Raw genomic sequence first — 144,179 nt, forward strand, 5'->3', positions numbered from 1 at the left:
AGTGCTGAATTCAAGGAATTCATGACCCTCAATGGGATCAAACACGTCATATCTGCCCTTTTCAAGCCCGCATCCAACGGCCAGGCAGAACGGGCAGTTCAGATCTTCAAGCAAAGCTTGAAACGTATGTCGGAAGGCTCCCTGCAGACCCCGTTGTCCCGTGTGCTGCTCAGCTACCGCACCAGACCCCACTCGTTCACCGGGGTTCCCCCAGCCGAGCTGCTCATGAAAAGGGCGCTAAAAACAAGGCTCTCTCTTGTCCACGCTGATCTCCATGATCACGTGGAGGGCAAGTGGCATCAACAAAGTGTGTACCATGACCGCGCAAATTTGTCACGCAATATTGAGATCAATGATCCTTATTTTTGTGCTCAATTATGGACATGGTCCCAAATGGCTCGCTGGCATGGTCACAGCCAAAGAGGGAAGTAGGGTGTTTCAGGTCAAATTAGCCAATGGACAAATATACAGAAAACATTTGGACCAAATCAAATTGCAGTTCACCAACAGCTACGAACAACCCGAAGAAGACACCACCAACTTTGACCCTCCAACACACACACAAGCAGCAACTGACATCATGGTTGACCACAAAGCTGAACCACCATCCCCAGCAGCCCGGCAAGGCCCGCTGCCCAACAGCCCAGTGAAGAACTAATCAATTCACCCACACCCGCATTTGTACCGAGACGATCGACAAGGGAGCGAAAAGCCCCAGATCGTCTCACCTTGTAAATAAGTGTACTGTTGACTTCACGGGGGAGTGATGTTATGTATTTAACCCCTTGTAACCTGTAGTACACTATCACCAGAGGCCTACCTGTTGGAGTCCCAAGGGATCCCAGCATCCCTTGGGAGCATGGTATATAAGCAGGTCACCCACGAGGTACCTGCACTCTGGAGTCTAATTAAAGGAGCTAAGGTCACACTTGCTCATTGTACACAGTACTCAGTTTCATCCTTTATTATGAGTGTACCAGAGGGAGCCCTGAATCTGCTTGACGATATCGTTGTCCATGGGCGGACAATGGAAGAACATGACCAGCGACTTCGCATAGTTACGGCTAGACTTGCTACACATAACATTTCACTTAATGCCGATAAGTGTACATTTGCTGCTGGAGAAATAAACTTTCTGGGCTACAGAATCACAGCACATGGTGTCCTTGACGCGATTCAGCGAATGCAGAAAGCTACCTACGTCAAAGAACTTTCATCATTCCTTGGCACTTGCAACTTTTATCTGAAGTTTGTCCCACACTACACGTACATTGCTGAACCACTTCACAAGTTGCTGCGCAAGGATGTCCCTTGGGAATGGACAGATTCCCAGGCTCTGGCATTCACCATGCTTAAGGAGAAAATCACATCCCCTCCTATCCTCGCACAGTTTGATTCTAATGCCGCTACGTACATCACCACGGATGCATCAGACACCGCCATGGGTGCTGTGCTCTCGCAATGGATTGACGGCCTGCAATGACCAGTAGGCTTCGCCTCTCGCACACTCTCATCTGCAGAACGTAAATACTCTACAGGGGAACGCAAAGCACTTGCTTGCATCTATGCATGTGAACACTGGCACATCTATCTCTATGGCAGGAAATTTACCCTGCGTATGGATCACCAAGCGCTAACTACGTTACTCGCTGCAACTGAATCAGGACACAGACCACTACGAATCAGCCGATGGTGAGATCGCCATCATCAGTATAACTTTGATGTACAGTACATCGCTGGCAGTCGCAACCACGTAGCTGACATGCTCAGCCGCTCGACACCTGCTTCGGACTCTGGGTGCTGACCCGTTCACAGATGACGACACATATGTCACGTCGATCATCACTCAGTCCATCATAAACCTTGTCTCCTGCGACAAACTCAAAACCGAATCACAGAGTGATGCTACGCTCCAGCACGTGAGCCACTTCCTCCAGACTGACTGGCCTAAGCAAATTCCGGAAGAGCTGAAAACCTTACACAGACTTCGCGATTTTCCATTTGGAACGATGGCTGCCTAGCTCGTGGTGATAGAGCAGTAATTCCCAAGTAGCTTCAACAGCGCGTTCTCTCATTAGCACACGATAGACATCCTGGCGTTGCCCACATGAAGCAGAGGTGTCGCGATTCAGTTTGGTGGCCTGCAATTGACGCTCGCATCGAGGAGTTTGTCTCACATTGCGAAGCATGCAGTCTGAGCAAAAAGGCCACAAACATCCGACCAGCACCAATGAAGCCCATTCCATGGCCACAAAGACCATGGCAACATCTTCAGTTGGATATCTTCGGTCCAGTTGAAGCAGCTCCACAGCACCAGCGTCTCCTTGTTGTAGTACATGACCTGCATTCCAAATGGCCAGAAATTCCTACAAGTTCAGTGACCTCATCAATGATCATCGCTATTCTGCAGCTTATGTTCATGAAGTGGGGCCTTCCAGAGGTCATAATCACTGACAATGGGCCACAGTTTGTGTCCGACCAGTTCGCAGGTTTCCTCATTCATCATGCTATCGAGCATTGCCTTGCTGCTCAGTACAATCCTCAAAGCAACGTAGGTGTTGAGTGATTTAACCACGTCATCAAAGAGGGTTTGAAAGCCAATCTCGCAGCAGGCCAAACATTCGACGAAGCGGTTCAAACCACTCTCCACTCATACCGTTTGCCAACGCACTCGCTAATGGGGCAGACACCCGCTGAGCTCATGATTGGGCGGAATCTTCGCTGGTACTGGACATTCTCAAACCCCAGCCAAACCTAGCGTCAAGATAACCCCAGATTTCGGAATGCCAACAAAAGCAAAGTCATACAATGACACAAAACAATGCGCTCAAAAGCCCCAACTGAAGAATGGAGATTGGGTCAGAGTTAAGCGCCCAAACTGGACGCAAAACTCGCATCTTCACTTTCGCCTCCAAAACAGATCGGACGAAAGTTCAGCCCTCACACCTATGAGCTCAATGATGGAACGCGATGAAACGCTAGTAGACTGATCCCAACTCACAGGATGGGACAGAGGCACCGTTCTGTTTCCCAATCAAGAACCTCGATCAAACACCGCAAACTCCAACGTATCAGAACACGGCCTGGCTATCTCAAGGACATTGTCTGTTCATAGACTGTGTTTTCAAAAGGTGGGAAATATGTTGTGTTCATTCTCTATGGGCCCGAACTTGGTGGCCTTACCGCCCACTGTCGCCGGCTGCCACCAAGTATTTTGGGTGGTCTCCCCTCGGTGACATTTTCGTGGAGGCCTCCCGCCAGCGGGAGGGGGGTACTGCTGGGAACCGCCCGCTAACAGCCGCTGGCGAGCAAGTCGCGTAATTGTTCTCCTGCCCACCGAGCTGCCAGATTGGTGCTGGCGGGAGTCGGCGTCAGCAACGGGAAGGACCGCTATGTGAAGGCAGGTCTAACCCCAACGGTAAGTACGAAGACCTGCAAAAACAGATTAGTGAACTTCTTTTTTTTTGATTTCAGTGATTTATGAGTATGGGCTCCCCTGAAGGTGTTCCAGTGTTTTTTTGTGAAGATTTTTATTTTTAAGTGCTCCCCCCTCCCTGTGCCCGACTCAATCCTCGGCAGCACTTTGGCAAGGATTGCATTTGCCGCCGAGATTGGGAGCTCCCGCCTGCTGCTGCCCAAGTTCATGGCGTAAGTCTTTATTTTGCCGCCGGGCGGTACTGCCTTATCTTTTAGAGGAATCTTCCTGGCAAAGTACCGCCCAGTCTCTCGGCAATCCTTTGGGTGGCACTTGGGCGGGCCTTGGCTTTCACCAAGTTCAGGGCCATATCTGTTTGTTACAGGACACTAGACAGGCATTTGGACCCTGTGGAGCTATTCACACACTGCTGTAAACATGCTGATTCATGCTGGTTTTGAGACACCATTTTTGGTTGTTGCTATAAAGGACACAGGTAGTTACAGGTCTCCTGTTTCAGTTGATCTGTTTAATTATGTACACAACAGGAAATGCCTCCGCAAACTCCCGGGCAATTTCCCGGGAGGCAGTGGCGCCCACTCCCCCAGGCGAAAACTTTCTTGCGCTCCATTCGTGCCCTCCGGAGGCACTATCGGGGCTATAATAAGGGACAATTTCGCTCCCATAATTTGGTCACTAAAGCAAAATCCTGCAGATGCTGGAAATACTCAGCAGGTCAATCAGCGTCTGTGGAAGAGAAACAGAGTTAACGTTTAATTTCGGTGATCTTTCATGAGAATAATCGGGTCAGTTTGGGCTATTTAGACATGGCAGTGTTATTCATTGTATAATCCTGTAAAACATAATTCAGTGGTTAAAAACTAAAAAAAAACAAAGGGGTTGAAAATCCTCAGCCCTTTCACTGCACTCCCACACTAACTCCAAAAGAAATGTGCTCGAATTGCTGGAAATTAGGTTGGGACCCGGATACTCCAGGTCTCGGCCGAACATCGGAATTCCCAGGGGATTTGTAAGGGGCAGAGACTCAACCCAACACTTAAAAACCCAGTTGTGTTAAAGGAGCAGGTGGCAGGGCAGGGTCTCCCAACATTGGAAGTTCCCATGCCTCAATCCCTCATAAGAACATTAAAAATAGGAGCAGAAGTAGGCCATTCGGCCTCTCGAGCCTGCTCCGCCATTCAATAATATCATGGCTGATCTTCGATCTGAACTCCACTTTCCCGCCTGATCCCCGTATCCCTTGATTCCCTTTGAGTTCAAAAATCTTTCTATCTCAGCCTTGAATATACTCAACAACTCAACATTCAGAGCTCTCTCGGGTAGAGAATTCCAAATATTCACAATCCTCTGAGTGAAGAAATTCCTCCTTATCTCAGTCCGAAAAGGTAGATGATAGCAGGTATAGTGCTTTGGGTGTCCTCAGGCCATGAAAAGCGCTAGGTCTTTTTTTATTTCTTTCCTTATATTTCTTGGTTCTACAATAATGAAGTAGTGCTCAAGAATATATTTTTTTCTCTCTCACTTTTAATATATACCTCTGAAAGGCCCCCTCTCATTTGCCTCCTTTCAAGGCTGAAAAAGCTTTTATAATCGTTCTTCATAACTCAGCCTCTGACACTAGATACCAGCCTCATGGCCCATCCCTAGCTCGCTTCCGAGGTTTGGACTTTTCCCTCGTGCCTTGGTGACCAGAAGGGAATGTGTTCAGTATTCAAGGAGCAGCCTGATGAGAGCGGTGTGCAGCTTCAGCACGGTCGCATCACAGCTAAATTCTACTGATCTGCCAGTCAGCGTTTTTAAATGTTTCTTTCAGATAATTCAGTTATCTAATTCTGAATACACAAATAGCAAAGTAGTCTCTGCCTGGTGCTTTGCGAGTTAAAATAGAAAACTTTCTGCTGCAGTAGAACATGGTACTTTGGGGATGCCATGTCAGTCTTATAATGGTTGTTGAGGGACCCACTGTCTTCTTGTTCACAAACACCAGCAGCAGGCAGTTTTGACAGTTTCACATTTCTCAAAGTTATTCATGGCTTGTTTAGTTGTTTTATTAACTAAACAATAAAGAATGAATTGATACCTGAATTCTGTAAATCAACCTTGGAAATATGCATCTGCATTGCAGCTCACTTAATGAATATCCATCGGATGATCCAATTATAAGGATACCATGAAAGGCCCCTGAGGTACTGTGCTGAAGGGGACAAACTTTGAAGCCACGATCACGACCCCTCCAAGCATTGAATTCCTAGCCTTGGTCAATGCAGCACTGTGATCAAACCCTTTTTTGTAGATAGGGAGGGAAAGTTAGAGGATGTCACCTTCGAGCACATTTAAGCACCTTCTAGTGGTTGGCAATTTTTTACCTTGGTTCATTAGGTCTTTTCTCTTAGTCAGAAAGTCATGAGTTCAATTTCCAAGTACCAATATTTGCCCAAATATTAGGAACACCCACGTCTATAATGGGAAGCAGGCCGTATCCAATTATTCGATGTAAAATCAATCTCCTGTTTGACGTATCCAGTCTCCTGTTTTAACTATCCATTCGTGGTCTGCAGCCCACTTGTCTGAGAATCGGAAATTTGGGTGCAGGTGCAGCTTGTAAAGGACTGCAGCTCACCGTAAAAAGAGAAGTTATGGTGGGGGATAGAAAAGTTACTTAATTATTCACAATGACATAGAGGAAGAAAATGGACAACTTAACTCCCTTGGATTTGTTTTCACACAGAGAGTTGTTAGTTGTTAGCCCTATCAGAAACAGTGGTGCAGGCAGAATTCTTAAGGGTAGTGGATAAATATTTGAAAAGGATATATTAGGGGGCAAAATTGCCCCTTTTTATAGCCCCGCTAGCACATCCGGGGGCCGTTAACAATTTTCACCCGGGCAGAAGGGCGCTATCGCCTTCCGGGAAATTGCTCGGGTGTTTACGCAGTTAGTTCCCCAGGCCCCCACGCAACCAGGGATGACATCATCACCATGTGTGGTGACCTCTTACCGACCCCTTACTGCCCTGCGGGGGAAATTGCCCTGCGGCCCATGAGGCTGGCGCAGGAGGATGTCAACGCCAGCTTCGCAGGTCACAAAGCTGGTCTGCATTCACTCTTGGGGCGGTGCTTAAAGAGGAGGGTGCCAGCGCCCCGGGCCGCCATAGTTTTTTGTGGGCCGACTCTGGGATGCCATCGTGCCACCCGGTACTCCATCATGGGTACTGGTCTGCTGGCTCAGGGACCCTCTGGAGGCCATCAAAGGCCATGCAGCCCTCCCTTTTAAGCAAAGTGGAGGGGTGTTGAACTGCATCAACACTACGCTCAGTATCTTTTTTTTTTCAAAAATATACTTTATTCATATAAAATGTTCACAATACACTGGGAAATAGTTCAGTATCTTGCAGTCAGCAATTCCACACAATTCATTTGGATGCTGACAGCAGTTCCATACAATCCATACTCGCGTACATTTCATTTCAATGTACAGTTTAGTACAATCCGTAAATCACGTTACATGTAGTACTGTGCAAATAAGGATATTACATGGAGCAGATGAGAACAGGTTTACATTACATTCCAGGATACATTTCAGCCCGATCACATGGAGCACTATGCAGATGGAAGCAGTACACAGAACGGATGGGGATACATTTATATTTCTTTACAAGTTACTAAACAGTGCAGAGACTTTCATTATACATGGCACAACACAGGTGTTTTTCAGTACATGGTGCTCTATGTATACAAGCAGATTAACAAGTACAGCCCGAGGGGGGTCTGATTCCATCCCCTGGGTTTACTGTGGCAGAAGAGCCTTAAACTGTGGCTCTTCCCCATCGTGCCTTTGCGGCGACTGCACCAACCTTTAGTGCGTCCCTCAGCACGTACTCCTGGACCTTGGATTGTGCCAGTCTGCAACACTCGGCCGTGGACATCTCCTTACTCTGGATGACCAACAAGTTTCGGGAAGACCAAAGTGCGTCTTTCACCGAGTTGATGGCTCTTCATCAGCAGATGATGTCTGTCTTGGTGTGTGTCCCTGGGAACTGTCCCTGCAGAGCACAGAGTCCTGTGTTACGGAGCTGCTTGGGATGAACCTCGACAGCAATCACTGCATATCCTTCCAGACCTGCCTTGCAAAGGGGCAATCCCGAAGGAGATGGAAGAGAGTTTCATCCGCACCACAGCCGACTCGGGGGCAGAGTGCCGTGTCTCTGAAACCACGGCTGTGCATGAAGGATCTGACGGGAAGGGCCCTTCTCGCTGCCAACCAAGCTACGTCTTGGTGCTTGTGCGAAAGCTCTGGCTGTGGTGTTCCTAACACAGATGAGACTGCACACAGGGAGGTTAGAGTAACAGTGACCTCAGTCTTTATTAAGACAGTCCAGAGTGAGGAACAGGCTTATATACAGTGCTCCCAAGGGATGCTGGGATCCCTTGGGACTTCAGGGGATGCACTCCCTAGTGGAGGAACATGGGAGTGCATGCTTTACAGATACACAACATCACTCCCCGCCAATGTCAAAGTGAAAACTATTTACAAGGTGAGGCGGTCGGGAGCCTTTCTTTCCCTGGTGGACCGCCTCGGTACAAATGTCTGTTCTGGTGTGTTGGCTGTGCCCTCGCTGAGCTGGTGTGTTGTTGGCCCTGCAGGGCTGCTGGGTGAGCCTGGCCTTGCTGGGCTGTTGGATGTGATGGGTTCAATTTCCTGCTCCGGGGTGGTGTCGTTGATCCTTTGGGTGTGTGTTGTGGGCTCGAAAAAGGTGGTGTCTGCTGTGGGTTGTTCAGGGCAGTCTGTGAACCGCAGCCTCGTTTGGTCCAGGTGCTTTCTGCAAATTTGTCCATTGTCTAGTTTGACTACAAACACCCTACTCTCTTCTTTAGCTATCACCATGCCCGCGATCCACTTGGGACCATGTCCATAGTTTAGCACATACACAGGGTCATTCAGATCAATTTCCCGTGACACAGTGGCGCGAGCATCATTTACATTTTGTTGCTGCCGCCTGCTCTCTACCTGATCATGCAGGTTGGGGTGAACCAGCGAGAGTCTGATTTTAAGTGTCCTTTAAGGCACCTCTGTAAATGAGTGGGGTCTCGTGCGGTAGCTGAGCAGTACTCAGGACAGGCGGGTTTGGAGTGAGACTTCTGTGACTATTTAAGGTTCTGTTTTATTGTTTGCACTGCCCGCTCTGCCTGCCCATTGGAGGCTGGTTTAAACGGGGCCGAGGTGACATGTTTGATCCCATTGCGGGTCATGAATTCTTTAAATTTGGCACTGGTGAAACATGGCCCATTCTCACTGACCAGTATGTGAGGCAGGCCATGGGTGGCAAACATGGCCCTCAGGCTTTCAATGGTGGCGGTGGCAGTGCTTCCCGACATTATTTCACATTCAATCCATTTTTCCATTTTGAAAAAGCATCCACCACCACCAGGAACATTTTACAGAGAAACGGGCCTGCATAGTCGACATGGATCCTCGACCATGGTCTGAAGGGCCAGGACCACAAACTTAGTGGTGCCTCTCTGAGCGCGTTGCTCAACTGAGCACATACATTGCATTGCCGTACACAGGACTCGAAGTCAGAGTCGATACCGGGCCACCACACGTGCGATCTGGCTATCGCTTTCATCATTACTATACCCGGGTGTGTGCTGTGGAGATCCAAGATGAATGTCTCCCTACCCTTTTTGGGTAGCACTACGCAGTTACCCCACAACAGGCAGTCTGCCTGAATGGACAGCTTGTCCTTTCGCCGCTGGAATGGCTTGATTAGCTCTTGCATTTCAACGGGGATGCTGGCCCAGCTCCCATGCAGTACACAGTTTTTTACTAGGGACAGCAGAGGATCTTGGCTGGTCCAAGTCCTAATCTGGCGGACCGTGACAGGTGATTTATCATTTTCAAATGCTGCCTTGACCATCAACAAATCTGCAGGCTGTGTCACCATCAACAAGTTTGCAGGCTGCGCCATTTCCACCCCCATGGTGGGCAATGGTAGCCGACTGAGAGCATCCTGCACAGTTCTCGGTGCCTGGCCTGTGGTGGATGGTATAGTTATACGCTGATAGCGCGAGTGCCCACCTTTGTATATGGGCTGAGGCATTAGTATTTATCCCCTTGTTTTCAGCGATCAGGGATATGAGGGGCTTGTGATCAGTTTCCAGCTCAAATTTGAGGCCAAACAGGTACTGATGCATTTTCTTTACCCAGAACACACAGGCTAATGCCTCTTTCTCAATCATGCTGTAGGCCCTCTCAGCCTTAGACAAGCTCCTGGAGGCATAGGCGACAGGTTGCTACTTCACCACAACATTAGCTTGTTGTAATACACACCCGACTCCATACGACGATGCATCACATGCTAGCACAAGTCTTTTACACGGGTTATACAATACAAGCAGCTGGTTGGAGCATAAAATGTTTCTGGCTTTCTTAAAAGCAATTACTTGTTTTTTTCCCCAGTTCTCACCTTTACGCAATAACACATGTAGGGGCTCTAAGATGTAATGGGCATCTGTTGTGGATGAACAGTCCCTTGTGCATATTGATGAGGTGAGGTCGTTCAAAGACTCCTCCAGCTCCTGCGTCATGTAGGCCGAAGTCAGGTCGAGCTTGTTGAACATCTTGCCTCCTGCCAGCGTCGCAAATAGGTCGTCTGCCTTAGGTAGCAGGTATTGGTCCTGTAGCGAGAAACGATTAATAGTTACTTTATAATCGCCGCAAATCCTGACCGTGCCATCACTTTTGAGTACTGGAACAATCGGGCTGGCCCACTCGCTGAATTCCACTGGGGAGATGATGCCCGCACATTGCAGCCTGTCCAGCTCAATTTCCAGTCTCTCCCTCATCATGTGAGGTACCGCTCTCGCCTTGTGGTGAATGGGTCGTGCCTCTGGGACCAAGTGGATCGCAACTTCGTCCCGGAAAAGTTTCCAATGCCTGGCTCAAAAAGGGAAGGAAATTTGTAAAGAACCTGGGTACATGAGGCCTCATCGACATGTGATAGTGCTCGGATGTCATCCCAATTCCAGCGGATTTTGCCCAGCCAGCTCCTTCCAAGCAATGTGGGGCTATCGCCCGTGACAATCCAGAGTGGCAGTTCATGCACCATGCCCTCGTAGGTGATCTTGACCATGGCGCTGCCCAGGACAGTAATGAGCTCTTTGGTATACGTTCTCAGTTTCATGTGGATGGGGCTCAGGGCTGGTCTGAGTGCCTTGTTGCACCACAGTCTCTCAAAAATCTTTTTACTCATGATGGATTGGCTAGCACCAGTGTCCAGTTCCATGGCTACAGGTAAGCCATTCAATTTTACATTTAGCATTATAGGTGGACATTTCATTGAAAATGTGTGCATCCCATGTACTCCAGCATCTGCTTCCTCTCTCTGAGGCTCGAAATTGCTTTGATCCACCATGGCATGATCTTCCTCTGCCACGTGGTGGTTAGCAGGTTTTGCAGAGCGGCATGAATAGGCTGAATGGAAGCCTCAACAACATGAATAAGGTGTGAATTGCCTTGCATTCATCCTTTGTTGCTGACTCTGAGTCATCTGGGTCACCTGAGGCCTGCTGGCAGTTGCAGACTCGTGGTTTCTGCCCTGTACATTTCTGCTCGCAAACATGGTTCCAGTTAATTTATGAACATTACTGGCACTTGTGTGCTGAGAGATTTGTTTGGTGTTATCACTGGTGGACATAAATGTCTGTGCTTTCGCAATGGCCTTACTGAGGGTCGGTGTCTCTACAGTCAAACGTTTTCGTAGAATGGTCTCGTGGCCAGTGCCCAGTACAAAAAAGTCTCTGAGCATCTGCTCCAGGTAGCCATCAAACTCACATTGTCCTGCAAGTCGCCTTAGCTTGGCGACGTAGCTTGCCACTTCCTGACCTTCAGATCGCTGGCATGTGTAGAACCGATACTTCACCATCAGCACGCTCTCCCTCGGGTTAAGATGCTCCCGAACCAGTGTACACAGCTCCTCATACAACTTATCTGTGGGTTTCACTGGAGCCAGAAGATTCTTCATGAGGCTGTAGGTCGGTGCCCCGCAGACCGTGAGGAGGACCGCTCTCCTTTTTGCAGCGCTTTCTTCTCCATCCAGCTCGTTGGCTACAAAGTACTGGTCTATCCGTTCGACATAGGCTTCCCAGTCCTCACCCTCCGAGAACTTCTCCAGGATGCCTACAGTTTGCTGCATCTTTGCGTTGGATTCGTATTCTCGTTGCCAGTTGTTGTGTTCCTAACACAGATGAGACTGCACACAGGGAGGTTAAAGTAACAGTGACCTCAGTAATTATTAAGACACTCCAGAGTGAGAACAGGTCTGAGGGGCCGGCTTATATACAGTGCTCCCAAGGGATGCTGGAATCCCTTGGGACTTCAGGGGATGCACTCCCTGGTGGCAGAACATGGGAGTGCATGCTTTACAGATACACAACACTGGCGATGAGACATTCTGCCAAATGAGTTCAACAGTCTGCTCGGGGAACCGTCCGAAAGGTTCCATCATCTCCTTCTTTTGTCGGGCGTCCAGAACCTTGTGTGTCGACCACTGCTTTATGGCCTTGTGGTCAAAGGAGTTTTTCTTGAAAAACTTTTCCACGAAGGACAGGTGCTGAGGCATGGTCCAACTGGTTGGAGCATTCCGCGGCAGCCTGGCCAGACCCATCCTTCGCAACACCAGGGACAGATAGAATCTCAGCACGTAGTGACACTTGGTGTTTGCGTACGAAGGGTCTATGCACAGCTTGATGCAGCTGCACACAAAGGTGGCCGTCAGGATGAGGGCCACGTTCGGAACATCTTTTCCCCCCTTGTCCAGAGATTTGTACATCGAGTGTCAGCGTAGCACTTGACCTCTGGCCTTATAGTGCTCCATTCCACCACCAAAGGAAGTGGAGCATGGGGGATTGCGCTCCACTTCCTTTTAGGGGCAGTAAGGGCAATTCCACGTCGGGGGTGGGACGTCCGTGCTGGGTGCCAAAAGTCCCTGCCCCGGATGGTTACTTTCCCCAATCGGGGTGCAGGGCAATTTCGCCCCCTTGGAGTGATCTAATCAACAGTCATTAAAGGGACCACTGAAGACCGCTGGAAAAAAGGCCCCCAAATTTTCTAAAATATAATGTTTTGTGGCAATGGAAGAAACTCCTCTTGGCTCCACAAAACAACGGCATGCAGACCCATCTTCACTCCCCTTCCGATTGCCTCACCCTCCCCTCACTAGTAGTTCACTGTGGGTCTTGGCACCAGCCAAAATTGTTTAGTCCCCGACAGGCGAGCTGCATCAGGGTGCCTGATTGGTGCCTGAATTCTGATGGTGAAAATCGAGGACAAATTTAGGACAGTCCTTAGGCCTCTCTGTTCTGGTGTGCTGTTGCTGTGCACCACCAGAATTGGACCCGGTTTCCCACACTGAGAAATCTCGGCTCCAATGTCTTTAATGTCGAAAAACAGGTGCTTCACAGAGGAATGAGCCAAAGAAAGAGACATTAGGAAGGTCATCTAAGAGGAGGGTCTTAAAGGAGGAACAGGAGGTTAAGGTTCTGACAGATTTACAAAGGGAATTGCAAACAGTGAGATCTAGGTAACGAAGGGTTGCCAATGAGGTAGGGAATCGGCAGCGGGGAATGCACAAGAGGTCAGATTCTAAGGAAAGGGGAGTTGGGGGCGGGTATGTAGTACTGTAGGAGCAAGGTTATGGAGGGATTTAAATACAAGAGTGAGTTGTTGGATGGCTGGAAACCACAGCAAAAGCAGACAGGTAGATAGTTTAGCAGATGTCAACAGTGAAGAAACAACCAAAAAAACAACCAAAATCGGCGGAGAAGTCAGGTTTCTGCACAGAAGCTATTGGACCCTTTAAATTCACTTCCAGCTTTACTGTTGTGTCCTGCAGTACTGGTCACCTGTTTTATACAGATATAATTATGATTGAGTGCAATTGAGGGAGCCAATGGGCATATGATGATATTATCATCTCACTTAATCGACCTGTTCATATTAAGGCAGGCACTTTAACTGTCTGATGGAAATGGCAGTAAAAAACTGGGTGGTATTCATAGGAAAATCTGGCTTGATTTCTCCAATTACCTCCTTGCCAGTTTTCTATCCTTTTCACTCTCCAATCTCCAGTTTGTGTCAAACTCCAACTTGTTGCGAAGTTTATCTGTCCGTATCCATCCCTCACTAAGTCCCACTTATCCATCAACCCTGTCTACATTGGCTCCCTGTTCCCCAACAAATTAAGTTTAAAATTGCTTTCAAATTCCTTCATCGCCTTTCACAAGCATGAATGGCAGTTAAGATAGTCTTTTGCACAAGTGAAATAATGCTTTCTTATCTTGAATGAGATGTTGTGGTTGATTTTCCTGTGTGTTTCCTGCCTGGACACAGCACATACAAGAAACCTAGGTAGGAAGGATCATATTCACGTAAGGAAACCCACCTGATTTTCTGCCATTCATTTAAATGGATAGATAATTATGTGCCCTTACTTATGAGCTTGTGATCTTTCCCTGGGCAATGAAAGGCATCGTGTGAATGCAAGTCTTTCCTTTCATATTTCAGATGTGGACTTGGTGTTCTGATGAAAGTTTCACCCTGAAATGATTGCCTGGGTACAGCACATTTGTTTCCATGTGCTATGCCCAGGCAATCCAATATGCCTAGGCCGAAGAACAGTAGAACCTACCCCAAGGGAATTGAACAATCCCTTTTATTTTAGTACAAGAGTTTCTCTGTTTCCCCACAACAGATCCCCAGAATCCACTATTCTCTCCTAAACTAAAGGTACCTGTAGTGACTTTCTAGAGCTCCAAAGGCACCATCAGCCAACTCGCACTTCACTTGAGTAGCCACTATCGGTGTGTAAATCCAGACAGTGAGTGTGGGGGGGCATTTTATCAGGCGGAACATCACAGTTGAGCCTGATTCTTTCTTCCTCTGACATCCTTACACACATACATAGAAAACATAGAAACATAGAAAATAGGTGCAGGAGTAGGTCATTCGGCCCTTCGTAGTCTGCACCACCATTCAATACGATCACGGCTGATCATGCAACTTCAGTACCCCATTCCTGCATTCTCTCCATACCCCTTGATCCCTTTAGCCGTAAGGGCCATATCTAACTCCCTCTTGAATATATTTAACGAACTGGCCTCAACAACTTTCTGTGGTAGAGAATTCCACAGATTCACAATTCTATGAGTGAAGAAGTTTCTCCTCATCTCGATCCTAACTGGTTTAGACTGTGACCCCTGGTTCTGGACTTCCCTAACATCGGGAACATTCTTCCTGCATCTAACCTGTCCAATCCCGTCAGAATGTTATATGTTTCTATGAGATCCCCTCTCATTCTTCTAAATTCCAGTAAATATAAGCCTAGTCGATCCAATCTTTCTTCTTATGTCAGTCCTGCCATCCCAGGAATCAGTCTGGTGAATCTTCGCTGCACTCCCTCAATAGCAAGAATGTCCTTCCTCAGATTGGAGACCAAAACTGCACACAATACTCAAGGTGTGGTCTCACCAAGGCCCTGTACAACTGCAGTAAGACCTCCCTGCCCCTATACTCAAATCCCCTCTCGATGAAGACCAGCATGCCATTTGCTTTCTTTACTACCTGCTGTACCTGCATGCCTACCTTCAATGACTGATGTACCAAAACACCCAGGTCTCATTGCACCTTCCTTTTGTGATGCTATGCACAACTGCCAACTATCAAGTCTTATATATGTGTTTTCTTTCACTCACGAGAATTACACTTCCACTGGGCAGAGACAATTTTTTTTATTTCCCCACAGACTAAAAATAGCACCTTTTCCACATCCACCTGCTTTTCCCTGGAGATGCTATAGTTTGACAGCTGCAATTCTGTGCTCTACCCAATAGAATACAAAAGTCTCCTATAAATAGAGACAATGCCCAAGTGTTTTACACTTGCTAGTCTTTTCTATATAGCTATGAACACCTAAAAAAAAATCTAACAATTTTAAAGGTTGATTGTGACATTTGCATAAACCTTTGACCAACTGGATAATTTCTGATCTGAATAGAACAAATGCTTTTCAGTGGAGTAAAAACTGAAAATTCACAGCAAATCCAATAGCATGCAAAAGCAAAAGATAGGTTAACATTTCAGGGTGGAACTTTTATCAGAACATCAATGCCACACCGGAAATATGAAAAGAAAGACTTGCATTTATATAGTGGCAAACACTACCTCAGGGCATCCTGAAGCACTTTACAGCCAATGAAATACTTTTGAAATGTAATTACTGTTGTAATGTCGGACTACAAACTGATATTTTTCAGTTGTGGTTAATTTGCCATGTATTTCCAGCATTTTCTGCTTTTATTTGCAGATGTACAGCATTCCGAGTGCTTTATTTTCATCTCCGGTCTAATGGACCCTCCCTCCACAGTTCAATATTTGGCAGTGTCATTGTTAGGGCATGTTTAAAAGCTGGTTCTTGTAAACCAGTGCCTGAGTAATCTTGATACTAATTATCATAATTATGTAAATGAGACCTTTCACTGAAGTTGTAAGAGAAATGATCTCTCTTATTAGATAACAGCTTCTTCCCTAATCACTGCAATGTATTTTTCAGTGTAATAACAGTGTTTCAAATGACTATTACTGTCACTTGCTCTTATTGTGTTTATTGCCATGCCTTCAGTTCAGTCTGCTATTTTTAACAAAACCTCAAAGTCAGTAGCCACACTCTACCCTTCCTCACAAATCTTTGGGCTGGATTTTTGGCTCGTTGTTGCCTCTGTTTTAACCCAGAGGGGCGCAATTGCGGGCAGACGGCCATTTTCCAGCGCCACGCCGGGGTTTTCAGGGCCGGTTTCAGCAGGGCACGGCACATTACCGCCCGAAAGAGGCAAGCCGGTGTGCAACGCCCCTGGTTGCAACACCGGCTCGCTTTTTGACTCCCGCCCGACCCATAGTGCTGCGTAGAGCGTCATGCTGGGACCGCCTGTGAAAACGATGATCCGAGCTGTAACGGCTGCAGTGAGGAAAGTAATGTCGACCTCAGGTAAGTGTGAATGTTTTTTATTTTATTTTTGTTGTGATTTATGTATTGGTGACATGAATTATTTATTGGGAATGTTTTTTTCAGATTTATTTTTTCTCCCCAGGCCTCTCTTAGAGCACTGCCTGCAACACCTCCCTTAGCGCTCCACCCCACACTCAGGACCCAGCTGCCCAATTTGTCTGACTGAGGTGCAAACCTTTTTCAGGCAGTATCAGGACCGCACCGCCATCATTAATGCCCCGCAATCTTAAAAGCCGAAAATCCAGCCTTCTTTTTCCCTTTTCTTTTTCCTGTTTTCTATTACTTTGAATCTATTCAAAATTGCCTGCTACTTTCCAACATCCCTACCTATATTCCTGTTCAATGTCTCATCTGGTTTAGTATTCATGCTCAAAAGATTTCAGTTCTAAACAGTTTCCACCCACAAGTTTCACATCTAGCCAGGCTTTGTTTCTTCAAAGGCTAACACTTGTCTCCTTGCTGTACTTCCCTTTTACACTTTAGCACACTGCCCCAAGGGCTTAGTGAATAATTACACCGTGTGATGTTTTACTGAGCCATGCTGCAGGATCCCTGGCTGTGGTGAGCTGCAGAAGCATTACTGAGTTGGCCTTCACACATTTGAGCTCGGGAGGGACAAAACAACCAGGGTTCCCAGTCTGACTGCTCTCATTTGTGTTTATAGATATCTGGTGAGGACATGTTCTAAGTCAGTAATTGCAGGTGAAGAAAGGCTACTTGGTCAAGGGTTACCAGCCACCGCGGAACTACACAGTTCCATGAATCACTGCCTTCAGGAGGAGAAGGGAGAAAACTACAGGAAAAGAGCCTCAGCAGGGCTGAAATTCAGTGACGACAGAAAGCTGGTGGTGTTACTGCCTTTTTCCCGCTATTAGCGCTGCTATGGTTGGGGCGACCATTTGATCCAAATTCAGCTTTTTTCCCCCAAAAAAGTCCTCCAGCGCTAATTGCCCTTTAAAACTGACAGTTTGCAGTGGTGTGGATGGGTTGATTGGAGCAGTATTCCCACGGGGAAATTCACCCTAAGGGTGATTTGTAGCCAACGAGCCAGCTGCTCCCTGGCCTTCTTAAAGGCCGGAGATATGCGGCTAGGCCCTGAGGAGGGAAGGAGTGGTGGTGCAAGGATGGTTGGTGCTGCTTCAGGCAGAGGGGCAATGAGATTTTCCGACGCCAAGCTGGAGATCCTGATGAAGGGGGTCAAGGGAAGGAGGCGAGTCCTCTTCCCCAATGTAGGGAGACCGACTCGCCAACAGTTTAGTAATGCCTGGAGGGAGATAGTGGAAGAAGTGTCAGGGACCTCCATCCATAACAGGACAGCGACCCAATGTAGAAAAAGGCTGAACGACATCATTGGTTTGATGAAAGTGAGTACCTGTTTCACCAAATGCTCACCTTCCATCTGCGAGCCTCTCCTTCATCCTTCCGTTATTTTCCACCTTTATTCTTTAATCACTGACACAGCAGTTCATTGCTGAGGCCTCTATATATATGTGTGTGTGTGTGTGTGTATGTGTGTGTTTGCAATAGAGGCCCTCTCATCTCACATTGACAGCTGCACGTCACAGACACACACTTGTGCTCTCATTTCTGATGCACCATCACGGTGCTACAAACCAACCATTCTTTGTTTGGCAGGCCAAACTTGCTCATAATCGGTTTGAGCAAAGGAGGGCTGGTGGTGGCGAGGCCGATATACAAGTCCTCACACCATTGGAGGCGAGGGCCGAGGCACTCGTGGGCACACATGATGTCTTCCCTGTGGCCCAGGGCACTGGCGATGCCGATGAGGGTAAGTGAAGGGCCTTCTTTAATGCTATCTCTCCATGAATGCTGCAGCATCTGCTGTGCCTCTCCTTCTGAAAGTCTGCTAGTTGCAGGCTCCATGCGTCAATCACCTACCTCTTCCTCACTTCTCCCATTGATGCTTGCAGATGAGAGGCTGAGTGGCAGCCGTGGTGAGGGAGCTGCTCCTCCTGAGACACCAGAATAATGAGAGACCACCGTGAGGCCTGCAGGAGACCCTTGAGGAGAGCCAGCCAGATGAGCATTCTGACAGCATTGAGGACACTGAGTTTTCGAGCATTGCTGACACCCTCGATCTGACTCCATCTTTTGGAGAACTCAGTGATGAGGAGGAGGAAGAGGACAGTGCTGTCAGCACCGCGTCACTGCTTCCACCTACACGTGCCAGCTCAGATACTGGGCATACGCGGTCCGATCTAGTCCAAATAGTTCAGGGGTCTGCACTGGGTGTTGCACCGAGTGCATAGCGGGCTGTAGCATGGTGACGAGCAAGGCAATCTCAGGTGCCATCTCTCTGGGGGGGGGGGCGCGAGTCTACACACGAGTTCTGCTGAAGAGGACTCAGATTTTGCGGCTTACAAGAGAAGGGTGGAGGCCATGCATTGCCAGATGTTTGGGGCATTGGCAAGGATGCCAGAGAGCCTGTTGGAAGTGGTCAGGAGCGTGGAGGAGTCCGCCTCCTGTATAGTCGACAGTTCTGCGCACTCCATGGAGCCCATCATTGCCAATGTGCAGATGATGGTGGATTCCCATAGAGACCGTGCGGATCCAGATGTGATGCCTTGACTCGTTGATGATGTGGCAGCTGCCATTACAGCACAGATGCAAGGGAACAAACACATCGGTGCTTGTTTGGAGAGGATGGCCGTGGCTGTGGAAGCTGAGAATGCTCTTATGCAATCTGTGCAACAGGCCGCGGAGCGTCTAAGTGCTGTCAAATCTGGTGGCTTTGAGACTGTGATTGCTCTCATGCAGTCTCAGCTCAATGCCACCTGACACCTCAGTGTTGCCTTCCCGGCTGGGTGCACCACGGGCCATGGGGGACTTTCCGGTGTGACATCATAGCACCGACCAAAGCTCCCTCAGATTGGTGGTGGTGTTAATGTGCCGCCCCCGGTGAGTGACTCAGGTCCTCGGACCAGAATAAGGATGATGCACTCCCTCAGGATCGCAGCATTCCTGGTCCCAGACCTGTCACTCTGCAAGTGCCTCCACACATGGCCTTGCCTGAGCCAAGCCAGACTGAACCCTCCCAGGAGGGTGCTGACCAGTCTACAGCTGGGCCTTCCAGGCCCAAAGCTGCTCGAGGGCATCCGAGAAGGAAATATGTAGCTTCCACACAGGAGCGTGTGGAGGTGCGTCGCTGAGTCGGGAGCAGCGTTGAGGAGGTGCGTGGAGAGGCGTGAATTCCGGGGTCGGCGAGAGGCCTACAAAAGGCCCAACGCGGCAGCAGTCAGGAGCAGCGTCGAGGAGGTGCGTGGAGAGGCGTGAGTTCCGGGGTTGGCGAGAGGCGTGGCTTGAGCAGCTACAGAGAGAAGGCAAAAAAGAAGTAGAAAGAAACAGAACGGTGACGTCACAGCCAAGGGGGTAAGTGATTGGCTGGTGATTGGTGAGTATTTTTTCTTTTTTCTCTTCCATAACAGTGAGTAAACTTTAGCAGTGTTGTTGCTTATCTAAGGGTTAAGTCATGGCAGGACAGCTCGGTCACGTGTTATGCTCCTCCTGTACCATGTGGGAACTCAGGGACGACTCCAGTGTTCCTGACGACGACGTGTGCGGGAAGTGAATCCGCCTCCAGCTCCTGACGAAACACGTTGCGGAGTTGGAGCTGAGGGTGGATTCACTCTGGAGCATCCACGATGCTGAGAATGACGTGAGTAGCACGTGTAGCGAGTTGGTCGTACCGCAGGTAAAGGGTCCACAGCCAGATAGGGAATGGAAGACCAGCAGGAAGAGCAGTGCAAGGAAGGTAGTGCAGGAGTCCCCTGTGGTCATCCCCCTGGAAAACAGATACACCGCTTTGAGTACTGTTGAGGGGGATGACTCATCAGGGGAGGGCAGCAGCAGCCAAGTTCATGGCACTGTGGCTGGTTCTGTTGCACAGGAGGGCAGGAAAAAGAGTGGGAGAGCGATAGTGATAGGGGATTCAATTGTAAGGGGAATAGATAGGCGTTTCTGCGGCCGCAACCGAGACTCCAGGATGGTATGTTGACTCCCTGGTGCAAGGGTGAAGGATGTCTCGGAGCGGGTGCAGGTCTTTCTAAAAAGGGAGGGAGAACAGCCAGTTGTCGTGATGCACATTGGTACCAACGACATAGGTAAAAAAAGGGACGAGATCCTACAAAACGAATTAAGGAGCTAGGAGCTAAATTAAAAAGTAGGACCTCAAAAGTAGTAATCTTGGAATTGCTACCAGTGCTAGTCAGAGTAGGAATCGCAGAATAGCGCAGATAAATACGTGGCTTGAGCAGTGGTACAGCAGGGAAGGATTCAAATTCCTGGGGCATTGGAACCGATTCTGGGGGAGGTGGGACCAGTACAAACCGGACGGTCTGCACCTGGGCAGGACCGGAATCAATGTCCTAGGGGGAGTGTTTGCTAGTGCTGTTGGGGAGGAGTTAAACTAATATGGCAGGGGGATGGGAACCAATGCAGGGAGACAGAGGGAAATAAAAAGGAGACAAAAGCAAAAGACAGAAAGGAGATGAGGAAAAGTGGAGGGCAGAGAAACCCAAGGCAAAGAACAAAAAGGGCCACTGTACAGCAAAATTCTAAAAGGACAAAGGGTGTTAAAAAAACAAGCCTGAAGGCTTTATGTCTAAATGCAAGGAGTATCCGTAATAAGGTGGATGAATTAACTCTGCAAATAGATGTTAACAAATATGATGTGATTGGGATTACAGAGATATGGCTCCAGGATGATCAACATCCAGGAGTATTCAACATTCAGGAAGGATAGAATAAAAGGAAAAGGAGGTGGGGTAGCATTGCTGGTTAAGGAGGAGATTAATGCAATAGTTAGGAAGGACATTAGCTTGGATGATGTGGAATCTATATGGGTAGAGCTGCAGAAAACCAAAAGGGCAAAAAACGTTAGTGGGAGTTATGTACAGACCTCCAAACAGTAGTAGGGACGTTGGGGAGGGCATCAAACAGGAAATTAGGGGTGCATGCAATAAAGGTGCAGCAGTTATAATGGGTGACTTTAATATGCACATAGATTGGGCTAACCAAACTGGAAACAATACGGTGGAGGAGGATGTCCTGGAGTGCATAAGGGATGGTTTTCTAGACCAATACGTCGAGGAACCAACTAAGGGGGAGGCCATCTTAGGCTGGGTGTTGTGTAATGAGAGAGGATTAATTAGCAATCTCGTTGTGCGAGGCCCGTTGGGGAAGAGTGACCATAATATGGTGGAATTCTGCATTAGGATGGAGAATGAAACAGTTAATTCAGAGACCATGGTCCAGAACTTAAAGAAGGGTAACTTTGAAGGTATGAGGCGTGAATTGGCTAGGATAGATTGGCGAATGATACTTAAGGGGTTGACTGTGGATGGGCAATGGCAGACATTGAGAGACCGCATGGATGAACTACAACAATTGTACATTCCTGTCTGGCGTAAAAATAAAAAAGGGAAGGTGGCTCAACCGTGGCTATCAAGGGAAATCAGGGATAGTATTAAAGCCAAGGAAGTGGCATACAAATTGGCCAGAAATAGCAGCGAACCCGGGGACTGGGAGAAATTTAGAACTCAGCAGAGGAGGACAAAGGGTTTAATTGGGGCAGGGAAAATGGAGTACGAGAAGAAGCTTGCAGGGAACATTAAGACGGATTGCAAAAGTTTCTATAGGTAAAGAGAAAAAGGTTAGTAAAGACAAACGTAGGTCCCCTGCAGTCAGAATCAGGGGAAGTCATAACGGGGAACAAAGAAATGGCGGACCAATTGAACAAGTACTTTGATTCGGTATTCACTAAGGAGGACACAAACAACCTTCCGGATATAAAAGGGGTCAGAGGGTCTAGTAAGGAGGAGGAACTGAGGGAAATCCTTATTAGTCGGGAAATTGTGTTGGGGAAATTGATGGGATTGAAGGCCGATAAATCCCCAGGGCCTGATGGACTGCATCCCAGAGTACTTAAGGAGGTGGCCTTGGAAATAGCGGATGCATTGACAGTCATTTTCCAACATTCCATTGACTCTGGATCAGTTCCTATTGAGTGGAGGGTAGCCAATGTAACCCCACTTTTTAAAAAAGGAGGGAGAGAGAAAACAGGGAATTATAGACCGGTCAGCCTGACATCGGTAGTGGGTAAGATGATGGAATCAATTATTAAGGATGTCATAGCAGCGCATTTGGAAAGAGGTGACATGATAGGTCCAAGTCAGCATGGATTTGTGAAAGGGAAATCATGCTTGACAAATTTTCTGGAATTTTTTGAGGATGTTTCCAGTAGAGTGGACAAGGGAGAACCAGTTGATGTGGTATATTTGGACTTTCATAAGGCTTTCGACAAGGTCCCACACAAGAGATTAATGTGCAAAGTTAAAGCACATGGGATTGGGGGTAGTGTGCTGACATGGATTGAGAACTGGTTGTCAGACAGGAAGCAAAGAGTAGGAGTAAATGGGGACTTTTCAGAATGGCAGGCAGTGACTAGTGGGGTACCGCAAGGTTCTGTGCAGGGGCCCAGCTGTTTACATTGTGCATTAATGATTTAGACAAGGGGATTCAATGTAGTATCTCCAAATTTGCGGATGACACTAAGTTGGGTGGCAGTGTGAGCTGCGAGGAGGATGCTATGAGGCTGCAGAGCGACTTGGATAGGTTAGGTGAGTGGGCAAATGCATGGCAGATGAAGTATAATGTGGATAAATGTGAGGTTATCCACTTTGGTGGTAAAAACAGAGAGACAGACTATTATCTGAATGGTGATAGATTCGGAAAAGGGAGGTGCAACGAGACCTGGGTGTCATGGTACATCAGTCATTGAAGGTTGGCATGCAGGTACAGCAGGCGGTTAAGGAAGCAAATGGCATGTTGGCCTTCATAGTGAGGGGATTTGAGTCAGGGGCAGGGAGGTGTTGCTACAGTTGTACAGGGCCTTGGTGAGGCCACGCCTGGAGTATTGTGTACAGTTTTGGTCTCCTAACCTGAGGAAGGACATTCTTGCTCAATAGGGAGTGCAGCGAAGGTTCACCAGACTGATTCCCGGGATGGCGGGACTGACCTATCAAGAAAGACTGGATCAACTGGGCTTGTATTCACTGGAGTTCAGAAGAATGAGAGGGGACGTCATGGAAACGTTTAAAATTCTGATGGGTTTAGACAGGTTAGATGCAGGAAGAATGTTCCCAATGTTGTGGAAGTCCAGAACCAGGGGTCACAGTCTAAGGATAAGGGGTAAGCCATTTAGGACCGAGATGAGGAGAAATTTCTTCACCCAGAGAGTGGTGAACCTGTGGAATTCTCTACCACAGAAAGTTGTTGAGGCCAATTCACTAAATATATTCAAAAAGGAGTTAGATGTAGTCCTTACTACTAGGGGGATCAAGGGGTATGGCGAGAAAGCAGGAATGGGGTATTGAAGTTGCATGTTCAGCTATGAACTCATTGAATGGCGGTGCAGGCTAGAAGGGCCGAATGGCCTACTCCTGCACCTATTTTCTATATTTCTATGTTTCTATGAAACACTGCAGCCTTCCCAGACGCATGAGGCAGCCACAAGGGAGACACTGAGGCGAAGTAGTCGGGTAGGCACGCGTAAGAGGGGTTATTTGCAAATACACAAGTGTGGCTAATGATGTTTATATGTCACTTTGCTGCACTGTTTATTGTTCTGTTAGTTGTTTGGAGTGATATTGATTATGTATTAAATCTTTATTTTTTGCACCTATATCTGGGCTGGTGTATAATGTGACGGTGGGCAATGATGTATCAAGGCACTTATTGGGGTGGCCATGGAAAGTAGAATTTGAAGGGTCATGTGGGGATAAAATTATCAGAATCGAGCAGTAATCAGGTGTGTCTGGACTTCCCTTGCAGGCTGGGGAAGCGACGACGTCTCGAGGGTGGCTCAGGATGCTCCTCCTCCTCCTCCTCCTGCGGTGGTACTGCTGGTTCAGCCTCGAGATGCTGTCCACTATTGACAGCCAGGTTATGCAGCATGCAACAGACAACCACAACAATGGAGACCCATTCAGGCGAGTATTGCAATGCGCCACCAGAGCGGTCAAGGCAACTCAACCTTTGTTTCAGTCTGCCAATGCAGTGCTCAATGATGCACCTGGTCCCAGAATGAGCGCCGTTATAGGCATACTCGACCGCAGTCCTGGGGTTGCGAAGTAGAGTGAGCAGCCAAGCGGACAGAGGATATCCCTTATCCCCACAGTCCTGGTTTGGGCCAGTGAGGAGGGTGGGCACACTGCTTTGGCGCAAGATGAAGGCATCATGGCTGCTGCCTGGATACCTGTCATCAACTGCCAGGATCCTTCATTGGTGGTCGCACACCAGCTGAACATTCAGGGACTGGTACCCCTTTCTGTTGATAAACAGTTCTGGATGGTACTGTGGCGCCCTCAGTCTGACATGTGTGGCTGATGGCCCTCTGCACCCTGGGGATCCCTGCAATCCAGACAAATCTGGCATGGTACTCCACCTGTTTCTCCCTGGTCATGGGGAAGGAGATATATTGCACTCTTCACTTGTACAGTGCATTGGTGACCTGCCGGATAGAGCGATGGTCGGAGAATTGGGAAATGTTGGAGATGTCTTCACTTGCAGACTGGAACAAGCCCGTTGCGTAAAAGTTCAAAGCTATCGTTAGTTTGGTGTCCACGCTGAGCGCTGTCCTCAGCCTTGTGTGAGGCTCCAAATCTGGCCGCAAGACATTGCAGAGCTCGTTAACGACATCCTTCGTGAATCTCAGCCTCTGCACACATAGCTCATTGCTGAGCTGCAGGAAGGAGAGCTGACGCAGGTACACCCTAGCACGGTAGGGCCTCCTTGGCAGAAGTATCTGCTGGGCCCTTTCCATGCCAGCTGGATGAGCACCTTCTCCCTCTTCCTCATCATGTTGTGGAGTCTCTACAGCTGCTGCTGGCAGGTCTCCTCACCCACTACCTGGTAAGGGGGGTCAGCCTACCTGACCCTCCTCCTCACGCCATCTCCCTGCTGGCCAGCCTCTGGATGTTGATGGCTGAGGATATCTGCAGGTCCTTCTACATGTTGAGCAACCATGGCTGCTGCCTCCCTTGCCCGCTGCCTGAGGACTCATTGGTGACGGCGACGTCTCTTCCTGCGTGCCTCCCTGCCTCTGACCAGGCGTTCTCCTGCCAAAACTGATCACAATATGGGAGGAGGCATGACCCTCTGTGCAGCAGAGATTTACTCCCACTGGCCGCGACTAATGAGAGACAGGGAAAAAATTTATCAGTGAGCACAAGTTTTCAGAATCCTGCTGCCGTTTTTGAAATGTTGAACAAAAAGCTCCAAGAAAATTTGATGCGCATAAAACCTCGCGGCACATCAGTTGGCGCTCTCCCACAGTGCACCGACCCTAAAAACTGGCAGGGGCACTGTCAGTAAAAGGACCGGCTTTTTTAAACTGAAAATGGCTTCGGGAGCGGTGTGCAGCTTTGATCGTGTCATCACTGCTACAAGCCACATACCGCCACGCAAGTCTGTCGATCGGGGCAGAGGTCAACACCACCACAAAACCGGGCCAAATTTCTATAGATGGCAAAGCGGCGGCTATGGGATTCCAACGCGTGGCCGCTGCAAACGGACGGTAACGGGTCTTACCGAGACCCTGAATTTCGGCCCCAGCCTTTCTAGTTTACGTGTTTCTTTTCCCTGATTCCAGAGTTGTAGTCTACAAGTGTTAATTGTGTGGATTAAAACACTCAGCAGCCCACAATTGCAAGACTCCACAGGACCAAAATTGTCCTCCGCCCGAAACAGGGTGCACCGATCGCATTTTGCCGTTCATTACAGCCGCTATGGATGCGGCGGTGATTAGTGCGAAATACGGCGTTTTTGGTGGTAAAAATGAGTGGAGCGGTATTGCAGGCGGAAATGGGCTCTTTGCAGTGGTGTGGGTGCGGAGTGGCCTTAGGGCCACAAAATTCAACTGCTGACCAATTGCTCACAACGACACAGTTGATCCCTGGCCTTCTTAAAGGGCAAGTTTTGCAGCTAGGCCCTGAGCACTGAGTTTGGTCTCTGTTGCATGAGACGAGAGTCAGCATGGTTTTATGAAAGGGAAATCATGTTTGACAAATTTGCTGGAGTTGTTTGAGAATTTAATGGGCAGGGTGGATTAGGGGGAACCAGTGGATGTGGTGTATTTGGATTTCCAGAAGGCATTCGATAAGGTGCCACATAAAAGGTTACTGCACAAGATAAAAGTTCACGGCGTTGGGGGTAATATATTAGCATGGATAGAGGATTGGCTAACTAACAGAAAACAGAGTCGGGATAAATGGGTAATTTTCTGGTTGGCAAACAGTAACTAGTGTGGTGCCACAAGGATCGCTGCTGGGCCTCAACTAATCACAATCTATATTAATGACTTGGATGAAGGGACTGAGTGTAATGTAGCCAAGTTTTCAGATGATATAAAGATGGGTGGGAAAGCAAATTGCGAGGAGGACACAAAAAATCTGCAAAGGGATATAGGCAGGCTAAGTGAGTGGGCAAAAATTTGGCAGATGGAGTATAATGTGGGAAAATGTGAGGTTATCCACTTTGGTAGAAAAATAGAAAAGCAAATTATAATTTCAATGGAGAAAAATTGCAAAGTGCTGCAGTACAGAGGGACCTGGCGGTCCTTGTGCATGAAACACAAAAAGTTAATTTGCAGGTACAGCAAGTAATCAGGAAGGCAAATGTAATGTTGGCCTTTATTGCAAGGGGAATGGAGTATAAAAACAGAGAAGTCCTGCTGCAACTGTACAGGGTATTGGTGAGGACACACCTGGAATACTGCGTACAGTTTTGGTCTCCTTATTTAAGGAAGGATATACTTGCATTGGAGGCTGTTCAAAGAAGGTTTACTAGGTTGATTGCGGAGATGAGGGAGTTGGCTTATGAAGATAGGTTGAGTAGGTTGGGCCTATACTCATTGGAGTTCAGAAGAATGAGAGGTGATCGAATCGAAACATATAAGATAATGAGGGGGCTCGACAAGGTGAATGCAGAGAGGATAGTTCCACTCATAGGGGAAACTAAAACTAGGGGACATAGTCTCAGAATAAGGGGCCGCCCATTTAAAACTGAGATGAGGAGGAATTTCTTCTCTTAGAGGGTTGTAAATCTATGGAATCCTCTGCCCAGAAAGCTGTGGAGGCTGGGTCATTGAATATATTTAAGGCGGAGATACAGATTTTTAAGCGATAATGGAATAAACATAACAACATAAGAACATAAGAAAAAGGAGCAGGAGTAGGCCATACGGCCCCGCGAGCCTGCTCCGCCATTTAATACGATCATAGCTGATCAGATCATGGACTCAGGTCCACTTCACTGCACGCTCTCCATAACATTGTCGTTTAAGAAAGTGTCTATTTCTGTCTTCAATTTATTCAATGTCCCAGCTTCCACAGCTCTCTGAGGCAGTGAATTCCACAGATCCACAACCCTTTGAGAGAAGAAATTTCTCTTTATCTCAGTTTTAAATGAGCGGCGCCTTATTCTAAGATTATGCCCTCTAGTTCTAGACTCCCCTATCAAGGGAGACATCCTCTCTGCATCCACCTTGTCAAGTCCCCTCATAATCTTATACGTTTCGATAAGATCACCTCCCTTTCTTTTGAATTCCAATGAGTAGAGGCCCAACCTACTCAACCTTTCCTCATAAGTCAACCCCCTCATCTCTGGAATCAACCTTGTGAACCTTCTCTGAACTGCCTCCAAATCAAGTAAATCCTTTCGTAAATATGGAAACTAAAACTGCATACAGTATTCCAGGTGTGGCCTCACCAATACCTTGTATAACTGTAGCAAGACTTCCCTGCTTTTATACTCCATCCCCTTTGCAATAAAGGCCAAGATTCCATTGGCCTTCCTGATCACTTGCTGTACCTGCATACCAACCTTTTGTGTTTCATGCACAAGTATCCCCAGGTCCCGCTGTACTGCAGCACTTTGCAATCTTTCTCCAATTAAATAATAACTTGCTCTTTAATTTTTTTTCAGCCAAATTGCATGACCTCACACTTTCCAACATTATACTTCATCTGCCAAATTTTTGTCAACTCACTTAGCCTGTCTATGTCCTTTAGCAGATTTTATTGCCATCTTTGTATTGTCGGCAAACTTGGCTACGTTTCACTCAGTCCCTTTTTTCCAAGTCGTTAATATAGATTGTAAACAGTTGGGGTCCCATAACTGATCTCTGCGACACCCCACTGATTACTGATTGCCAACCCGAGAATGAACCATTTATCACTACTCTCTGCTTTCTGTTCATTAGCCAATCCTCTATCCATGCTAATATATTACCCCCAACCCCATGATCTTTTATCTTGTGCAGTAACCTTTTATGTGGCACCTTGTCAAAAGCCTTCTGGAAGTCCAAATACACTACATCCACTGGTTCCCCTTTATCCACCCTGTTCATTACATCCTCAAAAAATTCTAGCAAATTTGTCAAACATGACTTCCCCTTCATAAATCCATAGATTCTGCCTGACCGAATTTTGCTTTTCCAAATGTCCTGCTACTGCTTCTTTAATAATGGACTCCAACACCTTCCCAACCACAGATGTTAGGGTTATGGGGAGTGGGCAGGGAAGTGGAACTGAGTGCATGATTAGATCAGCCACGATCTTATTAAATGGCAGAGCAGGCTCGAGAGGCCATGTGGCCTCCTCCTGCTCCTATTTCTTATGTTCTTTTGTTCTTATGATGTGAGACCTTTAAGGAGGGCCAGCCACTTTAGTGATGTGGAGCTCAAAACCCTGCTAGAAGCTGTATCCTGATACAGGCCGACCCACTCGAAGCGTATTTCTCAATGCCTGGAGAGAAATCACTGAGGAGGTGTCGGGGATCTCCATTCATCAGCGCACCGCCATCCATTGCCGTAAAAGGCTCAACGACCTCATCGAGTGATGAAAGTGAGTACATGTTCCCCCAACTCCTCACTTTCCATCTGCGAGACTCTCCTTCACCTTCTCTTATTTCCCACCTTCACTCATCATCATCATAGGCAGTCCCTCGTAATTGAGGAAGACTTGCTTCCACTCTTCACATTAGTTCTTAGGTGGCTGAACAGTCTAATACGAGAACCACAGTCCTTGTCACAGGTGGGGCAGATAGTCATTGAGGGAAGGGGTGGGTGGGACAGGTTTGCCGCATGCCCCTTTCGCTGCCTGTGCTTGATTTCTGCACGCTGTCGGCGACAAGACTCAAGGTGCTCAGCACCCTCCCGGATGCGCTTCCTCCACTTAGGCTGGTCTTTGGTCAGGAACTCCCAGGTGTCAGTGGGGATGTTGCACTTTATCAGGGAGGCTTTGAGGGTGTCCTTGTAATATTTCCGCTGCCCACCTTTGGCTCGTTTGCTGTGAACTATATAGTCACTGAAGCACCATTTGTTTCCTGAGGCATGCATATATATGTGTGCACTCTCACAATGGAGGCTCCCTTTTCATGTGACTGATGCATGTAATAGACCCATGCTTGCACTAATTGCAGCAACCTTCTTTATTTTGCAGGCCAAGGTCTCGCACAACTGTTCACAGCAAGCTAGAACTGGTGGGGGGCGAGGCGGAAACACAACAGCTGACGGATCTGGAGGAGAGGGTGCATCATCATCATAGGCAGTCCCTCAGAATTGAGGAAGACTTGCTTCCACTCCTGAAGTGAGTTCATTGGTGGCTGAACAGTGCAATACAAGAGCCATAGACTTTGTCACAAGTGGGACAGATAGTCGTTGAGGGAAAGGGTAGGTAGGACTGGTTTGCCGCATGCTCTTTCTGCTGCCTGCGCTTGATTTCTGCATGCTCTTGGTGTTGAGACTCGAGGTGCTCAGCGCCCAAGAGGGTGCAGTGACTAGTGGGCCCACATGTTGCCTTCCCTGTGGTCACCAGTCACGCCGATCCCACTGGGTGCAGCATTGAAAAGTGAATGCCTTTGTCCAATGTTATCTCTCACTGAAAGTGCAGTCATCTACCTGGCAATTGGTTATGCATGTGTGCAAGTTGCTTGCTGCATGGTGCAATGCACCACCTTGCCCTGATGCCAACTCTTGCCCATTTATGATTACAGATGAGACCCCGAGTGTGAGCCACAGTGAAACGGACACCCTTGAGGCGACTGGGAGCCAGAGTCAGAAGGACACCGTTGAGGCCATGGAAGATCTTGCCGGCATGTCCGATGAGGATGATGAAGAGGGGAACAGTGCTGGCAGCACTACGTCACTGCTTCCTACACGCGCATACATCAGCTCAGATACTGGGAATACACGATCGGGTCAGGTAGATTTAGGAGAGGGATTTGCACAGGGTGATGCACCGGGGCCTAGCAGGCTGCATCTTGCTAATGGGCCAAGGGAACCTCGAGTGCCATCTCTTCGGGGGAGCGATTTTGCAAGCGAGTTCTGCTGAAGAGGACTCAGACGAGCTCATCGATGTTGGGGCTTACGAAAAAAGGGTGGAGGCCATACATTCCCTAATGTTGGGGGCGATAGCAAGGGTGCCCGAGAGCCTGTCGGAAGTGGTCACGAGTGTGGAGGAGTCCGCTTCCCGCATTATGGATAGCTCTATGCTCACCATGGAGCCCATCATTGCTAATGTGCAGACGATGGTGGACTCCCAGAGTGACCGTGCAGATCCAGCTGTGATGCCACGACTTGTTGGTGATGTGGCAGCTGCCATTACCGCACAGGTGGAAGAGAACCAATGTCTCAGTGCTGTATTGGATAGGATGGCTGCAGCCCTGGAAGCTCAGAGTGCTTTTATGCACTCTGGGCAACAGGCCACAGAGCGTCTTACTGCTGTCATCTCTGGTGGCATCAAGACTGTGTCTGTTCTCATACAGTCTCAGCTGTTTGCCACGTGAGAACTGACTGTTGCCATCATGGCTGGGTCCACCACGGTCCACGGGGGACCTTCTGATATCGCGCCACACACCGACCTGTGCTCCAGCAGATTGGTGGGGTGGTGAGTTGCTGGCCCCAGTGAGTGGCGCAGGTTCCTCGGACCAGGATAATGATGATGTGCTCTCTCAGGATCACACCAGTCCTGTGCCCAGACCTGTCACTTCGTCATTGCCGACAAGCATGGAATTGCCCGAGCCAAGGCTGACTGAACGCACTGAGGAGAGTGCTGCCCAGTCTGCAGCTGGCCCTTCCAGGGCTAGAGCTGGTCGAGGGCGTCCTAGAAGGACATCCCGTAGCAGCCTCTCCTGACAAAGAATAGCCTTCCTAGATCCATAATGCAGCCACAGGGGAGACACTGCGACGAAATGTAATAATAGGTACACGTAAGAGGGGTTATGAGGAGATGCACAAGGGTGATAATTGATAACGTGTATAATCGATAAAGGCTGCATTTTGAGCTTTGCTATTTTCAGGGTGAAAACGAAAGAGGGGCGGGAAATTTACCGCCCAATTAATGTTTGCTCTGTGTGGAGTAATTGTTTTCATTTGGGCTCTGCGCCAAAGGGTGCAGTGTAAAGGGAGGCGTTGTACGACTTTCGCGGCACACAAACAGGAACCTCAAAAATTAAAGTGCAGGGCCGGGAACGCCCTGAGAGAGGCCTTGGGAAGGGAAAAAAAATAAAAGAAATTCACAAAAACATTCAAAAAACATTGCCAACATCCTTACAACACAAATTGCTACAAAAAAAATAAAAGAATAAAACCTGGAACTTACCTTTTTTGCAGTTTATTAACCTCACCACCGCCAGCAGGGCTGGACCGCTCTGTTTTCTCTGACGGTCATCATGGGGCGCGCTTCGGGGCGTATGGGTCGGGTGTGAGTCAAAACTTCTGCTGGTGTCGCAACGAGAGCATTGCACACCCGGCGCAGCTCTCCCCCGCAAAACCCGACTGGATGCAAAAGACCTCACCGCCCCATTTTTCGCTGCAGAGGGTCAAACCCAGCAAAACCCCAGCGGAGGGTCAAAACCAAATGACCCAACAATTCAGTCCAACGTGTATGTTTTGTTGATCCATTGTTTGGGGTCTAATAAATCTTTATTTTGGTTTGTAATCTCTGTACAGGTCTCTCAGTTAACTGTGGGGAATGCTGTCTGAGAGGCCTCATAGGTTTGCACAGATGAAGGCTCAAGTGTGCATATTGGAAACATGCAGCAATGAGACAGTTTTGTGCTTCCCTTGCAGGATTAACATGTCGACGCTGCCTCCTGTGTGGCTGCCCACCCGCATCCTGGTCCTCCTCCTGTCCCTCCTCCTCCTCCTCATGCGCTTTGGGCTCCTGCGCCTCCTGCTCTTGGTCCTCCTCCTCAGGTGGCACTGCTACCTTGTCCTCCAATGGCTGTGCCCTCATGATGGCCAGGTTGTGAAGAGTGCAGCACACCACCATGAATATGGAAACACGCTCAGGCGAGTACTCCAGCACACCCCCTGAGTGGTCCAGGCAACAGAACCTCTGTTTCAGGATGCCGATGGTGTGTTCGATGATGGTCTTGGTGGCCGAATAACTGTCATTGTACGATTGCTGCGCAGTAGTCCTGGGGTTGCGAAGGGGAGTCACAGCCATGTGCACAGTGGGTAGCCCTTGTCTCCAAGGAGCCAGCCACAATCTTGATTAGACCCAATAAAGGCAACTGGCACACTGCTCTGCTGCAGTACGAAAGAATTGTGGCTGCTGCCAGGATAGCGGGCATCAACTGACTTGATTTTGCGGCTGTGGTCGCACAGCACCTGAACATTGAGGAAGTCGTATCCCTTGTGGTTTCGGAACATTTTGGGCCACCCTCAGTGTGACATGGGTGCAGTCAATGGCCCCCTGAACCCTAAGGAAGCCCGCAATGCGCAGGAATTCAGTCTGCTGCTCCAACTGCTTCTCCCTGCTCATTGGGAAGGAGATGTTGTCCCTCCTCCTCTTGTAGAGAGCACCTGTGACCTCACATATGGATGTGTATGCGGCAAACCGTGAGATATTGGAGATGTCGGCTATTGCAGCTCGGAAGGATCCAGTGGCATGAAAGTTGAAGGCGATGGTCACCTTGGATGCAACGGTCAGTGCTGTCCTTAACCTTGTATGTGGCTGTAAGTCTGTCTCCAGGAGATTGCAGAGCTCAGTGACGCCGTCCTTACGGAATTACAATCAACGGAAACACTGGTCATCAGTTAGGTCCCCATATGAGAACTGGTGGTAGACCCTTTGCCGATAGTGCCTTCTGCCACCACGTCTGTGCAGGCGTCTTCCTCTCTCAGCTGTGTTATTGCCTTCTTTTTCCTGGTCTGGTTGGTCCTCAGCCTCTGTAGGCTGCTGCTAGCCAGCATCTGCCTTCTCTGCAGGCTGCCTCCTGGCCTGCTGGCCCAGTATCTGGTGTGCGGAGTCCGCGTATCTCACCCTCCTCCTGATGGCACGCCCTTGCTGAGGCCCTTCCTGTTGCTGCTCTCTGGACTGACCTCTCTCACCATCTCCCGGGTCCTCTGCAGCTGATCAGCCATAATTGTTGCGTCCCTTGCCCCCTGCCTCTCTAACCGTTGGGCCCAGCTCCACCTTCTCCTGTGTGCTTCCTTGGCACGCACAATGTGCAGGAGCTGTTGGCCTGCCAAAACTCCCCCCATTTCGATCTCCTGCCCAAGCCCAGCCTCCTTAATGATAGCTCCCTGATGTGGAGTTTGAAGAGCCTGGAGCACTATCAATCAAGCGTGCTGTCAGCAAGGCAGCTCACAATACTTTAAAAAGTCCAAGAAATGCTTCTAAACCCAACATACCATTAAGCCCCGCTGGTGGTCTTCACCAAGCACTGTGTACTGACACAAAACCCAAAGGTAGGCAATGTCAAGCGGTCACAAGACTTTTTCAGCTGAATTTCGCTTCCGGGGCGGGTCCTCGGCAATGACGCACTTAAGGAGGCTTCGGCAGCAGCAGGGCGGAAGTGACGGGGAGCGGGGCGAATATGCTTACCGCCAGAAGAACGGATGAGGACAACTGTGCAAAAAACGGCCATTCCACAGAAACTCGGCGGCTACTCCCCGCCGCCCTGTGGCCGCTGCTTTCCGGCGGTCAGAGGCCTTAACGAAGGGGTTAATTTTGGCCCCCACATCAGTGCACACCATGGGGGAGAAATTTGGTTGGACAGAGCCCCTCGTGAGGGGTGCTACAGGAGCGCTAAAGGATTTGCGTAACTCTGCAAATTCAGTGTGCCGGTACTGGCTGCGCTGAGGAGTATCACCCGGGAGCATAGCGATGCCCCCAGTAATGACACGGATGCAAATTTGGTTTGTGCTGCACCCATAGCATCCCATAGTGACACTGCCAGAGAAAGCTGGCATGCAGAGCTGGCACTAAGGGAATGAATGGTAAGGTAAGGGCATGGTAAGTGTGATTGATATATTTTTTTTGCGTTTTAACTTTATTTGGGGTGAGTAATGTATAGGGAATGTTTTTTCGTGTTTTTTGTTCCAATTCTATTTTTTGCAGGGGGGTCTCTCTTAGGGCGCTACGAGACCAGCTCTTTAGCACGGTATATTCAGTTGCTCACCCAGCCTAGTGCACTAAGAGAAGTGTGGAACGTTTTCCTTAGCGCTCCATCCACTGTCAGGGCACAACAAATGAATTTTGTGGCTCCTGTCGCTAACCATTTTTCGGCATTAAATTTAGCGACAGCCCGACATTAGCACCTTAAGAACCCTCCAACCAAATTTCTAGCCCCAGGAGCGCAGAGGTCAGTGTGCCTGATTCATGGGGCTTCTGATATTCTGGCCATTGCAAGCTGTGTCCCAATGCATGCCGACAATATGGTGCATTTTCCTGGACTCACACAAGGTGGGCACTTAGGTGACACAGTCGATGCTCTTCCAAAGTCCAACATTTGTATGTTTTCATCTGTACACATACAATTGTGTCACATGGCAGTCAGGAGTGAAGGCAAGCTGGAGGAGGATGTCCCAAATAGCAGCCCCTGGATCAAAAGAATGGGGCTTGGACAATTAGCTATTGAGGCGAGGTACCTCACAATGCTCTCCACCTGACATGACCTAAACCACCTGGATTTTCATTTAGATCCTTTGAATGGACTCAACATTCCTCAAAGCCTACTGCCAACCTCTTCATGAACCTCTCTAAATGGGTTCCTGCTCACGTATCTGGAAGAAAATGAGGTTGAAGGTACCATTAAGTCCCTCCTACCTCATTTTCATAGCCCACTCCAACTGCAAGCACCAGGACCTTCCCGTGTAACGGCTCTTTGCACATTTCTCCATAAGTGTGACACAGTTGGAGCACACACAAAATCAGTTGCTAACATGAGAAATTCCAACATAACTCTGATGTGATTCAGTGTTTTAGGTACTAAAGATTATCAGATGAGAAACATTCTCCCCCGGATTAATGTTTGGTGCCTTTATGTCCTGTTGATTGATTAAAAAATGTAATATTGTAAACTATGTAATCCACACTCTTGACAAGTAGATAGCACTATTTTAAATCTTTTCAACTACTTCCTCAGTTTAAAAGCTTTTTATATTACAAGTTATAACTGATTGATCTTGGTCTGTTCAGCATCTGAAGTTTATTCTAGATAACTGTATAGTGATGAAGGCAAAACTGAACACTCAGAGGGAAGAACATTTGAGAGATCAGCAGGTCCTTTGCTCCGAGCTAGTGTTGACATGTAGTTGAACAGAGCACAGTGAAACATATGGATGGCTAAATCTCCTTGTACACTGAAGTTTGTAAAAACACACATATGTTTGAATTGTTTGCCAATGTGCATAGCTGTAAAATGTAAAAGTTCCTCTAAAAATTCCTGAATTTCAAGGTTTGTTTCATTTATCATAATTTTTGTAGGAAGTCTCTTGTGTATTCAGCTGATGTGAAGCAGATGAGGGATCTACGATTTGCTGAAATGTAAATAGTGAACAAAAGATAAAAGGAGGATGGGGAAAGGGGCGGGATCGGGGGGGGGGAACCATTCATTCTTTTTATTATTGTATGAAAGTAATAAGTAGGACCACTGACATTGGTGTTTGGATTCCCTTTGGCAATCTCGCTCAAAATCAGGTGGGATTGCAGCAGGGAGTAAGGGAAAATGTAGGTGTTGATGGCTTCCATTGCCTCATCGCTTAATCTACATTTCCTCCCCGACCCTCGCTAGGACCACCACTGGCCTCTCCTGCCCTACGAATGGTGGCCGGAAGTCAAGGCCCAGATACTCCTCCCTCTGCCTATGTTTACTGCCATTTTCCGGGGCTGCCATAAAAAAGGTGGCAGTAGATCCCAGGAAGTGGCAATAACAGTCCTGAGATGCTCTCACAGAGGAAGAGAGCCATTTAGCAGTCTTTCTGTAGAATCCCTTCACCTCTTACTGTAGCAGCATGGCACCATGAGCAGTCTTTAAGTAACAATGTTCCTGTTATATATGTAAACTTGTATTTACTCTGTACAGCCACCATAGAGCTCATCCCCTGTCATCCCAGGGGATCCCATAATCCCTTGGGAGCACAGGTATTTAAGGAGGCTTCACAGGTTGGAGAGACACTCTGGAGAACTGCAATAAAAGACTAAGGTCACACTTTACTTTGAGATCACAGTATTCGGTCTGACTCTTTCTCCATACACAACAACTGGTGACGAGATACAGATAGTGAACCCAAAGATGCAGAGAACAGTGGGCATGCTGGAGAAATTTTCAGAGGGAGATGATTGGGAAAATTTTGTGGAGCGACTCGACCAATACTTCGTGGCCAACGAGCTAGATGGGGAAGAGAGCGCTGCCAAATGAAGGGCGATCCTCCTCACCATCTGTGGGGCACCAAAAATGGCCTCATGAAGAATATGCTCACTCCAGTGAAAGCCACGGAGAAATCGTACGACGATTTGTGCACACTGGTCCGAGAGCATTTGAACCCGAAGGAAAGCATTCTGATGGTGAGGAACCGGTTCTACACCTACAAAAGGTTTGAAAGCCAGGAAGTAGCGAGTTATGTCGCCGAGCTAAGATGCCTTGCAGGACATTGCGAATTGGAAGGACATTTGGAGCACATGCTCAGAGACTTTTTCGTACTTGGCATTGTCCATACTTCGCAAACTTTTGACTGTAGAGACCCCAACCTTTGAGTAAGGCCATAGCGATAGCCCAGGTGTTCATTGCCACCAGTGACAATACGAATCAAATCTCTCAGCACACAAGTGCAGCTACAAGTACTGTGAACAAAGTGATGTTGTTTTCGAATCGTAACATACAGGGCAGGTTACACATACCTGCAGCTACACGTCCGCAGATGTCTCAGAGTCCACCATCAAGGGTGATGAATGCAAGGCCATTAACACCTTGTTGGCGCTGCGGGGGTGATCATCGTTTCCATTCATGCCGATTCAAAGAGTACGTTTGCAAGGGCTGTGGAACAATGGGACATCTCCAACGAGTGTGCAGGCGAGCTGCAAAGCCTGTTAAACCTGCAAACCACCAGTTTGCAGAGGAGGACAGATCCATGGAGGATCACGATGAACCAGAGCCTCAGATCGAGGAGGCAGAGGTACATGGGGTGCACACATTCACCACAAATTGTCCCCCGATAATGCTGAATGTTGAACTAAATGCACTCCCGGCGTCAATGGAACTGGACACGGGCGCGAGCCAGTCCATCATGGGCAAAAAGTCTTTTGAAAGGCTGGGATGCAACAAGGCCTCAAGACCAGTCTTAACTCCAGTTCGCATGAAACTAAGAACTTACACGAAAGAACTGATACCTGTAATCGGCAGTGCTGCTGTAAAGGTCTCCTACAATGGAGCGGTGCACAAGCTACCACTCTGGGTGATACCGGGCGATGGTCCCACACTGCTCGGCAGGAGCTGGCTGGGAAAGATACGCTGGAACTGGGACGACGTCCGAGCGCTATCGCCTGCTGAAAACACTTCGTGTGCCAAGGTCTTAAACAAATTTCCTTCGCTGTTCGAACCAGGCATCGGAAAATTCCAAGGAGCAAAAGTGCAGATCCACCTAACTCCGAGGGCACGACCCATCCATCACAAGGCAAGAGCAGTACCGTACATGATGAGAGAAAGGGTAGAGATTGAGCTAGACCGGCTGCAAAGAGAGGGCATCATTTCCCCGATCGAGTTCAACAAGTGTGCCAGTCCTGTCGTTCCAGTCCTCAAAGGAGATGGCAACGTCAGAATCTGTGGTGATTACAAAGTAACTATCAATCGTTTCTCCCTGCAGGACCAATACCCACTACCAAAGGCCAACGGCCTCTTTGCAACACTGGCAGGAGGAAAGATGTTCACGAAGCTGGATCTGACTTCAGCCTGCATGACGCAGGAACTGGAGGAATCATCGAAGGCCCTCACCTACATCAACACGCACCAAGGTCTTTTTGTTTATAACAGATGCCCATTTGGAATCCGATCAGCGGCGACAATATTCCACAGAAACATGGAAAGCTTATTGAAGTTGGTCCCGCACACCGTGGTCTTCCAGGACGACATCTTGGTCACAGGTCGGAACACAGTCGAGCAACTGCAGAACCTGGAGGAGGTTCTTAGTCGACTCAACCATGTGGGGCTCAGGTTAAAATGCACGAAGTGCATTTTCCTGACACCTGAAGTGGAGTTCCAGGGAAGGAGGATTGCGGTGGATGGCATCAGGCTCACCAATGCGAAGACGGAGGCAATCAAGAATGCACCGAGACCAAAGAACGTGACGGAGCTGCGGTCGTTTCTGGGACTCCTGAACTACTTTGGTAACTTCTTACTGGGTCTCAGCACACTGTTAGAACCACTGCATGTCTTATTACGAAAAGGGGATGAATGGGTTTGGGGCAAAAGCCAAGAAAATGCCTTTGTAAAAGTGAGAAAATTGTTATATTCAAACAAATTGCTTGTGTTGTCTGATCCATGTAAGCGTTTGGTACTAGCATGTGATGCGTTGTCATATGGTGTCGGGTGAGTATTGCACAAGCTAATAATTTCGGGAAACTGCAACTGGTTGCCTATGCATCCAGGAGTCTGTCTAAGACTGAGAGGGCCTACAGCATGATTGAGAAAGAAGCGTTAGCATGTGTTTATGGGGTAAAGAAAATGCATCAATACCTGTTTGGGCTAAAATTTGAATTGGAAACTGACCATAAGCCACTTATATCCCTGTTCTCCGAGAGTAAAGGGATAAATACCAACGCATCGTTCCGCTTCCAGAGATGGGTTTAAAGGGTTAGAGCGTACCATCTGTGGTGGTAAGGAAAAATTCAGTAATTAGTCACAATGACACAGCGTAGGCACATGGACAGTATATTTTTGATATTGAAGGATTGGAAGTCCTGCTGCAGCAATTGACACAAAAGGAGCATGGCCCTACTTGGGGCTGAAGGCCACCCTCTAGTAGAAAAAGATCATAGGCGGAGTTAATGCAGTCTCCCAATGTCCTTTTTCTTGGCTCCAAATGAAGAGGTAGAAGATCAGCCATGATCTTATTGAATGGGGGAGCAGGCTCGAGGGCCCAAGTGGCCTACTCCTGCTCCTATTTCATATGTTCTTATGTTTGTTAGTAACAGAAGCAAGGCCAAGATAACTGCACTCCTCATTATTCCTCAGATTTCAAGCATGACACAAACCTAAGATGGGAGTCAGAATTCACATCTGTGATCCCACCTGAAATCGGGCAGAATAGTGACAGATTTTTGAAAGTGGTCCTGTGGCCTCACCACCGATCCTGAATGTCTCTCCTGTCAGGGCTGTCACTGGCTGATCCTTCACAGCCCAAGCGACATAAATGGTGGTGGGGAGGCGAGTCATGCTCACAGGTGGATTTTCTTCCTATCCGCCTGTGTTATTGCTGATTTTATACATACACTCTTTCACGAAATTAAAACTTCACTGCATACTTTTCTTGAAGGCAGTGGTGACAGGAGTGTAATAGCAAACAGATGCTAAGCCATCCAGGCCAAGGAGCTTCTTTGGTGTTAGAGGGTTTCTCAGTGGGATCACTAGACATGGTTGGAGATGTTAGCTCTGTGTCCTTCGAGCTATCTGCCCAGTGTTTCTTTCTTCACACAATAAGGAGAACCTCAGATTGCCGTGCAATGATAGACAGTGATGTGGGGAATGGTATTTCTGTGGCCAGATATCCACTGACGAACAATTAAGTACAAATCTTTTCTGTCCATGTGGGCCATAGGGATTATATGAAGAGCTGTGATTCCCACATGGGTGCTCTTATATTTATAAACCTCTAAATACCATGTATAACCACCAGAGGGCTTATCCCCTGGAGTCCCAAGGGATCCCATAATCCCTTGGGAGCACCTGTATATAAGGAGGCCCCACAGGCTGGAGAGGCACTGAGAGATCTGTAATAAAGGACTACGGTCACACCTTCATTTGAGTTTGCAGTATCTAGTCTGACTCTTTATTCAAGATGTAACAGGTGCCCTCTACAACAGCCTGCATTCAAGGAAACTGCCAGTTAGTGGATGCTCTGTCCAGCTTATGCCTTCTTTCCACAGCAAAAATGATGAAGCTGTTGCACCTTGCAAGACTTTGATACTTGTTTGGTGCAGGTGTGCATTGCAGATTGCCCGATGTGGCAGAGATCCCTGTGGTGGATTAGAAGGATGCAGTGGCATCAAAGCTTCATGCTGTAGCAACCTTTCCTTTTATGAGTCCTTATTCTAGATGATTCTGCCACAGATGATACAACACTGTAAAGCAGAGGAAGAAAAGACAAATGTTCTCTGAGTTATCCAGGTAACTGTTATGCAAATACAGCTCCCAGGATTGTGATGTGTGCAGATGTTGTGTATGCAATAACTCAATAGACTGAACACTGTAAACTCCGAACAGGTACAAACCTGGCTCTGCTTTATTAGGGCCCAAAGTGATTATATTACAAGGCAGCTGGCCTTTTATGCCTGGACCACACACACGTGTGCACAGCCCAATGACCTCCGACAGTGGCGCCACCTGGTGGCTAGTAAACGAAGCATACATACATGACAATAGCCCCCTTTAAGATATTAGGAACGGTCTTTTTACAAATTGAGACAGTCCGGGACTTTCCACTCCCGAGTTGAACATCTCAGTTCAACTCCAGCCTTGAGTGAGTGTTCTGAGTCAGTTATGACTGGGGGCTGGGTAGCCGATCTGATGGGAGTGGCAATGACCACATCAGGGATTGAAAATCCAGATTCATTGACCATGTCAGTGATTGAAAGTCCAGATTCATTGATGACAGAGGAGTCCTCTGATGACTGAGGGTAGGTTGGTTGGTCACTGATTGTGTCTTCCTCAAACTGTTCCAGTTCATCCGTGTGCCGCAGCTTTATCTCATCGACATGTTTCCTGCATGTCTGCCCATTCTTGAGCTTAATGATAAACACTCTGTTGCCTTCCTTGGCCGTAACAGTACCGGCGATCCATTTGGGACCTTGACCATAATTCAGTACATACATCACCATCATCATAGGCAGTCCCTCGGAATCGAGGAAAACTTGCCTCCACTCCTGAAGTGAGTTCTTTGGTGGCTGAACAGTCCAACACGAGAGCCACAGACTCTGTCACAGGTGGGACGGATAGTTGTTGAGGGAAGGGGTGGGTGGGACTGGTCTGCCGCACGCTCGTTCCGGTGTCTGCGCTTGATTTCTGCATGCTCTCGGCGTTGAGACTCGAGGTGCTCAGCGCCCTCTCGGATGCACTTCCTCCACTTAGGGCGGTCTTGGGCCAGGGACCCCCAGGTGTCAGTGGGGATGTTGCACTTTATCAGGGAGGCTTTGCGGGTGGCATTGTAGCATTTCCGCTGCCCATCTTTGGCTTGTTTGCCATGAAGGAACTCCGAGTAGAGCACTTGTTTTGGGAGTCTCGTGTCTGGCATGCAGACTATGTGGCCTGCCCAGCGGAGCTGATCGAGTGTGGTCAGTGCTTCACTGCTGGGGATGCTAGCCTGAGTGAGGACGTTGATGTTGGTGCGCCTGTCTTCCCAGGGGATTTGTAGGATCTTGCAGATATATCTTTGCTGATATTTCTCCAACAACTTGAGGTGTCTACTGTATGTGGTCCATGTCTCTGAGCCATACAGGAGGGCAGGTATTACTACAGCCCTGTAGACCATGAGCTTGATGGCAGTTTGGAGGGCCTGGTCTTCAAACACTCTTTTCCACAGGTGACCGAAGGCTGCACTGGCGCACTGGAGGCAGTGTTGGATCACGTTGTCGATGCCTGCTCTTATTGATAGGAGGCTCCTGAGATATGAGATACACAGGATCATTGATAGAAATGTCGCATGACACAGTAGCGCGATCATAATACCCTTGCTGACTTTGAAGTCTGTATTCGACACGATTATTCAAGTCAGGGTGGACAAGAGAGAGCCTGGTCTTGAGACCTCTCTTCATCAACAGTTCAGCAGGGGAGAACCCGGTAAGCGTATAGGGTCTTGTCCTGTAACTAAACAATATGCGTGACAAGCAAGTTTGCAGTGAACCTTGAGTTACACGTTTCATACTCTGCTTGATGGTTTGGACCGCACGCTCATTGGATGCGGGTTTGAATGGTGCTGACCTCACATGTTTGATACCATTGAGTTTCATGAACTCTTGAAACTCCATACTGGTGAAGCAAGATCCGTTGTCGCTTACAACGATGTCAGGCAGACCATGCATAGCAAATATGACACGAAGGCTCTCAATGGTAGCTGTGGATGTACTGGATGACATGATTGTACATTCTATCCACTTAGAATAAGCATCCACCACAACTAAGAACATCTTTCCCAGGAAGGGACCTGTAAAGTCAATGTGGATCCTGGGCCATGGTTTAGATGGCCACGACCACAGACTCAGCGGCGATTCCGTTGGTGCTTTACTAAGCTGCATGCAAGTGTTGCACTGATGCACACATGATTCCAGATCAGAGTCAATTCCAGGCCACCATACATGAGACCTGGCAATGGCTTTCATCATGACAATACCAGGATGCATGCTATGTAGATCATGCACAAATTTCTCTCTGCCTTTCTTGAGCACAATAACATGATTGCCCCACAGTATACAATCTGATTGAATGGATAGTTCGTCTTTGCGACGGATGTAAGGTTTGGTCTCCTCACACATTTGCTTGGGTATGGCAGACCAATCACCACTAAGAGTACGTTTCACATCCGATAATATCGGGTCCTGCCTGATCTAGGTCTTAACTTGTTGGGCCGTGAAAGGGGTTCCTTCACTTTCAAAAGCATCCATCACTAACAGTAGGTCTGCCGGTTGTGGCGTTCCCACCTCCGGTGTGGGCAACGGCAGACGGCTCAATGCATCGGCACAATTCTCAGTGCCAGGTCTATGGCAAATGATATAATCATAGGCAGATAATGTCAGCGCCCACCTCTGGATGTGGAACGATGCATTGTCATTGATACCTTTGTTTTCCGAAAACAATGGAATGAGTGCTTATGATCTGTTTCCAGTTCAAACCGAAGACCAAACAGGTACTGATGCATCTTTTTAAGCCCATACACACAGGCTAGTGCTTCTTTCTCTACCATGCTGTCGGTTCTTTCCGCCTTTGACAAACTTTTTGAAGTATATGCAACAGGTTGTAATTTGCCCTACTCATTAGCTTGTTAGAGCATGCAACCAACTCCATATGACGAAGCATCACAGGCCAATACTGGTGCTTACACAGATCATAATGTACCAGCAGCTTGTTAGAGCAAAGCAGATTAGTAGCTTTCTCAAAAGCTCTATCTTGAGATGCAACTCAAACCCAGTTGTTGCCTTTTCTCAGCAGCATGTGCAGTGGCTCTAATCAGGTGCTCAATCTAGGTAAGAAATTACCGAAGTAGTTGAGTAGACCAATGAACAAATCCAGCTCCGTCACATTCCGAAGCTTGGGTGCATTTTTGATGGCCTTGGTTTTCGAGTCCGTAGGCCTGATACCGTCAGCAGCAATTTTCCTCCCCAGGAATTCGACTTCCGGTGCCATGAAGACGCACTTCGAGTGTTTCAGTCTGAGTCCCACTTTGTCCAGACGATGTAGAACCTCTTCCAGGTTGTTCAGATGTTCGGCGGAGTCACGACCTGTGACCAGTATGTTATCTTGGAACACGACGGTTCTGGGGATGGACCTCAGTGGACTCAACATGTTCCTCTCAAATATGGCTGCAGCCGAGCGAATTCCAAAAGGGCACCTGTTGTAGATGAACAGTCCTTTATGAGTGTTGATGCATGTAAGTTTCTTCGACGTGTCGACCAGCTCCCATGTCATGTGGGTCGACGTCAGATCCAGTTTTGTGAACGACTTCCCCCCGGCTAGCATTGCAAACAGGTCATCAGCCTTCGGTAATGGGTATTGATCCTGTTTCGAAACTCGGTTGATCATAACCTTGTAGTCTCCACAAATCCTGACAGTGCCATCACTTTTCAACACAGGAACAATGGGGCTGGCCCATTCGTTAAATTCGACCAGTGATATGATTTCTTCATGCTGGAGTCTGTCCAGTTCGAATTCGACCTTCTCCCTCATCATGTACGGAACTGTCCGAGCTTTATGATGGACAGATCTTGCATCCGAGTCCACATGGATCTACACATTAATCTCGTTCCAGTTCTATTAGATTTTTTTCGAGCCAGTTCCTGCCGAACAGCGTTGGACTATTGCCTGGAACAATCCATAATGGTAAATCACGAACTGCACCATCATACGACATCTTGATTACTGCACTGCCAATCACCGTTATGAGTTCTTTAGTGTACGTACGCAACTTGGCATTGACTGGACTCAGCTTAGGCCTCACAGCCTTAGTATCCCATGGTTGAATGTCCTCTGGCTCTTTATTGGTTGACTCGCACTCGTCTCCAATTCCAGCGATACCGGCACATAAGAACTTAAGAACATAAGAACATAAGAATTAGGAACAGGAGTAGGCCATCTAGCCCCTCGAGCCTGCTCTGCCATTCAACAAGATCATGGCTGATCAGGCCGTGGACTCAGCTTCACTTACCCGCCCGCTCCCCATAACCCTAATTCCCTTATTGGTTAAAAATCTATCTATCTATGATTTGAATACATTCAATGAGCTAGCCTTAACTGCTTCCTTGGGCAGAGAATTCCACAGATTCACAACCCTCTGGGAGAAGAAATTCCTTCTCCACTCGGTTTTAAATTGGTGCCCCCTAGTTCTAGTCTCCCCGACCAGTGGAAACAACCTCTCTGCCTCTATCTTGTCTATCCCTTTCATTATTTTAAATGTTTCTATAAGACCACCCCTCATCCTTCTGAACTCCAACGAGTAAAGACCCAGTCTACTCAATCTATCATCATAAGGTAACCCCCTCATCTCCGGAATCAGCCGAGTGAATCATCTCTGTACCCCCTCCAAAGCTAGTATGTCCTTCCTTAAGTAAGGTGACCAAAACTGCACGCAGTACTCCAGGTGCGGCCTCACCAATACCCTGTACGGTTGCAGCAGGACCTCCCTGCTTTTGTACTCCATCCCTCTCGCAATGAAGGCCAACATTCCATTCGCCATCCTGATTACCTGCTGCACCTGCAAACTAACTTTTTGGGATTCATGCACAAGGACCCCCAGGTCCCTTTGCACCGCAGCATGTTGTAATTTCTCCCCTTTCAAATAATATTCCCTTTTACTGTTTTTTTTCCCAAGGTGAAGGACCTCACACTTTCCGACATTGTATTCCATCTGCCAAACCTTAGCCCATTTGCTTAACCTATCCAAATCTCTTTGCAGCCTCTCTGTGTCCTCTACACAACCCGCTTTCCCACTAATCTTTGTGTCATCTGCAAATTTTGTTACACTACACTCTGTCCCCTCTTCCAGGTCATCTATTTATATTGTAAACAATTGTGGTCCCAGCACCGATCCCTGTGGCACACCACTAACCACCGATTTCCAACCCGAAAAGGATCCATTTATCCCGACTCTCTGCTTTCTGTTAGCCAGCCAATTCTCGATCCATGCTAATACATTTCCACTGACTCCGTGTACCTTTATCTTCTGCAGTAACCTTTTGTGTGGCACCTTATCGAATGCCTTTTGGAAATCTAAATACACCACATCCATCGGTACACCTCTATCCACCATGCTTGTTATATCCTCAAAGAATTCCAGTTAATTAGTTAAACATGATTTCCCCTTCATGAATCCATGTTGCGTCTGTTTGATTGCACTATTCCTATCTAGATGTCCCGCTATTTCTTCCTTAATGATAGCTTCAAGCATTTTCCACTCGACAGATGTTAAACTAACCGGCCTATAGTTACCTGCCTTTTGTCTGCCTCCTTTTTTAAACAGAAGTGTTACATTAGCTGCTTTCCAATCCGCTGGTACCTCCCCAGAGTCCAGAGAATTTTGGTAGATTATAACGAATGCATCTGCTATAACTTCCGCCATCTCTTTTAATACCCTGGAATGCATTTCATCAGGACCAGGGGACTTGTCTATCTTGAGTCCCATTAGCCTGTCCAGAACTACCCCCCTCGTGATAGTGATTGTCTCAAGGTCCTCCATTTCCACATTCCCGTGACCAGCAATTTTTGGCATGGTTTTTGTGTCTTCCACTGTGAAGACCGAAGCAAAATAATTGTTTAAGGTCTCAGCCATTTCCACATTTCCCATTATTAAAATCCCCCTTCTCATCTTCTAAGGGACCAACATTTACTTTCGTCACTCTCTTCCATTTTATATATCGGTAAAAGCTTTTACTATCTGTTTTTATGTTTTGCGCAAGTTTACTTTCGTAATCTATCTTTCCTTTCTTTATTGCTTTCTTAGTCATTCTTTGCTGTCGTTTAAAATTTTCCCAATCTTCTAGTTTCCCACTAATCTTGGCCATCTTATACGCATTGGTTTTTAATTTGATACTCTCCTTTATTTCCTTGGTTATCCACGGCTGGTTATCCCTTCTCTTACCGCCCTTCTTTTTCATTGGAATATATTTTTGTTGAGCACTATGAAAGAGCTCCTTAAAAGTCCTCCACTGTTCCTCAATTGTGCCACCGTTTAGTCTGTGTTTCCAGTCTACTTTAGCCAACTCTGCCCTCATCCTACTGTAGTCCCCTTTGTTTAAGCATAGTATGCTTGTTTGAGACATTACTTCCTCACCCTCAATCTGTATTACAAATTCAACCATGATGTGATCACTCATTCCAAGAGGATCTTTTACTAGGAGATCGTTTATTATTCCTGTCTCATTACACAGGACCAGATCTAAGATAGCTTGCTCCCTTTTAGGTTCTGTAACATACTGTTCGAAGAAACAATCCCGTATGCATTCTATGAATTCCTCCTCAAGGCTACCCCGTGCGATTTGATTTGACCAATCGATATATAGGTTAAAATCCCCCATGATTACTGCCGTTCCTTTTTCACATGACTCTATTATTCCCTTGATTATTCTCCGCCCCACGTGAAGTTATTATTTGGGGGCCTATAAACTACGCCCACCTGTGACTTTTTCCCCTTACTGTCTCTAATCTCCACCCACAATGATTCAACATTTTGTTCATTAGAGCCAATATCGTCTCTCACAACTGCCCTGATATCATCCTTTATTAAACAGAGCTACCCCACCTCCTTTCCCTTCTTGTCTATCCTTCCGAATTGTCAGATACCCCTGTATGTTTAATTCCCAGTCTTGGCCACCCTGCAACCACGTTTCTGTAATGGCCACCAAATCATACCTATTTGTAATGGTTTGTGCCGTCAACTCATTTACTTTATTTTGAATGCTGCGTGCGTTTAGGTAGAGTGTTTTAATACTAGTTTTTAAACCATGATTTTTAGTTTTGACCCCTCCTGCAGCCCCTTTATATTCATACATATTGTCCCTTCCTATCACCTTGTGGTTTACACTTACCCCAGTGCTACTCTGCTCTGTTGCCTCCTGCCTTTTGCATTCTTTCTTGGGGTCCTGTTCATCTGAGCTCTCACCCACTCTAACTAGCTCTGAGTCCTCTCCTGGGTTCCGAATACTCCTTGCATTGAGGCACCGAACTTTCATGCTTGCCTTTTTATTACACTTTGAACCTTTAGAATTTTGCTGCAAAGTGGCCCTTTTTGTTTTTTGCCTTGGGTTTCTCTGCCCTCCACTTTTACTCATCTCCTTTTTGTCTTTTGCTTTTGTCACCATTTTGTTTCCCCCTGTCTCCCTGAATTGTTTCCCATTCCCCTGCCATGTTAGTTTAACTCCTCCCCAACAGCACTAGCAAACACTCCCCCTAGGACATTGGTTCCGGTCCTGCCCAGGTGCAGACCGTCCGGTTTGTACTGGTCCCACCTCCCCCAGAACCGGTTCCAATGCCCCAGGAATTTGAATCCCTCCCTGCTGCACCACTGCTCAAGCCACGTATTCATCTGAACTGTCCTGCAATTCCTACTCTGACTAGCTCATGGCACTAGTAGCATCCAGAGATTACTACTTTTGAGGTCATATGTTTTAATTTAGCTCCTAGCTCCTTAAATTCGTCTCGTAGGACCTCATCCCTTTTTTTACCTATGTCGTTGGCACCAATGTGCACCACGACAACTGGCTGTTCATGCTCCCTTTTCAGAATGTCCTGCACCCGCTCCGAGACATCCTTGACCCTTGCTCCAGGGAGGCAACATACCATCCTGGAGTCTCGGTTGTGGCCGCAGAAACGCCTATCTATTCTCCTTACCATTGAATCCCCTATCACTATCGCTCTCCCACTCTTTTTCCTGCCCTCCTGTGCAACAGAGCCAGCCACGGTGCCATGAACTTGGCTGCTTCTGCCCTCCCCTGATGAGTCATCCCCCTCAACGGTACTCAAAACGGTGTATCTGTTTTGCAGGGCGATGACCACAGGGGACCCCTGCATGCCCTTCCTTGCACTGCTCTTCCTGCTGGTCTTCCATTCCCTATCTGGCTGTGGCCCCTTCACCTGCGGTAAGACCAACTCGCTACACGTGCTACTCATGTCATTCTCAGCATCGTAGATGCTCCAGAGTAAATCCACCCTCAGCTCCAATTCCGCAACTTGGACCGTCAGGAGCTGGAGGCGGATACACTTCCCGCACACATAGTCGTCAGGGACACCGGAAGTGTCTCTGAGTTCCCACATGGTACAGGAGGTGCATATCACGTGACCGAGCTCTCCTGCCATGACTTAACCCTTAGATACACTTAAATTGGCAACAACAATGCTGAAGTTTACTCACTGTTATCGAAGAGAAAAAAGAAAAACTACTCACCAATCACCAGCCAATCACTTACCCCCTAGGCTGTGATATCACCTTTCTGTTTCTTTCTACTTCTTTTTTGCCTTCTCCCTGTTGCTGCACAAGCTGGGCCTTTATAGGCCTCTCGCCGACCCCGGACTCACGCCTCAGCGACGCACCTCCCGACTGCTGATCTCGCAGCTTTTATAGGCCTCTCGTCGACCCCGGATTCACGCCTCAGTGACGCACCTCCCGACTGCTGATCTTGCGGCCTTTATAGGCTTCTCGCCGACCCCGGACTCACGCCTCAGCGACGCACCTCCCGACTGCTGATCTCGCGGCTTTTATAGGCCTCTCGTCGACCCCGGACTCACGCCTCAGTGACGCACCTCCCGACTGCTGATCTTGCGGCCTTTATAGGCTTCTCGCCAATCCCGGACTCATGCCTCAGCGACGCACCTCCTGACTGCTGATCTCGCGGCCTTTATAGGCCTCTCGCCGACCCCAGACTCACGCCTCAGCGACGCACTTCCCAACTGCTGATCTCGCGGCCTTTATAGGCCTCTTGCCGATCCCCGGACTCACGCCTCAGCGACGCATCTCCCGACTGCTGATCTCGCGGCCTTTATAGGCCTCTCGCCGACCCCGACTCACACCTCAGCGGCACACCATTAAGTTTTATATTAATCATTATCGGTTGGCTCTTTGTTAGGAATGAATACAGTCCATACACTTCATCCTCTGGTATCTCGGATTGCATATCCGGATCCATGCTAGACTGGTCATCATCCTCCATGTGGTATATCGCAGCACGCTTGCTCAGTTGCGGACACATGCGCTGGAGATGCCCCACTCTCGAACAGCCTTTACAAATATATTGTTTAAACCAACACTGATGATGCCGATGATTTCCCCCACAACGCCAACACAGTGATATCAGATTCATTCCCGTTGGCGGACTTTGAGCAGCCACAGGTTTCGCTTATGCAGTCGGGTAGGCCCTGCCATATGCAGCTCTGCCAAACGACAATACTATCTTGTTTACAGTACTTGCTAAGTTCCGATTTTTCAATTATATCTGCTTTAAGCTTTTGTCTGTCGTCATGCATGATTGGGCAATCGTAATGACCTTGCTGAAATCCAGCGTCTCCGCCGCCAGTAGCTTACGCAGGATCACCTAGTGGTTGATGTCAATCACTAAGAAGTCCCGCAACATGTCTGCCAACGCAGTTTCGAACTTACACGGTCGAGCTCGACGTCTTAGGTCCGCAACGAATTCCGATACATCCTTGCCCTCAGAACGAACGTGCGTATAGAATCGATATCTTGAGGTGATGATGCCTTCATCTGGTTTGAGATGGTCACGTACCAGAGCACACAATGTTTCATAGTCCTTGTCTGTTGGATTTAAGGGTGAGAGGAGATTCTTCATGAGTCCATAGATTTTCGGACCGCAAACTGTGAGGAGGACCGTCCGGCGCCGAACTGCATTTGCCTCTTCCTCTATTTTGTTGGCCACGAAGTACTGGTTCAAGCGGGCTACAAAGTCTCCCCAATCTTCTCCCTCCACGACTCGCTCCAGAATTCCAATTGTGCTCATTTTTGCATACGAAGGTTCTTGTTACCTATCGCCAAATGTTGTGTATGCAGTAACTCAATAGACTGAATACTGTAAACTCCGAACAGGTACAAACCTGGCTCTACTTTATTCGGGCCCAAAGTGCTTCTATTGCAAGATGGCTGGCCTTTTATACCTGGGCTACACACACGTGCGCACAGCCCAATGACCTCCGACAGTGGCGCCACTTGGTGGCTAGTAAACTCGAGCATGCATACATGACAGCAGATGAAAATCCTAAGTATTTTTGCACCTGCATAAAATTTTCTTCCTTTTCTGAATCCTGCAGTGCTATCAGAAACCCCAAAGGAATGCTAATCCTCACCACTCTACACCCTGTCATTTAAACAGCAGCAGCAGTGATCAAGAATTATGAAGGAGAGTATTAGCAGGAAAAAACCTTTAAAAATTTAAGTCTACCAGCAAAACCATCGAATGCATGGAGAAAAATGCAGCAACCTTTACTTGGAAAAGCAAAAGAAACACTCTTCATTGCAAATGTGCAATATTTACCGACCTTTATGTGGCTTACTTGATCAGCCCAGGCGCCAGGGGCCTGGATGCATCTGATTTATATGAGTGAAGAGCACTCTATGAGCAAAGCCTTGCATGAAACTCGTAGAATCAATGAGAACATCATTTAAATAAGAATTCAATGTAAATGAAAGCTGTGGATGCCAGTAGCAGAGCGTAATTCTTTGACTCCAATTATCCATTGATAAATTGGGCATGGAGATTGGGTACCTGACCTTCTGGCCTATGCCCGAAGTTAATAAAGCCCAACAGCCCCAACTTGGAAAATGAGGGCATTTCTATAAAGTCACAAGTCTTGACAGTTTGACTGAGAACAAGTGAAACTAATTTGTGTTTCATTTGTGTTTTCTTGAGTAACAATTCAGTTGGTTGAGCACTCTCACCCATCCACTATACCGTCCTCAACAAATCTGCATGGACTATCGCTTACCCAGTTGCTAGTCAGAGCCATGTATCTGTGTATAGAAACATAGGGCTAGACTTTCCATTTCACATCGCCCATCTATGGCCCATCTATCGCCCAAAATGGACCTCTATCGCCCATTTTGAGCAAAAAGTGGAAACTAGGCTCAAAATAGCGCCGGAAAAATAGGCCCCCAAGTTTCCACTTTGATCGCTGAGATGATCGCCCAAATGATCGCCCACACAAGGCCCATCCCAAGTTTCAGCACTTAGCATGCACTTCGCCGGGCCGATGCAAGGCCCAAAAGAGTGCTCAGGGCCTTAGAGAGGGAAATGGGCATAACGGATGCCATTTTTAGCCTCTGAGAAAGGTTGGAGAATTGTTCTGAGTTATTTAGAGAGTAAAATTGAAGCCAATTGTACTCAGAAATTTGGGACAGGGAATATAAATAGGTATTATCACATTATCTATGCTAAATAGATCTCATGATATAATGGAATTATTTAATAAACAGTTTTTACACACTGAAGTTATGTAATGATATTCCGTGGTGAAACAGAATAAACAAACAAATCTGCATAAAGAACTGTATATTGTAAAACTTATGTAAATCAGAGAGAAGGTACAAAAGTTGTAGAAAGATTTTTTTTATTAACAAACAACATTTTTTTTTAAGAACTAATGAACAACACCCTCCCTCCAACCCCCCACACCAACCCACCCTTCCCTCAAAATCCCCAAAACGTTAGAGAAGAAAAATAAATTGAACATTTTAAAGAACAAGTGGCCATTTCAGTCAAGACAATAAGTGACCATTTCAGTCATGACAACAAGTGACCATTTCAGTCATTACAACAGGTAACCATTTCAGTCATGATAAAAGTTACCATTTCAGTAACGCTAAAAAGTGACCATTTCAGAAAGAATGGAAAGTGAACAGTTGAGTAATGATAAAAAGTGAACAAGTGAACATTTAACTATTGAATACAATTGGCCAATTTAGTAACAATAAAAATAACAATAACAATAACAAGAGTATAATAAATTGATAACAGCAACTGAACGTTTTAAAACAAGTGAACTTCATAGAAAAGGACTCCCCCCTCCCTACCTGTGGCCACGTTTCCCTCCAGATCCTGTCCCACCCCGTGTTCGCACCCCACCCACCCGTTTTAGTCTACGCAGACCGACACCAAGACGTCGTGCAGAGTGGGATCTCAAGACTTCCTGCCGTGGTGGAGGTGACGGAGAGGAAGCGGAAGCCTGAGGCTCTACTTCCGAGTCCGGAGGAACTGTGCCCTCCGTACTCGCTTGCGTGCTCGGGGTGTCGCTGCGAGCAGACATGACACCTTGGGGTGCAGCGCGTGTCCAGCCAGCAACGCATGCCGTAGGGCATTGGTTGTGGCTGTCTGCTGCCGAATAGCCTCCAAGGTCTCCCTTGCAGTCAGTGACTGCTCAGAAGACCAGTTGGAGAAGTTCTGGCAGAACTCGCTCCAGGATGCTAGAAACTGGCTCCAGTTCGCAGAGAAATGGCTCCAGTTTGCAGAGAATCCCTCGAATCCGTGGATAAGGACGCGACCAATCGCGACCGTCTCCCAGCACAGGGAAATCAAGCTCTCTGTCTGGCCCTCCAAGGCAGGCGTTTGCTCGCCACGCTGACCAGACCTCCGTGGGGTCGGTGTTTGCAATATGACGTGCCTTGGCGTCGCTACCTGCACACTGCACGGTGCTTCTTCCATCTCAACCGAGATGGCCGCAGAATTTCCCCCCCCCCACAAAAAAATCTCTTCTTCTTCCGTCTCCTCCTCAATCTCCTCCTCCTCCTTCTGCTGAAGCACAGCAGCAGTGGCTCCTCTTCTTCTTCACCCTCCTGTGATGCTGGAGATGGTTCAGTGGTAGTGGACTCCACTGACTCGACGACCACTTGACCTTTAATTTGATAAACAATTCAAATCATTGCATTACAATTTTTCTCAAAGTCAAAACATTGCAATACTTTCCATTACCTCATATGCACAAGTGATCACAAGCTTTAACATGACCTAACATGACCTCATTCGAACATCTATAGTACATCACCATTATATATCAGATTATATTATAATTGCATAACATTACATTGTAATTGCATAACATTGCATAACATCAAATTACATTTTAATTGCATAACATTACATCGTAACTACGATATTCAAGGGTGGGTTCGGCCACACCACGGGATGTGACCGAACGGCTTTCTGGCCTCACCAAGGCCACCGTGAGCTCCTCGTAAGCACTTAAACTGTGTATCATGGCAGAGCCCCCGCCCGTCCTGCGTTGCTCCCGATTATTGATCGAGATCTTCTGTAAATGATACGATAACATTGCACGGCATAAGCAAATGGATCAGGTGATTTAAGACATTGAAGACATTTAAAACTGACAGATTTAAATGTTCTGTTACAAATTAGCATTACGTTGCATATTTCACATTACAACATTTAACTTTATGCTGGGTTGCATAAATGTATTCATAATTTAGTTATGTTTAAATGTAACCAAATAAAATTGCAGATTTTTGTTACAATTTAGATCATTATAAATTTCAACTTACTCTCGCAGTTGCCAGTAGGCTGTTCCAACGTTTGTGGCATTGGTCCGGTGTCCAGGCTTCATTAGATGCCGACGTGACCACATCAGCAATCTCTGCCCAAATCCTGCGATATGCACGGGGTGGAGGTTTCCCATGCCCACCCCGTGTCAGATCCTTCCACCTGGTGCCGATAACATTCACGAGGGCCTCATTGGCCCCCTTGCTGAAAGGCTTGGCCCTACGCCTCTCAAGTGATGCCTCCATGTTGATTATTATGAGTTGATTCAGACCACAAAATACCTTCTCCTCTCTCTCTCTCTCTCCCTCTCTCTCCGAACTTCACAGAGCTTCTGAGCATGTGTGATGACCCCTGACCTCCCAAAATGCGGGAAGGAGCATCAACCTGAAAAAAAAATCAACCTGCACATGCGCAGTGATGCGTTACTAGGGAAGCTTTTTTTTTTCATTCACTTCCGTTTTCTTTGGGCGATCGTGAGATCGCCGAGAAATCACATCGCCCATTAGACATCGCTGGGGTAAGGCCGAGTGGAAAATCGCAAAAGAAAAGGGCCTTGAGCCAGCGATCAGCACGGGCGATAGGTCCCGCATCGCTGGAACAAAGCTCATTTTTTTCGGCCTGAACCTGAAAGTGGAAAGTCTAGCCCCTAGAAATTTACAGCGCAGAAGAAGGCCATTTTGGCCTATCGTGTCCGCGTCAGCTGACAAAGAGCCGCACGGCCCTCAGTCAGCAGCCCTAAAGGTTACAGATAAACCTATGAACAATGACGGAAAGAGCACCCAGCCTCACACAACTGCGGCACCCCTTATACTGAAACATTCGACACTCCACCCCAACCGGAGCCATGTGATCTCCTGGGAGAGGCAAAAACTAGATAAAAACCTAGGCAAATTTAGGAAGAAAAAATCTGGGAAAATACCTCGCCGACCCATCCAGGCAATCAAAACTAGTCCAGGAGATCACCCTGGCCGTATTCGATTCCCTGCAGTACTTACCATTATATCTGCTCCATCCAACAGAAGGTCATCCAGTCTAATCCCAATTACCAGCTCTAGGTCCGTAACCCTGCAGGTTACTGCACTTTAAGTGCCCATCCAACCATCTCTTAAAAGTGGTGAGGGTTTCTGCATTCACCACTCTTCCAGGCAGTGAGTTCCAGATCCCCACAACCCTCTGCGTAAAGAAGCCCCCCCACCCCTCAAATCCCCTCTAAACCTTCCACCAAACACCTTAAAACTATGCCCCCTCGTAATAGACCCCTCCACCAAGGGAAATAGACTCTTACTATCCATTATGTACAGGCCCCTCAATATTTTGTACACCTCAATGAGGTCTCCTCTCAACCTCCTCTGTTTCACTGAGAACAAATACAGCCTATCCAATCTGTCCTCATAACTAAGATTCTCCATTCCAGGCAGCATCCTAGTAAATCTCCTCTGCACCCTCTCTAGTGCAATCATGTCCTTCCTATAATACAGCGACCAGAACTGCACGCAGTACTCCAGCTGTGGCCTAACCAAAGTATTATACAATTTAAGCATAACCTCCCTGCTCTTATATTCTATGCCTCGGCCAATAAAGGCAAGTATTCTGTATGCCTTCTTAACCACCTTATCCACCTGGCCTGCTACTTTCAAGGATCTGTGGACAAGAACTCCAAAGTCCCTTTGTTCATCTACACTATTAAAGTGTATACCCTTTCCTTATTAACCCTCCCAAAGTGCATCACCTCACACTTCTCTGAATTAAATTCCATTTGCCACTGCTCTGTCCACTTGACAAGTAGATTGACATCCTCCTGCAACCCATGACCACACAACCAATTTTAGTGTCATCGGCAAACTTTTTAATTATACTCCCTATATTCAAATCTAAATCGTTGATGTATACCACAAAAAGCAAGGGACCCCCAGTACTGAGCCCTATGAAGCCCCACTGGAAACATCCTTCCAGTCACAAAAATATCCATCAATTATTACCCTTTGCTTCCTACCTTCAAGCCAATTTTGGATCCAACTTGCCACTTTGCCCTGTATCCTATGGGCTTTAACCTTCATAACCAGTCTACCATGTGGGACCTTATCAAAAGCCTTGCTGAAGTACATATATCCTACATCGACTCTCTTGGTTACCTCCTCAAAAAATTCAATCAGGTTAGTTAAACACGATCTTCCCTTAACAAATCCGTGCTGACTGTCCCTAATTAATCCTTGCCTTTCCAAATGCAGATTTATCCTGCCTTTCAGTACTTTTTCCAATAATTTTCCCACCTCTGAGGTTAGGCTGAGAGGCCTGTAATTACTCGGCCTATCCCTTTCTCCTTTCTTAAACAAGGGTACTACATTAGCAGTCCTACAATCCTCCGGCACCATGCCCAGATCCAAAGAGGACTGGAAAATGATGGCCAAGACCGCTGCTATTTCCTCTTTTACTTCGCTCAACAGTCTGGGGCCTGGGGACTTATCTACTTTCAAAGCTGCTAAACCCCTCAATACCTTCTCACTCACTATATTTATTTCATCCAGAATATCACACTCCTCTTCAATAGCAGTATCTGCATTACCCCTTTCCTTTGTGAAAACAGATTCAACATTTTCGTTAAGAACTCTACCAACATCTTCCACCTCCACACAAAGATTACCCTTCCACTATGGCCAAATCACTCCTCAACTTAGCAAAATTAGCTTTTCCCCAAGTCCAGGCCTATTCTTGTCCTTATCCATAACCAACTTGAAGCTGACTGAATTATGGTCACTGGCACCCAAGTGCTCTCCCACTAATACCCTTTCAACCTGCCCAGCTTCATTCCCCAAAACTAAATCCAAGAGCGCCCCTCTCGTGTTGGGCTTGCTACATACTGACGAAAACAGTTCTCTTGAATGCATTTCAAGAATTCCGCACCCTCTATACCTTTCACACTAAATTTGTCCCAATCAATATTTTGATAGTTAAAATCTCCGACTATTACTACCCTATTCTTTTTGGACTTCACAGCCATTTTCCTACATATTTGCTCCTTTATCTCCCTCCCACTATTTGGGGGTCTATAATACATGCCCAGCAGTGTGATCGCCCCTTTTTTATTTTTCAATTCAACCCATGTGGCCTCATTTGATGATCCCTCCAACAAAACATCCCTCCTCACCACTGTAATATTTTCTTTAATCAGTGTGGAAATGGCTGAGACTTTAAACAATTATTTTGCTTCGGTCTTCACAGTGGAAGACACAAAAACCATGCCAAAAATTGCTGGTCACAGGAATGTGGGAAGGGAGGACCTTGAGATAATCACTATCACTAGGGGGTTAGTGCTGGACAGGCTAATGGGACTCAAGGTAGACAAGTCCCCTGGTCCTGATGAAATGCATCCCAGGGTATTAAAAGAGATGGCGGAAGTTATAGCAGATGCATTCGTTATAATCTACCAAAATTCTCTGGTCTCTGGGGAGGTACCAGCAGATTGGAAAGCAGCTAATGTAACACCTCTGTTTAAAAAAGTGGGCAGACAAAAGGCAGGTAACTATAGGCCGGTTAGTTTAACATCTGTAGTGAGGAAAATGCATGAAACTATCATTAAGCAAGAAATAGCGGGACATCTGGATAGGAATAGTGCAATCAAGCAGACGCAGCATGGATTCATGAAGGGGAAATCATGTTTAACTAATTTAATGGAGTTCTTTGAGGATATAACGAGCATGGTGGATAGAGGTGTACCAATGGATGTGGTGTATTTAGATTTCCAAAAGGCATTCGATAAGGTGCCACACAAAAGGTTACTGCAGAAGATAGAGGTACGCGGAGTCAGTGGAAATGTATTAGCATGGATAGAGAATTGGCTGGCGAACAGAAAGCAGAGAGTCGAGATAAATGGGTCCTTTTCGGGTTGAAAATTGGTGGTTAGTGGTGTGCCACAGGGATCGGTGCTGGGACCACAACTGTTTACAATATACATAGATGACCTGGAAGAGGGGACAGAGTGTAGTGTAACAAAATTTGCAGATGACACAAAGATATAAAGATTAGTGGGAAAGCGGGTTGTGTAGCGGACACAGAGAGGCTGCAAAGAGATTTGGATAGGTTAAGCGAATGGGCTAAGGTTTGGCAGATGGAATACAATGTCGGAAAGTGTGAGGTCATCCATCTTGGGAAAAAAAAAACAGTAAAAGGGAATATTATTTGAATGGGGAGAAATTACAACATGCTGAGGTGCAGATGGACCTGGGGGTCCTTGTGCATGAAACTCTTTTGGAGTTTACCTGAAAAAACATAAACATTAAACCGTGCCACCTGCCCTGGATGACACACCAGACATTTACAAGGCCCTTTTTTTTCTTTTTTGTGTTTTTTTTTGTGTTTTTCTTTTTTTTTTGGTTTGTTTTTTTTGGCACTAAAATCAAATTTTTTCCTCCACTGCCCCCTATAAAAGGGGAAGGGGCCACTAAAAGCACCGGCAATTAAAACAAATTAAACTTTAAAACATAAAATCAAATTAAAATTTGGTTGCCGGGCGTGACGATGCACTCCAGTCCCTCCGGTGCCCACCTCTCGCGGAAGGCCGCGAGGGTACCGGTGGACACCGCGTGCTCCATCTCCAAGGACACCCTGGCGCGGATGTACGCGCGGAAGAGAGGCAGGCAGTCAGGTTGAACGACCCCCTCGACTGCCCGCTGCCTGGACCGGCTGATGGCACCCTTGGCAGTGCCCAGGAGCAGTCCTACGAGGAGGCCCTCGGACCTACCCGCTCCCCTCCGCACAGGGTGCCCAAAGATCAGGAGAGTGGGACTGAAGTGCAGCCAGAATTTCAGGAGCAGCCACTTCAAATAATAAAACAGGGGCTGCAACCTCGTGCATTCCATAAAAACATGGAACACGGACTCTTCCAGACCGCAGAAATTTCAGGCGGCCTGGGAGTCCATGAACCGGCTTAAAAATTTGTTGCACGGCACTGCTCCGTGCACCACCCTCCAGGCCAAGTCCCCGATGAATAATGGGAGGACTCCCGCATAGTGTGCCCTCCATCGGGGACCCCTGCCTCCTCCGGACGGCAGGATGGTACGCCATGGCGTGTCCGTACGGCCGGCGAGGATGGCAAAGTTGAGAGTGTGCAGGAGCAGCCCGTACAGGAAACCCCTCCGCGCGGAACTGAAAGGCACGGAGGGGATTTCCTCGAGGCGGCTGAAGTTGTGAGGCGCCGGCTCCCGAGGGAGGTTCTGGGGTTTGGCGCCGATGAGGAATTCCGTCCGGACGGGGGTCAGTTCGGACGGGATCTCCCCACATGCTTGAGCCTCCTCGATGCACCTAACGGAGTCAGGGCCCAAAGCTGTTTTTAGCGACTCGATGGCTTCAGCCGCGCGGCAGACGTTGGCGCCATCCAGCCCGCTCCTCCGCCATCGAGCAGGTCCCTGACCCTTGTCACCTCACCAGCCACAGCCCTCTCTTCCGACCGCCACATAAAACCTCGGTCGTGGAGGTACGGATTCCCGAGCAGCGGCTCCTGCAGGACAGCCGCCACTCCAGCCGGCGGAGAGCTGCGCTTGGTGGAGACTTTGTTCCAGACCCTGATGAGTTCCTTGTAAAAGACAGGCAGCTCCTGGAGGGCGGTCCTGACACCCCCCAAGTTCACAAACAGGAGCTGCGTGCCGTAATTGAGGTCGCGCTGCTGGCGGAAGAAATACGTCGCCAGAGCACACCACCTAGGAGGGGGCTCGACGTAAAGGTATCTCTGCAGGGTCTGAAGACGGAAAGTCGCGAGCTGGGTGCTGACACACACCAACGACTGACCGCCTTCCTCAAGCGGGAGACTCAAGACCGCGGCAGAGACCCAGTGCTTCCTGTTGTTCCAGAAGAAGTCCACCAGCTTCTTCTGTATCTTGGCGACAAACCAGGGGGAGGGGTCAAAGTGACCAGCCGGTACCACAACATTGCGGCCACCAGCTGGTTTATGACTAGTGCTCGACCCCTGTAGGACAGCACTCGGAGCAGTCCTGTCCAGCGCCCTAGGCGAGCGGCGACCTTGGCCTCCAGCTCCTGCCAGTTCGCCGGTCAGGCTTCCTCGTCGGGGCTAAGGTAGACTCCCAGATAGAGGAAATGGGTCGTGCTCCAGGCAAAAGGCCTGAGCTCCTCCGGCAGGGAATCCACCCGCCACTGACCCACCAGGAGTCCGGAACATTTTTCCCAGTTGATTCTGGCGGAGGATGCGGCCGAGTAAATCTCCTGGCACTCACGCATCCTCCGCAGGTCAGCGGGATCCTCTACCGCGAGGAGCACGTCATCGGCGTAAGCCGAGAGGACGACCTCCACGCTCAGCCCTTGCAGAGCCAGTCCCGTCAACCTCGCCCGCAGGAGGCGCAGGAAAGGCTCCACGCAGATGGCGTATAATTGGCCGGACATGGGGCATCCCTGGCGCACCCCTCTCCTAAAGCGAAGGGGCGCCGTCAAGGACCCGTTAACCTTAATCAGACACTCCGCGGCGGCGTACAAAAGTCGGATCCGGGCGACGAAATGCGTCCCGAACCCGAAAGCGTGCAGAGTTCCGAGCAGATAGTCGTGATCCACCCTGTCGAACGCCTTCTCTTGGTCGAGAGATAGGAAGGCGACCGACAGACCAGCCTCCTGGGAATGATGGATGAGGTCCCGGACCAGATGGATGTTATCGTGGATTGTCCGGCCCGGGACCGTGTCGGACTGGTCGGGGTGGATCATGTGGTCCAGCACGGTGCCAAGGCGAGCAGACATCGCCCTGGCGAAGATTTTGTAGTCCGTGCTGACGAGGGAGACCGGGCGCCAGTTCTTAAGGAGGCGGAGATCGCCCTTCTTAGGCAGCAGGACGATGACTGCCCTGCGCCAAGAGAGGGGCATCTCCCTGGTCGCCAGACTTTCCCCCAGGACCCGCGCGTAGTCGCTCCCCAGGACGTCCCAGAACGCCCTGTGGAACTCCACGGTCAGCCCGTCCAGCCCCGGGGATTTTCCCCTCGAGAGCCGGGCGAGGGCACCGGTCAGCTCCGCCAGGCATAGCGGAGCTTCCAAATTTTCACCGCCCTCCGGGCTGACTTTCGGCAGGTCCTCCCACAAAACTCTACGCGCTTCCTCGCTGGACGGATCCGGAGAGAACAGAGCCCCGTAATATTCACGGGCCCTGTTGTTGACGCCCTCCGGATCCGAGACGAGAGAGCCGTCGTCGGCCAGCAGCGTCAAGAGCTGCTTACGGACACTCTGCCTTTTTTCCAGCGAGTAGAAGAAGGGGGAGCCGCGGTCCAGATCCCGCAGGAACCGGATCCGCGACCTCACGAACGCGCCTCGGGACCCGACGAGCTGCAGGTCCTTCAGCGCGGCCTTCTTCGCTTCGTACACCGTCCGCAGGGCCGGGTCCTGGACGACTTGACCGAGACGGGCTTCCAGGTCGAGCACCTCTTTTTCTAGGCGCCCGACTCCAGCCGCCCGCCTCTTGGTCGACCCCCTCGCGTACTCTTGACAGAAGACGCGGACGTGAGCCTTGCCCACGTCCACACCATAGCCTCAAGGAGGGGAAGCCCCCCTGCTTCCTTCTCCAGTCGGCCCAGAATCGACGGAACGAGTCCTGGAACCGCACGTCCTCCAGCAGCCGGTTGTTAAAGTGCCAGTACGCGGACCCCGTCCTCGCGCGGAGCGAAGCGAGCTCCGCCCACACCAGGTGGTGGTCCGAACACGGCACCGGCCGCATGGAGGCTGCCGGGACGCAGGAAACGTACGCCCGAGACACGTAAAGGCGGTCGACTCTAGACCATCCTACTCCAGGCCTCACCCAAGTAAAGGCGCTGGAGTCGGGGTGGAGATTTCGCCAGACGTCCACCAAGTCGAAGGACCCGACCAGGTCCCTCAACTTCTCCATCGCCGTCATGCTCTGCGGGGCACCGGAGCGGTCCCTCGCCTCGAGGGTGCAGTTAAAATCCCCCCCGAGGACAATGCAGTCGCCGACATCGACGTAGCCAAAAAGAGCGGACACTTCTTCGAAGAAGCGCGCCTGCTGCGGGCCGGGCTGAGGGGCGTACACGTTCATGAGATGGAGCGGCACGTCCCCCAGGCGAACCGTTACGTGCAGCAAGCGGCCTGGCACAGGCTCCTCGACCCCCAAGATCTCCGGCTGAAAATGCGGGCCCAGCAAGATGGCCACCCCACTAGAAGTGGCGGTGAGGTGGCTCATTCGGACCTCTCCTTGCCATTCCAGGAGCCATGCGGCTTCATCTCCCAGAACGGTGTGGGTTTCTTGCAGGAAGCACACCGCATATTTCCCCTCCCGCAGGAGCGAAAAATTGTCAAATCTACGACGTGCCCCTCTGCCGCCGTTGATGTTGAGGCTGGCTATGGTTATCTTCATGGCAAAAGCATAGTGCAACCTCTACCTTAACCTATTGCGGGGGAGGGAGCGGAGTCTTTTGTTGACCTCCACTCCTTGATAAGGGCCCGCCCGCGGCCATGGTTTTAGCGGCGACGCGGACGGAAGCGATGAGCAGCCCCGGCTCGGACCATCTTTCCCGGGCCAGATGGGCTCGGCTGCGTCGACCCTGGCTCTCGACCAAAAAGTCCCGGAGATCCTCTACGGGAATGAGGGGGGACTCAGCGGCGGGCACGAGGAGATCCACCGCTTCACTGGCGATGGACTCGAGATCTTCACCCGCGTCCTCCACCGAGTCCCCGTCCTCCTCCGGGAGGTCGCCGCTAGCAGCCGGCCCGTTGACCGCACGAGGTACGGCAAACGGCCCGGCCGCTCCATCCGGCCCTGGCTCTGCCCCGATCCCACCCCCAGGATCGTCAGCAGAGGAGTCCCCACTGGGCTCTTTTAGAATTGGTGCTGGGTCGGGAAGCGACAGCGGAAGGGGTTCCTCCTCCACCCCAGGAACCGGGGAACAAGGAGAGACCCGGCCATAGAAAATCCCCAGGCCCTCCAAGCACTCCAGCTGCAAAGTAGGGGGCGAGGGTGGGTGTTCCTCCCCCTCCCCACCGCCACCCCCCGGCCCAGTGTGTACAGATTCATTAAAAGTGTTAATACTTTGTATTTCTGCCGAGTCGAGCAAATCCCGGGGGAAGTTGGATATTGGCTGGGCGGGCTCAGGTTCGGCCTTTTCGGCCCCGCCCGCCTCAGTCCCCGGGACGCTCGACCCGGCGGCTACGCATTCTTCCGCTGGCCCCACGCCCCCCACGACAGGCAGATCTTTCACGCCATCCCCGGGAGGCAGCGGCTGGGCAGCCTCGACTGCCTCACCTTCCCCGGGGACAGATTCCTCGTGCCTACGGCGCAGTTTGGGGGCGCCGGTGGGGGACCCGGGACACGCGGCGGGCACCGACTCCTCCGCGGAGGGATGTTGTTCCCCCACCCCGCCTCATTGGAGCAGCGCCTCCTTTTTTTCCTGGGGGGGCACGGAGACAGGGAGACACCCGTGTCTGCCGAGGCCTCCCGCTCCACTCCCCCCTTTTTCTTATCTTGCCCGCGCCAGAACCCCTCTGCGGTATTAGTCAAGGGCTCGGGCACGGGCTCAGGGCAACCAGCGCTCGCCGGTGACGGGGTTGGGCCGAGCGCGGTGAACAGCTTGTCTGGCGCACTAAGGGGACCCGCCTCTCGGTGTTTCGCCTTCTTCTGCGCCTTCTTTCTGGCCGGACGCTCTCCCTCCCCCCCGCCGGAGGCCGTGAAAACAAAGGCCCCCGACAATGCCCACGCACCCACGCGGACGCTACTAGGGGGAGGGGTGGCGGCGGCGCCAGCCTTGTCCGCCCTCGGTGGTTTGGCGGCTTTGGAGGCGGGGCAGTTCTTGCGAACGTGCCCCACCTCCCTGCAGGCATGGCACCGCACGCCGTCCAACGTCCAAAAGGCGCGGTAGGCAGTCCCCTCGTGCACCACATTAAAATTGCCCTCTGTCGTCTCTTCCCGCGCCAGCCGGACAAAGAGCTGGCGGCGGAAGGAGAACACATGGCGCAGGCTGTTCTCCCTGAGGCCAAGCGGTATGGGGTTGATCCCCGACCTTACCTCCCCCAGTTGGTGTAGGTGAGGGAGGAGGAGCTCAGCGGGAACAAAGGGTGAGACGTTTGATAGAATGACCCTCTGCGCGGTGGCCTCGAGAGGGTCCACCGGCAGGAACGCCCCACCCACCGTGAGCCCCTTTTCAATGGCCAGGGACACCGCCCGCTCCGACCCCAGGAAGAACACGGCCTTCCCAGACATCTTGGAGGCTGCGACAATGGCCGAGGGGCCGACTACCCCAGCCATCGCCCGCACGCACTCCTCAATGCTCATTGTGGGGTGAGTGTAGCTCTTGACCCAGTGTTTCTTTGTTATAAGTCTGAATGGTGGCAGGGCAGCGGGTAGCGCAGGAGGTGCCGTGGATGTGGATGCCGCCTGCGCATAAGTGCTAGCTGGCCCTGCCACCGGCGTAGATGGGGTCGCCATCACGGGGTCCTTTTAGGGCTACACCCACCCCAAAGTCACAGGCCTTAATGGTCTTTAAATGGCCTCGTTTAATAGACTGAGCAGAGAAGCTCTTAACGAGGCACACCTCTCCCCTAGTTGACAATTAGGGAGGAGCCTTGCTCCCTCTGCTCAGTTGTCTTAATTGTTTTATATTTTTCCAATCAATTTGGGAGGAAAAGGGCTCTCAGAGAGAGAGGGGAGAGACAGAGAGTAACAGAGAAAGAGAGAGGGGGGTGGGAAGCGGGGAAACTGCGAGGGCAGGTCTCCCCTCGCAGCTGTGGGTGGGTGCAATCCCCAGATGGCAAACAAAATAGACTTTGGGGTGGTCTTCGGGTGAGGGGAGAAGATGTCTTCACCTGGTGCAGCTGGAGCCACACAGACACACTCCCAACGATGTTTAATTAGGGTGGATTAATTGTTTCTTCAGCCTGGTAGCTCCAGCTATCCCAGGCTAGGCAATGGGGGAGGGGTGCTTCAAAGGTGTGTGGGGCCTAGTTGTAAGCAAGGCCCCCACACACACTTCCACACACACACACACCCCCCGCGATGTTCCGGCCCTCGACTGGTCTTCTTTCCTCCCCCCACCGATACAGCAAAGTCTTTTAGGGACTGCACCAATACACCCACCTGTAGAATGGTAGAGTCTCCCTCCTTCCACACTGGATGTTGTTGTTGGTCTTTCCCCCTCTCTCCAACTCTTTGTAGAAATGGTGAAGTTGTTCAAGTTTTCTGCTTTTTCCTCCTCTCCCTCTGGGTGAAAGTTGGTGGTGAAGCCCCTTCCTTCCTTCCTTCTCTTCCTGGGCTGATTCACAGGCCCAGCCAGGAGCAAAAGCAGTAGCTCCTTCTCTCACTGCTCACAGCTCCAACTGTTTAGGCCACGCCTCCACTGCTCCACAATTGGCCCAGGTGCAGCAGGTAATCAGGAAGGCGAATGGAATGTTGGCCTTCATTGCGAGAGGGATGGAGTATAAAAGCAGAGAGGTCCTGCTGCAACTGTATAGGGTATTGGTGAGGCCGCACCTGGAGTACTGCGTGCAGTTTTGGTCACCTTACTTAAGGAAGGATATACCAGCTTTGGAAGGGGTACAGAGACGATTCACTCGGCTGATTCCGGAGATGAGGGGGTTACCTTATGATGATAGATTGAGTAGACTGGGTCTTTACTCGTTGGAGTTCAGAAGGATGAGGGGTGATCTTATAGAAACATTTAAAATAATGAAAGGGATAGACAAGATAGAGGCGGAGAGGTTGTTTCCACTGGTCGGGGAGACTAGAACTAAGGGGCACAGCCTCAAAATACGGGGAAGCCAATTTAAAACTGAGTTGAGAAGGAATTTCTTCTCCCAGAGGGTTGTGAATCTGTGGAATTCTCTGCCCAAGGAAGCAGTTGAGGCTAGCTCATTGAATATATTCAAGTCACAGATCGATAGATTTTTAACCAACAAGAGAATTAAGGGTTACGGGGAGCGGGCGGGTAAGTGGAGCTGAGTCCACGGCCAGATCAGCCATGATCTTATTGAATGGCGGAGCAGGCTCGAGGGGCTAGATGGCCTACTCCTGTTCCTAATTCTTATGTTTCTTATGTTTACCGTGACCCCCAACCAACCCCTGCCCCGCTTTTTACCTCCCTCTCTATCTTGTCTAAAAATCCTGTCGCCAGGAATATTGATCTGCCAAACCTGCCCCTCTTTCAGCCATGTTTCTGTAATGGTTATAATGTCATACTCCCAAATGTCTACCTGTGCTCTTAGCTCATCCGCCTTATTCACTATAATCCTTGCATTAAAGTATATACCATTCAGCACAGGAAGACCTCCTTGCTTACTGCATACTAAGCCCTGTTTCGAGATACTTACTATCCAATTTCTGCTTTACTTCCTTCCCTTTTGAATTCGTTCTCAGGTTTCCATCCCCCTGCCAAGCTAATTTAAACTCTCCCCAACAGCACTAGCAAAACTCCCCGCGAGGATACTGGTCCCAGCGCTGTTGAGGTGCAACCCATCCGGTTTGTACAGCTCCCATCTCCCCCAGAAGCAGTCCCGATGCCTCAAGAATTTAAAGCCCTCCCTCCTACACCAACTTTCCAGCCACGTGTTCAACCCCTTTATCCTTCCATTCTTATACTCATTAGTACATGGCACCGGTCGTAACCCGAAGATTACTAGCTTTGAGGTCCTCCCCTTTAATTTTCTTCCTAGCTCCCTGAATTCTTCCTGTAGGACCTCATCCCTCATTTTCCCATTGTCGTTCGTCCCAATATGGACCACGATCTCTAGCTGTTTACCCTCTCCCCCCCCCAGGATGCCCTGCATCGGCTCTGTGACATCCTTGACCCTGGCACCATGGAGGCACAAAACCATTCAGGAGTCATGTCTACGGCCGCAGAAACGCCTGTCTGTTCCCCTAACTATAGAATCCCCTATCACTAGGTCTGTTTTGTTCTTCATCCCTCCCCCCTGTGCAACTGAGCCACCCGTGGTGCCTTGGAATTGGCTCTGGCTGCACTTCCCAGAGGCACCATCGTCCTTACCGATACTCAGAAGTGAATATTGGTTTGAAAGCGAGATGGACTCACGGGGGGACTCCTGCACTACCTGCCGAGCACACTTACTATGTCTGGTGGTCACCCAATTCCCCTCTACCTGCACGCCTTTAAGCTGTGGGGTGACCACCTCCTGAAACGTGCTATCTACGTAGTTCTCAGCCTCGTGGATGCACCGTATTGACTCCACCCGCTGCTCCAACTCCCAAACACGGAGCTCGAGCAATTGAAGCTGGAGACACCTCCTGCACACATGGTTGTCCAGGCTGCGCGAAGCATCCAGGACTTCCCACATGCCACAGGATGTACAGTCCACGGGACTGAGCTGAACTGCCATCCCTCTAGTTAGCCTTATCTAGTTTAAAATCTATTTAAAAAGAAATAGAGAAAAGCGAGCTACTTACCAACTCACCTCACCGACCTCTGTGGCCTCCCGAACTCTCGGCCTCTGAACTCCTGACCTACTTAAAAAGAAATAGAGAAAAGAGAAAAGACAACTACTTATCAACTCACCTCACCGACCTCCGAGGCCTCCGAACTCCCAGTCTCCAAACTCCCGACTCGCCAACCTCACAGGGCCTACCGACTCGCTGACCTCACAGGGCCTACCAACTCGCCGTCCTCACAGGACTTACCGACTTGCCGACCTAACAGGGCCTACCGACTTGCTGAACTCCCGACTCAGTCGCCGAACTCCCGACTCACCGACTTTCCCGCTCTCCGACTCTCCCACTCCCAAACTCTCCCGAACTCGAACTCTCCCGCTCTCCCGAACTAGGACTCTTCCAAAATCTAGATTGGGAAGGGCAGGATCTTATGGCAGCAAAGTGAGGCCATGGCACTCGACTGGTTAATTGATGTCAATGGGTTAAAAGAGAGCAATCCGAGCAACTATTCCTCAAATTGCGAGGAACTCATGGATTTTATTTTGTCTTTAGAATCTACTTGGCTGACTCAGGCTTCTATTACTTCCTCAGCTCATGCTCCGACTTCATATAATTACATAGATTTTTCCCATCTTCTGCTGCCTTCACTAAGTTCCTTGAGACTCACCCTCCTGACCTAGCTCCTCACCACACCGCCTCTCCAATGCTTGTTGGCATTGTCAATGGCTTCCTTTTCTCATGTTCCATCCATCCACCCTTCAAAGCTATGATCATCACCTTCCCTCCACAAACGACCCACCCACAATTTTTTTCAATTATCTTCCTTTCCTTGACTTCCCTTTCCTCTCTAAGATCCTAGAACTTAAGCAATGCCTCGATTTCAAAATTCTTATCCTTGTTTTCAAATCCCTCCATGGTCTCACCCCTCCCTAACTCTGTAACCTCCTTCAGCCACACAACCCCCTGAGCTGTCTGCGCTCCTCTAATTCTGCCCTCTTGAGCATCCCTGATTATAATTACCCAGCCATTGGTGGCTGTGCCTTCTAGTGCCTAGGCCCTAAGCTCTGGAATTCCCTGCCTAAACCACACAGCTCTGCCAAGGTTTAAGCAGGAAATTTCTGAGCTTAGGGCCTAGGCAAGAGAAGGCATGGCCACTAATGGTGGAGTGATTAAAATAGGGGATGTTCAAGATGCCAGAATTGGCGAAGCGCAGAGATCTCGGGGGATTGTAGGTTTGGAGGAGATTACAGAGTTAGGGAGGGGTGAGGTCATGGGCGGATTTCAAAACAAGGATGAGAAGTTTAAAATTGAGGCCTTTCTTAACCCAGAGCCAATGTAAGTCAGTGAGCACAGGGGAGATGGGTGACCAGGACTTGATGTGAGTTAGGACACGGGCGGCAGAGTTTTGGATGACCTCACATTTATGAAGGGTAAAGCTCGGGAGGCTGGCCAGGAGTGCATTGGAATAGTGAAGTCTGGAGGTAACAAAGCATGGATGAGGGTTTCAGCAGCAGATGATCTGAGGCAAGGGCGAAGACAGGCGATGTTACGGAGGTGGAAATGGGTGGTCATGGTGATGGAGCAGACATGAGGGAGAAAGCTCAATATATGATCTGTTATATACACAGACTATAGATATACTCTCTGTGTAGTCACTGTATTGTTGCATAAGATGGAGACTTGTTTACCTGATGTACTATCAATAATGTTTACACTGTGTATATATAATGCTGACACCACTAGAGAGTGCAACTGGTGGAGACCGGAGTTTCCTGCCCTGGTGGTAGGGGCTGTATAAAAGGGTAGCCACCATGCGGCTGCCTCACTCTGGAGTTATGAATAAAGGACCAAAGTATAACACATTGCCTCGACAACTCATTCATAAGTACATTACAGACATAACATGATCAAATATGACACCAAAGTTGTTTACAGACTTAGTTAGCTGCAGACATTTGACAGGGAAAGAATGGAATCAGTGGCAAGGGAATGAAGTTTGTTGCGTGAGAACATTTCTGCTCATCTAGTGTTGGATGTCAGACAAGCAGTCTGACAGTATACAGACAGTGAAGGGTTCGAGTAAGGTGGAGGAAAGGTAGAGCTGGATATCATCAATGTACATGTGAAAACTCACACTGTGACATTGGCTGATGTCATCGAGGGGCAACATGTAGGCAAGAAACAGGAGATGGCCAAGTATAGATCCTTAGGAGTCAACAGAGATGACAGTGTGGGAGTAGGAAGAAACGCCATTGCAGGAAATTCTATGGCTACACTGGAAAGATAGGAAACAAACCAAGCGATGGCAGTCCCATCCAGTTGGACAATGGTCAAAAAGCGTTGGAGCTGAATTTTGTGGACAACCATGTCAAAGGCTGCAGTCAAGTCGAGAAGCACAGGAGGGATAGTTTACATTTTTTGCAATTAATTAGGATGTGATTTGCCACCTTAGCTGTTTTGGTGCTGTGGTAGGGGCAGAAACATGATTGGAAGGATTCAAATAATTAGTTCCGGGAAAGCTGGGCGCGGATTTGGGAGGCAACAACACATTCATGGACTTTGGAGAGGAAAGGGAGGCTGTAGACGGGGCGATAGTTTGCAAGGACGGAGGGGGTCAAGGGTTTTTTTTTGAGGACAGCAGATTTGAGCGGAGGGTAACAGTACCTGAGGAGAGGGAGCCATTAACAATATCAGCTAACATGGGAGCCAGACAGGGAAGTTGGGTGGTCAGTAGTTTAGTGAGAATCATCATCATCATAGGCAGTCCCTCAAAATCGAGGAAGACTTGCTTCCACTCTGTACAATCCAATACGGGAATTACAATCTCTATCACAAGTGGGACAGACAGTGGTTGTAGGAAAGGGTGGGTGGGGAGTCTGGTTTGCCGCACACTCCTTCCGCTGCCTGCGTTTGTTTTCTGCATGCTCTCGGCGACGAGACTCGAGGTGCTCAGCATCCTCCCGAATGCTCTTCCTCCACTTGAGGCGGTCTTTGGCCAGGGATTCCCAAGTGCTGGTGGGGATGTTGTACTTTATCAAGGAGGCTTTGAGAGTATCCTTGAAAAATTTCCTCCGCCCACCTGGGGCTCGCTTGCCGTGTAGGAGTTCTGAGTAGAGCGCTTGCTTTGGCAGTCTCGTGTCGGGCATGTGGACGATGTGGCCTGCCCAATGGAGCTGGTAGAGTGTGGTCAGTGCTTCGATGCTGGGGATGTTGGCCTGATCGAGAACACTGATGTTGATGCGTCTATCCTCCCTGTAGATTTACAGGATTTTGCGGAGGCAGCGCTAGTGGTATTTCTCCAGCGTTTTGAGGTTTCTGCTGTATATATTCCATGTCTCTGAGCCATATAGGAGGCAGGTATCACTACTGCCCTGTAGACCATAAGCTTGGTGCAAGATTTGAGATCCTGGTCTTCAAACACAAACTCTTCCTCAAGCGACCAAAGGCTGTGCTGGTGCACTGGAGGCGGTGCTGGACCTCGTCGTTGATGTTTGCCCTTGCTGATAGTAGATTCCTGAGGTATGGAAAATGGTTCATGTTGCCCAAGGCATTTTGTGGCAGTGCTGTGTGGTGGGGTCCGGTTGGTGGAAGACCTTTGTCTTATGGATGTTTAGTGTAAGGCCCATGTTTTCATACGTCTCGGTGAAGATGTTGACAATGGCTTAGAGTTCAGCCTCCGAATGTGCGCAGACGCAAGCGTCACCCGCGTACTGTAGTTCGATGACAGAGGATCTAACCGGGAGATGAAGAATGTTGAACAGGTGTCCATTGGTTCTATAGTTTAGTTCCACTCCAGCGGGGAGCTTGTTGAGCATGGAATGGAACATTGCAGCAAGGAAGATCGAGAACAGCTTTCCGGCTTGACCCCCGATCCGGACATGGATTGGGTCTGTGGTGGATCCGTTGGTCAGGATCACGGCTTGCATGTCATCGTGGAGCAAGCGGGGGATGGTGACAAACTTTTGGCGGCAACCAAAACGGAGGAGGACGCTCCATAGTTCCTCATGGTTGACAGTGTCAAAGGCCTTTGTGAGGTCAAAGAAGGCCATGTACAAGGGTTGGTGCTGTTCCCTGCATTTCTCTTGTAGTTGTCGAGCGGTGAAGATCATGTCCGTTGTACCCCTTAGTGAACGGAATCCGCCTTGTGACTCTGGGAGGAGCTCTTCAGCCACAGGGAGAAGTCGGTTGAGAAGGATTCTTGTCATGACTTTCCCAGTGGCCGACAGCAAGGAGTTTCCTCTGTAGTTGCCGCAGTCGGACTTGTCCCCTTTTTTAAAGATGGTCACGATTACTGCATCTCTGAGATCTCCAGCATGCTCTCCTCCTTCCAAATAAGAGAGATGAGGTCAAGTATTCGTGCCAATAGTGTTTCTCCGCCATACTTTAGTGCCTCAGTGGGGATTTCATCTGCTCCTGATGTCTTGTTGTTCTTGAGCTGACAGATGGCCTTTTCTACCTCGTGCAAGGCGGGTTTTGCTGAGATGGTGGTATTTAGCATGCTGTGGGATGGAGTCAAGGACACTCGTATCAAAGGCAGAGTCTCGATTAAGGAGATCTTCGAAGTGCTCCTTCCAGTGGGTCCTGACTGCCTCGGTGTCCTTGATGAATGTCTCCCCATTCTTGGCCAGCAGTGGGATGGGGCCTTGGGTGCTTGTGCCGTAGGTGAACTTAACTATGGTGAAAAATCCTCGCACATCATGGCTGTCGTCCAACTGCTGAATCTCCTGTGCTTTCTCCACCCAATATCTATTCTTTAGTTCACGGGCTTTTTGTTGGACCTCGGCCTTCAGCCACCTGTAGAGCTGCTTTGATGCTCCCGAATTGGATTGCTGCTTTAAGTTCAGAAATGCTTTGTGCTTGCAGTTTATTAGCTCCTGGATCTCCTGGTCATTCTCGTCAAACTAGTCCTTGTGTTTCCTGGTTGAGTGACTGAGCGTCTCTTCGCAGGCGTTGGTTATGGTGGCCTGGAGGGCAGACCAAGCGCTGTGGGCACTCTGTGTCTCGGGGTCATCGAGGGTCACCAGGTTGGCAGTGAGGAACTCGCTGCATAGGGCTCTCTTAACTGGGTCTTTAATTGCCCCAGCGTTGATTTTTCTGTGGCATTGCTTCTGTTGCCGTTGCCGCTTTGGGGCTATATTGTTGATGACGATGGAACGGATTAGGCGATGGTCCGTCCAACAGTTGTCAGCTCCTGTCATGGCGCGGGTGATGCGCACGTCCTTGCAGTCCCTTGCTCAGATGATGACATGGTTGAGCAGGTGCCAGTGCTTGGAGTGAGGGTGTTGCCACGATGCTTTGTACTTGTCCCTCTGGCGGAACAAGGTGTTGGTGTTGAATAGGGTCGAGGGAGCAGGAGGACAGTCTCATTGACAAGATGAGCTTTGAGAGGGCAAGAGGGGATATAGAAGAGAAACTAGAGAAATATGCAAATTCAGCGTTAGGGCAGAGGGGGTGAACTGAGAGGAAGTTACGTCGGTGGGCTAGCGGAAGGGAGGGAAGTAGCAGAGCAAGTTAAATAGACATTCGTGATCTTTAGAACAAAAAATGTCCCTGAGCTCCTCGCATTTATTGTTGGAGATGAGGGAGGAGGAGGCAGAGCATGGTGCTTTAAGAAGATGGTTAGTGGTGGAGAAGAGAAGCTGGGTGTTATCTTTCCCTTCCTGGATGATCTTAGAATAGTGGGCAGCTTTAGTGATGGAGAGCAGAGCCTGATAATGCTTTATATGATCCAGCCGTATCTGATGATGGATAGTTAAATGCAGCCAGTACATCTGCAATGTTTACCAACACGGTCATCTCAGGAGTGCCCCAAGGATTCATCCTTGCCCTCCTTTTCCATGTCTAGATGCTGTCCCTTGGCATATTCATTGGTAGGGAATGGGGTCAGCTTTCATGCGTACATTGATGATGCTAACTTCTACCTCTTTGCCACCACCCTTGACTCCATAGCCACCACTATATTGCACAACTGTTTGTCTGACATCAAGTTATGGAAGAACAATACATTCTCCAACTTAATCTCAATAAGATGGATGCCATCCTGTTTTGCTCCCACCAAAAACTCTGCATGCAGATTCCATTTCTCTGCTCAGTTCCTTGCTCAGGCTGAATCCAATGAACTACAACCTTAGAATCTGTCCCAGAGCTGAGCTTCAAACTCAGCATTATTTATAGCACCAATATTGCCTACTTCCACCTCTAAAATCACCCACCTCTGCCTTTACCTCATTCCCCACTGCCACTGAAATTCTCACACAAGATTTTAACATCTACAGGCTTAACTATTCCAATGCTCTTCATATCAGCCTCCTGAGAACCACCATCACAAACTACAACTTGTCCAAAATGTTACTTTCCACAGCCTATCCCAGCTTGAGTCAAACTACCTTATCATCCCATGGTCTCTCCAGCCTTTATTGGCTTCCCATCCTCAACTTAGCAACTTTAAAATCCTTGTCCTCATCTACAAATCCCTCCACAGTCTCACGCTTTTCTAACTCTGCAATTTCCTCCAGCCCACTGCCAGTGTAGGTCATCCATTCTTCTAACTCATATGTCCTTTGCATCCCTCTCTCTTTGCTCAACCTTTAGTTGCAGAGCCTTCAGTTGTCTCAACAACTCACTCTGGAGCACTCTCACTCAAGCCCTCGAACGGCGATCAATCTTCTTAGAAACATAGAAATATAGAAAATAGGTGCAGGAGTAGGCCATTCGGCCCTTTGAGCCTGCACCACCATTCAATATGATCATGGCTGATCATGCAACTTTCGTATCCTATTCCTGCTTTCTCTCTATACACCTTGATCCCTTTAGCCATAAGGGCCACATCTAACTCCCTTTTGAATATATCTAACGAACTGGCCTCAACAACTTTCTGTGGTAGAGAATTCCACACGTTCACAATTCTCTGAGTGAAGAAGTTTCTCCTCATCTCAGTCCTAAATGGCTTACGCCTTATCCTTAGACTGTGACCCCTGGTTCTGGACTTCCCCAACATCGGGAACATTATTCCTGCCTCTAACCTGTCCAATCCCGTCAGAATTTTATATGTTTCTATGAGATGCCCTTTCATTCTTCTAAATTCGAGTGAATATAAGCCTCGTCGATCCAATCTTTCTTCATTTGTCAGTCCCGCCATCCTTGGAATTAGTCTGGTGAACCTTCGCTGCACTCCCTTAATAGCAAGAATGTCCTTTCGCAGATTCGGAGACTAAAACTGTACACAATATTCAATGTGTGGCCTCACCAAGGCCCTGTACAACTGCAGTAAGACCTCCCTGCTCCTATACTCAAATCCTTTCGCTATTAAGGCCAACATGCCATTTGTCTTCTTCACCACCTGCTGTACCTGCATGCCAACTTTCAATGACTTATGTACCATGACACCCAGATCTCGTTGCACCTCCCCATTTCCTAATCTGTCACCATTCAGATAATAATCTGCCTTACTGTTTTTTCCACCAAAGTGGATAACCTCACAGTTATCTACATTATACTGCATCTGCCATGCATTTGCCCTCTCACCTAACCTGTCCAAGTCACCCTGCAGCCTCTTAGCATCCTCCTCGCAACTCACACTGCCTCCCAGCTTAGTGTCATCTGCAAATTTGTCGATAGTCCACTCAATTCCTCCGTCCAAATCATTAATGTATATTGTAATTAGCTGGGTTCCCAGCACTGAACCTTGTGGTACCCCATTAGCCACTGCCTGCCATTCTGAAAAGGGCCCGTTTATTCCGACTCTTTGCTTCCTGTCTGCAAACCAGTTCTCTATCCACGTCAATACATTACCCCCAATACCATGTGCTTTAATTTTGCACACTAATCTCTTTGGTGGGACTTTGTCAAAAGCCTTTTGAAAGTCCAAATACACCACATCCACTGGTTCTCTCTTGTCCGCTCTACCAGTTACATCCTACAAAAATTCTAGAAGATTTGTCAAGCATGATTCCCCTTTCATAAATCCATGCTGACTTGGACCGATCCTGTCACTGCTTTCCAAATGTGCTGCTATTACATCTTTAATAATTGATTCCAACATTTTCCCCACTACCGTTGTCAGGCTAACCGGTCTATAATTCCCTGTTTTCTCTCTCCCTCCTTTTTTAAAAAGTGGGGTTACATTAGCTACGCTCCAATCCATAGGAACTGATCCAAAGTCTATAGAACGTTGGAAAATGACCACCAATGCATTCACTATTTCGAGGGCCACTTCCTTAAGTACTCTGGGATGCGGAATATCAGGCCCTGGGGATTTATCGGCCTTCAATCCCATCAATTTCCCTAACACAATTTCCTGACTAATAAGGATTTCCTTGAGTTCCCCCTTCTCGCTAGACCCTCGATTCCCTAGTATTTCCAGAAGGTTATTTGTGTCTTCCTTAATGAAGACAGAACCAAAGTATTTGTTCAATTGGTCTGCCATTTCCTTGTTCCCCATTATAAATTCACCTGATTCTGACTGCAAGGGACCTACATTAGTCTTCACTAATCTTTTTCTCTTCACATAGCTACAGAAGCTTTTGCAGTGAGTTTTTATGTTCCCTGCAAGCTTATTCTCAGACTCTATTTTCCCCGTCCTAATTAAACCCATTGTCCTCCTCTGCTGAATTCTAAATTTCTCCCAGTCCTCAGGCTTGCTGCTTTTTCTGGCCAATTTATATGCCTCTTCCTTGGATTTAACACTATCCCTAATTTCCTCTGTTAGCCATGGTTGAGCCACCTTCCCCATTTTAATTTTACGCCAAACAGGGATGTACAATTGTTGAAGTTCATCCATGTGATCTTTAAATGTCTGCCATTGCCTATCCACCATCATCTCTTTAAGTATCATTCGCCAGTCTATCCTAGCCAATTCACATCTCATACTGTCAAAGTTACCTTTCTTTCAGTTCAGGACCCTAGTCTCTGAATTAACTGTGTCACTCTCCATCTTAATGAAGAATTCTACCATATTATGGTCACTCTTCCCCAAGGGGCCTCGCACAACAAGATTGCTCATTAAATCTCTCTCATTACACAAGATCCAGTCTAGGAAAATCAGCTCTCTAATTGGTTCCTCGACATCTTGGTCTGGAAAACCATCCCTTATACACTCCAGGAAATCCTCCTCCACAGTGTTGCTACTAGTTTGGTTCGCCCAATCTATATGTAGATTAAAGTCGCCCATGATAACTGCTGTATCTTTATTGCACGCATCCCTAATTTCCTGTTTGATGCCATCCCAACCTCACTACTACTGTTTGGTGGTTTGTACACAACTCCCACCAGCGTTTTCTGCCCTTTGGTGTTCCACAGCTCTACCCATACAGATTCCACATCATCCAAGCTAATATACTTCCTTACTGTTGCGTTAATCTCCTCTTTAACCAGCAACGCTACCCCACCTCCTTTTCCTTTCTGTCTATCCATCCTGAATATTGAATACCCCTGGATGTTGAGTTCCCAGCCTTGGTCACCCTGGAGCCATTTCTCCATAATCCCAATTACATCATATCCATTAACAGCTATCTGCGCAGTTAATTCGTCTACCTTGCTACGAATGTTCCTCGCATTGAGACACAGAACCTTCAGGCTTGTTTTTTCAACACTCTTTTTCCTTTTAGAATTAAGTTGTAATGTGGCCCTTTTTGATTTTTGCCTTTGATTTCTCTGCCATCCACTTTTCCTTATCTCCTTTCTACCTTTTGCTTCTGCCCCAATTTTACTTCCCTCTGTCTCCCTGCATAGATTCCCATCCCCCTGCCATATTTGTTTAAACTCTCCCCAACAGCACTAGCAAACTCTCCCCCTAGGACATTAGTTCTAGTCCTGCTCAGGTGCAGACCGTCCGGTTTGTACTGGTCCCACCTCCCCCAGAACTGGTTCCAATGTCCCTGGAATTTGAATCCCTCCCTTCTTGCACCATTCCTCAAGCCATGTATTCATCTTAACTATCCTGCTATTTCTTCCCTCACTAGCACGTGGCACTGAGATTACTACCTTTGAGGTCCTACTTTTTAATTTAACTCCTAGCTCCCTAAATTCAGCTTGTAGGACCTCATCCCGTTTTTTACCTATATCATTGGTACCTATATGCACCCTCCCCCTCCAGAATGCCCTGCAGCCGCTCCGAGATATCCTTGACCCTTGCACCAGGGAGGCAACATACCATCCTGGAGTCTCGATTGCGGCCGCAGAAACGCCTATCTATTCCCCTTACAATAGAATCTCCTACCACTATAGCTCTTCCACTCTTTTTCCTGCCCTCCTGTGCAGCAGAGCCACCCATGGTGCCATGAACTTCACTGCTGCTGCCTTCCCCTGATGAGTCATCTCCCCCAATAGTACCCAAAATGGTATATCTGTTTTGGAGGGAGATGACCACAGGGGACCCCTGCACTCTTTCTTCCACTGCTCTGCCCGATGGTCACCCATTCCCTATCTGCCTGTGTAACCTTTACCTACGGTGTGACCAACTCACTAAATGTGCTATTCACGACATCCTTAGCATCGCGGATGCTCCAGAGTGAATTCATGCGCAGCTCCAATGCCGCAATGCAGTCTGTCACGAGCTGCAGCTGGACACACTTCCTGCACACATAGTAGTCAGTGACACTTTTCTCACATAGCATTGTAGGAGCATTACATGGGTCTGGGCTCTCCTGCTATGACTTAACCCTTAAATTAACTTAATTTGGCATCAATGCCAAAGGTTACCTACTGATAAGAAAAGAAAAAGAAAAAGAAAAGGATTAAATACTCACCAATCCACCAGCCAATCACTTACCCACTTGGCTGTGACGTCACACTTTGATTTCTTTTTACTTCTTTGTTTACCTTCTGCCCCTGCACCAGCTAGCTGCTCCCGACTGCTGGGCCCCTTTTATGGGCCTTGCTGCTCCCGACCTGCTCCGCTCCGACCTGCGCCGCTTCTTTCTTTCAAAAGTCTCCTCAAAAAATCCCTGTTTGATTGTGGCTTCAGTCACCTCCCCTAACACTACAGTTCGGTGTCTGATTTTACTTTTATGAAGCACTTTTAGATGCTTTATTATGATAAAAGCATGCTTCTTCTCTCTCTTAGTATTTCCCCAGCATTAATTCAGTTTTATTTTTTGAGTGAGAAATCTCCTTCTGTCTCATATATATCCCAAGTAGTATAGTGGAATGCTTGGGACTACGATTTGAACTGCTTTGTGTTGCTGTGCTTATCGTTAAAGACTCCATTGAAAATTGTTGCTCCAGAATATTTGGTATCTTGCAAAGAATTCCCAAAGGGTTAATTGGGATGTGGCAGCACAAAAAGGAATGGCCATACTGTAGTTATTACTCAGCAACCCTGACCATTTCTTCTCATCAAGCAGAATTAGACTAAACCTGAACAATGCAAAGTGAGGTTTCTAAGAAAGTCAGTTTCAGTAATTACCTAATTAGTCAGCTTTTCACTTACTTATAGTGATTACCTATCAGACATTTACATTTTTTGATTATGAGTCTTCCTTCTTTTCTGTCAGGCATACAATAATTAGCGTGTGACAGTCTCATGCATGGAACGCAGAAGTCACATTGAAAGGCTATCTGTGAGTTAGGTTGTCTATTATGTGTTCAGTTTTCTACTTATAACATTTTCTTTGCCCCACCCCACCTAAATTCTTTTTACTAAGAAAATAATTATTTCCACTAAACTTTACAGACCCACTATATTAACATATCATTCCAACACAATAAAGAATTTCCCATCCAGTTCCATACAGTTAATCCTGCTTAATGTAACCTAATCATTGGTCTTGATATTACACCACCCAATCATTTAATGTGTTTGTCTTTAATTCCACTATCTGCTCTTTTAGCTGAGGTGTTAATCCCATCAGTCCATGTTTGGCCATAGACTTTGTCCCCAATTGCGGTGGCAATATAATTTGCATGGTCTGATCAAGCCACTAGTGGCTATAAAGGCACTTCAACGGTACCTGCCCCAATTGGCTCTTGTAAGGCAGAATGGCTCACAGGTGTTACCAGGGCCTACCAGATTAGATAAGAACTGGCTGCAGATACCTTTGGTGCTGAAAGGAGTTGTTTTTTCTCAAGAAATAAGGTAAGTGATTGTCTTTGCTCAGGAAAATGGATACTCTTGTAAAGACAGTTTGTTGAGTTGTCTGCCTGGCACGAGAGCAGCACATATTGAGGACATTTAAAAGGGTTCCTGAAGGATAAATAAAGGGAGTCAGTGGTGGTTGTTCACATCAAGGAAAACAACATAGGGAGAGATAATGCCTCAAAAATCACATTCTCAAGGGATTGTCTTAAAATTCAAAGTAAGGGAGTGCAAAGTAATATACTCTGGAATAGTCCTGGTGATTGGGAAAGGAGCGAAGATTAGAAAGAAAACTGAGGGTGTTAGCAAGTGACTAGAAACATGATGTGAAAGTAACAAGTCTACCATCATAACAAATAAATCACCAGGGATAGATGGTATTTATCCCAGAATGCTGAAAGGAACTACGGGAGAGATTTGTGATAACTGAAAATCATTATGAGGGAGTCACTGGACATTGGAAAGCTATCAACAGATTGGAAGAAGGCCACTGTATTGACCATATATAAAATGGGGGATAAATCATACACAGGCATATACACTCCTATCAGCGCCATTGTGAGTGAGAATTTCCTAGTGCTCTGTGAATCACCAGATGTCACTTTTTCACTAACACACCCAGATGAAAGTATCTGAGTTGCTGCATGGAAATCATAGAATCATAGAATAGTACAGACAGAGGCCCATCAAAGAGCAATCCAGTTAGTCCCACTCCCCCATACTTCCCCATATCCCTGCAATTTTTCTTCCTTCAAGCACTTATCCAATTCCCTTTTAAAGGCTACTATTGATTCTGTTTCCACCACTCTAACAGGCAGTGCATTCCAAATCCTAACCACTTGTTGCGTAAAAATGGTTTTCCTCATGTCGCCTCTGGTACTTTTGCCAATCGGCAGAATTGGACACAATACTCCAGCTGAGGCCGAGATAGTGGCCTGAAAATTGCAGTTAGAGACTTCCTGCAGGCAGACGCCTCCGACCCAATTTTTTTTTTCCCAAAAGAACCTGGTGGTCCCAGAGGAACGTAGATTTGCGGTCCAAGGCCTAGATGCGCAGCCCAGCGTATGGGCTCACGCATCCCAGGAACATAAGCGCAACCTAGGATCACGTGGGCCTGGACCACCAATGAACATAGAGTACTCTCATTGATAATAATGGGAGCTCCATTCATATGAACGAAGAAACAAGTGACACAACGGATGTTTGAGAGAGTTGGAGAAAAGAAATACAGGGCAGGAGGTCTCTGAGGGAAGAAGAGTCCAATTTCATCTCCTTCATCTTCCTATCCATCATTCTCATCTCTCTCATCATCATCATTGTTCACAAGTAAGCAGTTGTGTCTCTGTTCCTCCTCCTCATGATTGTCATCGTCGAATCCTCTTCCTTTTCCTCCTATACCATCTGTCGTTGTGATGGATCTGCATGAAAGAAGGTTACAAGCTAGAAATGGGTGAACATTTCCCCATTGGGATATTGTTGTTTTAGTATCTTCACACTTTTCCCTTGGAGAATAGTGTGAAGTAGTGGGAAGATTCCCAGGCTGATTAACAGTCTCATAGGCTCTCAAACTCATCCACGGTGTCACTTGCTTCTTTACTCCCATGCATCAGCTCAGATACCTTTATCTGGAGGTATTAGTGTAGAAGTATTAGTGATTCTCCTTCAATGGCCGTAACCATCTTTATACCAGCCGATAGGGTGGTTAGTCCTATATGGTGAGAGGGTTTTATGGTCACACTCAACCTATAAAATGAGGGGCAGCCAGCTACACCCATCAGACATGAGTATTCTGCTGGATGTCAATACAGAATTCAGAGCCAGTCACCACTCAACTGGACCGAGTTCAAATCCTAAGCCTTCTGCTTCAGAGCGGGAATGCTACCACTAAGCCAAAGACACGCTCCACCCCTTGGGATTAAGGATACAGAGAAAGAGGTGGAAGCTTGATGCTATATGGTGCTTCGCAGAGATTCGATGAAGCAGACTGTGGAGCTGATGAGGAAGCACGCTGCTCTTGCTGTCGGGGATGACAAGGTCAGGGTTTAGAACCGGTACCAGGTCAGTGAAACCTACACTGTCACCATGCAAAAGCAGAGGGACTCCCCATGAGTTCCACAGCCTGCTCCTTGTAGGATGAGAGAACTGTCAGAGATAAAGGAATTCAGAGATGAATAAATTCAGTTATGTGGAGAGACTATCGAAAGTGGGGTTGACTTCCTTAGAGCAAAGCAGGTGAAGAGGAGATTTGATAGAGATGTTCAAAATCATGAATGGTTTCTAGAGTAAATAAGGAGAAACTCTTTCCAGTGGTTGAAGGGGCGGTAACCAAAGGATACAGATTGAAGGTGATTGGCAAATGAACAAGAGGCAACAAGAGGAAACTTTTTTTATGCAGCGAGTTGTTGTGATCTGGAATACACTGCCTGAAAGGGTGGTGGAAGCAGATTCAATAGTAACTTTCAAAATGGAATTGGATAATTACTTGAAGGGAAAAAATTACAGGGCTATAGGGAAAGAGCGGGGGAGTGGGATTAGTTGGATTGTTCTACCAAACAGCCAGCACAGGCATGATGGGCCAAATGACCTCCTTCTGTGCTGTATCATTCTATGATTCTATAAATGAACTGCAGCCCCGAGATCATCAGCCAGAACAGCTCTTCTGGTGCCTGTTGAAGTCAGCACTGCACTTAGTTATTTTTGCCACAGCTTTCTTTGAAGCTGTAACAGGAGACCTTCACAACATCACCCAGGGTATCATCCAGGAATGCATTCACCAAGTTACTAATCCAATATTCAGAAGAACGGAGCAATTCATACAATTAGAGATGCCATTAAGAACTAGTTGATTTGTTAGCAAAGGTTTAACAATCACATTACACGTTACCAGTTCATCCACCAGGCTCACAACCACCTGCCTCATCATGGATGCCCTGATACCCAACCAGCTGGAGTTTTATTGAGTCTTGTAAACATCACATGACTGGCTAAGCAACTCCCAACTCAACAGCTCTACAACTATTTTAGCTGTTTCTCTTATTTTTAAAATATTTTACTGCAGTTTTTAGCTTGTTGCTTTTTTTGCTTTTATCTATATCTTGCAGCCTTTTTTTGTTCATAATTCAATTCCTTTTCCCACTTATTTAAACCTAACATTAATTTCCGACAACTTTTTCTTCTCTTTTTTTGGTGTCGTCCTTCTCCAGAAAGTATCTTGGAGCACTTGTTATATAAAAGGTGCTGTGTAAGTGCATGTTGTTGTTTTTCAATGCTTCGAATATCTCGGTAAAGAGGCAACTGTGGCATTTTAAACTTTAAGAGATCAAGCTCAGATTAAACAAGCATGACCCTAAATGCTTAATTAAAAGTGAAATAAGGAAGAAAAATCACCTCTACAAATCTTGCAGGGAAAAGGGGGAAGGGATTCACTGGGGTGAATGTGGGATCATGGAGAAACACATCAAAGGATTGATCAGAGAGGCAAAGAGAGACTGAGGAAAAAGCATATCAGCAGAGTCTAAATATAACTATAATGTTCTTTCGTTATCACAATAGCAAGAGGACTGTCAGAAAAGAAGTGAGAACACTAAAAGATGCAAATCTGCTTGAAACTGAGGACGAGTACAAGATAGTAAATATTCTGAATGATAGCTTCCTCAAAATGCTCACAAGGGAAGACATGAACAACATACCATCCCAATAAAAGAGCAAGCAAGACGAAGTTCAGGACTTTGATACAAATGAGAATGAAGTCCGAGACAAGCTAAAAGGGCTCAAAAAATCAATCCCAAGATTAGATTGTATTTATTCCAGAGTGTTGAAAGGGACTAAGGAGGAGATTTTTGATGCACTGACAATCATTATGTAGAAGTCAATGGTCACTGGAGAGGTTCCAATAGATTGAAAACAGTTTAATGTGGTTCCCGTATTGAAAAAGAGTGACAAAACAAATGCAGGCAATTGCAAATCTATTAGTCTTAATTTAGTTCCATGTTAAACAATGAAATCAATTATCAGGAGTAAATTTGAGGATTATCTGTAGAACAACCTTGTTAATAGCAGTCAATACAACTTTAGCAGCAGTTCTTGTCGAACCTCTTTGATTTCTTTAAGGAAGTGACAATCCAAAGTTTAATAAAACCTACAACACTGTGGGCTAGATTTTCCGCTCTTTTGCATCTCTATTTGCACCCCCGAGCAGAGGTAAATGGTTTTTTGGGCGTAACTCTGGCCGGTAAATTAGACTCCTGATTTGCGGCAGTGCAAAAGCTTACCGCTCCGCCCTGCAGTTTGACTGAGGTCATGACGTCAATCATCGTGCAACGCTGCTCTTGCACCCCGGATGGATAATTCAGCCCTTCCGTCTCATTTAATGTCTGCCCCAGGAAACGTGTGAAAAACACCGTTCCCAGGGTGCAACTGGCGTATTGGCAGCGTACTTAAATGATGGGAGGAGGATCCTAAATCGCAGGTCACATTGACTGCAACAGATCACTGTGTCAAGCTCTGACTTGCAAATGGCACTTTTATCTGCCATTACACAGTGTCCTTACTAGGTCAGTGAGAGCGAGTTTAATGGAGGCATTATTAGTTCGCCAGTGTATCACGCTGGTTGCTATTGGCAGGCGGCTTCAAGCTAGAAGAAGGACTGCTGACCATGTCGGGCTACAGATGGGGAGAGGCAGAAGACATCTGGGGAGGAGGCCTTGACCCCGATGGGTTTACAGGGACCAAGGTTCATACCTCCAGCTCTCTGAGGAACAGCGTGTGAGATGGCTGCGCTTCCGAAAGGAAGTGCTGACAGATATGCCAGCTCCTACAGGCAGACCTACAGCCTTCTAGCACCAACACAACTGCACTGCCCATCGCAGTGAAGGTGACTGTGGCAATGGTCTTCTATGCCTCCGGCTCCTTCCAGGCAGCAGCAGGGGGCATATGCAGCATCTCTCAATACGCTACACATCGCTGCATTCTCCAAGTCAAAAAGGCTCTGTACACCTGCAGAATGGATTTCATAATGTTCCCAATGAGCAGGGACAGCCAGAATGAGAGGGAATGTGGGTTTGGCAGAATTGCAGGCTTCCCGAGGTTTCAAGGAGCCATCAACTGTACACACGTGTCCTTGCGAGCACCAGTTAACAACGCAGAGGTATTCAGAAACCGAAAGGGATGTGACTCCCTAAACGTTCAGCTGATGTGCAACCACATGCAGCGCATCCTTGCAGTCAATCCAGGGAACGCACATGATGCTTTCATCTTGCGTGAGAGCAGTGTCTTACAAATGTTTCAGCGTCAAAGGGAAGGGCAGGGCTAGCAGATCAGGGACAAAGAATATGGCCTGGCCACGTGGCTCATGAGCCCCGTCCGCAACCCCACCACAGAAGCCGTGCAGCGCTACAATGAGAGCCATGCAGCCACGCACAACATAATCGAACAGACAATTGAGGTGCTCAAGCAGCGCTTCCGATGCCTGGACCGCTCTGGAGGCAGCCTTCAATACTCCCCTCAACAGGTCTCCGAATTCATTGTGGTATGCTGCATGCTACACAACTTGGCCATCATGAGTGGCCAGGCATTGCCAATGGGGATTGCAGGCCCACCTCAGGAGGAGGAGGAGGACGAAGAGGAGCCTGGTGAGGCCCCGATTGCACAGCCACCCCATCCACGGGGAGACAGCGTACAGATGCTGCCGGAGCAAGGGCCGTACATCGCCAGCTCATAATGGACTGGCTTGGTTGAATGGACAAGGCTGAGGGATGCATCTTATACTGGCCATGCTATGTGCCACCATACAGGCACATCTACGCTGAGCTTTTGAATGATACAAACAACACGAATGGCAAAGGGTGAAAGTGAAATTTTTATCAAAAAAAGTTGCAAACTATGCACCCCCAACAAAACCAAATGACACAATAAACCATCATAACAAAACGATACAATAAACAGCGTTCTGCTGCAAGTTACTTAACAAGTGCATTATTAAAAAACAACTATCTACAGGCATTCTCATAAAATATCAAGGCATCGGTTGAAGGCTGTCCCACCCCTTAATGGGACTTGGCCTGAGATTTTCCCCGCATTCCCTTCATCCCCCTCCCATGCCTGCTGCTCTTCCTCAATGAGACCTCAGTACCTACTTGAGGGGTGCTGTGTTAGGGGGCAGACAGTGCAGAGAGCGTTTGAGGATGTCTTGAACCAGCTCTGGGCCTGGAAGCGCCTCATCATCAGTGGAAGCAGTCACAGGTGGCTCAGGTGTGTACTGCGTTGGGTGCATAGTTGGAGAGTCAGTGGTGGGAGCCGGAATACTGCCATCCTGAGAAAAAACAGCACCTTCCAATTCCTGGGAGCCACTGAGACTCCGACGGGGCTGGGCCTCAACTTCCGGACCATCATGTGTCTCCAGAACTTGCTGGCCTGCTTCGGCACCGTCCCTTCCCCGTTGGACAGTGGGGAACACAGAGAGGATGGCACCAGTCATCGACCGCATCACATCACCAAGCTGCTGCGTAGCTTGTGCCTGCGATTCGAGCGATGCTGCAATGGGATCAATGGCACACGCCACACACTCTGGAAGGTCACTGTCACTGCTGGAGGCCACCTGCCTCTGTGAGTGGGCAATGATGGCCTCGCTGGAGTCCTGATTTGCACCAACAATGCGTGACGCTGCCTCTGCAACAGTCACAGAAAGTTTGTCGATGCTACTGGTATCTGACCCAATGCAGCCATGAGCTCACGGTGCATGTCTGTGTTTACCTGTGTCTGCCTGTTGTTGACCAGACCTACTTTGCTGACTCACCCTCCGGAGAGCTGGCCTCCAACATTCCCCTCATGCACTGTGTTTCTGTAGGCGACTGTGGCCAGAAGCCTCCGACGACTCAGAGCCATGGAAATTTAGCTCGTCCCCAGATGTGCTTTGTTCCGACGGGCCAACTGGTGGGCTCTGCGGCTCAGGCAATGCAGTCTCCTCACACGCCTCATAATCTCCCCCATGGACAGACGTCAATGGCTTCCTAAATGCCTGTTGCAATTGTGGCCGTTCTTCTGTCAGCTGAAAACAACAGACGTGTGGTTAGCAGCAGGGTAGGGAGCAGGGTGATAGCAGGAAGGTGGCATTTTCAGCTCGGGCGCACAAAGTCCGTTGTGTAATGCCTGATTTAATGCCCCAGATCATGGATTCTCATTTTTTGCCGAAATTTTCAGTCAAATGTGAAAACTTTTTTCAGCCAGTATGGGGACCGCCCCACGGATTAGCATCCCAAAATCAGGAAAGCCGAAAATCCAGCCCACATTCAAAGGGCATTTGATAAATTTTCAACAACAGTTACATTCAAAGCTGTGGGGACTTGGGGCAAAACTTGGGTATTCAATAAGAAATATGCTGAAGGATAAATAACAATGAGCATGGATAAGAGGAATAATGTTGGGATGGAGGAAATACCGAGTGGGATGCCCCAGTGCTCGGACCATTACTACTTTTATCAATGACTTGGTTTTGGAAACTCATTAGTAGAGCAGTGGAATCGAAGTAGGCAGGCTAGAAATTACAGAGTGGGTCAAAAAAAATATGTGAATACGCCAAACAGTGGCTGATAAAATTTAATGCAGACAAATGTAAAGTGCAACATATAGGAAGGAAAAATGGCAACATGCAAACTCCATGAATTATTTTGAAATAGCAAGGAATAAGGTTGAAAAAGATTTAGGAGCCTTCGCAGACTTGAGACTCAAAGGGATGATTTGAACTTGGTGGTTGGGGGGGTGGGGGGAGGTGATGGAGGTGGGGGGGTGGTAGGGGGAGGTGATGGGGGTGGGGGGAGGGTGGGGGGAGGCGCTGGGGGAGTGGGGGGGAGGTGGTGAGGGGCAGGGTGTTGATGGGGTGGGGGCAGAGGGAGATGGTGGGGGGGATGGTGGAGGGTCGGGGGAGATGGTGGGGGGGGTGGGGGGGTGGTGGTGTGGGGTGAGGGGAGGAGCGGTGGGGGGGCGGAGGGGGATGGTGGGGGTCGTAGGGCGATGGTGGAGGGCGGGGGGGAGATGGCGGGGGGTGGGGGGAGATGGTGTGGGGCAGGGGGGAGACGGTGGGGGGCGGGGGGGAGATGGTGGGGGGGAGGGGGAGATGGTGGGTGGTGGGGGGAGATGGTGGGGGGCGGGGGGGAGACGGTGGGGGGCGGGGGGGAGACGGTGGAGGGCGGGGGGAGACGGTGGGGGGCAGGGGGGAGATGGTGGGGGGCAGGGGGGAGATGGTTGGGGTAGGGGGAGATGGTGGGGGGCGGGGGCAGATGGTGTGGGGTAGGGGGGGAGTTTGTGAGGGGCAGGGGTGGGCGGTGGCATGGAGGCAGTGTGGGGCGACAGCTGCTCCATGCCAGTTGCCCATTCATTGTTGCCGCCATGAGGTCTGAGTCATTTTGAGGGCTGGACCTTATGTAAATGCTGCCAGTGAGCTGAAGTGCCAAGTGGGAACCCTTGCTGAAACTCAACGGTTGTGAGAAAGCAGGAAATTAGCCTGCCGAGCTGGCCGATTGTCGAGGCCTGGAGGTGGAAGATTAATTCCGGAAGTCTTAAATGGGTAAGGAATTATTTTTGTGTGCCCAGGAGGAGTACTGAGGCATATAAGAAGTGATCTTACAGAGGTACATAAGACAATAAAGGGCAAGGAAAAAGTTAATCTGGAAAGTTATGTTAAATTAAACAGTGGGAGTAGGACAAAAGACATAGGTTCAAACTTGTAAAAATTAACTTTAGGACTGATGTCAGGGGGTTCTTCACACTACAGCCATGATTTCACCAACTGTGACGGTTCTGGGGCAGCCGGGGTCGGCGGGTGGCGACCCCGCTCCTGGCTCCAGGCCGTACTGTGAAAAGAATCTTCCCTAGATGGGGCTTGTTAAGCCGGCCTGTGAGGTTCCCGACCAATTAAAAGGAAGTAACTCTAATGACGTCATTTGATGATGCGATCATCAGCCGGTTTCCTTAAAGGGACCATGTCCACATTGATTTTGATAGTTGTACTCTCAGTGTTCCACAGCATTGAGATGCTGCAAACACTGATAGACATTGCATAAAGGTGCATTGCTGCCCCCAGTCTCTCCCATGACTCCCTCCAGATACTTATGGAGGGAGCCACAGCACGCAGGAAGGCTCTTTTCCCTCCCCAGGACACCAAAGCATCCTGGTTGCACATTGCACAGGAGAGCACAAGCAGGGATGTCATCAGGAGGACCTGGCTGCAGTGGCACGAACCTTTCAATGATCTCAGTCGATCACAAAACGTTACAGCAAAGCCACACTCAACCTCCTCCTGCTGTGTCACTCATTACATCCCCATCACTCTGCCTTCCCTACCCTACTCCTGTACATCCTTACTCACACCAACTTACCTTGCACCACCCATCCCTCTCTCTCTGTCTATATTATCACATCCCCATCTTACTAGCCACACCTCACACTCACCCTCACCCTTGTCCAATCTAACTAACAACACACAAAGGATCTTTTAGCCAATGTTCATGTAGAGTTTCTGCTAATGAGTTGTCAAACATTTACATCTTTATTTGAACACTTTGCGTTTTTGGACAGATGTGTGCACCTTTGGATGTAGCTTAGTGAGTTGCTGAGACATAAGGGTACCCATCACAATGGTGATGAGTGTGAAAGGAATGGATTGGGCATTGCAGGGATGCTTTATGAAGCTGATGTGGGGTGGTGCCAACCTGGCACAACATGCGGCAGTCAGGGTGCACAGTGTCAAGTGAAGTAAATGTAGCCATGGTGAGGCCATCCCAGGCAGCAATGCGGTCGGGTGCTGATGCCCTCTGTCCTGTGCAGCATCAAGCAATTGCAGAGAAAGTTGGTGCTGTTGTGGGTAAACACTACCAAAGTGTAAGACTTGCCACCACACACCTGTGGGAGACCCAAGGGTCACCTGCACAACCTGGGCAAGCAGGTTTAAAAGGCAAACTACCATGCTGCCTCCTCATTCTGGAGTTACAATAAAGAGACCAAGGTCACAACAGTTTGAGCTTAAGATGTGCAGTCTTGTGGAGTTATTCTAAACGTAACAATTGACGACGAGTTACAGATCATGAACTTTCACGCAGTCATGGCTGCCGTTGGTATTCTTGAGAGATTTGTTGAGGGTGATGATTGGGAAGCCTTCGTTGAGCGTCTTGACCAGTACTTCGTGGCCAACGAGCTGAAGAAGGAAGAAACCGCGATCAAGCACAGGGCGATTCTCCTCACCGTTTGTGGGTCTACGATATATGGCCTCATCAAAAATCTGCTCGCACCGATGAAACCAACGGAAAATACATATGAAGAGCTGTGCATGCTGGTTCGGGAACACCTCAAGCCGAAGGAGAGCATCTTGATGGCCAGGTATCGCTCAGAGGGCCAGGACGTGGCGAGCTATGTCACCGACCTAAGACGCCTTGCGGGACTGTGCGTATTTGATGGATTTTTGGGAGAAGCGTTGCGGGATTTTTTTTGTGCTTGGAATCGGCCATGAGGCCATTCTTCACAAACTGCTGCCTGCTGAATTCCTAGATCTGAGCAAGACCATCACGATATCCCAGGCTTTTATGTCCACGAACGATAACACCAAAAAGATATCATTGCAGCATCGGAACTCACCGGCAAGAACTGTGCGTAAAATAATGCCTTCAGCAGGGAGAACTGTACACAGCAGGGCCTACACACCCACAGAGGCCAGACCTAGGATGAATCAGAGCCCGCCATGGGACGTGAATGCGAATCCATTAGCACCATGTTGGCGCTGTGGGGGTAATCATCGAGCCCTTCAATGTCGATTCAAGCACTATGTGTGTAAGGGCTGTGGAACAATGGGGCACCTTCAGCTAATGTGCAGACGTGCTGCGACTCACCATGTGGCAGAGTCGGCAGAAGATGACCGATCCGGCACAGATCACGCTGAACGAGTAAGAGAGGCAGCTCAACCCAAGGCTGAAGAGGAAGTGTATGGGGTGCACACTTTCACCACCAAAAGCCCTCCGATAATGTTAAAAGTCAAATTAAACGGCATTCCAGTTTCCATGGAATTGGGCACGGGGGCGAGTCAGTCAATTATGAGCCAGAATGCTTTTGAGAAGCTGTGGGGCAACAAGGCACAAAGGCCAAAACTAAGCCCGATCCACACCAGGCTGCGCACTTACACCAAAGAGCTCATACCAGTCATTGGCAGTGCGGCAGTGAAGGTATTGTCCGATGGAGCTGTGCATGATTTACCACTATGGATTGTACCAGGCGATGGTCCAACGCTGTTCGGCAGAAGCTGGCTAGGAAAGATCCGATGGAACTGGACGACATCAAAGCACTGTCTTCGGAGGATGACGCCTCGTGCGCCCAAGTGCTAAACAAATTCCCATCGTTATTCGAGCCAGGCATCGGCAACTTCACAGGCACCAAAGTGCAGATCCATCTAGTCCCTGATGCATGACCCATTCATCACAAAGCCCGAGCGGTTCCATACATGATGCGAGAGAAAGTCGAGATCGAGCTGGACAGACTTCAACGAGAGGGGATCATATCGCCAGTCGAGTTCAATGAGTGGGCCAGTCCAATTGTGCCGGTGTTGAAAAGCGATGGGCTGATCATAATCTGTGGGGATTACAAGGTAACGATCAACTGAGTCTCGTTACAGAATCAGTACCCACTACGCACAGCAGATGACCTGTTTGCAATACTAGCAGGGGGGAAGTCGTTCACCAAGCTGGATCTAACCTCTGCTTACATGACACAGGAGCTGACTGAATATTCAAAACAATTGACGTACATCAACACGCACAGAGGACTGTTCATATACCACAGATGTCCCTTAGGGATTCGCTCGACGGCGGCCATTTTCCAGAGGAACATGGAGATTCTGTTGAAATCGGTTCCGTGCACCGTGCTGTTCCAAGACGAAATCTTGATCACTGTCTGCAACACCACCGAACACTTGCACAACCTGGAAGAGGTTCTCAAGCGACTGGACAGAGTGGGACTCAGGTTGAAATGCTCCAAGTGTGTTTTCCTGGTGCCAGAGGTCGAATTTATGGGGAGAAAGATTGCGGCGAACGGCATCAGACCCACGGATTCCAAGACAGAGGCCATCAAGAATGCACCCAGACCACAGAATGTGATGGAGCTGCGTTCGTTCCTGGGACTCCTCAACTATTTTGGTAACTTTCTACCAGGGTTGAGCACTTTGTTGGAAACATTGCATTTATTGCTACGCAAGGGTGATGACTGGGTTTGGGGTAAATCTCAAGAGACACCCTTTAACACGACCAGAAGCCTGCTATGTTCTAATAAGTTACTTACATTGTATGACCCGTGTAAACGTTTAGTACTAGCTTGTGATGCAACTTCGTACGGGGTCGGTTGTGTATTACAGCAAACCAATGGGTCAGGCAAACTGCAACCGGTTGCATATGCATCCAGAAGCTTATCTAAGGCTGAAAGAGCCTACAGTATGGTTGAGAAAGAAGCATTAGCATGCGTATACGGGGTTAAGAAAATGCACCAATACCTATTTGGGCTCCGGTTCAAGCTCGAAACCGACCACAAGCCGTTCATTTCGTTGTTCCCAGAAAGCAAAGGTATTAACACCAATGCTTGTCCCGCATCCAAAGATGGGCACTAACGTTATCTGCGTATGATTATCTAATCCGCTATGCAGATGCCCTCAGTCGGCTACCATTGGCCACCACCGAGGTGGAAATGGTGAAACCCGCAGACTTGCTCCTTGTAATGGATGCTTTTGAGAGCGAGAGGTCACCCATCATGGCTCGCCAGATCAGGACCCGGTGCTATCACTAGTAAAAAGCTGCATCCTCAATGGGAGCTGGTCGGCGATCCCAGGGGAAATACAAGACGAAATTACACCGTTCCACCGACGCAAGGACGAAATGTCCATCTATTCGGACTGCCTCCTATGGGGAATCGTGTAATTTTGCCAAAAAAAGGCAGGGAAATGTTTATACACGACCTTCACAGTACCCACTCAGGCATAGTCATGATGAAGGCTATCGCCAAGTTGCACGTTTGGTGGCCCGGCATTGACTTGGAATTGAAGTCATGCGTACACCAATGTAACACTTGCTCACAGTTGAGCAACGCACCAAGGGAGGCCCCACTTAGTCTGTGGTCATGACCCTCCAAACCTGGCCAAAGGTCCATGTAGATTTCGCTGGCCCCTTTCTAGGAAAGATGTTCTCAGTAGCAGTGGATGCCTACTCTAAATGGATTGAAAATGTATAATAATGTCATCATGTACGTTCACTGCCACCATTGCAAGCCTCTGGGCCATGTTCACCACCCATGATTTGCCTGACGTCCTTGTTAGTGACAATGGACCATGCTTCACCAGCTCGGAATTCAATGAGTTCATGAGCTGCAATGGCATCAAGCATGTCAGGTCTGCGCCGTTTAAGCCCGCATCCAATGGTCAAGTGGAATGGGCAGTCCAAACCATCAAGCAGAGCTTGAAACGCGTGACGGACGGTTCCCTGCAGATCCGGTTATCTCAGATTCTGCTCAGCTACCGCACGCGACCCCACTCGTTTACCAGGGTTCCCCCTGCAGAATTGCTAATGAAGAGAGCACTCAAAACCAGGCTCTCCTTAGTCTACCCGGATCTCAATGATCATGTAGAAACCCGGCGTCACCGGCATAATATGTACCACGATCGCGTGGCTGTATCATGTGGCATTGAGGTCAATGACCCTGTGTTTGTTCTTAATTATGGTCATGATCCCAAATGGATTGCTGGCACTGTGTTAGCCAAGGAGGGGAATAGAGCGTTTGTTGTCAAACTTTTGAATGGACAAACGTGCAGAAAGCACTTGGATCAGACCAAACTGCAGTTCACTGACAACCAAGAACAGTTTGATCCACCCACACACACCCAACCAGCAATCGACCTCGCGGTCAACCACGAGGATGAGCCCACCATGCCCGACAGTCCGATCAGACCAGCCACACCGCAGCGCAGCAATGATCCGACCAATTCACCCATGCCAGGACTTCAACTCAGGTAATCAACCCGGGAATGCAGAGCCCCGGATCACCTCAACTTGTAAATAACTTGTATCTAAGACTTTGGGGGGGGGAATGATGTTATGTATGTAAACATTACCAAAGTGTAAGACTTTCCACCAGGGGGCGCACCGGTGGGAGACCCAAGGGTCACCTGCACACCTGGGCCAGCAGATATAAAAGGCAGACTACCATGCTGCCTCCTCACTCTGGAGTTACAATAAAAAGACCAAGGTCACAACAGTTTGAGCTTAAAATGTGCAGTCTTGTGGAGTTATTCTAAACACAACCTACAGGGTCAAGTGAAGTAAATGTGGCCATGGTGAGGCCATCCCAGACCTCCCGGGCAGCAATGTGGTCGGGTGCTGATGCCCTCTGTCCTGTGCATCATCAAGCAATTGCGGAGAAGGTTGTGCTGTTGTGGGTAATGCTAGTGAGTTTAGTGATGTTGATGTTGAGACTGATCGTGGTGGGATTCTGAGGAACAAGGTGAGAATTTTTCAAGGGCACCGAAGCTGATGGAATAAATGGCAGCTGAAGCTGAGATGACTGAAGCGCTCTGTTAATGGTGGGAGATGTTGCTCCAAGGAGGTAACAGTGAATAGAGAGTTCACTGCAAACACATCGAACCTGCATACAGCTCAAATGTGTCTTCCAAATCTTGAAGGCTTTAGTTTCTGACATTGGAAAGTGAACAGCTGTGAAATGTTAGCTTTTATACCACTTCTACAGCTGTCAACTAGTCAAAACAATGGAGTCTTTGAGAACTCGACACACTTACCTGATGTGTTCCTCGCGGGACGTGAACCTCGTAAAAAACTTGGACAAATGGTAAGTATCTGGTAAAATTCTTTTTAAATACCTTTAAAATACCTCTTCATAGGTGCAAGTTTCCGGTTCTGGCGAAAACGGCGCACCTCCGAGACTTACGTAACCTGCCTGGGCTCGAAGGTGCGCCAGAATCTTCTTGAGCAATTCTCCGGTCCTCCTGGAGTGTGGCGTGGCGCAGCGTAGTCTCCCTGGGGAGGAGCAAGCTGATCGCAGCCTGCAGTGGGGCGGGGCTAGGGATCAGCCTTCTTGTCAGTGCCGGCAGCGTTGCGCAGGCGCGTTGGAGCATGCGCACCTGCGTAATGGCTCAGCAGGGCGTTTTTCCCCCAGTCTGTGTTTGGGAGGGATGGAGGAGCGTGGGAGGGGGGCACTGGGGAGGTGATCGGTGGGGGAGGAGCGTGGCAAGGGAAGGAGGGGGAGCGTGGCAAGGGAAGGAGGGGGAGCGTGGCAAGGGAAGGAGGGGGAGCGTGGCAAGGGAAGGAGGCGGAGCATGGCAAGGGAAGGAGGGGGAGCGTGGCAAGGGAAGGAGGGGGAACGTGGCAAGGGATGGAGGAGCGTGGGTTGGGGGGCACACAAAATGATTGAAGGGCCGGAGGAGAGAGCAGGGGTGCCTCCTTCCAGCCTCACCCTCACCCCACCCCACACCCCCCCCCACAGCCCCCACCCCACACATACACACACCCCACACACACCCCCCGCACACTCCGCCCCACACACACCCCCCCTCCCACACCCCACCCCCCCACACACACACACACCCTCCCACACCCCACCCCACACACACACACCCTCCCACCGCCCCCCCCCCCACACACACACACACCCACACACACACACACACAACACAAACCACACACACCCTCTCCACCCCTCACTGTCAGATACAGAGAGAGAGAGACACTGACAGAGACACCTTCCCTTCACATAAAGGGAGGACTTCTATTTTTTATTGATTGATTGCTTATTACTTTGGTCTTGGTGCTTTAGGTGCAGGGTTCCTTCTATTTTTTATTAATTAATTGCTTATTACTTTTTGTGCTTCATTTAGTGCTTGGTGCTTTAAATGTACTGCTTTGTTTAGTGCTTAGTGCTTTAAATGTACTTTGCTTCTTTAATGTTGTTGTGAAGGTGTTTTTGGAAAATCCTCTAACTTCCCTCCCCCCGCCCCCGCCCCTGTTGTGATGTTGATGTGTCCTTTGTGTTTAATGCTTTCCACCCACCGTCTCTGGCTGTGCCTGCACTAAACTTAACTCTAGGTAAGGTTTTTCAGAACTTACAAAAGTGGACACTTACTCCATTCTAAGTTAGTTTGAAGTAAGTTTTCGCTGCCGAAACTTGCAAAACAGGCCTAAGTGGCTGGACACACCCTCTTTTGAAAAAAAATACCTGAACTAAAATGAACCTAAACTAACTCACTGGAACTGGAGCAAACTAAGTGCCGAGAATTGCGATTTCTAAGATACTCCAAACTAAACTAGTTGAGGAGCAACTCCACCCGAAACTTGGGCCCCATGGTATTAATTGGCTGGCTGGCTTGATGTCGGGTCTGTGAACCGCAGCCAAGGCCGGCACTTTGGAGACTTACAAGGAGGAGGGTTCAGAGTGGGATCCCACCCCATTGTCAATCAAGGCCATTTTGACAGTGGGCCCACCTCCAAACCCGCAATTGCAGGGCTGGTTAGATTCTGGCCTAAAAATTATCAATACATAGAATGGACATCTGAGCAAAGTGTTGCAGATGAAAACTGCAGAATCATTTAAGAAGCAAATAGATTCCACCTTGGGAGCAGTGTAGAGTCATGCTGAGTGGATGAGCCAAATGGTCCTCCCAATCCATAATATTTTATGATCTTGAAATGACACCATAGGATATGAGAGTACAAATACACAGATGTCAACTTTTTTTGACCAGCTCCACCCCCCCATTGACACTCCTGGCTTATATCTGATGATGCTGCTGCACACATAATGTGATGAAAATGTTCCCAATAATCTTGCTAAATCAGGAATTTCCTCTCCTGTTGCAGAATTTCATCCCAAAAGCAGTTGCAGCATCAAAAAAGGCTGGGAATAGCAGTGAGTGAGGAAAGGAGAAGGGCTGCAGGCAGAAATGGAAGGGAGGAAGATGATCTGAGGGGGAAGCAGAAGGAGGATGCCAAACTGAAATGGGGCCGGGGACAGGGAAGCGGATTCCAGCGTTAAATGAGGGGAGGGGAGGGGAGAAGAATGTCTCCATATTACTGTGCCAGGCAAACAACCTATTCTAAAACACTTTAATAATCAGATTTACAAACATGGGAATGTATTTTGAGAGATATCCAACAATGGTTATGGTCATCAGTTTCAGGATCTTCTGACTGCTGTCTAAATACTACACTCAACACTGAAGCACATCCTGCTGGCCTGTTTAAAAACCGTTTACCCTTTTGGTGCCTCTAGATTTTGCTGCTTGTCCCTTCACAGATCCTCTCATTTGTTCCTATATAGATTTTTGTTGTGTAAGGTTATCAGGGGATAAAGAGCATAGGCAAGTAAATGGAGTTGAGGCACAGATCAGTGACAATCTAATTGAATGGCAGAACAGGCTCGAGGGACTGAATGGCCTGGTCCTGCTCTTATGTTCCTATGTCATTTGAGGGATTTGTACTACTTGCAACACTGTTAAAAATGCACCTAATCCGGCACCATTTGATGCATTACTGAAAGCCATTCCTACTCATTTATTTACCTTTGCATATCAAAGTTGCACCATGGAGACCCAAAGAATATTAAGTATTATATTAAGTCAGTGAATGCTGTGAACGGGCATAGATATCACAAGGGTAGGGTAGCCAAAACCATGGCAGAGACATTGATTGATGGTTAAGAGGGGCCATAATGATCATTCTTCCTGAGAGGTAATTAACTATTTTTTGGGGGGTGGAAGGAAGTTGACAAGGATAATGGCCCAAGCTTATGATTATTCTGTGATCAAGTCTGAATGTTTACTCTGGCTTTAGCCCAGAATTTGTGCTACCTGATGTTATTTTTATTCAAAAAGCTGAAACTTTGCTTTTTTCTTTTACTACGTCATTTAAAAAACAGGCAAGAAAAAGAAAACTAAAGTTTCAAGGATCTTCCTTAAAAGAAAGTGAAAAGTCTGATTTTTTTTTTTCACATCCCTAAGGCTTGGGTTTGCCCTTACGGTACACACCTGTTATAGTGCAGTATCAGGTTACAGTCTGTCAGACATGCTGGTGAGTATCGTGGGGTGTTTGCTATATGGTGCAGATTAAAACCAGATTGTTTACACTAGGCTGATTTAAAGCCAGTTACATCACAGCTGGTCATCAACTGGCTTGGGGATGTACAGAATTATTTTTGTTTCATATTAGAGTAAGTTTAGACTGTGTTGAAAGTGTTATTTTTTCCTTCTTAAAGGACCTATGCTGCCATTCTATATTTCTGGCGTGTACACCAGATGAAATGACCCCTAAGTAACTTGCTATGTTACTGATGTTGACATCATCAGATCAGCTAGTGTGTATAATCGTTGCCCAACATGTGCTCAGCTATTGCTATTTCAGTCTGTTAGACCGTAGTGCAACGAAAACTGCCATAGTAACTGGTGCTAATGCTCCAAATGAAGAGTGGGGCTGGTGCATGTATTTTAATCTGGAACAGCTTTACCTGAAAGAGTTCACACAGTTCATTGACTTTGAACTGGCACAGATTATTCTTGGGAATTGCAGTGCTGCATACCAGGATTTTACCCTGGACCATTGTACTGGGTCAGCATTCTGAACAATTACAGAGAATGATCAGTATTCTGTTATAATCTATGGTAGTTCATTTATTCCATTGTGTTTTCAGAAGTTATGATCTTGTAGTTTACAAGCTTCTGATAACAAACCATTAAATTTATTTTCCTATTAGCAACATAGGAATTGTTAGATGAAGAAAGTCTAAGGTCTACTTTGCCTTCTACCATCCTGGTCGCTGCATGATACAGCGATCAATCACTATCAATTAATTTACATCACACATAGATATGATGTGAGGAAAACCCCAGTGGTGGAGAGTTTTGGGAACTATGGCCGAGAAATTCCCTACCTTAGCTCCGACTGTTAGCGCCATTTTTATGAAAGAAATGGTGGCTGCCTCATTTCCACCCATTTCCGGCATGGGACACGGCAGCTGCCATTTTGGGGAGGTCGATAGCGCTGCCATTCCCAGCGCTTGCCTCGCCAATGCAAATGTGCAGATTGTGACGTCAATCGGCGTGCAACGGCTAATTTGACGCACGACTGTGGTTTTAGACATCGCCGCATTCCATAACACTCTCTTCTAACCATACGTGGAAGAACGTGCATGCAGCACTACTGCAGAGATACTGTCAGCACTTCTTAAAGGGGCACAAACATCTTTCAGGTAAGGTTTGATTTCAGATTTTAGAGTGTTTTTTAAAAATAATTTTTTGAAGTATAGGTGCAACCTCCGAAATCCGGAAACCTCGGGACCGAGGCCATTCCGGTTTTCTGTTTTTTCCGGATTTCGGAACAGAAATCCACATCCCGAATCTGGAAACCCCTGGGCTGAGTTTAAGGTTTTTCCGGATTTCGGAGACGAAATCCGATGTCCCGAATCCGGAAACCCCTGGGCTGAATTTCAAGTATTTCCGAATTTTGGAAATAAAATCCAACGTCCTGAATCCGGAAACCCCTGGCCGAGTTTTGGGTTTTTCCGAATTTTGGAGACAAGAACAGCGGCTGTGGGTGATTCAAAACCCGGATAATGGCAGGGACAGTGGCTGCAGGGGTGATTAAAAAAAAATTTGTTTATTATGCTTAACCTTGTTTTGGATTACTATTGATTTGGAGAGGTCTTGCGCCAGCGGTTTTTAAGTACTGTTGGGGAGCGGACTGCCAAAAATTTGGCTCACAGCGTACCCGTAGTTTGGAATAAAAAAAACGGCAGGGATAACCTGTGTTGCAGCCCTTGGAACAACAGTAGGTACGAAGACCTGCAAAAAAGGTAAGTTAAAGATTTTATTTTTTGATTCTTTTGCAGTGATTCGATAGTTAAGTGTTTTGTGAATGTTTTGTGATTTTTTATTTTTTGTGTTTTGGAATTTTTTTTTGGTGTGTGTGTGTCTGTGTGTGTGTGTGTGTGTGTGGGGGGGGGGGGGGGGATTATTTACAGAATAATGATCAGAATACCAAATATCAATTTCTGAAATTTTACTGCTTTCATTTTATGCCATTTATATCACTGTTGTGAAAATAATGTCCGGTTTTTGGAACAAATTTCCGGATTCCGCTGTCGACTCGTGCGATCTGCACGGTGTCCGGTTTTCAGAACATTCCGGTTTTTGGAACTCCAGATTTCGGACACGCTACCGTTTGTGGCTTGGTGCAATACATTTAAAAAGTAGTTAAAGTCTGCAGGGAGTGTAGGGAGAACTGTTGGACACTTGCAAGATTTTGGATGTTAAAGGAAGGCTTTGAGAAGACCACTTCCTGGGGGACAAATGGAGTTAAAGCAGAGGCAGCAAAGGGGACAAGCTGCTGACAGAGGGAAGAGAAAGATGCAGAACAATGCTGAAATAAAAACCATCACAAAACAAACTTTCCAATCCCACTTTATCCATAGATGTATCAAGTATTATATCAAAAAATCATCGAATCACCCTTGTGACTGTCTAGCATCTGACTTTGCCGATCCTAGTGATGTTACACAGTGCTACCCCAGGGGCTGCAGCATGGCTGGTGAAAGGCTGCTGACTGTCAGTGGGTGGGAAACTGTAGATGGCCTTGCTGGGCAACCTTGAGGAGCTGGTGGCTGGGAGTGTGAAATCGAGTGATGGTGTTGTTTCTTCTTCCTCTTCTTCTGCTTCCTCTTCTTCTTCTTCTTCTTCTCTCTCACTTCTTGGTCAACCACTGGCTGGGCATGCTGGGTATGTGAAATGAGGATGGGCTGTGGTGAGGGGAGGGCGGGAAAGCAAGAGCTGCATGTTTACACCTTGTGCCGCTTATACATCAGAAGAAACTGAATGGGAGGGAAGTGGGATGTGAGGTGAGGTTGGACCTCGTATTTGGCAAACATTGTTGGTAGTGCTGGGGAGGGGGTCATGCATTGAGCAAGGTGTGAGGCTAGTGGTGCAATTGACAGGAGATGGCTTTTGAAGATGTATCCATTTCAACCTTCACTACTCGCTGAGATCATGAAACTTCTTTGGGCACTGGAGTCAGGACCTGGAGGTGACACTGCTGGCAGTGACGGCCTCAGTGATCTGGTCCCAAATTCGTCTTTCTGGAAGGCCTCCTGGCCCCTGTGGATAGAGGACCTCTATTCCACTTTTCTTCTCTTCTTAGGTAGTCCCCTTGGAACCGAGGATGACTTGCTTCCACACTAAAAATGAGTGCTCCCGTGCCTGAAGAGTCTGATGTGGGACCTACAGTCTTTGTCACAGGTGGGGCAGATGGTGGTTGGAAGAACTGAAGGTTGCGGTGCCTGGGTTGCCGCATGCTCCTTCCGCTGTCGAAACTTGGCTTCAGCTTGGTCTCGGCGAAGAGACACGAGGTGCTTAGCGCCTTCCCGGATGCTTTTCCTCCACTTTGGTCGATTTTGGGCCAGGGATTCCCAGGTGTCGATGGAGATGTTGCACTTTTTCAAGGAGCCTTTGAGGATGTCCTTGAAGCGTTTCCTCTGCCCTCCTGGGGCTCGCTTGCCGTGTCGGAGCTCCAAGTGCGCTTGTTTTGGGAGTCTCGAGTCAGGCATGCAGACGATGTGGCCCGCCCAGCAGAGCTGATCGAGCGTATTCCACTATTGTCCCCCTGCACAAAGCTGGAGTACTGCATGTGAGATCCTGGGTGCCCCTTCCTTTGCCTGTTGAGCCATTTCTGTTTTTACATGCAGAAGGCAGTTCAGCTTTAAGAGCTGAAGACTGCCTAGTTTGGAATGATTTTTAATGTTTTCGTTTCAAAAGGCAGTTCCCCTTTAAGGGCTCGAGACTGCTTTCTAAAATGGCGGCCTTGCTTTAAGTAAAGGCAGCCTCGTTCCAGGGATGCTACAGGGATGTGACATTGGGCCTCCTGCTGAGCGCACAGCATGAAGCAGCGTGCTCATCACTCAGCTGTGCACCGAAATCATTCAAATCAGCAGAGAGCATCAAAATAATATGCTGCCTGCGATTTTCATATAGGCACGAGTAAAATTCGCCAAACGGTGCCACCGCCCTTTTTCGGGCCTTATCGAATTTCTAGGCAAATAGGTCCAAACTCCCCTGTTCCTCCCAAGCGTTCTACACTTGTCATACACATGATTTTGCACTAGCTGCTCAACTCTCAACTTTTCTCTGGGTGTGCTGGTGCAGCTACTTTAACAGTGATGCAAAAAGAGAATCCATTTCATTATTATATTTCTCTCAGTGCTATTACTTTGGAAAGAGAAAGAGAACTAGCTTTTATGTAGTGTTTTATCATGATCTCAGGATTTAAAAAAAATTCGTTCATGGGATGTGGGTATCGCTGGCAAGGCCAACATTTATTTCTCATCCCAATTGCCCTTGAGAAGGTGGTGGTGAGCCGTCTTCTTGAGCCGCTGCAGTCCGCGTGGTGAAGGTACTCCCACAGTGGTATTAGGGAGGGAGTTCCAGGATTTTGACCCAGAGACGATGAAGGAACGGCAATATACTTCCAAGTCAGAATGGTGTGTGACTTGAAGGAGAACGTGGAGTGAATGTTTAAGATGGTGGATGGATTACCAATAAAGTGGACTGCTTTGTCCTCGATAGTGTTGAGCTTCTGATCCAGGCAAGTGGAGAGTATTCCATGCAATTCCTGATTTGTGCCTTGTAGATGGTGGAAAGGCTTTAGCGTGTCAGGAGGTGAGACACTTGCCACAGAATACCCAGCCTCTGACCTGCTTTTTTTCCCACAGTATTTATGTGGCTGGTCCAGTTGAGTTTCTAGTCAATGCTGACCGCAGGATGTTGATGGTGGGGGATTCGGCGATGGTAATGCCGTTGAATATCAAGGGGAGGTGGTTAGACTCTTGCTTGTTGGAGATAGTCTTTGCCTGGCACTTGTGTGGCACAAATGTTACTTGCCATTTATCAGCCCAAGCCTGAATGTCGTCCAGTCTTGTTGCATGTGGGCATGGACTGCTCCATTATCTGAGGAGTTGTGAATGGCACTGAACACTGTGCAGAACATCCTCACTTCCGACCTTATGATGAAGCAGCTGAAGATGGTCAGGCCTAGGACACTGCCCTGAGCAACTCCTGCAGCCATGTTCTGTGGCGGTGATGATTGACCTCCAACCATCTTCCTTTGCGTTAGGTATGACTCCAACAACTGGAGAGTTTTCCTCCTGATTCCCTTTGACTTCAGTTTTACAAGGCTCCTTGGTGCCACACTTGGTCAAATTCTTTCTTGATACACACTTAGTCAAATGCTGCCTTGATAGCACTGTTGACGAGACCTTTCATCACTTTGCTGATGATTGAGAGTAGACTGATGGGGCGGTAATTGGCCAGATTGGATTTGTCCTGCTTTTTGTGGACAGGACATACCTGTGCAGTTTTCCACATTGTTGGATAGATGCCAGTGTTGTAGCAGTATTGGAACAGCTTTGGCTAAAGGTGCAGCTAGTTCTGGAGCATAAGTCTTCAGTACAATAGCCGGGATGTTGTTGGGGCTCATAGCCTTTGATGTATCCAGTGTGCTCAGCCATTTCTTGATAACACGTGGAATGAATTGAATTGGTTGAAGACTGGCTTCTGTGATGGTGAATGTTATGCATGTTAACTGGGTTTTCCCTGCCACCAGAGGGCGCGACTGTTGGAGTCCAAATGGTCACTGGCAGACACGTGCAAGCAGTGTATATAATGTTGGCAGCCATGTTGAATCCTCACTTTGAGAATAAATAAACTGGAGTAAGGTCATGCCTGAACTAGCTCATCGTACTTAGCCTCATGGAGTTATTCGATACAACAGTGGAGCCTCAGGAGGAGGTTGATATGGATGACCCAAAGCACATTGCAAACAAGGGATTACTTTTGTGGTACTGTCAGTGAGCAGTACCTTCCGATGCCCTCTGCCACCAGTGTTGCCTCGCAGGCAGTGGGCTGCTTATCAGAAAATTGCGATTGCATGGCCCACAATTTTCCATCCATTAATCCATCCTAGATGATATCATCGGGCCGCGTCTTTCCCATTTTAATTAGGCTACCGCCTGGCTGAGGTGGGTGGCCTCCACAATGCTGCAATGGCTGCCGTTAAAATGGCATTAGAGGGGTGGTGGTGGTGGTGAATGTGTTGGGAATGCGGCGCGAACCTCACCTTCCACCATTTTAACTATCACCACTACTGTTTGTAGCAGGGTTAATATTGGGGCTTTAGTCCAGTTTCCAGTGAGCATGAGCCCCACACAAAACTAGCCATAGCTGAGCTTAATGTCCAATAAATTGCTGCAGGCACAGTCCCTCTGATGCCTAACAATGACCTGAGAAGAGCATCTTGCACTTGCAATGCCCTTGCAATGTTCCTCATAAAATTGTGGCCTTAAATGTTCGTATTTACATATATATGACTGGCTAGGAAATGAAAATGTCACATTGCTGTAGTAGAGAATGATCTTCTAAGGTACATTGTTAGGCATCAGTGGGATTGTGCTACATCAGTGACTAATGTTGGAGCTACAGGACCAAAAATCTGAGAAGCTGCATTGTCTCCAACAATGCTGGGCATGGGGCGGGGGGGGGCGGCGGCAGGGGCAGGGAGCTGCGGGGGTAGGGACTTCTGCCCACTGGTGTAATTTGTGGTTGTCAGCTCACTTACATATTGCATGGTGGGCCAGAAGTACAACTCCATGTAATGCTTTTGTAACAATATTAACAGGATTAGGTGAAGGCGAGCATGTAAAAGTTGTCTCCCATTTGGTAGCAGGTGGATGTGTGAGAAGGGCTTAAGAGCTCGCAGGATCCTGTAACATGAGAGATTGGAGTTGTGAATGCTGAGTTGCTATTGCATTTAAGAAGTGAGTAATCAGTGGAGTGGGTCCCATGGCCCCCAAGTAAAAGGGTAAGGTCACTGCTCTGTTACCTTGCCCTGTATACTGTACTACTTCTGACACTGTTCCACTGCCCTGGGCGTGAGACAGCTAGCACTCAATGGAAATGCCACCTATTTTCATAACACTCTACTGACTGCTTTTGGCGGCATTCTTTACTGCATCAAGGAATGAAATTGAAGGGTAAATTCACCAATCCCACACTCCCAGAGAATTGGCACCATTGTGTTATAGCCTTATCTCCAATCTCCAGACCCCCTCAGATAAATTCACCCTCAAGTCATTCGGTATTCAGGACCAAATTAAGTGGAACGGCCATGTTTCAATTTCTCCAGGAACAGAATAGTTCTATGACTGATGAGGCACCCGTTTCCTGCTAATGTCCAACTGTCATGAATCATTCCTATGTATGGGGAATGTGAATTGGATAGCTATAATTTCAAAAGGCAAAAATATAGCAAGTGTGAAAAAAAAATGTTTCTAGTGAAATGTTAAATATTAGGCTCAAAGAAAAAAGCCTGTCTTGTTTAACTTGTGAAACTCCAGCTAATATAAAATTTGATGGACATTGCACGTGGGCAGAAACAATGAATGGTAATTGTACACCGCAGAAGAGAATGAGTGTGGTTGTCATGTATGTGTTACATAGTCCTGTTAAAGCTGATTGACAGGCAGGAATATGGCCTCTTTCAGTCTTGATGCCTGTCAGAAAATTTGGCCTCCAACCACCACTTGCCTTTTTACACTGGAGTGCCTCTTGATTGATGCTTTTATGAAACCCACCCTCTGGGATGTGCAATTCAGCTGCATTTATACAGTCAAGTTTATCCTGGAATTCAATCAGTTCATGTTCTCCCCTCCCATCCCAACAAGACCTTGGTAATGTAACTGGGATATTGTGTATCATACTATTTAATTGGCCTTTGGTATGTGCAAGCATTACTTTTCATCTTCCATCGCCTCGTCCAGGAAATTAGTCATTGTAATGCTACTACAGTTTCTCTGCAACATAAACATCGAATGATTTTATGTGGATTTTTGCCTTAATTTCAATGGACTACTGATTTATTTATGTTACTAATCTAATCTGATATTTTTCAAATGAAAATTGTACAGGTTTTTCCAGTAACTTGCTCAATTTCTTGTCCTGTTTTGTAACTGCTTGGCCTCTACCAGCTAACGCTATTTGGTTCTTGGAGGTCATGTTGGGAATACACAAATCAGCAGCTTCTGGTTTAGGCTATTTCTAAAGTCATAGGAATGGGAGTTAGCTTGTTCCACAGCTCTGTGCTTTTTAAATCAGAAGCCATGGAGAGCCTGCTAAAGTCGGTTCCTTGCACCGTGGTTTTCCAGGACGACATACTGGTTACAGGTCGGGACACCATTGAGCACTTGAAGAATCTGAAAGAAGTTCTTAGTCTGTTGGATCGCATGGGGCTCAGGTTGAAATGCTCGAAGTGTGTTTTCCTGGCACAGGAAGTCGAGTTCTTGGGAAGAAGAATCGCGGCAGAAGGTATCAAACCCACTGACGCCAAGTCGGAGGTCATCAAGAACGCGCCAAGACCACAGAACGTGACGGAGCTGCGGTCGTTCCTGGGACTCCTTAACTACTTCGGTAATTTCCTACCTGTGTTAAGCACCCTGCTAGAACCCCCACATGTGCTACTGCGCAAGGGAGACGACTGGGTATGTGGGAATTCACAAGAGGCTGCCTTTAAGAAAGCCAGAAATCTGTTGTGTTCAAGCAAACTGCTTGTCCTGTATAACCCTTGTAAAAGATTAGTGCTAGCTTGTGATGTGTCGTCATATGGGGTCGGGTGTGTGTTACAACAGGCTAACGAATCGGAGATCTTGTAACCGGTCACTTATGCATCCAGGAGTTTGTCCAAGACCGAAAGGATCCACAGCATGATTGAAAAAAAGGCTCTGGTGTGCATTTACGGGGTAAAAGAAATGCACCAGTACTTATTTGGCCTCAAGTTTGAGCTTGAAACTGACCACAAGTCACTCATATCGCTCTTCTCTGAGAGCAAAGATGGGCGCTCACGCTGTCGGCATACAACTATGTAATTCGCCACAGACTGGCACAGAGAACTGCGCAGATGCTCTCAGTCAGCTGCCATTGCCCACCACCAGGGTGGAAATGGCACAGTCAGCGGACTTGCTTATGGAGGCATTCGAGAACGAAAAGTCCCCCATTACGGCCCGCCAGATCAGGACCTGGACCAGCCAGGATCCTTTACTGTCCTTGGTAAAAAAACTGTGACCTCCATAAGAGCTGGCCCAGTGTTCCAGCGGAGTTGCAGAAGGCGATTAAGCCATTCCATAGACGCAAAGACGAAATGTCCCTGCAGGCGGACTGCCTGTTGTGGGGCAATCACGTGGTCTTGCCCAAGAAAGGCAGAGATACGTTCATATGTAAACTGCATAGCACCCACCCAGGCATTGTAATGATGAAAGCCATAACCAGATCCCATGTGTGGTGGCCAGGCACTGACTCAGATTTAGAGTCATGCTTGTGCCAGTACAACACTTGCTCTCAACTGAGCAATGCACCCAGAGAGGCACCGCTAAGTTTGTGGTCGTGGCCCTCCAAACCGTGATCAAGGATCCACGTGGACTATGCGGGCCCATTTCTAGGCAAAATGCTTTTGGTTGTCGTGGATGCTTACTCAAAGTGGATTGAATGTACGATAATGTCTGTAAGCACATCCACGGCCACTATTGAAAGCCTATGAACCATGTTTGCTATGCACGGCTTGCCTGATGTCCTAGTCAGTGACAATGGGCCGTGCTTCACCAGTGCTGAATTCAAGGAATCCAAGACCCACAATGGGATCAAACACGTCACATCTGCTCCGTTCAAGCCTGCCTCCTACGGCCAGGCAGAACGGGCAGTTCAGACCATCAAGCAAAGCTTGAAACGTATGTCGGAAGGCTCACCACACCTCCGCCACGATCTCCCGCTGCACCTCCGCACCAAACATTCGTAGAACCTCCGCCACAATTACCCACGAAATCTCAGCCACGATCCCTCATCGCTCCTCCGCCCCGATCACTCATCACAAGTCCACCACAACCTTCTACACTCTTCTGCTGCCTAGCTGATGTTCCTGCCCACGCTCCAAATAGCAACCTGGGTCCTGATGACGTCACCCAGTTGCCCACCTCGAAGTCATCGCACATTTGTGTCAGCTCGCGCTGGAAGCTGCAGTCGCATGTTCCTGCTCTTTTTATAGCCCCAACCTGCGGAGATGTTCTCTCGCAATCGGGGTAGCCCACGATGATGAAGGGCCCAGCGCTCCAGCTCTTTTTGAAGTCCTGACCTGCGGAGGTGTTCTCTCACAGGTGGGGGTGGCCCAGAAATATAACAGTACATTATTGTATAGCGATTGGATCATCAAATGTTAATCTGTTTCTGTATTTTATTTTCAACTGTTCACTTTTCATTGCTCTGTCATGCTAAATCCTGTAGCAGTTGTCACCCCTGCAGGTAGATAATATAATCACTTAAAAAAGTTAATGAAAAGAGGCGTAGGCTCAATATGAAGTGCAGCAAGTTAATGGCTGATGCAGTGAAACCACTTTTTTCTTGTAATTGGGAAATTTATGTTGCATCTGAAAGTCTGTCCTGAGATGTCCTTGTTGTGAGTCACTGAAGTCAATGGTGAAGTTAATTCTACACTGGGTTTGTTAACAATGATTAGGTATGAATAGTGGTTTGATTTCTATCTAAACTCATGTGTTACCTTTATTGAAAACATAAGGTTAAGGAGTAATGGATGCAAAGAGTGTCTCTACTATATCTATCCAACAAGATACTAAGTAACCAGTGATTGAATGTAACTGAATAAAACACGCTTCTGTTTCTTAACACCTTTACAGGCTGTGAAGGTCTCAGCTAAGATGCGTTCCAGTTTACCAAGGGATGAGAGGCAGTAGGTTTTCAAAACAGAACTGACATGAATTCATACAGAATTTGGGATATTTGAATATAAATTTTTCACCAATTTGAATCAGTCACTCATTGTGCCTGTCCAGTTTCCCGAAAATGGTGATACGCGCACAAAATGGGACAACTCATCAATTCATATTGTCACATTTTGCCAGGTGTGTCAAAAGATGTTCATACCCTTCTTTCTGATTCATTAAACTGAGCTGGGAAAGATTAACAAATTAAAAGAATACATGTTTTGCTTTTTGTTTGTTTTACTGGGGCTATCTCACCAAATTTTCATGAAAGGTTATTAGTTATAAAATAACAACAACTTGTATTTATATAACAAGATGATTACCATGCAATGATAAGCATCCTGGTGGATAAACTCCAGCAGTACCCTTGTGTACACTGAGAAGTCCCTAACTTTTAGTTATACAGCCAATGCCTATTCTCTCTGGATTTGGATAAGTGGGACATTGCACTGTGAACAAACAGAAATAATTCCGGTACGTGTAGATTTCCATGTCCTTTAATTGGAGGCTCTCAAACATGGTGATGGCTTTCTTTCCATGTCAGAAACTACCAGTGAAATGGGGGCTGGATTTCCCTCCACTTTAGGAAGAGTCACATTAGGGAGGTAAATGTGTGATAAGGTGCATGGTATAGAAGGGAAGGGTTCAAATCTCTAGAACAAGAGGACCAGTTTTAGAGCAGGAGTGAACGAGATGGGATGGCCAACATCTGAACAGAATGGGGATAAACATCCTTATGAGATGGTTAATGAGAGCCGTAGGGGAGCACATAAATTAATGTGGCAGGGGAAAGCAGAAAAGGAAGAGAATAGAGTCGGCATCTTAGAAAAGAAAGTAAGCTCCAGAAGGATAATCTTCAAATTTACGCTCCGGGTGAGGAGCCTGACCTGATGGGAGTACAGGTTGGAAATTCAGGCATACTCAATTAGTAATTGGAAGACCATCAGTTCGTCTAGTGGTTGAAGCTTCCTGCTGGCCGAGTAAAATTAAAAAATGATCCCTTCGGTGTATAGGTATTACAGAGATAGAAAGGTTAAAAGCTGTTAAGCAGATGCTGATTAGACTTTAGAAATGCCTGCTACAAATTGTTGTTCGAGCAGAGTCGATACGTTCTTTTAAAGGGAAATCATTTACTTGCTTATAATAGAGAATATTAAAAGGAATGAGAAGTTAGTAGGAAAGTGGTATTAGACTTTATGTGGAGAAAAACAAAGCACAGACTGGATGTGCCAAATGGTTTGTTTCTGTGCTGTAATGCTCAGTGATTCTATGAAGGATGTAAAGCCCCACCATTGCCAGTCAAATAGTCTGCTGATTCTGTCTAGGTCAACTACTAAAGAATGCAACTTGACTAATGTCCTGGAGGTTGGAGGTGCCTATGCAGCCAATTACCTTTAGAAGAGGGAGGAAATACTGGGGGAAATGTCGCAGGGGTACTGTCAACAGGAATTTCCACTTTAGAAAAGCAAAATCACATTTTCTCATGATGTGATTATACAGGGTACCAACTTTCAGGCAAACTCAGCTTTAAAGAAAACTTACTGGCTTACCAATTATAAAGAGATTTTTCTCCTTTCCATTTTTTTATCTGAATTTGTTATTCAAGTTCTCTATCTCACAGCTGACATTTTCAGATATTAATGATATTTAAAATGTTATACAAAATAAAAATAGTCAGAAAAATGTATTGATGTACACCTAATTGAATTACCTGTACCATTTTCTCTATAGGTTTCTGGCTCTCATTTAATCTGTTTCCCTTTCTTTCTCTCTCCCTGCATTATCCCCTTCTGCTTTTTCCCCTTTCTGTCACTCCCCTGCAAATATCTTTTTTCTCATTCTATTCCTTGTTCTCTCCTGACTCCTCTACTTTTCTCTTTCTTTGCCTCCCTCTGTTTCTTTTGTTTTTTTCTGCCATTCTTTCAGGGTTAATTTGGGTGTACAAATTGATTTCAAATTTGGAATGAGATATGTAGGGCAGAATTTCAAAACTCAGAAATGTAGTATACAATAAGGAGGATAGTAAGACTTGAGGAAACCAAAGACAGACTGGTGAAATGGGCAGGCACATGGTATGTGAAATTTAACATCGAGAAGTGTGAAGTAGGAAAAATGAGGAGAAGCAAGATGAACTAAATGGTACAATTTATAGGGGGTGCAGGAACAGAGAGACCTGGAGGTGTATGTACACAAATCTTTGATTTGTGGCAGAACAAGTTGAGAAGGCTGTTAAAAAGCCTATGCAATTCATGGCTTTATTAATAGAGGAATACAAAGGCAAGGGAGTTATGCTAAATCTTTATAAAACATTGGTTCAGCCTCAGCTGGAGTATTGTGTTCAATTCTGGGCACCGCACTTTACGAAGGATATCAAGGCCTTGGAGAGGATGCCGAAAAGATTTACTAAAATGGTAGGTCAGTCAGCACCTGCAGCTAGAGAGACAGAGTTAACATTTCAGGTCAATGATCCTTCAGGTCATCCACAGATGCTGCCTGACCTGCTGAGTATTTTCAGCATTTTCTGTTTTTATTTCAGATTTCCAGTATCCGCAGTAGTTTGCTTTTTTTTCTCACTATAATCATACCAGGGATGAGGGACATAGGTTATGTGGAAAGACTGGGAAGCTGGACTTGTTCTCCTTAGAGCAGAGAAGATTAAGAGGTGATTTGATAGAGATGTTCAAAGTCATGAAGTGTTTTGACAGAGTAAATAAGGAGAAACTGTTTCCAGTGGCTAAAGGTTCAGTAACTAGAGGATGCAGTTTAAGGTGATTGGCAAATGAACCAGAGGTGACACGAGGAAACATTTTTTTTACACAGCGGATTGTTGTGATCTGAAATGCGCTACCTAAAAGGGTGGCGGAAGCAGATTCAATAGTAACATTCAAAAGTGAATTGGATAAATACTTGAAGGGAAGAAAATTTCAGGTCTATGAAGAAAGAGCAAAGGAGTGGGATTAATTGGATAGCACTACCAAAGAGCCGGCACAGGCATGATGGGCCGAATGGCCTCCTTCTGTGCTGTATCATTCTATGAATCTATAATTGTCTGATTTAGTACTCCTGATGAGGAATGACATTCGCAGTGAGTCCTGCTCATGCAATCGAAGGCCCACAGCCCTTTATTTGCTGTCCATTGATTTAAATGGATAGAAAATCAAGGTCTGTGAGCCTGTGAATTCCTGGCCAGCATTTTCTGCGATTGCTGCACTTCGACAAGAGTGCTATATCAGGGAGTCAGCTCTTTGTTGCCATTTTCCTTCCTTCCCTCTCTTCTCTCCCACTATCTTTTTCCCTATTTCTTTAAATAACTGCTTTGAGTACTGTTGAGGGGGATGACTCATCAGGGGAGGGCAGCAGCAGCCAAGCTCATGGCACCGTGGCTGGCTCTGTTGCACAGGAGGGCAGGACAAAGAGTGGGAGAGCGATAGTGATAGGGGATTCAATTGTGAGGGGAATAGATAGGCGTTTCTGCGGCCGCAACCGAGACTCCAGGATGGTATGTTGCCTCCCTGGTGCAAGGGTCAAGGATATCTCGGAGCGGGTGCCGGACATTCTAAAAATGGAGGGAGAACAGCCAGTTGTCGTGGTGCACATTGGCACCAACGACATAGGTAAAAAAAAGGGATGAGGTCCTACGAAACGAATTTAAGGAGCTAGGAGCTAAATTAAAAAGTAGGACCTCAAAAGTAGTAATCTCGGGATTGCTACCAGTGCCACGTGCTAGTCAGAGTAGGAATCACAGGATAGCACAGATGAATACGTGGCTTGAGCAGTGGTGCAGCAGGGAGGGATTCAAATTACTGGGGCATTGGAACCGGTTCTGGGGGAGGTGGGACCAGTACAAACCGGATGGTCTGCACCTGGGCAGGACCAGAACCAATGTCCTAGGGGGAGTGTTTGCTAGTGCTGTTGGGGAGGAGTTAAACTAATATGGCAGGGGGATGGGAACCAATGCAGGGAGACAGAGGGAAACAAAAAGGAGACAAAAGCAAAAGACAGAAAGCAGATGAGGAAAAGTGGAGGGCAGAGAAACCCAAGAAAAAGAACAAAGAGGGCCACTGTAAAGCAAAAATCTAAAAGGACAAAGGGTGTTAAAAAAACAAGCCTGAAGGCTTTGTGTCTTAATGCAAGGAGTATCCGTAATAAGGTGGATGAATTAACTGTGCAAATAGATGTTAACAAATATGATGTGATTGGGATTACGGAGACGTGGCTTCAGGATGATCAGGGCTTTGAACTCAACATACAGGGGTATTCAACATTTTGGAAGGATAGAATAAAAGAAAAAGGAGGTGGGATAGCATTGCTGGTTAAAGAGGAGATTAATGCAATAGTTACGAAAGACATTAGCTTGGATGATGTGGAATCTATATGGGTAGAGATGCAGAACATCAAAGGGCAAAAAACATTAGTGGGAGTTGTGTACAGACCTCCAAACAGTAGTAGTGATGTTGGGGAGGGCATCAAACAGGAAATTAGGAGTGCATGCAATAAAGGTGCAGCAGTTATAATGGGTGACTTTAATATGCACATAGATTGGGCTAGCCAAACTGGAAGCAATACGGTGGAGGAGGATTTCCTAGAGTGCATATGGGATGCTTTTCTAGACCAATATGTCGAGGAACCAAATAGGGGGGAGGCCATCTTAGATTGGGTGTTGTGTAATGAGAGAATTAATTGGCAATCTCGTTGTGCGAGGCCCCTTGGGGAAGAGTGACCATAATATGGTGGAATTCTGCATTAGGATGGAGAATGAAACAGTTAATTCAGAGACCATGGTCCAGAACTTAAAGAAGGGTAACTTTGAAGGTATGAGGCGTGAATTGGCTAGGATAGATTGGCGAATGATACTTAAGGGGTTGACTGTGGATGGGCAATGGCAGACATTTAGAGACCGCATGGATGAACTACAACAATTGTACATTCCTGTCTGGCGTAAAAATAAAAAAGGGAAGGTGGCTCAACCGTGGCTATCAAGGGAAATCAGGGATAGCATTAAAGCCAAGGAAGTGGCATACAAATTGGCCAGAAATAGCAGCGAACCCGGGGACTGGGAGAAATTTAGAACTCAGCAGAGGAGGACAAAGGGTTTGATTAGGGCAGGGAAAATGGAGTACGAGAAGAAGATTGCAGGGAACATTAAGATGAATTGCAGAAGTTTCTATAGATATGTAAAGAGAAAAAGGTTAATAAAGACAAACGTTGGTCCCCTGCAGTCAGAATCAGGGGAAGTCATAACGGGGAACAAAGAAATGGCAGACCAATTGAACAAGTACTTTGGTTCGGTATTCATGAAGGAGGACACAAACAACCTTCCGGATATAAAAGGGGTCAGAGGGTCTAGTGAGGAGGAGGAACTGAGGGAAATCTTTCTTAGTCGGGAAATTGTGTTGGGGAAATTGATGGGATTGAAGGCCGATAAATCCCCAGGGCCTGATGGACTGCATCCCAGAGTACTTAAGGAGGTGGCCTTGGAAATAGCAGATGCATTGACAGTCATTTTCCAACATTCCATTGACTCTGAATCAGTTCCTATCGAGTGGAGGGTAGCCAATGTAGCCCCACTTTTTAAAAAAGGAGGGAGAGAGAAAACAGGGAATTATAGACCGGTCAGCCTGACCTCAGTAGTGGGTAAAATGATGGAATTAATTATTAAGGATGTCATAGCAGCGCATTTGGAAAGAGGTGACATGATAGGTCCAAGGCTGCATGGATTTGTGAAAGGGAAATCATGCTTGACAAATCTTATGGAATTTTTTGAAGATGTTTCCAATAGAGTGGACAAAGGAGAACCAGTTGATGTGGTATATTTGGACTTTCAGAAAGCTTTTCACAAGGTCCCACACAAGAGATTAATGTGCAAAGTTAAAGCACATGGGATTGGGGGTAGTGTGCTGACGTGGATTGAGAACTGGTTGTCAGACAGGAAGCAAAGAGTAGGAGTAAATGGGTACTTTTCAGAATGGCAGGCGTGACTAGTGGGGTACCGCAAGGTTCTGTGCTGGGGCCCCAGCTGTTTACAGTGTACATTAATGATTTAGATGAGGGGATTAAATGTAGTATCTCCAAATTTGCAGATGACACTAAGTTGGGTGGCAGTGTGAGCTGCGAGGAGGATGCTATGAGGCTGCAGAGTGACTTGGATAGGTTAGGTGAGTGGGCAAATGCATGGCAGATGAAGTATAATGTGGATAAATGTGAGGTTATCCACTTTGGTGGTAAAAACAGAGAGACAGACCATTATCTGAATGGTGACAGATTAGGAAAAGGGGAGGTGCAACGAGACCTGGGTGTCATGGTACATCAGTCATTGAAGGTTGGCATGCAAGTACAGCAGGCGCTTAAGAAAGCAAATGGCATGCTGGCCTTCATAGCAAGGGGATTTGAGTACAGGGGCAGGGAGGTGTTGCTACAGTTGTACAGGGCCTTGGTGAGGCCACACCTGGAGTATTGTGTACAGTTTTGGTCTCCTAACTTGAGGAAGGACATTCTTGCTATTGAGGGAGTGCAGCGAAGATTCACCAGACTGATTCCCGGGATGGTGGGACTGACCTATCAAGAAAGACTGGATCAATTGGGCTTGTATTCACTGGAGTTCAGAAGAGTGAGAGGGGACCTCATAGAAACGTTTAAAATTCTGACGGGTTTGGACAGGTTGGATGCAGGAAGAATGTTCCCAATGTTGGGGAAGTCCAGAACCAGGGGCCACAGTCTAAGGATAAGGGGTAAGCCATTTAGGACCGAGATAAGGAGAAACTTCTTCACCCAGAGAGTGGTGAACCTGTGGAATTCTCTACCACAGAAAGTTGTTGAGGCCAATTCACTAAATATATTCAAGAGGGAGTTAGATGAAGTCCTTACTACTCGGGGGATCAAGGGGTATGGTGAGAAAGCAGGAATGGGGTACTGAAGTTGCATGTCAGCCATGAACTCATTGAATGGTGGTGCAGGCTAGAAGGGCCGAATGGCCTACTCCTGCACCTATTTTCTATGTTTCTATGCTTCTATGAGAAAGGGCTTTGAGGTCATATACAGCAGAGAAAGATGTAAATATTTACCATCTGTTCAAGTGATAAGATTTGTGTGGTTGCTAAATAAACCTAAACAAGTCAGAGAAGCTGGTTGTATAAAGTCTATTAATAATTTAAAGATGTTTTGCACACAAAAAATTGAATTATCCAATAATTGAAATGAAGCAGTGTAAATAACATAAGAAAGTGGAAATTCAGTGCTAAAAGAATTAAATATCAGATAATTAAATTTAGCAACTTTGAATCAAAAGAACTAGACTCTGCTCAAGCATCTGGAGTGTATTACTGTGAGAACATTAAAAAAATGAAGGTACCGTATAGGAATTAATACCACATAACAATATGGAATATTTCTGACTGTGTGCTTGCGTATAACTCAAAGGTTCAGTGGGAAGTCAATTCTCTTCAATTAAAAAATCCAGGTGAAGGCCAAACATCTGTGACGATAAATCCCTCATAGATCGACCAGTGATGAAGCGATTCCCCAATGACAGACACGGATCAGAAAATCAGGCCACTCACCTCACACGCTTGATTCTTGGCATACCCAATTTCAGAGGCACAATTATGGGTGGAGTGAAGAATCCGCACTACTCCTAAGTAAAACCCATACTTGCCTCTGTAAGTTATATAAATCAGGACCCACGCTGAATTTCACAAGTTTGGGTGACGATCCGACCCTGCGTACATGGAGGTGTGGGGGCGCTGTGTTGAGGTCAAGAAACCCGGATGTTCAGGTTTTCCAAATATCCTGCATTTTTACCTACAGGACATCTTTATATTTTTTCCTGTAGGTTTTCTGTAGGAAAACCTGCAGCATATGGCCACAGTCGAGCTAGGCTGAGAGCAGGTAGGTCTAGTGGGGGGGTAGGGTTGGAAGAGATTGGTGAGGAGGGGAGAATCCGTTCGCGGGGATGGCGGGGGAAAATGGTGGTCTGAATGTGGGGGTGGGGGGGGGGTGGCGATCCCAGGGGGGTGGTTCTTCTGATCGTGGGGGTGGGAGCAGATGGTGGTCGAGGGGAGCAGATGGTGATCAGCAGTTTTGATTACGGAGGAATGGGAGCAGATCATGGGGCAGGGTGGAATGGAGTGGGGCTTACTGGGCCTGGAAGAAACACTCCTGCTCCTGCTGGCCCACAAACAGTACACTTAGCGTATGGATTCAGCACTTCTTCCCAGCTTTCATCTGCCCGTTTCCCGAGTCCCTGGAAACCCGGCCGACTGTTGTTAAAAATAAAATTACTGTTAAAATGAAGGCACGCAGCCTCATTAAAATATTTAAATGACCAACCTCCATCCTGCCCATCCCTAGTTCCACCTCCATTAAAACCGGAAGTGTGCGAGTTCGAGACGAGTTTGGTCTATGTTTCAGATTTTTAGTTTTTTAACCACCCGCCCAAATGAAACCCACCCATGTTTGGGGTTAAAATTCCCCCCATAAAAGACAGTGGCATCCCTATGGTGGAGGTTAGTAGAAAATGCCCTTCAAGCAGATGGCACAGCTCTGTAACTGGGTCCTTGGGGAACCAAAGCCTGTGGAAGTGGTTGCCCTTCATTATTGCCAGGCAGCTGACCCTAGGCCTCTCTATACGGTCGGTGGCACAACAATGTGTGTGGCCATTCTGTAAACTGATATCTTGGCTTCTCTTCCTTGTTTTTTCCATCCCTCTCTATTAAATGTAGTGGGGAGCACTGAAAGCAATCCCCGTTGGATTCAAGTTGTGGTAGCAAAAAAAATGCAGCTTTAAGGAATCTGTTCCGCACATGCAAGAACGTAGCTGTCCTTTAACATCCATTTAAAATGGGAAAGATTAATGCACTGCAGATGCAGAAAATCACAGGCTCCCCTATTAATCAGTATTTGGAATTCGATTTGAGTTGGTAAATGAGGCTCTCGTGCTTTTTATGGCACAGAATGCACTGCTACCAGCCAACCAGATCAGGAAATTTGAATTGTCGAAAGCGACAAGTTGAGGAACTTATGCTTTCCTGGCTCCCACAGGAATCTCCAGGCTTATTATACTAATGAGAAGCAAAAACCCCCATGCTTGAGTTGTGGCTTTCAACTCCGCTGACTCTGAAGAGTCAGCCTGGCAAACAGCGACTGGTAACTTAATGCTGTCTGCCATGTCAACTGAATCAGGGTATGCATAACTATAAACACTGGGATTTTGTTCCAAACTCAATCCAAACGTGGTAGCCTAAACCTGGTAGTACTTTTTAACAAGCTGTTTTCAAAGCTGATTCAATTAACACTGCAGGTCCCAATATTTGTCACACAGAGTACATGCAAGCTGTATTTAATTCTGTCAGTCTGGGACATAAAGAACTTCAACTAATTCCTCTTTATTGTTTCTCTCTGAAAGACTGGAATTCTGTTCAGATATAAACCCTTTCACAGCAAGCATATCCGGCCTTCTCGATCAGGGTTCACAATAGTTGAAGTATATTCACCTCCCTCCTTCTTGGACTTACCTACCAAAGTTAGTAAGCTCCTTAGAAGATTAGAAGTCAGAGAGAAACTACGACAATGCCTCACTGCTTATACATGTACAATAGAAATGCAAAACTCTTTCAAAGCAATTGAGTATCTGTGTGGGTGGGATGAGTAGCTATGGTAGACAAATAAGATATTTCACAATTTCACAACACAATATATATGCAAAGACAATCCTGCAAGGCAAATAGAGAGATATATATATATTAAGGAAGATGGGAACAAACATGGGCAGTTAAGAAATGACAGGGAGCAGCGGCGGAATGAGAACAGTAATATAGGGGTCGGATTTAACTTCTCCACACCAGGTGGGAAGGGAGCAGTGACACATACTGCCACCTGTTTTACACCACACTCGATTTTCTTTTCCATAGTCGGAAAATCGGGCAGGGTGGAGAGACTGTTGGAGAGGTGGAGAGGTTTAGGGAGGGAATTCCAGAGCTTAGAGCCGAGATGGCTGAAGCCACGGCTGTTATTGATGGGGTGAAGGAAGTGGGAAATGCACGCGAGACCAGAATTAGAGGAATGTAGAGATCTTGGATGTTTGTAGAGCTGGAGATGGTTGCAGAGATAGAGAGGGGAGAGACCATGGAGGGATTTGAATATGAGGATGAGAATTTTAAAATGACATGTTGGTGGACTAGAAGCCAATGTAGATCAGCATGTACAGGAGTGCTGGATCAATGGGACTTGATACAAGTGAGGATATGGGCAGCAAAGTTTTGAACCTTATGTTTATGGAAAGTGGAAGATAGGAGTCCAACCAGGATAGCATTGGAATAATCTAGTCTGGAGGTAACAAAAGCATGGATGAGGGTTTCAATAGCAGATGAGCTGAGGAGGGATGGAGACGGTATATATTACAGAGGTGGAAGTAGACAGTCTTTGTGATGGAGAGGGTATGGGGTCGGAAGCTTAGCCCAGGGTCAAATAATACACTGAGGTTGTGAAGTGTCTGGGTCAGCCTGAGACACTGGACAGGGAAGGGGATGCAATCAGTGGCTAGGGAACAGAGTTTGTGGTGGGGGCCAAAGAAAATAGCTTTAGTCTTCCCATTGTTTAATTGACTTTAATGCAGAGGAAATCATGCTGCGCGAATAACGGGTGGCTGATCCACTTCCACTATCCGTCACCCCGAAAAGTTAGAATCAGCCCTCTTGTTTTATTTTTCAGGTAGCACCTGCTGACCATGCTACGTTGTGGCTTCCTCATTCCCCTATCCCCGACCTGAAGCAGACAACCCAGTGGTACTGGAAATACCACCAGCCAGCAATTTAATCTGACCCGGCACAATGCACTGGGGCCGAGCCTCCAGGCCAGATTGGAAAATATAGGCTAGGTTCTTGAAGGGTACATGAGTTCAGCCAGTCTCCATGCTGAATAGTTTCCATAAGTCAAAAGGACTGTGCTGCTTTTCCAAACAACAACAACAACTTGGATTTATATAGTGCCTTTAACAAATTAAAACATCCCAAGACGCTTCCCAGGAGTGTTTTAAGACAAAACAAATAAATTTGACACCGAGCCACATAAGAACAAGTTGCAGCAGATGACCAAAAGCTTGGTCAAAAAGGCAGGTTTTAAGGTGTGTCTTAAAGGAGGAAAGAGAGTTGGGAGGCGGAGAGGTTTAGGAAGGGAGTTCCAGAGCCTAGGGCCTAGGCAGCTGAAGACACGGCCACCAATGGTTGAGCGATTATAATCAGGGATGCTCAAGAGGGCAGAATTTGAGGAGCGAAAAATTTGAGAAGCACAAACATCTCGGAGAGTTGTGAGGCTGGAGGAGATTACAGAGATAGGGAGGGGCGAGGCCTTGGAGGGATTTGTAAACAAGGATGATGTCATGTATTCAACCAGCATTGTAACCCATGTATCATCTGACCTAAGTTGTACACCGTGAGAACACTGACCACTAGGTGGGAGACACTCCTAATCTGGACCTTCAGGTATAAAAGGGGAAGCTCCACCCACTTTCATCACTTGAGTGCTAAGGAATAAAGGACAGGTCACAGGCTGACCTTCTCTCAAGCATGGGCCTCGTGTGCATTTATACTGTATAGTAAGGACGTATCAATTCACCTCCCCCCCAAAGTCTTATTGGGATCACAGGTTAAGTCTCTCTAGTGGTTTAAGCTCTCTTGTAGAGCGCCTGAGTTGGGGCTTCGGTTGTTGGGCGCTGGCCTGAGTATCTGCTGTTTGCGGTGCCTCAGGCCTATCCGGACTGCCCACAGTGACTGGGTTTTCCTCTCTTTGGTTCCGGTGTTCGGTCACCTGTGGTGGAGTGAACTCTATATCGTGTTCTTCCTCTGCTTCTTCTATGGGGTTGCTGAACCTCCTTTTTGTTTGATCCACGTGTTTGCGGCAGATTTGTCCATTGGTAAGTTTAACTACCAGAATCCTATTTCCCTCTTTGGCAATCACAGTGCCTGCAAGCCATTTGGGCCCTGCAGTGTAGTTGAGGACAAAAACAGGGTCATTTGCATCAATACATCGCGCCTTCGCATTCCTGTCATGGTAATCATATTGTGACTGGCGCCTGCTCTCGACAATTTCTTTCATGGTGGGGTGTATAAGGGATAACCAGGTTTTGAGCATCCTTTTCATTTGCAGCTCTGCGGGTGGAACCCTTGTGAGCGAGTGTGGTCGGGATCTGTAGGCCGACAGGAAGCATGATAAGCGGCTTTGTAGGGAATCCCCTTGGATTCTGAGCATCCCCTGTTTGATTATCTGCACTGCTCGTTCTGCCTGGCCGTTTGAGGCCGGCTTGAACGGTGCCGTTCTGACAAGGTTAATTCCATTGCCTGCCATGAAGTCCCGGAATTCAGTGCTTGTAAAGCACAGGCCATTGTCGCTGACCAAGATGTCCGGTAGACCGTGGGCAGCGAACATTGCCCGTAGACTTTCTACCGTGGCAGAGGATGTGCTTGAATTTAAAATGTCACACTCGATCCATTTGGAGTAGGCATCTACTACAACCAAAAACATTTTTCCCATGAAAGGACCTGCGTAGTCCACATGGATGCATGACCAAGGCTTGGCGGGCCATGGCCAGGAGCTAAGGGGGGCTTCCCTGGGCGCATGGCCCAGCTGGGCACACGTGTTGCACCTGCGAACACAAAGTTCCAGATCTGCGTCTACCCCTGGCCACCAAGCGTGTGACCTGGCAATTGCCTTCATCATGACAATGCCCGGGTGCTCATTGTGGAGTTCTCTGATGAACACCTCTCTGCCCATCTGGGGCATGACTACGCGGTTTCCCCACAGTAGGCAATCAGCCTGAATCGAGAGTTCATCCCTGAGCCTGTGAAATGGTTTAAATTCCTCAGGGTATGCCCTGTACGTGGCTGCCCAGTCCCCATTCAGGACACATTTCTTGACTAGAGACAATAGCGGGTCTCTATTTGTCCAGACTTTAATCTGACGGGCTGTCACGGGTGAGCCTTCGCTTCCGAAAGCTTCAACAGCCATGACCATCTCAGCAGCATGCTCGGTAGCCCTCTCAGTGGTGGCTAGTGGGAGCCTGCTGAGTGCACTGGCGCAGTTTTTGGTGCCCGGTCTGTGCCAAATTGTATAGTCATAGGCGGCTAACATGAGTGCCCACCTCTGTATGCGGATCGATGTGTTTGCATTTATGGCCTTGTTGTCGGCCAAAAGGGACGTTAGGGGTTTGTGATCTGTCTCCAGCTCAAATTTCCTGCCGAACAGGTACTGGTGCATTTTCTTTACCGCATATACACATGCGAGCGCCTCCTTTTCTACCATCCCGTAGCCCCTTTCTGCCTGGGACAGACTCCTGGAGGCATAAGCTACCGGCTGTAACTGACCCTTGGCATTGACATGCTGCAACACACACCCGACACCATTGGACAACACATCGCACATTACCACAAGTTTCTTACATGGGTCATATAGCGTTAACAGATTGTTGGAACATAACAAATTGCGTGCTCTATTAAAAGCCCTTTCCTGGCTGTCCCTCCAGACCCATTCACAACCTTTGCGTAGGAGCACGTGTAGCGGTTCTAGCAGCGTGCTCAATTTGGGAAGAAAGTTACCAAAATAATTCAGGAGCCCCAGGAACGAACGCAGCTCGGTCGTGTTACGGGGTCTGGGTGCTCTCTGGATCACTTCCGTCTTGGAGGCAGTAGGTCTGATCCCGTCTGCTGCTACCCTCATCCCCAGGAATTCTACCTCTGGAGCTAGGAAGACGCACTTCGCCTTTTTCAGTCGCAGCCCTACCCAGTCCAGTCTGCGTAGCACCTCCTCCAGGTTGTGGAGGTGTTCTTCAGTATCGTAACCCGTGATGAGGATGTCATCTTGAAAAACCACCGTCCCTGGAATCGACTTGAGGAGGCTTTCCATATTTCGTTGGAAGATCGCGGCGGCCAAGTGAATCCCAAACGGACATCTGTTGTGCTCAAACAACCCCTTGTGTGTCGTGATGGTGGTCAGCTTCTTCGACTCACTCGCCAGCTCCTGGGTCATGTAAGCTGAGGTCAGGTCCAATTTTGAAAAAAGTTTGCCACCGGATAGCGTCGCAAAGAGATCCTCTGCTCTCGGTAGGGGTGCTGGTCTTGGAGTGACACCTGATTGATGGTGGCCTTGTAATCACCACATATCCTGACCGACCTATCCGCCTTGAGCACCGGCATGACCGGGCTTGCCTAGTCACTGAATTCGACTGGCGAGATGATGCCTTCCCTCAGCAGGTGGTCCAATTTGCCTTCTATCTTTTCCCGCATCACATACGGCACCGCTCTGGCCTTGTGGTGTACTGGCCTGGTGTCCAGGTTTATGTGAATCACTACCTTGGCCCCCATGAAAGTGCCAATGCCGGGTTGAAATAATGAGTCAAATTTGTCCAGGATCTGTGAGCATGATACTCGCTCCACAGAGGAAATTGCATTGACATCACCCCATTTCCAGTTCATGACAGCAAGCCAACTCCTCCCCAGTAGTGCGGGACCGTCCCCCGAGACAACCCAGAGTGGCAACCTGTTCTCCGAATCTTTCCGATTACCGTGGCGCTGCCTAGCAATGCAATGATCTCCTTTGTGTAAGTCCGTAGCTGTGCGTCAATCGGCGATAATTTTGGCCTCCTGGCCTTGGATGCCCACAACTTTTCGAACTGTTTGATACCCATCAGGTACCGGCTGGCCCCCGTGTCTAGCTCCATTGATACTGGGATGCCATTGAGGAGCACTTTCATCATTATCGGTGGCGTCCTGGTGTATGAACTGTATACATGCTCCACATGAACTCGCTGACTTGAGCTTCCAGCGATTTCCCCCAGCGTTCATTTCTGCAATTTCTGCAGGTATTTTGCTCATCTCTGCAAACTCCGGCTGAGTGTGTGCCTCTACGCCTCCAACACGAGTTGCGGTTTGAAACAAAAGGTCCCTTGCCAGTCGATCGTCCATGACTGCCCCTGTGACTGTCCTTGAGTGCGCCATTAACAGGTGTTGATGGCCCCATTACTGGCCGCATTATCCCTTGTGATGGTGTGAATCGCCGTTCAGCTTGCCATTGTCTCTGTCGAACTCCCCCTCTGGGTTCGACTACATGTTGGGGCATGCCCGATTGCCTTTGTCTGCCTGGAGAACTGTGTGCTGCTTTAACAATGTTGAATCTCTGTCCCAACCATTCCTTAACACAGTACCTCTCGTCTGTTCTGCTAGTGGCCATGCTCGCGTGGTTTAAATCCCAGTTTCTCGTCGCCATTGATACGTCCTTACTATGCAGTATAAATGCACACGAGGCCCATGCTTAAGAGAAGGTCAGTCTGTGACCTGTCCTTTATTCTTTGCACTCAAGTGATGAAAGTGGGTGCAGCGTCCCCTTTTTTATCTGAAGATCCAGGTTGGGAGTGTCTCCCACAAGTTCACCACCTAGTGGTCATTGTTCTCACAGTGTACAACTTAGGTCAGATTATACATGGGTTACAATGCTGGTTGAATACATGACAGATGAGAATTTTGAAATTGAGCGCTGCTTAAATGGGAGCCAATGTAGGTCGGTGAGCACAGGGGTGATGGGTGAGCGGGACTTTGTGCGAGTTAGGACATGGGCTGCCAAGTTTTGGATGGCCTCAAGTTTACGTAGGGTAGAATGTGGGAGGCCAGCCAGGAGTGTGTTGGAATAGTCAACAGCCTCACTTTAAGAAACAATAAGGAGGGACACTGGGTAACAAGAATTCCATGTCGGGAAATGGTGAATTGAATGTGTTGGAATTATGGTGTCATACTATATCGATTTTCATCGCAGCTCACCTTTGGCACACCCAATCAAGGACTGTTGAATCTGCCACAGGATGGAAAGTAGAAAGGTGTTCCATTTTATTGTCATTATCATCACTAACACAGATACAAAGAAGGCTGTCTTTTAAAGGGATTTTTTTTCTCTCTGTGGCAATCAGTTGATAGCAGCAGCTGTTGAGTTTGGGCAGGAGGTTGCATGATTTCTCTGTGGGGTTGTCTGGCTTTTTCATATCGTGTCATTGATTTTTGTGGGCAGATTTTAGCTGTGGTATCATATCCACCGGGGCAGAGCTTGCTGTAACTCATCTCACCTGCGAATCGCAACAGCTGTCTGAAAATGTGACCTTTTGGTCACCCGTCCCTGGGCTGAATTTAGATCTCAGTGTCCAAAAGGGAAGAGCAGAGATTTAGACCACATCACCATCTGTTCTCTGTCTTTCCCAAGATATCGGCTGCTTCATTGCTTCATGAACCTTAATAGATGGACCCCCACCAGCACTGTACTACCAGTGACTGGCCATATGCTCACCACAACACGACAAGAAAACCTAGATTCATCTCCTCAAAGCACAAGGGATCAATGTTCCTCCCATCAGGGAAAATTAATATGTAATAACCAGAAGAAAGCAAGGGTTTCAAACATTTCCTCTATAATAAAGATAGATGGATCTTGAAAAGCATCCCATTCACAGTATATCATGTTGTAAGTGGTACTGCGTGATAGAAGGTGCCAGGGTGAGAACCATCAAAATAGCCTGATTGGCCACACTTGTCAAGATGCCACCAATTATATCTGCCTGTCCTGGCACACCTACCTGGGAGGAACTGTCTTCACAGGGAGTCAAGGGAAAAGAGGATCGGGCAGAGTTGGTGATAGAAGGTCAACCATGATCTTATAGAATGGCGGAGTAGGCTCGAGGGGCCGCATGGCCTACGTCTGCTCCTATTTCTTATGTTCTTACAAGTCAGCAGAGAGACAGATCGCAAACTGCAATTGATTGCAAGACTCCCAAAGCAAGCGCTCTATTCAGAACTCCTTCGCGGAAAATGAGCCAAAGGTGGGCAGAGGAAAAGTTACAAGGACACCCTCAAAGCCTCCCTGATAAAGTGCAACACTGACACCTGGGAGTCCCTGGCCAAAGATCGCCCTAAGTGGAGGAAGTGCATCCAGGAGGGCTCTGACCACCTCGAGTCTCATCGCCGAGAGCATGCAGAAATCAAGCGCAGGCAACGGAAAGAGCATGCGGCAAACCTGTCCCACCCACCTTTTCCCTCAACGACTATCTGTCCCACCTGTGACAGGGACTGTGGTTCTCATATTGGAATGTACAGCCACCTAAGAACTCATTTTAAGAGCGGAAGCAAGTCTTCCTCAATTCCGAGGGACTGCCTATGATGACCTGCAGCTAACATGCACCTTTGGTTTGGCATGGCCAGTGACAGGAATATTCAGCTGCAACCTTGTCATCTCCTTCCAGGCATGCTTATGGGGGATGATGCCATGGCCTGACCAACAGGGCCGTCCTCCTCACAACAACATCCACTTTAACAGTCATCAAACAGGGCTTTGACTGTTGGTCTGGTTCATCATTTGTCTGCAGACTCATGTCCAAACAATAGATTTCTCTCTGCCAATGGTTTTTTTTTAAAGGCAGCAAGGCATTTTACCTTCTATTATGCCATTTTCCTTTAATTAATTATGTATAATTACAAAAAATTTACAGCACAGAATCAGACCATTTGACCTAATTACTCTATGTCGGTGTTTATGCTCCACAAGAGCCTCCTTCCACCTTACTTCATCGAATCCAGTGAGCATCTCCTTTGATTTCCTTGTCCCATGTGTTTATCGAGCTATCTGAAAATGCATCTATGCTCGTCATCCCAACCACTCCATATAGTAGCGAGTTCCATATTCTGGGTTAAGAAGTTTCTCCGGAATTCCTTATTGCAGTTAGTAGTGACTATCTTATATTTACAGACCGTAGTTTTGGACTGCCCCACAAGTGAGAACATCTTCTCTACATCTACCCTATCAAACCCATTCATAATTTTAAAGAGGCTGGGGGATCACCATTGACCAGAAACTTAACTGGACAAGCCACATATATAGTGTGGCAACAAGAACAGATCAGAGGCTGGATATTCTATGGCAAGTGACACACCTCCTGACTCCCTAAAGCCTTTCCACCATCTATAAGGCTCAAGTCAGGAGTGTGATGGAATATTCTTCACTTGCCTGGATTAATGCAATTCCAACAGCAACTATCCAGGACAAAGCAGTCCGCTTTATCGGCACTCCATCCACCACGTTAAACATTCACAATCTCCACCACCGGCACACCATGTCTGCAGTGTATATCATCTACAAGATGTACTGCAGCGACATGCCAAGTCTTCTTTTCCAAAAACGTGACCTCTACCACTTAGAAGGACAAGGGCAGCAGGCACATAGGAACACCATCACCTCCAGGTTCCCCTCCAAGTCACACGCCATCCTAACTTGGAAATATATCGCCGTTTCTTCATCGTCACTGGGTCAAAATCCCGGAATTCCATTCCTAACAGCACTGTGGGAGTACCTTCAACACACGGATGGCAGCGGTTCAAAAAGACAGCTCACCACCACCTTCTCAAGGGCAATTAGGGATGGGCAATAAATGCTGGTCTTGCCAGCGATGCCCACATCCCACGAATCAATAAAAAAATATCCTCTATCAGGTCACCTCTCAGCCTTCTCTTTTTCGAGAGGAAAGAGCCCCAGCCGGTTCAGTCTTTCCTGATAAGTATAACCTATAAGTATATGCTTTGGACTCACAGTTTTTTTTTACAATGAAGCACCCAGAAAATATTCTACAAAAGAAAGCAGCAACTGATAACCCGCACGCACCTTTTTAAACTTCATGCACTAGCAATTTTCCATTGCCAACAATAGGCTATCTGTCTACAAGTTTCCAAATTTACAACTGCAGCTGACCCCAGAAAATTGGGTGGTATTGCACATTTCTATTCTGGCAATTTATACCCATTCAGGGTTGAATTAAAGCAGTAGACAGAAACTGGTGCCAATTCCTTCCAATCTCTTATTCCAAACTTTATAAAGAAATGTACAGAGGACTGTGACAAGAAGACCAACTAAACTTCCTTCCACTGGGTTCATTAATTCCTTCCTAGATTCCCAACTAGAGATATTTGGTCAGGTGCATTCAGGTTTGGAGCTGAACAGAATGGAGAATACCAAATTGGACTTGACCTTTGACCCGGCTCCACCTTGAACAATTCTGAGCAACTTCAGGGCTCTCTCCAATCTCAACTGGCAGAGCTCAGCAAACATACAATCAGACTGACTCACCTACATGATGTCAGTCTCACCTGAGGACATGCAGGGAACTGCAGACAGGAAATGTATCATGCAGAGACTGAGAGTGGTGGTTTCATAGCTGACTGCCACAACATGCTCATTCCTGACTGTTGCCAATTTACAATCCACAAGTGGGTTTGCAGTATCTGCTTCAAAGCTTGACAAAGTTTGTAGATAAAAGATCAAAGAATACACAAATTATCATCGTTGAATATCCCCCCCCGCCCTCCCCCACATCAACATCCTGGGGATAACTATGGATCAGAATCTTAACTGGACCAGCCACATAAATGGTTACAAGAGCCGGTCAGAGGCTGGGTATTCTGCAGCGAGTGACACACCTCCTGACTCCCAAAACCTTTTCACCATATATAAGGCACAAGTCAGGAGTGTGATGGAATACACTTCACTTGCCTGGATGAACGCAGCTCCAACAACACTCAAGTAGCTCAACATCATCCAGGACAAAGCAACCGCTTGATCAGCACCCCATCCACCACCTTAAACATTCACTCCCTCCACCACCGGTGCACCGTGGCTGCTGTGTGTACCATCTGCAAGATGCACTGTAACAACTCACCAAGGCTTCTTCGACAGCACCTCCCACACCCACAACTTTTACCATCTAGAAGGACAAAGGCAGCGGGCACATGGGAACACCACATCCTCTAAGTTCCCCTCCAAGTTACACACCAACCTGAATTGGTAATACATTGATGTTCCTTCATTGTCGCTGGGTCACAATCTGGAACTCCCTCCCTAACAGCACTGTGGGAGTACCTTCAGCACACGGGTGGCAGCGGTTCAAGAATGCAGATTGTCCACCACCTTCTCAAGGGAAATTAGGAATGGGCAATAAATGCTGGCCTTGCCAGCGATGCCCACTACCATGAATTAACAATAATGGCAGTATTTAAATCTGTTATATTTCCTGACAAGAAGCACCTTCAGAGCACATTCCTATGATACAAATTTAGCTCCCTAATATTCAAACAAGAAATCAGAATGAATTTGCATAGCGTGTTGTGTTCTGTCCTCTTGAGCAGTGGCTTGTGTAAGGACTACGTGTATCTCTCTGCTACCCACAGGAATCAGCTTTTACTGCATCTGCATTAGCAGCAGCTTGCTCACATTAAATTGGATGAAAGTTGGTTTTATTACCATCAGGGATTTGTGCTGATAAACGAAGAGGAAATGACTTGTGTGGTGGTTAAAGCAACACAACCCTAATTAATACATTCTTGACTTTAAAGAACGAAGAACATTACTACCTTAGATATAAAGTAATTGGGTAGCTGGATCTCAGTGGCTATATACAAAACATCTATTAAAGACTGGAGGAAGGTATACAGTAGTGTTCCCCAGGGGTCGGTACTAGAACCACTGCTTTTCATGATTATATATTAATGGCTTGAACTTGTGTGTACAGGGCACAATTTCAATATTTGCAGATGACACAAAACTTGGAAGTATAGTGAACAGTGAGGAGGATAGTGATAGCCAGTGAAGAGGTACTGTGAAACATTCAGCCCGGGTCCGGCACTCAACCGACCGAAGGGACTCCAGGGCCATCGCTGAACCGGCCGAAGGGACTCCAGGGCCGTCGCTGAACCGGCCGAAGGGACTCCAGGGCCGTCGCTGAACCGGCAGAAGGGACTCCAGGGCCGTCGCTGAACCGGCAGAAGGGACTCCAGGGCCGTCGCTGAACCGGCCGAAGGGACTCGGGGGCCGGCACTGAACCGGCAGAAGGGACTCCAGGACCGTTGCTGAACCGGCAGAAGGGACTCCCGGGGGCCGTCGCTGAACCGGCAGAAGGGACTCCAGGGCCGTCGCTGAACCGGCCGAAGGGACTCGGGGGCCGGCAATGAACCGACCGAAGGGACTCGGGGGCCGGCACTGAACTGACCGAAGGGACTCGGGGGCCGGCACTGAACTGACCGAAGGGACTCGGGGGCCGTCACTGAACTGACCGAAGGGACTCGGGGGCCGGCACTGAACTGACCGAAGGGTCTTGGGGGGCTGGCACTGAACTGACCGAAGGGATTCGGGGGGCCATCACTGAACTGACCGAAGGGACTTGGGGGGCCATCACTGAACTGACCGAAGGGACTCGGGGGCCAGCACTGAACTGACCGAAGGGACTCGGGGGCCGGCACTGAACTGACCGAAGGGACTCAGGGGCTGGCACTGAACTGACCGAAGGGACTCTGGGGCCGTCACTGAACTGACCGAAGGGACTCGGGGGCCGTCACTGAAACGGCCGAAGGGAATCGGGGGCCGTCACTGAAATGACCGAAGGGACTCGGGGGCCGGCACTGAACTGACCGAAGGGACTCGGGGGCCGTCACTGAACTGACCGAAGGGACTCGGGGGCCGGAACTGAACTGACCGAAGGGACTCTGGGGCCGTCACTGAACTGACCGAAGGGACTTGGGGGGCCGGCACTGAACTGACCGAAGGGACTCGGGGGCCGTCACTGAACTGACCGAAGGGACTTGGGGGGCCGGCACTGAACTGACCGAAGGGATTCGGGGGCTGGCACTGAACTGACCAAAGGGACTCGGGGGCCGGCACTGAACCGGCCGAAGGGACTCGGGGGCCGGCACTGAACCGGCCGAAGGGACTTCGGGGCCGGCACTGAACCAACCGAAGGGACTCCGGGGCCGTCGCTGAACTGACCGAAGGGACACGGGGGCCGGCACTGAACCAGGTCGAAGGGACACCGGGGCCGGCATTGAACTGACCGAAGGGACTCGGGGTCTGGCGCTGAACCGGCCGAAGGAACTCCGGGGCCGGCGCTGAACTGACCGAAGGGACTCTGGGGCCATCACTGAACTGACCGAAAGGACTCGGGGGCCGGCACAGAACTGACCGAAGGGACTCTGGGGCCATCACTGAAACGGCCGAAGGGACACGGGGGCCGGCACTGAACCGGCCGAAGGGACTCGGGGGCCGGCACTGAACTGACCGAAGGGACTCGGGGGCCGGCACTGAACTGACCGAAGGGACTCGGGGGCCGTCACTGAACTGACCGAAGGGACTGAGGGGCTGGCACTGAACTGACCGAAGGGACTCTGGGGCCGGCACTGAACCGGCCGAAGGGACTCTGGGGCCATCACTGAAACGGCCGAAGGGACTCGGGGTCCGGCACTGAACCGACCGAAGGGACACCGGGGCCTGCACTGAACCAGGTCGAAGGGACACCGGGGCCGGCACTGAAACAGCCGAAGGGTCTTGGGGGCTGGCACTGAACCGACTGAAGGGACTCGGGGGCCGGCACTGAACCGGCCAAAGGGACTCCGGGGCCGGCACTGAACCGGCCGAAGGGACTCGGGGGCCGGCACTGAACTGACCGAAGGGACTCGGGGACAGGCACTGAATTGACCGAAGGGACTTGGGGGGCTGGCACTGAACTGACCGAAGGGACTTGGGGGGCCGGCACTTAACTGACCGAAGGGACTTGGGGGGCTGGCACTGAACTGACCGAAGGGACTCAGGGGCTGGCACTGAACTGACCGAAGGGACTTGGGGGGCCGGCACTGAACTGACCGAAGGGACTCGGGGGCCGTCACTGAACCGGCCGAAGGGACTCGGGGGCCGTCATTGAACCGGCCGAAGGGACTCGGGGGCCGTCACTGAACTGACCGAAGGGACTCAGGGGCCGGCACTGAACTGACCGAAGGGACTCGGGGGCCGTCACTGAAACGGCCGAAGGGACTCGGGGGCCGGCACTGAACTGACCGAAGGGACTCGGGGGCCGGCACTGAAACGGCCGAAGGGACTCGGGGGCCGGCACTGAACTGACCGAAGGGACTCGGGGGCCGGCACTGAACCGACCGAAGGGACTCGGGGGCCGGCACTGAACTGACCGAAGGGACTCGGGGGCCGGCACTGAACTGACCGAAGGGACTCGGGGGCCGGCACTGAACTGACCGAAGGGACTTGGAGGCCGGCACTGAACTGACCGAAGGGACTCGGGGGGCCATTACTGAACTGACCGAAGGGACTTGGGGGGCCATCACTGAACTGACCGAAGGGACTTGGGGGGCCATCACTGAACTGACCGAAGGGACTCGGGGGCCGGCACTGAACTGACCGAAGGGACACGGGGGCTGGCACTGAACTGACCGAAGGGACTCGGGGGCCGTCACTGAACTGACCGAAGGGACTAAGGGGCTGGCACTGAACTGACCGAAGGGACTCTGGGGCCGTCACTGAACTGACCGAAGGGACTCGGGGGCCGTCACTGAAACGGCCGAAGGGACTCGGGGACCGTCACTGAACTGACCGAAGGGACTCGGGGGCCGGCACTGAACTGACCGAAGGGACTCGGGGGCCGTCACTGAACTGACCGAAGGGACTCGGGGGCCGGCACTGAACAGACCGAAGGGACTCTGGGGCCGTCACTGAACTGACCGAAGGGACTTGGGGGGCCGGCACTGAACTGACCGAAGGGACTCGGGGGCCGTCACTGAACTGACCGAAGGGACTTGGGGGGCCGGCACTGAACTGACCGAAGGGATTCGGGGGCTGGCACTGAACTGACCAAAGGGACTCGGGGGCCGGCACTGAACCGGCCGAAGGGACTCGGGGGCCGGCACTGAACCGGCCGAAGGGACTTCGGGGCCGGCACTGAACCAACCGAAGGGACTCCGGGGCCGTCGCTGAACTGACCGAAGGGACACGGGGGCCGGCACTGAACCAGGTCGAAGGGACACCGGGGCCGGCATTGAACTGACCGAAGGGACTCGGGGTCTGGCGCTGAACCGGCCGAAGGAACTCCGGGGCCGGCGCTGAACTGACCGAAGGGACTCTGGGGCCATCACTGAACTGACCGAAAGGACTCGGGGGCCGGCACAGAACTGACCGAAGGGACTCTGGGGCCATCACTGAAACGGCCGAAGGGACACGGGGGCCGGCACTGAACCGGCCGAAGGGACTCGGGGGCCGGCACTGAACTGACCGAAGGGACTCGGGGGCCGGCACTGAACTGACCGAAGGGACTCGGGGGCCGTAACTGAACTGACCGAAGGGACTGAGGGGCTGGCACTGAACTGACCGAAGGGACTCTGGGGCCGGCACTGAACCGGCCGAAGGGACTCTGGGGCCATCACTGAAACGGCCGAAGGGACTCGGGGTCCGGCACTGAACCGACCGAAGGGACACCGGGGCCTGCACTGAACCAGGTCGAAGGGACACCGGGGCCGGCACTGAAACAGCCGAAGGGTCTTGGGGGCTGGCACTGAACCGACTGAAGGGACTCGGGGGCCGGCACTGAACCGGCCAAAGGGACTCCGGGGCCGGCACTGAACCGGCCGAAGGGACTCGGGGGCCGGCACTGAACTGACCGAAGGGACTCGGGGACAGGCACTGAATTGACCGAAGGGACTTGGGGGGCTGGCACTGAACTGACCGAAGGGACTTGGGGGGCCGGCACTGAACTGACCGAAGGGACTTGGGGGGCTGGCACTGAACTGACCGAAGGGACTCAGGGGCTGGCACTGAACTGACCGAAGGGACTTGGGGGGCCGGCACTGAACTGACCGAAGGGACTCGGGGGCCGTCACTGAACCGGCCGAAGGGACTCGGGGGCCGTCATTGAACCGGCCGAAGGGACTCGGGGGCCGTCACTGAACTGACCGAAGGGACTCAGGGGCCGGCACTGAACTGACCGAAGGGACTCGGGGGCCGTCACTGAAACGGCCGAAGGGACTCGGGGGCCGGCACTGAACTGACCGAAGGGACTCGGGGGCCGGCACTGAAACGGCCGAAGGGACTCGGGGGCCGGCACTGAACTGACCGAAGGGACTCGGGGGCCGGCACTGAACTGACCGAAGGGACTCGGGGGCCGGCACTGAACTGACCGAAGGGACTCGGGGGCCGGCACTGAACTGACCGAAGGGACTCGGGGGCCGGCACTGAACTGACCGAAGGGACTTGGAGGCCGGCACTGAACTGACCGAAGGGACTCGGGGGGCCATTACTGAACTGACCGAAGGGACTTGGGGGGCCATCACTGAACTGACCGAAGGGACTTGGGGGGCCATCACTGAACTGACCGAAGGGACTCGGGGGCTGGCACTGAACTGACCGAAGGGACTCGGGGGCCGTCACTGAACTGACCGAAGGGACTAAGGGGCTGGCACTGAACTGACCGAAGGGACTCTGGGGCCGTCACTGAACTGACCGAAGGGACTCGGGGGCCGTCACTGAAACGGCCGAAGGGACTCGGGGACCGTCACTGAACTGACCGAAGGGACTCGGGGGCCGGCACTGAACTGACCGAAGGGACTCGGGGGCCGTCACTGAACTGACCGAAGGGACTCGGGGGCCGGCACTGAACAGACCGAAGGGACTCTGGGGCCGTCACTGAACTGACCGAAGGGACTTGGGGGGCCGGCACTGAACTGACCAAAGGGACTCGGGGGCTGGCACTGAACTGACCAAAGGGACTCGGGGGCCGGCACTGAACCGGCCGAAGGGACTCGGGGGCCGGCACTGAACCGGCCGAAGGGACTTCGGGGCCGGCACTGAACCGACCGAAGGGACTCCGGGGCCGTCGCTGAACTGACCGAAGGGACACGGGGGCCGGCACTGAAACGGCCGAAGGGACTCGGGGGCCGGCACTGAACCGGCCGAATGGACTCTGGGGCCATCACTGAAACGGCCGAAGGGACTCGGGGTCCGGCACTGAACCGACCGAAGGGACACCGGGGCCGTCGCTGAACTGACCGAAGGGACACGGGGGCCGGCACTGAACCAGGTCGAAGGGACACCGGGGCCGGCATTGAACTGACCGAAGGGACACGGGGTCTGGCGCTGAACCGGCCGAAGGAACTCCGGGGCCGGCGCTGAACTGACCGAAGGGACTCTGGGGCCATCACTGAACTGACCGAAAGGACTCGGGGGCCGGCACTGAACTGACCGAAGGGACTCTGGGGCCATCACTGAAAAGGCCGAAGGGACACGGGGGCCGGCACTGAACCGGTCGAAGGGACTCTGGGGCCATCACTGAAACGGCCGAAGGGACTCGGGGGCCGGCACTGAACTGACCGAAGGGACTCGGGGGCCGTCACTGAACTGACCGAAGGGACTCAGGGGCTGGCACTGAACTGACCGAAGGGACTCTGGGGCCATCACTGAAACGGCCGAAGGGACTCGGGGGCCGGCACTGAACCGGCCGAAGGGACTCGGGGGCCGGCACTGAACCGGCCGAAGGGACTTCGGGGCCGGCACTGAACCAACCGAAGGGACTCCGGGGCCGTCGCTGAACTGACCGAAGGGACAAGGGGGCCGGCACTGAACCAGGTCGAAGGGACACCGGGGCCGGCATTGAACTGACCGAAGGGACTCGGGGTCTGGCGCTGAACCGGCCGAAGGAACTCCGGGGCCGGCGCTGAACTGACCGAAGGGACTCTGGGGCCATCACTGAACTGACCGAAAGGACTCGGGGGCCGGCACTGAACTGACCGAAGGGACTCTGGGGCCATCACTGAAACGGCCGAAGGGACACGGGGGCCGGCACTGAACCGGTCGAAGGGACTCTGGGGCCATCACTGAAACGGCCGAAGGGACTCGGGGGCCGGCACTGAACTGACCGAAGAGACTCTGGGGCCATCACTGAACGGCCGAAGGGACTCGGGGTCCGGCACTGAACCAACCGAAGGGACACCGGGGCCTGCACTGAACCAGGTCGAAAAGGACACCGGGGCCGGCACTGAAACAGCCGAAGGGACTCTGGGGCCATCACTGAAACGGCCGAAGGGACTCGGGGTCCGGCACTGAACCAACCGAAGGGACACCGGGGCCTGCACTGAACCAGGTCGAAGGGACACCGGGACCGGCACTGAAACAGCCGAAGGGTCTTGGGGGCTGGCACTGAACCGACTGAAGGGACTCGGGGGCCGGCACTGAACCGGCCAAAGGGACTCCGGGGCCGGCACTGAACCGGCCGAAGGGACTCGGGGGCCGGCACTGAACTGACCGAAGGGACTCGGGGACAGGCACTGAATTGACCGAAGGGACTTGGGGGGCTGGCACTGAACTGACCGAAGGGACTCGGGGGCCGGCACTGAACTGACCGAAGGGACTTGGGGGGCTGGCACTGAACTGACCGAAGGGACTCAGGGGCTGGCACTGAACTGACCGAAGGGACTTGGGGGGCCGGCACTGAACTGACCGAAGGGACTCGGGGGCCGTCACTGAACCGGCCGAAGGGACTCGGGGGCCGTCATTGAACCGGCCGAAGGGACTCGGGGGCCGTCACTGAACTGACCGAAGGGACTCGGGGGCCGGCACTGAACTGACCGAAGGGACTCGGGGGCCGTCACTGAAACGGCCGAAGGGACTCGGGGGCCGGCACTGAACTGACCGAAGGGACTCGGGGGCCGGCACTGAAACGGCCGAAGGGACTCGGGGGCCGGCACTGAACTGACCGAAGGGACTCGGGGGCCGGCACTGAACCGACCGAAGGGACTCGGGGTCCATTACTGAACTGACCGAAGGGACTTGGGGGGCCATCACTGAACTGACCGAAGGGACTTGGGGGGCCATCACTGAACTGACCGAAGGGACTCGGGGGCCGGCACTGAACTGACCGAAGGGACACGGGGGCTGGCACTGAACTGACCGAAGGGACTCGGGGGCCGTCACTGAACTGACCGAAGGGACTAAGGGGCTGGCACTGAACTGACCGAAGGGACTCTGGGGCCGTCACTGAACTGACCGAAGGGACTCGGGGGCCGTCACTGAAACGGCCGAAGGGACTCGGGGACCGTCACTGAACTGACCGAAGGGACTCGGGGGCCGGCACTGAACTGACCGAAGGGACTCGGGGGCCGTCACTGAACTGACCGAAGGGACTCGGGGTCCGGCACTGAACAGACCGAAGGGACTCTGGGGCCGTCACTGAACTGACCGAAGGGACTTGGGGGGCCGGCACTGAACTGACCGAAGGGATTCGGGGGCTGGCACTGAACTGACCAAAGGGACTCGGGGGCCGGCACTGAACCGGCCGAAGGGACTCGGGGGCCGGCACTGAACCGGCCGAAGAGACTTCGGGGCCGGCACTGAACCGACCGAAGGGACTCCGGGGCCGTCGCTGAACTGACCGAAGGGACACGGGGGCCGGCACTGAACCAGGTCGAAGGGACACCAGGGCCGGCACTGAACTGACCGAAGGGACTCGGGGTCTGGCGCTAAACCGGCCGAAGGAACTCCGGGGCCGGCGCTGAACTGACCGAAGGGACTCTGGGGCCATCACTGAACTGACCGAAAGGACTCGGGGGCCGGCACTGAACTGACCGAAGGGACTCTGGGGCCATCACTGAAACGGCCGAAGGGACACGGGGGCCGGCACTGAACCGGTCGAAGGGACTCTGGGGCCATCACTGAAACGGCCGAAGGGACTCGGGGGCCGGCACTGAACTGACCGAAGGGACTCGGGGGCCGGCACTGAACTGACCGAAGGGACTCGGGGGCCGTCACTGAACTGACCGAAGGGACTCAGGGGCTGGCACTGAACTGACCGAAGGGACTCTGGGGCCATCACTGAAACGGCCGAAGGGACTCTGGGGCCGGCACTGAACCGGCCGAAGGGACTCGGGGGCCGGCACTGAACCGGCCGAAGGGACTCAGGGGCCGGCACTGAACCAACCGAAGGGACTCCGGGGCCGTCGCTGAACTGACCGAAGGGACACGGGGGCCGGCACTGAACCAGGTCGAAGGGACACCGGGGCCGGCATTGAACTGACCGAAGGGACTCGGGGTCTGGCGCTGAACCGGCCGAAGGAACTCCGGGGCCGGCGCTGAACTGACCGAAGGGACTCTGGGGCCATCACTGAACTGACCGAAAGGACTCGGGGGCCGGCACTGAACTGACCGAAGGGACTCTGGGGCCATCACTGAAACGGCCGAAGGGACACGGGGGCCGGCACTGAACCGGTCGAAGAGACTCTGGGGCCATCACTGAACGGCCGAAGGGACTCGGGGTCCGGCACTGAACCAACCGAAGGGACACCGGGGCCTGCACTGAACCAGGTCGAAAAGGACACCGGGGCCGGCACTGAAACAGCCGAAGGGACTTGGGGGCTGGCACTGAACCGGCTGAAGGGACTCGGGGGCCGGCACTGAACCGGCCAAAGGGACTCCGGGGACAAGCACTGAACCGGCCGAAGGGACTCGGGGGCCGGCACTGAACTGACCGAAGGGACTCGGGGACAAGCACTGAATTGACCGAAGGGACTTGGGGGGCTGGCACTGAACTGACCGAAGGGACTTGGGGGGCCATCACTGAACTGACCGAAGGGACTTGGGGGACCATCACTGAACTGACCGAAGGGACTCGGGGGCCGGCACTGAACTGACCGAAGGGACACGGGGGCCGGCACTGAACTGACCGAAGGGACACGGGGGCTGGCACTGAACTGACCGAAGGGACTCGGGGGCCGTCACTGAAACGGCCGAAGGGACTCGGGGACCGTCACTGAACTGACCGAAGGGACTCGGGGGCCGGCACTGAACTGACCGAAGGGACTCGGGGGCCGTCACTGAACTGACCGAAGGGACTCGGGGGCCGGCACTGAACAGACCGAAGGGACTCGGGGGCCGGCACTGAACCGGCCGAAGGGACTTCGGGGCCGGAACTGAACCAACCGAAGGGACTCCGGGGCCGTCGCTGAACTGACCGAAGGGACACGGGGGCCGGCACTGAACCAGGTCGAAGGGACACCGGGGCCGGCATTGAACTGACCGAAGGGACTCGGGGTCTGGCGCTGAACCGGCCGAAGGAACTCCGGGGCCGGCGCTGAACTGACCGAAGGGACTCTGGGGCCATCACTGAACTGACCGAAAGGACTCGGGGGCCGGCACTGAACTGACCGAAGGGACTCTGGGGCCATCACTGAAACGGCCGAAGGGACACGGGGGCCGGCACTGAACCGGTCGAAGGGACTCTGGGGCCATCACTGAAACGGCCGAAGGGACTCGGGGGCCGGCACTGAACTGACCGAAGAGACTCTGGGGCCATCACTGAACGGCCGAAGGGACTCGGGGTCCGGCACTGAACCAACCGAAGGGACACCGGGGCCTGCACTGAACCAGGTCGAAAAGGACACCGGGGCCGGCACTGAAACAGCCGAAGGGACTTGGGGGCTGGCACTGAACCGGCTGAAGGGACTCGGGGGCCGGCACTGAACCGGCCAAAGGGACTCCGGGGCCGGCACTGAACCGGCCGAAGGGACTCGGGGGCCGGCACTGAACTGACCGAAGGGACTCGGGGACAAGCACTGAATTGACCGAAGGGACTTGGGGGGCTGGCACTGAACTGACCGAAGGGACTCGGGGGCCGGCACTGAACTGACCGAAGGGACTTGGGGGGCTGGCACTGAACTGACCGAAGGGACTCAGGGGCTGGCACTGAACTGACCGAAGGGACTTGGGGGGCCGGCACTGAACTGACCGAAGGGACTCGGGGGCCGTCACTGAACCGGGCGAAGGGACTCGGGGGCCGTCATTGAACCGGCCGAAGGGACTCGGGGGCCGTCACTGAACTGACCGAAGGGACTCGGGGGCCGGCACTGAACTGACCGAAGGGACTCGGGGGCCGTCACTGAAACGGCCGAAGGGACTCGGGGGCCGGCACTGAACTGACCGAAGGGACTCGGGGGCCGGCACTGAAACGGCCGAAGGGACTCGGGGGCCGGCACTGAACTGACCGAAGGGACTCGGGGGGCCGGCACTGAACCGACCGAAGAGACTCGGGGGCCGGCACTGAACTAACCGAAGGGACTCGGGGGCCGGCACTGAACTGACCGAAGGGACTCGGGGGCCGGCACTGAACTGACCGAAGGGACTTGGAGGCTGGCACTGAACTGACCGAAGGGACTCGGGGGGGCCATTACTGAACTGACCGAAGGGACTTGGGGGGCCATCACTGAACTGACCGAAGGGACTTGGGGGGCCATCACTGAACTGACCGAAGGGACTCGGGGGCCGGCACTGAACTGACCGAAGGGACACGGGGGCCGGCACTGAACTGACCGAAGGGACACGGGGGCTGGCACTGAACTGACCGAAGGGACTCGGGGGCCGTCACTGAACTGACCGAAGGGACTCGGGGGCCGGCACTGAACTGAACGAAGGGACTCGGGGGCCGTCACTGAAACGGCCGAAGGGACTCGGGGACCGTCACTGAACTGACCGAAGGGACTCGGGGGCCGGCACTGAACTGACCGAAGGGACTCGGGGGCCGTCACTGAACTGACCGAAGGGACTCGGGGGCCGGCACTGAACAGACCGAAGGGACACTGGGGCCGTCACTGAACTGACCGAAGGGACTTGGGGGGCCGGCACTGAACTGACCGAAGGGACTCGGGGGCCATCACGGAACTGACCGAAGGGACTCCGGGGCCATCACTGAAACGGCCGAAGGGACTCGGGGGCCGGCACTGAACTGACCGAAGGGACTTGGGGGGCTGGCACTGAACCGGCCGAAGGGACTCGGGGGCCGGCACTGAACTGACCGAAGGGACTTGGGGGGCTGGCACTGAACTGACCGAAGGGACTCGGGGGCCGCCACTGAACTGACCGAAGGGACTCGGGGGCCGGCACTGAACTGACCGAAGGGACTTGGGGGGCCGGCACTGAACTGACCGAAGGGACTCGGGGGCTGGCACTGAACTGACCGAAGGGACTCGGGGGACCGGCACTGAACTGACCGAAGGGACTCGGGGGGCCGTCACTGAACCGGCCGAAGGGACTCGGGGGCCGTCATTGAACCGGCCGAAGGGACTCGGGGGCCGTCACTGAACGGACCGAAGGGACTGGGGGGCCGTCACTGAAACGGCCGAAGGGACTCGGGGGCCGGCACTGAACTGACCGAAGGGACTCGGGGGCCGGCACTGAAACGGCCGAAGGGACTCGGGAGCCGTTACTGAATTGACCGAAGGGACTCGGGGGCCGTCACTGAACCGGCCGAAGGGACTCGGGGGCCGGCACTGAACTGACCGAAGGGGCTCGGGGGCCGGCACTGAACTGACCGAAGGGACTCGGTGGCCGTCACTGAACCGGCCGAAGGAACTCGGGGGCTGTCATTGAACCGGCCGAAGGGACTCGGGGGCCGTCACTGAACTGACCGAAGGGACTCGGGGGCCGTCACTGAACCGGCGGAAGGGACTCGGGGGCCGGCACTGAACCGACCGAAGGGACTCGGGAGCCGGCACTGAAACGGCCGAAGGGACTCGGGGGCTGGCACTGAACTGACCGAAGGGACTCGGTGGCCGTCACTGAACCGGCCGAAGGGACTCGTGGGCCGGCACTGAACTGACCGAAGGGGCTCGGGGGCCGGCACTGAACTGACCGAAGGGACTCGGGGGCCGTCACTGAACCAGCCGAAGGGACTCGGGAGCCGGCACTGAAACGGCCGAAGGGACTCGGGGGCTGGCACTGAACTGACCGAAGGGACTCGGTGGCCGTCACTGAACCGGCCGAAGGGACTCGTGGGCCGGCACTGAACTGACCGAAGGGGCTCGGGGGCCGGCACTGAACTGACCGAAGGGACTCGGGGGCCGTCACTGAACCAGCCGAAGGGACTCGGGGGCCGTCATTGAACCGGCCGAAGGGACTCGGGGGCCGTCACTGAACTGACCGAAGGGACTCGGGGGCCGTCACTGAACCGACCGAAGGGGCTCGGGGGCCGGCACAGAACTGACCGAAGGGACACGGGGGCCGGCACTGAACCAGGTCGAAGGGACACCGGGGCCGGCACTGAACTGACCGAAGTGACTCGGGGTCTGGCGCTGAACTGACCGAAGGGACTCGGGGGCCGTCACTGAACTGACCGAAGGGACTCGGGGGCCGGCACTGAACTGACCGAAGGGACTCGGGGGCCGGCACTGAAACGGCCGAAGGGACTCGGGGGCCGGCACTGAACTGACCGAAGGGACTCGGGGGGCCGGCACTGAACCGACCGAAGGGACTCGGGGGCCGGCACTGAACTGACCGAAGGGACTCGGGGGCCGGCACTGAACTGACCGAAGGGACTCGGGGGCCGGCACTGAACTGACCGAAGGGACTTGGAGGCTGGCACTGAACTGACCGAAGGGACTCGGGGGGCCATTACTGAACTGACCGAAGGGACTTGGGGGGCCATCACTGAACTGACCGAAGGGACTTGGGGGGCCATCACTGAACTGACCGAAGGGACTCGGGGGCCGGCAATGAACTGACCGACGGGACACGGGGGCTGGCACTGAACTGACCGAAGTGACTCGGGGGCCGTCACTGAACTGACCGAAGGGACTCGGGGGCCGGCACTGAACTGAACGAAGGGACTCGGGGGCCGTCACTGAAACGGCCGAAGGGACTCGGGGACCGTCACTGAAGTGACCGAAGGGACTCGGGGGCCGGCACTGAACTGACCGAAGGGACTCGGGGGCCGTCACTGAACTGACCGAAGGGACTCGGGGGCCGGCACTGAACAGACCGAAGGGACTCTGGGGCCGTCACTGAACTGACCGAAGGGACTTGGGGGGCCGGCACTGAACTGACCGAAGGGATTCGGGGGCTGGCACTGAACTGACCAAAGGGACTCGGGGGCCGGCACTGAACCGGCCGAAGGGACTCGGGGGCCGGCACTGAACCGGCCGAAGGGACTTCGGGGCCGGCACTGAACCGACCGAAGGGACTCCGGGGCCGTCGCTGAACTGACCGAAGAGACATGGGGGCCGGCACTGAACCAGGTCGAAGGGACACCAGGGCCGGCACTGAACTGACCGAAGGGACTCGGGGTCTGGCGCTAAACCGGCCGAAGGAACTCCGGGGCCGGCGCTGAACTGACCGAAGGGACTCTGGGGCCGTCACTGAACTGACCGAAGGGACTCGGGGGCCATCACGGAACTGACCGAAGGGACTCTGGGGCCATCACTGAACTGACCGAAGGGACTCGGGGGCCATCACGGAACTGACCGAAGGGACTCTGGAGCCATCACTGAAACGGCCGAAGGGACTCGGGGGCCGGCACTGAACCGGCCGAAGGGACTCTGGGGCCATCACTGAAACGGCCGAAGGGACTCGGGGTCCGGCACTGAACCGACCGAAGGGACACCGGGGCCTGCACTGAACGAGGTCGAAGGGACACCGGGGCCAGCACTGAAACAGCCGAAGGGACTTGGGGGCTGGCACTGAACCGACTGAAGGGACTCGGGGGCCGGCACTGAACCGGCCAAAGGGACTCCGGGGCCGGCACTGAACCGGCCGAAGCGACCCGGGGGCCGGCACTGAACTGACCGAAGGGACTTGGGGGGCTGGCACTGAACCGGCCGAAGGGACTCGGGGGCCGGCACTGAACTGACCGAAGGGACTTGGGGGGCTGGCACTGAACTGACCGAAGGGACTTGGGGGCCACCACTGAACTGACCGAAGGGACTCGGGGGCCGGCACTGAACTGACCGAAGGGACTTGGGGGGCTGGCACTGAACTGACCGAAGGGACTCGGGGGCTGGCACTGAACTGACCGAAGGGACTCGGGGGACCGGCACTGAACTGACCGAAGGGACTCGGGGGGCCGTCACTGAACCGGCCGAAGGGACTCGGGGGCCGTCATTGAACCGGCCGAAGGGACTCGGGGGCCGTCACTGAACGGACCGAAGGGACTGGGGGGCCGTCACTGAAACGGCCGAAGGGACTCGGGGGCCGGCACTGAACTGACCGAAGGGACTCGGGGGCCGGCACTGAAACGGCCGAAGGGACTCGGGAGCCGTTACTGAACTGACCGAAGGGACTCGGGGGCCGTCACTGAACCGGCGGAAGGGACTCGGGGGCCGGCACTGAACTGACCGAAGGGGCTCGGGGGCCGGCACTGAACTGACCGAAGGGACTCGGGGGCCGTCACTGAACCGGCCGAAGGGACTCGGGGGCTGTCATTGAACCGGCCGAAGGGACT

Source organism: Pristiophorus japonicus, chromosome 7, assembly GCF_044704955.1.
Source record: "Pristiophorus japonicus isolate sPriJap1 chromosome 7, sPriJap1.hap1, whole genome shotgun sequence".
NCBI classification, from domain to species: domain Eukaryota; kingdom Metazoa; phylum Chordata; class Chondrichthyes; family Pristiophoridae; genus Pristiophorus; species Pristiophorus japonicus.